The sequence below is a fragment of the Centroberyx affinis genome, unplaced genomic scaffold, assembly GCF_046629955.1.
Source record: "Centroberyx affinis isolate AG114_WGS23_722 - 3 ecotype Tasmania unplaced genomic scaffold, CSIRO-AGI_Caff_v1 ptg005091l_1, whole genome shotgun sequence".
NCBI lineage: Eukaryota > Metazoa > Chordata > Actinopteri > Beryciformes > Berycidae > Centroberyx > Centroberyx affinis.
In genome coordinates, this window is record NW_027282520.1 from 553,063 (window position 1) to 697,241 (window position 144,179).

A 144,179-nucleotide genomic window follows, 5' to 3' on the forward strand; every position below is an offset into this window, starting at 1 on the left:
TCAAAATAAAGCCACCCTGGTCTGGATTTATTAATTGTGGCAAGTATTGGCCAAGCCTGTTAGCCAGGGCCTTAGAGATCAATTTATAGTCTGAATTCAATAAAGAAATAGGTCGAAATGAAGAGCACTTTAATGGGTCTCTATTTTTTGTGTGAATCACAGTGATTATGGTAGTAGAGAATGATTCAGGGACAGTTTGAGTTCTAGATGCTAAATTAATTACATCCATGATAAGGGGGATGAGTAGATCCTTAAATTCTCTATAAAATTCAGGAGGGAAACCGTCTTCCCCTGGTGATTTATTAGATTGTAATGAGCCCAAGGCCTTTTCAATTTCTTCCCGAGTAAAGGGAAGATCAAGATTCTTTTGGTCTTCTTGGCCAAGTTTGGGGAGTTCAATAGTGGACAGAAATTAATCAATCTTAGTCAGGTCTTCTGGCGATTCTGATGTATATAAATTTGTATAAAACTGTTTAAATGTGTCATTAATTTCTACTGGATTATATGAGACTGAACCCGTGTCAGTTTGAATTGCATTAATTGTCCTTGAGCTTTCCTCTGTTTTCAGTTGCCAGGACAAAATGTGTGCTTTCTCTCCCAATTCATAATATCTTTGTTTAGCTAGTTCTTAAAATGGCTTTTTCAATTTTATAAGTGTCTAATGTATTGTATTTGAGCTTTTTATTTACCAGCGATTGGTACAATTCCTTGGACCCAGACTGTTGGAACTCCTTTTCCAATTCCAAAATTTCTGCTTCCAGTTCTTCTATTTCTGCCATATATTTCTTCTTAATACCTTTTGTATAGGAGATTATCTGTCCCCTTAAATAAGCTTTTAGCGTGTCCCATAATATAAAACTATTGGGAGAGGAGGGACAGTTTGTCTCACAGAATAGCTCTATCTGATTCCTAATAAACTTGCAGAAATCTGGTTTTTGAAGAAGGGTAGGGTTCAAACGCCATCTATATGACTTAGCTTTTTTTTCTGGCATCAAGATAGAGTCAAAGGTGAATGATCTGACAGGGTTCTAGATAAGTATTCAGATTCTAATGTCCTATGAATTAGCTGCGTTGACAACAGAAAAAGGTCAATCCTAGTATGAGAGTTATGGGGGCAGGAATAGAAAGAGTAGTCTCTGGTTTGAGGGTGCATTTGTCTCCACACATCTGACAAATTTAGATCTTTCATAAAAGCCAAGGTAGTTTTGGCCGCTTTTGTTTTAGATACTGTCGAAGTTGACTTATCCAGAATAGGATCCAAGCAAAAATTAAAGTCGCCCCCTACAAGTGTATTTTGTCGTCCCCCTGATACCTTCAGAAAGATATCCTGAATAAAGAATTCATCATCATGGTTGGGTGCGTAAAAGTTTAAAAGTGTCCAGGGTTCTGAGTAGATCTGACAATTAACTAATACATAACGGCCTGATGGATCAATAATAGTTTCCCCAATCGTCACCGGAGTGTTTTTATTTATCAAAATAGCCACTCCCCTGGCTTTGGAATTAAAGGATGATGATAGTACATGTCCTACCCATTCTCTCCTCAGTTTCTTATGCTCCTGTGTAGTAAGGTGGGTTTCTTGTATAAATGCAACATCAATTTGCAGTTTTTTCAGGTGTGTCAAGACTCTTTTCCTTCTTCTTCCATCACCCCGATGGAAGGAGAAGATTCTTCAAAACACGTAAGGGACTCAAGCCTCGGGATGGAGTAGGGCAAACGGGACATCCTTAGACCGAAGCTCCCTCTTAACTTGGTCGTACTCCTTCCTGCGTTTCACTAGGCTGGCACTCAGGTCGGGAAAAAACAGCACCGGCTTACCATCGTACATGATAGGACCCTTATTCTCTCTGGACCGCTGTCCGGCGATGCGTAGGATTTTGTCCCGATCCTGATATTTGAGCAGGCGTAACAAGACAGGCTGGTCTCTGGTCTGCAGGTGGACGGGGTGCAAGAGCCCGGTGTGCTCGCTCTATTATCAGGGGCTCAGTGAAATGCTCTTGTCCCAGGGTGGCAGGGATCCAGTCAACAAAAAAGTTTACAGGGTCGTTCCCTTCACAGCCTTCCCGAAGATTAACGACATGTATGTTGTTGCGTCGGCTGTAGTTTTCCAGTTGGTCGACTTTCTCCATTAAAAAGTAATTTTCCTTTCTCAACTTGATAACACGAGAGTCCAGCTCCACCAACTGGTCTTCCGCCGTGCCAATACGCTCTTCCACTTCAGCTACACGGGAGCTCAGCTCATCCAGCACAGTTTTCAATCCGGAGATAGATTGATTAATTTCTGCGGTTTTAGAGTCAAGTTTACTGGAGAGGGCTTGATTGCCATTTCGTATCTCTTGAAGAATAAGTGAGTCTCCTCCGCTCAGGTGTTCCTGTGCCGCCGCCATTATGCAAACTTCTTGGTCACCAGCCCCGGGAGTAATTTTCTCTGCAGACGACGGAATTTGCTCACTAGCTGAATTTAGTTTTGTTCCTGGGTCTCAGGTCCATACTGCAGCAGTCCGACCAAATTAAAAGTGGGTTTGGGTGTTTTTAAAGGTTTTAAAATGAATTTGTTTGGAGAGCCCCTGGGCTAGCGTCTACCTAGCTTCGCTGCATCACGTGAACCCCCAAAAATAGCTATATTATATTATTGACAAATATGTAGGCCTACCCATCAGACCGCGGGAGTTACAGTCAACAAATCGTCCCATGCGAAAACATTATGGGAGCACACTTGAGCCAAACGTGATCCACACACTGGAAAACAATGGCTGTGCAATCCGTTCATCACTGACACCAACTGCGCTCTACCGACAAACCTGGAAAACGCACTTCATGGAGTTGTCGTGCGACGCGTCGCTTGTGCGCTCGTTTCAATGAGATGCCACTGTCTGAGTTCTGGCTGGCCTGCAGTGGAGAATACCTGTAATTCAGCGAGATGGCAGTGACAACTTTGCTCCCCTTCTATTCCATCTGTCTATGCGAGACAGGCTTTTCTGCTCTGACTTCAAGTGGACAAATACAGAAACCAACTGGCTGCTGACAACACTATGCGTTTTGCCTATCCTTCCCCTCCAGTAATTAGCCTCACTCTCCCGGGATGGAAAAAACGACTGACGACTGAAATTATAAGAATAAATATCCTAATTAAAAATAATAAAAATTGCACTACATGGGTTGATCTAAGTGACATATGAGACGCAACTGGGATTTACTGAATTGAATGTAGCACAATTTTTAACCAAACGTGTGTGTGTGTCAGGTACATTGTACATCGGATGAATGTGCCTTTGCAGTTTATTTTCATGACTTTTTGCCGGCTGTGCTTTTTACATATTTACTGTGTTGTTTTTCTTGGTTGTAGGTTGCGTATTTAGCAACTGGCAGTGTGTGATGATGATTAACGGGGCATGCATGTTGCGCATTTGGCATTGCGTAATGGTGAGAGGTAACCTGACTTGCCACATGGTTTGTTACACAGAACCATCTGGGAAGTCGTCCTTGGAAACTTTGGAAAAGGGCAGGCACCTTCAAAAAATACTTGGCAGGTGATTGGATGAACCATCTGTCTATCACCGTCTATCACGGGCTAACTTCAACCAATCAGATCAACGAACCATATAAAAAAACTCTTGCTGAAGCCGGTCGGGAGAAGAGCGAAAACATCTTTTCCATCCAGAAAAGCCTTCAGTGCCATTCTTTGCTCTTCTTTCAATGAAGAAATACTCTCCAGTTCAGAAATAACTGATGTTATAGCAGCATCTACGCTAGCCTCTTTAGGAGCCGCCATTGTTGTGAACGAACAGTCACTTCTCGCTGTCGCAGCACCTAAACCTGCCCCTAGCTGCCCTCATAGGAAGCTGATTGGTCCACACCGCTGTGGTTCGGCCACAAACGCATAACTTGAAGCCTGGCAAGATGGATTCTCGCGTGATCGTGATCTCGCGAATCCAGCTGCCTCGCAAGGTAAGGTGAGAGGGACACCTCTCCTGGATTTCCTGTAGTGTTTTCTTATTGTCTTAGGGTCAGACCTTTTGCTCCATCATTCAGTGATCGTCACTGCTGTTATTACTGCACCTTGCATGTCTCAATAAGAGATGATGGAAAGGGTGAGAGAAAAAGGAGTGAAAGGTATTAGTGAAGTCCTTGCTTGATCTTAACCTGTCAGGTAATGCAAATCTTCATATGTATTTATCATCCAGTCATGCAGGAGAATCTGCTCCAGGACAGTTCTTCTGGTGTGTGGAAATAAGGTTAAAAGATAAATTAGTGTTTTTACTTACATCTTGTGTGTATCTCTTTTATGGATCCATAGACTGCTTCTTTTCCTTAAATTGCTTCTTTTTGTACTTATCTCACTGTGTTTATATCTGTGTGTGTGTGTGTGTGTGTGTCTCCCCTTTGACCTTCATTTTCTCTGATCTTTCTCCATCTCCTTCCCTCACTTCTCTTTCTGTGATTTCCAGTAGATACGCATACCTTTGGTCATTTTGACAGTGTGGCATTTCTGAGATCAGAAGTTGGTTTTGACTAATAGGCATTCTTTTGTTCATGATCATGTGATAAAATTATTCAACATTGTCCTGTTTGATTATTTGTTGGTTAATCTGCATAACGTTAACTTGTCTTTGATACAACAATTCACTCAAAATGTAGGATTACATTGGGTTCACTTAAGTTCCAACATCCTACACTAAACAATCGTAATGAATGCTCTTTTATTTTTAATTGAATTAATTATTGTATTGGGTTTTGTGTACTTAAAGAAATTAGAAGAGGTTAGTACCTTATCATTGTCTTACTGCTACTGATAACCTTATTTGTCTTGACTGATTGCTGGTGTGCACTAATCCACAACAGGGCTCCACAGGTCTTTCTTACCAGAGAGGAAACAGAGGGACATCATTTTTTCTCCTATTTTTTTTTTTTTTTAGCATGATCAATGTTCATGAATACTAAGCCAGGACGACTGTGGGAAACCAGTGTCATCAACTGCATTACAGGAATAATAATATACTATTTGAATAAGAATCTTTATTTATACAGCGCTTTTCCAAAGTTAGAGTATTGACAACAAGACCAAGACAATGCAACAAAGCAAGCAAGCAAACACAAAAAAAAAAAAAAGTACCCTGGTTTACATCCATGTATTTTATTCTTGCATTGTAGCCTTTTGCTGTGGGTATGTTGCTTTGGGCACTTTTTTTCATGCATATAGGCCTGTTATTGTCATTTTACATTATGCAGTGTAATGAGAAGAAGAGGAAGAAGAACCTTTTTCCAAGTTAGTGACTTTGTTGCTAGACTGTGATATCATTTTTACTATTTGAAGCCAAGGCTTCACGTGGAGTGTGTCCCATGTATAAACCTACAGTAATGTAATGTTATATGTTTTATGCTAAATACTGTCTTGTATGTTAAAATATGTAGGAACAACATATGTTTATTATCTGGTTTAATGTTTAGTAACCACTGACAGGCAATGTCAAATCTACAAATTTCAATTATACAATAAACAATGTATAGCAATTATAAAATACACATAAAAAAACCCAATACAATTCTATACTATTCCATATTATTTCAAATACTGATCCTTCCCAATGAGACATCCTAGAGCCTAAATTGTTTTATTCCATGAGGCCAGACATAGCCAACACCATTAAATCTCCTCAGGCTTCATGACGAATTGTTAAATAACTGCATTTAAAAATAAGAGAACACCAACGATACAGTGTATGTCCCATTAGATTCTGCTAGTTTTTACATCACAGAATTAAAATAGGCTCAGGATTCTCTTCCTCTGCATTCTCTATCAGTTTACTGGTGTCCACCACGTCAGGCTGGGACCGCTCACCGTCGAAGTAGAGAGGGTTGTCAAAAATGGGTAAGGGACGACCAGACTTCTTGTACAGGAAGAATGCAATGGCTGCCAGTATGGCAATGACAGTAATGGCCAGCATAACTGCCAAACTTATGTGGCCAGGGTGACGGAGATCCAATATTGGATGTGCTGCACAGATTCAGTAAGTAGATGATGATCAGTCATAGGAATTAGAAACACAAAATTTAAACAAATTCATGTGGGTTTTGATGACTAAAATATTGTATTGATATTTGACAAGTACAGGAGTTGAAGAGATGTAACTTACTAGGTGTTGGTGATGGCTTTGGCAGTATCACTGATAGGAAAGAAGAGGGGAAATGTGATAAGGTAACAAACCTTTCATAAAGTATAGAAGTTTCCACAACAAATTAATTTCCATTAATTGATGATCATTACATCATTACACCCGCTATACATTCCCGTTGTAACAACAAGATCACAAATTCAATCTGTAGTGGTCTGATGGTCTCACCTTTGGGTGTTTTACAGATGTACGCCCTACGCCAACTGTGGCCTGTCCTCCATGTCCCATCCGAGGACTGAACCTTTCCATAACTGTCGTCATCAGGCTCATCTGGACCCCAGTTAGTATAGTCCATGACTGTTTTGTCCAACCACAACCACTTCCCTGGGGACAAATAGAAAGTCTGTACATTTTGTCTTTGATACTCTTTGAACCACCATTTAATATCCTTATGTAGCTATGTTTTACATAATTTGTTGTCTGTTCTCGGTTAAAAGAGTACTTTTGCTCATTTAATAATGTATGTCTTTTATTAAAGTGTGGAAGGAAACAAAAACTTTCACAACCTTGCAGTTCTCCCAAGGTATTTAAATCAAGAAGTAAACCAAACAAAAAAAAACTACACTTGTTGAACAATAAAGGATATAATTTTAAAACTATTACATTTTGTCCAATATAACCTGAAATGTATACATTTTCTCCATTTGTTGTTCACCAAGTGTAGCTTTTCTTGCTGTCTAATGTCTTTATTCAACAGGAATACATCAATAAATAATTCAGCAGTATGAATTGTATATTGTATGCTTCAATGCTGTAGTTTGAAAATGACATTTTCTTCATTTACTGTTCACAATTTGTAGCTGATTTTTTTCTTTTCATGAAAGAGCAGAGAGTGTAACTGTACCTTTGTGAGTTTTAAACAGGCCGATCCAGAAAGAGTTGTGGCTGTCTTCAAAGATCTTCACATTGCTTTTAATGAAGTCTTGCTCAGAGGGATCCTCAATACTGGCTAGGTTTCCACCTTCGCAGCACAAAATAGTCCGTTTTTAATGAAACAGTTTACTGCTTTAAACTTCAATATTGGACCATCCACAGAAAAAAGCCTTACCATGTCTGACACAGTTAGAAGCTGCATCTGCCCACTGAACTTCCTCTGTGATGAAGACATAACAATGACCCTTAAATGGTAGCCAGGCAAAAGGCTGACCTCTGTACTCTATATGCCCCTCTTCAGGGCAAACTCCAGGGAACTGGGTTGACTCTGTTGGTGGCACATCTGTGGGAGAAATATATGTAAGATTTGGGATCCACTAATTCCATCTTTTCCTGCTTTGAAATCCAATGCAATGAACCGTTTTGACACAGTGATCCTAGATCATAGTTGTATAATAAGCAAATTATGCCACATCATGAAAACCTAGAATTCATATAATATGTATTAAACAACAATTTGCCTATAATTTAGAAACGACAGTGTTACAAAAATATATATTTTGCCATTTATAATCACTTAAACTTGAATGATGTTGGCATTTAATATGACTGAATTATACATGACTTATACTGACATGAATTATATTTCTACTCAACATACCTGTAGACTTCATACAAGCACTGTTCATGGTCCGATTGCAGAAAGCAGTCTTCCATTTTCCATCCACATCCAGGTACACACAAGATCGGTTACTTGGTTCACCTGCATCCCAATTGAAAAGGCTCATGTGCCATCCATCAATATACCTGAAATAACCACCAGTCTGAAAGCAAGGATGGATCAAAATACATTCAATTACAGAGTACAAACTGCCTGATTAACTTTTTGGTTACCTTGCCTCAAACATTTATTGAATAAGCCATTAAATGAAAGAATTATTCAAATTCACTGTTTCACTGTCTCACTGTAATTTAAATAATTTAATAATTTTTATTAATTTAACATGTAATCACATATCTTTTTCAAAAGAATCTGTAATTTCTGTGATTCCTACAGTGATTAAAGGCAATCGGTCACTCTCCAACCCTAATAAAATGTTTGTGGAATGACTTGTCTTGTAATGGTTGGTTCTTGTGGATAATATCAATACATTATTTATAAATAATTTTAAAGTATATAACAATTATATGTACAATATAAAAAAAAACACTTCTGAAAAAACTTCATCCCTGAAGTTAGTCAATGTAGCCGTTATGAGTTTAGCACCATTTATAGAGGTTAGTTTTCTGTGCTATTGTGAGATACTTCCTGCCCTGTACCTCTGCTTTGTTCAGTCCAATCCACAGAGGAGCCTGGACTTTCATGGCCTGCAGCTCAACATAGGCCTGTGCCCACTGATTTCGCAGGCTAGCCAGTTTAGCACCATCAGCTTCACAATGCTTCTTGGCTTCATTCCAGGTCATATTTTGAGTCACAATCTTAATGGAGTCATTAGCCAGCTTGACATAGCTGTCAGGCGTTGTTGATTCTGTTGTGGCTGGTTTAGCCGGGTCTGTTGAAGGCAAGAAATTAGAGTGGAAGCGCTTTTAGTTTTTACATTCAACTTAATGTCAGGGGCACTGTGGCATCATCACAGTTTATATACACTAAGTAGTTATGTTTTCATTTCCATTTTGTTGAGAAGAATAAAATCATCCATTCACCAAATTCAACGTTATTCAGGGAGTGTACTGTTTGAATAGCAAATGACACAGTAATAATAATACAGCCCAAAATGAAAATTCAGTCATTAACTCCGTAGGCAAAACTCTTGGGATTAGTCATCCCTGTAAGGGTTGAATGTGATGATGCTTTCCATCAAACTCATATAAATCTGCTCCAGTACGTCTTGGCTGGTGCTAAACCTCACTGACTTCCTTGTTAATAAACCAAACTTCAGCAAATTCCTAATGTAAGAAATACTTGAGGACAATATTATTTCTTTCTTCTCTACTACAATAATTTCTAGACCAGAGGAGGATGTAGAAAAAGAGGGCAGACGATGAGCTCACCAAGATTTTGAAGACAAACATATCTATTGGTCTCATCACAGGACTTTGATATCCATTTCCCAATCCCACGGGCAGGACTGCTGCTCATCACAACACACTGCTATATAGAAAAGGAACAGTTAGGGAAATGGCAAACTCACAGAATCCAAGGTAATTTTGGAGGGATCATGATGCATTTTCTGGCTAAGAATACAGCATATCTCTCATAGGGCAGTTTATTCTGTTTTGATTTACATTTATTCTCTGTAGAAAAAATGAAGAAAAAAAAGTGATTTAGAGGGATCATGATGTTGTGGTTTGGGCCTGATAATACTACTGTTATATAAAACCAATTGGGATATAAAACTTTTGTTATATAAACTTGTGTAACAACATTAACTAATTTGAATATTCTCTATTGCTGCCCCTAAACTTTGGAATTCTCTTCCTCCCACCATCCGATTCTCCCCCACTATTGAGATCTTCAAGAGTCATCTTAAAACACACTTCTACTCACTAGCTTTTAACTGTGCCTAACTTGGCTTAACTACCTCGGGTATTCCCCCTTAAGTCTCTGTTGCCACTTTGGGCTCTGTGTGACCATGTGCCTTTACTGTTATTATTATTATTATTATTATTTATCATCACTCTGATTTTTCTCCTCTATTATTGTGTTTGTTCTTCTTTTGTTTTGTTTTTTCCTCTGTGTGTGTTGTAAAGCACTTTGGATCAACTGTGTTGTGTCTAAAGTGCTATATAAATAAAGTTGAATTGAATATAAAATTTGTGCAGTGTACAGAACGCGTTCAATCTCACATTCACTGTCCACGGTGCATGTTCAGTGAACACATTAGCAACATAACCTCTTCAGACTTTAGTTTCAATTATTTTCACATAAGCTTCTGTTTGACATGTCGTAATGGCAACTCACTACGCTTTCTTTAATTCTTCTTGGATTTCTGTTTTCACCTCTTTGTAGAGCGTAGGTATGCATTTCTCGCTGAAATGCTGTCAACTTGGGATGACACACTTGGGCTCTAACATATTAAGTAACTTGCAAAAGCCTTTGTTTTTGACTATGTTTCAACATTTCTTTACAAATAAAGTACCAATTGGTGGACGTTATATTCATAGCTCATACCTTCTGGTGGAAGTAATTTTCCCAAAAAAGGCAACACTTCGGATGCCTTGCAACGGTATTTTTTAAAATTAAGTGTGCAGTGAAATTTGTGTATTTTTTTTTTTTTTGGCTTTTCCAGTTTTACCAGACATGGAGTGGTTACATTGCTATGCTGAATCTTTGGTTGTCTGGCTACATTTTCACAACATCATGCTGTCATTTGGCTAGCTGGAACATCAGTATGACATCACATCTCTGGGTTATAGCTTGGTGAGAGAGTTCTTCATGTGGATAAATGCTGTTTGGTCTGTTCAAGGCCAAGGTGTAAGTCATGACAAGGGTTACGGTATGGTTTAGTATTCCACTATAAAATCAAGTTTGAACATCTTACCTTATTCGATCTTCGATAATAACCGTAGTGGAATGAATCGTAGAAATCCATCTACAATGGAGAATCAAAATGTCTGATTTTTTTTTTTTAATCAACAATACACAAAAAGAAAAAAATGCCAAAACTTGATATTATAAACAATAGTGCTGCATACAACTCAATTCCTCATCACAAAACCTATTATTACTTAATATAGATTCTGTCTTACAGCATAGCCCCAGTTGATGTATCACCTTGGCCACTGCTCAGTCCAATACAATTCATCACTTATACTATTCAGTGCAATCCAATTATGAGAGTCTGGCTACATTCAATGGTCATAATTGTATTATTTCCATTCCCCATTTCAGACTTACAGACTCACCATGTTATAGTTACGTGTTGTGATTGTCAGTATTTAATGTTAGCAGTCATTGAGGCAGCACCGCTACACAACATTTTACAACATTACTACAAAGCATGTTCCACATTCTTGATTTGCTAACTAACTAGCCTAGTGTAGTTGAAGATACCAAATAAGATTGTTTTAATCTCCCAATTACAAATGTGTAACTGGACAATTGACACAATATTGTTGATATTATTGTGATTATTATTAGCGTAATAGTTAACCTGCCAGTCCGGGTTAGACAACTCAACTTAAGTAAAATTTTTCACTTTTTAGGTGTTTTAGACTTTCTTAGAGATTTTTTAAAGAGTAACTAACCTGTACCAAAACCTGTGTAAAGTCTGTTTTTATCAGTATAACATCACAATTTAGAGTTTGTGCTCTCTGGTTTATAGTTTGGGCATAGACTTCATGTTGACAAATGTTGTTTGGTCTTCTAGGTCTTGACAGTAACTAAATGCAGTGGTATTCCACTTGAAAATCAAGTTTGAACATGTTACCCGATGCCTTCTTGAAATTCTTGAACGGAAGCGAGGACCCTACAATGGAGAATCAGTGTTCAGAGCAACAATACACTAAAAGTAAAAATAAAAACTTGACATTATAAACAACTGTGCTGCATTCAACTCACTTTCTCATCACAATACTGAATAGACACTGTTTGTGTTTACTTACAGCATAGTCCCAGTTGGTGTATTTCCTTGGTCGCCCATCAGTCCAGTAAAATTCTTGACCATTTACACTTCTCATACCAATCCATAGGTCTGTAGAAGCCTCAGCCATTTGACTGGTTAAAAACACTGAAAATTTAAAATAGAATGGTGATGCAAGGTTCACCAGACATTTTTGTATGTATTTTTTAACCAGTTGTGATTAAATGAAGGCTAGAATCGTGTTGTATGTTCAAGGGTTTTTGGTGTGTTCTTATACCCTTGCAATGTAGAACCCCTTTTCAGAGATTCTTAACAGAAACCCATATATGGGTTCTACCTGCACAACAAAAAAACTGAAAACACTTCCTGAATGGGCATTTGTTTATACTTCAGAGCCAAGTAACCATCCATTATCCAGTGACTCATTTTAATAAAAAAGTCAATGATTCTAATTTATCATAGCTTAGTCCTGGAAGGACTTCACTATCACTGGCATTATGTATCAACAAAGTATTGACCTTGAGCATTTCAAAACCATTCACTCTAAAAATCAATCTTTCCGATTCTGACTCCATGAGAAAATAGCAGAGCAAAAGGTTTCTTTTGGAAAAGGAACCCTCACAGAACCCTCTTTTTTAAAAGAGGTGCTATTCACATGCAAAAACATTTCACGCAAAATTGTACTATACAAATACAACAAACCTTGCACACGACGTGAGAGAATAGAGACTAAATTTCCGCTCATTTCTTTGCATTGTGTCCTTGCTCCATCCCATGTGTCCTTCTGGCTACTGATGAGGTAACACTATAGGTAAGAAATGATATGTTGATTTTGAACTGCTGAAAAATATACCAATCACATCCACCCAAACATTGGACCCCATTTACCAACAGATTTCCAAACTGATTTGTTCATAAATCCTTCATATCCACATTTACACATGAAAATCAAGATTTATCAAAGTTTTCGTACGTCTGAATTGTGTGTACGTCCAAACAAAATTTACACCTAACTCAGAGCATGTGTAAAGCATGTGTAAACTCGTATAAACTGTGTAAACTTGTATTTGACCTCAAATCTCTCACTTTTATTAATGAAACTGGAGGGTAAATGGGTTGCTTTGAACATACACTTACTTTTTCTCAAATTATTACATAGCATAAAGGCATGAAGCAATATTTTAATGAAACTAAAATGAATTTGTTCGATTACAATTAATGACTGATCAATGTTATTAGCCCCGCGACAGCAGGGGCACTATGGATGGTATTGTCGGTCACTCGGTTGGTCACTAGGTCAGTCGCTCTGTTCACCACTTTATGGGTCACGTGGCCTGCAGGGAGTTAGACAGCAGACTTTCAAGCGGGAGACCTGAGTTTGATTCCTGGCAGAGACGCTTCAACAAAATTCACTGACGCGGGGCTGATAGACTCTTAGTCTTGATTTACTCTGGAATTAGAGACTGTTGAGGATCTAAAATGCTGCAAAGTCTCAAATAATCTGAACTCAGAGGAAACAGAGAAGCAAGGGAGTGATTTTTTCCTACTGTCTGACGAGGTCTGTTCACTTGAGCCTGTCGGCCGGTGAATAATACTATATCAGCACTGGGCATGATCTCGCTGTCCCTATCTGAATCAATTCCAGAGACCAACACATCTGCAATAATAGCACTGATGCCATCGGTGTAGCAGAGCCCACCAGCAGTTACTCTCTCGCCTCGCCCCCCTGGCCTTACCATGGTTGGCAGCGCTTTTTAGTGAACAGTTTTAAATCAAACCACTTTCTTTTCACTTCTTGCACGGTTCTCTGTGAGGATATAACTGCGTTCACCTGCTCCATGATCTCCGTCCATATGGCCGTAATGCCATTTTGGCCCGGAATTAGGGATGGGAGGATATAAGATTTTTATCTTTTATCGCGATAAAAACACTCAAGGTAATTTTATCTTGGTGAATTTCCATTATCGGGATAATCGTGAATATCCTCACATGAGCGTGAATATCCTCAAAACAAGTTATTCATTTACTGTGTATTTACAACACATAACTAATTGAAAGCTTGGATATCAGGTTGATAGGTAGATTCTTTTTATTAATGAATTTTTTTCTCTCATTGTGATTACCTGCTGGGTGTTGGCAAGAGTCTGAATCTGTCCTTGTTTGTTTTTCACTAAAAAGGATGTTCACCAAAAATAGATATGTGTCCTATGATGCAATAAAAATATTTGTTTCTTAACAAAATGTAACGTGAAGTGATTCCAGTATGTTTTAGTGCCATTTTAAGAGTTTTCAGCATATTTTGATGATTATTGGGATAATATCGTGAATCGCAATTATTTTGGCCAGGATAATCGTGACATGAAATTTTCATATCATCCCATGCCTACCCGGAATGTTTGTGGGTGTTCTCCTTTAGTTTATATGCCATTTCTGACGCGATGATATTATGTTAATTCATCATAATTAATGTCCCGTAAATACTCTTGCCATTTACAAGTGATTGGGATTCGTCAACATCAACGCACGTGAATATGATTGAAAACAAATGCTTCTGAAAGTTTGATGAATGCAGCACAAGATTTTTGTTCATATTATTTTAGGCGGAAATACATTGATAAACAAGGCCCATTGTCCTTGTAAAGTTACCAGATCCCAATCTCACATGACAAAAAAGACTGAAAGCTTGATACATTAATTTCACAAAAGATGACATCTTAAAATGAAAATTAACTGTGACCTCTGACCTTGGAGTCAAATTTTGACCATCTGTCTGGGCAGCCACCTTTAGGAGGCACTGTGGGGGCTACAGTGGTGTTGACAGGCGGTGAACCACCTCGTTTACAAATGGAATGGTGCTCCGACCCGCAATTAGGATTATGCCAGAACCCTGTGAACACATTGAAGATATTATGTTCAACATTTCAGCAAATACAATGTACATTTATTTAATGTAACATCAAATCCAACGATAGTGCTTTGTTAATTTTTATTACATGCATGTTTGACAGTGAAGATGAATCAGTCTTTAGTTTGCTCACCCATAGAGTAAGTCATGACGGCACAATGCTCATCATTGTTCTTGAAATCAGGTTGATTTTCATCCCACCTTTGAAACGCCAATGGAGAATCATCCATCCACCTTTGTGCAACACAGGCAAATCAGTTAAAATTTGAACAAACAGACACTGAAAATCTTTAAGCAGCTTATTAAGTCAAACTCAAGCATACAGAAGGCTTAACCTCCTGCGACTCTGCGTCCTCATATGAGGACCTTGGATTTTGGCTTCGCTGTGCCTTATACATCATTTCTGTCCTATTGTACTCAAATGAGGACAGTTTTTGCTGCCATCTAGTGGTATCAATAGCACCTTCTGTAGAAGAGGTTGTAAACAAGATGGCGTAGATCATATGAAACTCATTCTACTGGTGCAGCGCAAACAAAAGTAGACAAGATAAAAAAAACCTGCATAAATTTTGATGTTAAAATGTGTTTATTTACAATTAACAGCATTTGTAGTTTGGTATGGCATGCTAATTTGACATTTTTTTGTGATACTTTTGAGCCAGAACACCATTAATCACGCAGTACTCATGTGAGGACAGTGGGACTACATTCCCATGAAATTCATCCAGAGAGTGTGGAGAAGTCAGAGAGAACTGGGCCAAAATGGGCTGAGAGTAACACTTTGAAAGTGTTTTGGTTGTAAATATAGATAGAACAGTAGTTTTGCATGCAATAAAATTAGTCTACATTGTTTTTATTTGTTGTTTCTGTTTTTGCACTGCAAGGTTAATACATTGAAATAAAGAATTTTATGCATATTGGTGACTTTCTTGTGCTATGCAATAGAAGGTAATATTAAAATGTGACATTTAATGCTACAACGTAAACCTGTTGTCCTCATATGAGGACATAATTTTTTTCACAAACTACTTACTCTTCAAAGATGTTGCTTAGTTTCCATAGTCATCAGGTGCTACTAGTTCCAAATAGCAATGGAAAAATAAAAATACACAAAAAAGTAGGGGTCTCAAGCGTAAACCCCAGATACAAATCTGTCAAGTGTGACATCTGATGGTAAAAAGCATGCAACTGAAATTGCCATCTGCTATTGGCTTATCTTTGGTGGCAAGTGATGTCACCTTATATAGAGTACAACAGGTGGTGACATCACCTGGTACCAAAGATAAACCAATAGCAAACGGCAATTTCAGTAGCATGTTTTTAGATGTCAGGCTATATGCGGATTTGAGTTTGGGGTTTATTTACTCTTTAAATAGGCTTCCCCCTCCCATTACTGCTCTCAAACGGACACGTGTTTAATATTGTGTGATTTGTCTGTGTTGATGTTTTTATACTTGATGTTTTCATACATATATTTTTTTTTATGCTGCTGAAGTGCCAAAGAAAATTTTCCTTGTCACACACTGTGTAATGGATAATAAAGATTGATCTTATCTTAACACCGAACGGCACTCTCTTACTTCACATTGAGTATTGCTTGTTCAACCGGTGTTGCAATCTGACTAATTTGTGTAAGCTTTGGCTAACCTACCGGAGCATAGCAATATAGTAGAGTGGATCTATTCTTCTTGGTAGTATATTGGGTTAATGATGTGGTTATCCTGATTATTCCAGGACTGTAGTAACTTAAAATACAGCAACAGTTGATACTGCATGGGACTGTGCAGCATCTGTACTTGTTCCATTTCCTTATGATGAAGCCTACTGTGCTCTTGTGAACTCTCAACTTTTTAGAACTTGTTTTCTACCGTTCTCCAGATCTAGCCTATGCTTCCTCATGATTCTGTCTTTGAATTCTACAGATAGTTTCTTGGACTTAATGGTAGAGTTTCTGCTCTGACATGCATGGTCATCTGTGGGACCTTATAGACATATGGGTTTCATCCTAAATCAAGTCAAGTTGATCGGCCAGAGGAAGACTCTAATCAAATTGTAGAGATATCTCAAGGACATTCAATGGAATATGGAATATGCACCTTGACTCCATTTGGAGTGTCACTACAACGGGGTTGAATACTAGGACATTTTTACAAACTTGGTAAAAAAAAAAATTGTGATTAAAAACACTTTGAAATTATGGGTTATTGTGTGTCTGACAAAAATCCTAATGTAAGCCATTTTGAATTAAAGCTGTAACACCACAAAATATGAAAAAGGTCAAGGGGGTTGAAGTCTTTCAGAAGGCACTATACATTTCAAGTTGTCATACATTTGCATTTAATTCATACTCACCCATATGTTCCATCAAGATCCACTGTCAGACCTATGTAATAATAACCGTAGCTTCTGGATATCTACACACACACACACACACACACACACACACAGAACACACACACACACTGAGACCTACAGTACTTATATTTTATGACAGTGAATTATATATGCTGAATTTGAATGTCATGACTATTCAGCAATACAAGTAATGTACCTTAAATGTCACTGCCTACCTGTTTCCATAAAAAGACATTTTCAGCTTCACTGTTGATAACTACCAAGTCGCCATGCCTCTGTTGACAGAAGTGACGAGCCTCCTCCATGGCCATTAGTATCCTATTAATATAATACTGATTTCCTCCCCATTGAAGCCATCCGTCTGCAGTGACATTATGCTCTGCAAAGATTTTAGAGGTTAGCGTACATATCTACTGCATATATCTTTTTCATATATTTTCTTTAATATATTAGCGTGTATTCTTTGTGGGACAAAGAATAAAAAAAATGTGTCCCATACATAACCCACAAATGTATGTATTTATGTAATATTTTTTATGTCTGACACCTTGTCATGATCTGTTGATATATATTCAAAATGAAGAATTTTAGATTAGTATCAGATTATCTTTTAGTGTTTTTTCGCAGGTGTGATCCCCACTAGCACCAATGTGTTTATATCAATGTGGTCATAGAATGGCAACTCACCAGTGACCGTGTCATTTGGAGATGGCTTTGGAGTCACTCCTGTAACAGCAGAGGAAAAAGACAGTTACTCTCAGAACAAAAGTCAGTTGAAAGCAAGCACAGCAACCCATACTGTGAGCTGGGGCTGAGCCTTTCTTCATGAGTTTTTGTTTTTTGTGGTAAATGTATATGTATTTGGAAGACTCAAACTGACTGCAATTATACTGTGCTAATCTCAAATACCTAATAATTACGTCTGAAATTGAGATGTCTTAGTGTGAATAAAATCCCAAATCCTGGCAGTGCTAATGCCATGTTCTACCTTGTGCAGTGCTAGTGCCATGCTCTACCTGGGGTAGTGCGAGTATTAGTACCATGTTTTACCTTGTGAACTGCACAAGTCCACAGTACAAGGATAATCTCAGGATGATGTAGTGAGTAAGAAAAGTCTAGGATCCAGGTTTGAGGCCCCTATTGGAAAGCATTCACCCTGCTGAAATGTCCTTGAACCAGACACATACTAGCTCCAGGGATGCTGTTCTGTAGACCTCCGTGTGTGAAGAACAGGGAAAATAAAATGTACCTCCCCAGATCAATAAAGTGTCACGTTATTACATAATTTGTGGCTTCTGTAGCCAAGAGGTTTGAGAAACAGCCTTAGCCACTGGTTCATATCTCCACACTGGCTGGAAACTTGGGTGTGGAAAGCAAATAACATTATCTCCCTGAACAATCAGTGTTGAGGTGCCCTTGACCAAAGCACTTAATTCCACATTGCTCCCGTTGAGCTGTGCAGTGGCCATCAGTAGAATACTGTGCTTGTAGTGGGCAGCTTGGAAGTGTGAATATACAGTGTATAGTCTAGCTCTATGAATGTGATGCAAGGCAGTGTTGAAAAAGAGCATGAATACTCGGTCAACTTTCCCTGGATAAATAAAGCTTACAAAATAATTAGACATTAGCAGTATGCCTTCACTATTTCTTGAACCTGTGATGCCCAAACAAGACAAAGGATATGGATTCAGTTCACATTTTCTCAACTGTACCTGCACGGATCTGACACAGCCAGTCATTGTATTTCTCACACTGTGCATCATTCCAAGAACCAGAATACTGCCAGTAAGATGTTTGGAATTCAACACAAGATTCCACATTATTTTTATTGTTTGGCTCTCCACCCTCCCAATGCTGGAAATTTAGCTATGAACACAAACAAAGAACAACAAAAAGAACAGTTACTCAAGGTTTTATTGTCTATTTATAATTAGACTTTGATAAACAAACTAAGAATATATGATGCAACTGTGTAACATAAAAAAAAAAATTAAAAAAAGGTAACTCACTGGGGATCCATCGCTCCATACATAACCGGTGATTGGATCAGGGGCACTAAGGCCAATCCAGGCTCTTCCATAGCTACAGTGTGCAAAATCAGATAAATGAGGCGATTATTCAACCTTAATTCAAAACAATGGGAGGGGGGGTAAATACATGATGTCTGTGTCTGTTGTCCAATGAACAGTGTGTGTTTGTTCATGTTTTTTATACGCATGGGCATTATAACGTTTGTGTAGTTCCTTTATGTCCTTATTAAACAGATCATACCCTCCCACTTTTAGCTCAGCAGCACTGTGGATGCTGAGCAGATCTCCTCCAATGGCCCTGCAGTAGTCCCTGGCCTCATACCAAGTCTTCTTAAATGAACGTGATCCTGTAAAGAACTGGAACACAAACGAAGAGGTGCAGCCCCAATTAATAAATGGAATAGAGGACAAGTTCTTGGTACTTGTTATTCCATTCATCATAATTATGATCATGATTATGTTTAAAAAGGTAACAGTTTTTGAAGTGAGGAGAATGATCTCGCTATGATTGACCAATAGCACAAGCATGTAGACATATTTTTTGTAGGTGGGTATATTTCAACAGTGTTCAGCTGAGTTCAACCTTTATTTCTTGTGGCTGTACCTTATAGCAGTATTTCCTTGATTCCGTAAATTGCCAGCCGTCGGCACACCTGGGAGGGGCAACAGTTAGTGGGACAGGGGTTAAAACTGCCCCCTCTGCCAGGTGTTTGCAGATGTATTTCTCCTTATTGGTGCAGGGCAACACATCCCACAGTCCAGCAAAAATCCCAGTTGTCATGGCAACACAACCGTGTTGGTTGCCTTGCATTGTGGAGGGAACAATTGGAAAATATTAATTGTGAAGCTTTCGTTTCTACAATATATTACAAACGGATTTTCAAATTTCTTCATACCTGGCATTTCAGCATTCCAATGAGTAAATTTCACTGAGTTTGTGTTGGTCCACACAAAATCATAAATGTTTTTCTGGTTTGAGAGCCCAAGCCAGAAGTACTTCTCTGGTCTCATCCCCACCAAGCTGACAAGGAATGCATTATCCACTCTGGAAATATTTAGAGAAGTTAATGGGATTTCTGGTCACATTGAATTATGTAATAACAGTGTATTCACAATGTTTTCAAATCTCACTAAATCCTAATACCATTGAACGTCTGAGAGTCTATTGCTCAAAAATGGAGCAAAAATAGGTTTTCTTACCCATTTGAAATATCAGCCAAGTAAGAGTCTGAGCTCTTGCATTCATCTTTAGCTTCATCAAATGTCTTTGTCTCTGACCCTACGAAATAACAGTAGGAGCCATGCCTTTTCCAACCCTGGAGTACAGGAAAATACAACAACAAGATCGATACGAGGTGTCCATCATTCAATATCACAGAGTATCCATTTTTCAAAGCAGCAATAAATAGGCCTAAAACTTTTACTGCCCTATACCACAAATTGACCACAATATATCTGCAGGGGATTGATAGGGTTGTTGATCACTTCACCCGGTGATGACGTTTCTGGTTTTCAAAGCTCACTTTGTCGCCTGGTCTCTTCACCCATTGGGATTTCAAGACACTCTCAATCTCCCCCCACTTACTTGCATTTTCAACTGCTCAGCTATTGAGGACAGTTGCATATATATTACCTCTTCGCTAGACATCTACTGGATCACTGCTCTAATTAGCCACCTTACTTTTCTCCATTTTGAAGTTGTGTCTTTATCGTTTGTGTCAATTACAGGCCACAAAGGGACGGGAGAGGTGGTTTAGGGCTGTACTAGAGACTTGTGTAGGAGGTAAATTCTGTCAATGTTGTTGCAATTTCACTTGTCGCCAATAGAGGTTGATGAAGATTCTAGATTACTCAAAGGTACAATCCACAATTCATGGGATTACGCCCCCATCACCATTGCATCGGCCCACTTGTGTGCTCGTTTTGTAAACACTGTGTTGGAGAGGGTCGTGGGACAAAGTGCAACAGTATCGCCTCCATGTGAGTAAGTAAGGGTGGGGGCAGGATACCATGGTGGCATAGAGTGGAGACGGATCTACTGATTCTCCACCTACAACTAAGAAAGGGCGCACAGAAAAGAAACTTGTGCAAGACCGTTCCCAGCACCAGATCAAAATTCGCATACATCTCTTGCACAGCTGCAAGAGGGTGCACATGAGCACAATTCAAGCACAAATGGTGGATTGTAGCTGTAATGACCATTTAAAATTGTAATCTCTTTGTCAACAGCCTTTAGTCACCTAATGTCAATGCAGTACCACGGTTTGTTTGAGAAAAAAATTGTGAAAATGCATAATGTTAGGATTTTTGCAAGAGCAGGCACCACTTTGTAGTTGTGGACACACTAAAATTAATCTAAGTGCATAGCTCCATATGTGATAGTGACAATTAGTGATTTTGTGAATCAAATATTGATCCAATAGCATTTCAAGATAAAAGGTAAACATGGATTTTAGGTAAACACCATGATAAACCAGATGCAGGTGTTGCTACTTTTTCCACAAACAAATAAACAAACAAACAAACAAACAAATATTCACTCACAGGCTTGCAACCTATATTCAGGTCCAGTTCATCTCCAGAGGGTTTGGAGGCACTGCTCTTCATACAGATGAAGCCATGTTTCTCCTTACACTCATGGTCAACCCAATTCCCATTCTGCAAGAGGAAAGTACAGTAAAACGCATGTACATGTACAACCATTATTGTTTATTGTTCCCTAAAGGAATTGTCTGTAGCCAGGGATTTAAAAAAAACATACAGCAAGTAACACAACATCAGTAAAACCACAATAAAAACAATACAATTTAGCACTAAAGCCACAACACATAGTCATGATAACATCCATAGTGCCAAACAAGGACAATGAACAGGTTTCATTTGCAAATGTTTAAGTGCTTATTTCAGATGTAAAGATGACAAAATTGCTAAGAAATACAGTTCATGTCCTCACATGCTGTCTGGTACAACGGTACAATGACAAGCAAAAAAGTTTGTATTGGACAGAAAGTCTTTGAGGGAGCGAGGGAAGAACAATGTTGCGGCACATCAGGGAAAGAAATGTACCTTTTTACCCAACTTAAACCCAACATTAAAATGAATCTTGAGTGATCGGAAAGCAATCCTATCACACTTATCAACATAAAAATAAAAATCTAGGTGTAAATGCAACCAAGATGCATTGGGTGCGAATTAAAATCTGATTGCTTGAGATGCATTGTGGCCGCAAGTTGGCCGTGTGTAAATGGAAAGGTTTCTCCAGACCACATACGTGATCTGTATAGCTACTTGTGCGCACAAGATATTTATCTTGTGGGAACAAGTTATTATCTTGTGCGCACAAGTTATACGGAGCCCCCAAAGTCCCGAAAGGTGATATTTTTTTTTTATCTTGTGCGCACAAGATAAAAAAATATCACCTTCCGGGACTTTAGGGGCTCCGTAAAAACCTCTACCATCAATTGGATGTTTTTATTTATTCATTTTTAAAAAAGATTTTTTTTATAATTAATACATTTTGTAGCATGATGGAATGGGCTTATTTGGAACAACTTAAGTTGACCAAATTTGCTCTTAAACCTGCCATAAGCTATTTCAGACCCAGTAACCAATCCTAAAACTAACGTGTGCTACGTAGAGATTTCCGTGAGACGTAATGATATAAACAAACGGCCACCTCTTTCCTAAAGCTTGTTGTCAAATTCGGCCTGAATAATGGCGAATCAATGAAGCGAGCGAGTAAACGTTTACAACTAGTAAACTTGCTACCTACCTCCTCACTTGTCATTGTGAGACATGTAACCTTCAGCAGGAGAAAAATCTGGCAAAGCGAGACTGGTAACCGGCGATATTTCTCCAAAGGTACGTTTATTTTAGCCATTAGCCTTTATGCACGGTTTGTCCTTAAGGGCTGCCGTCGCCCAGTAGCTTTGCTGTGTGTGTTTATAAACTGGGTTGCGGTTTCTGTCACCCTCCAGTGGTCAGAAAAAATCACTTGGTGTAGCTTTAAATACTACACCTGTACCCATTAAGCCCAGACCAGACTTTTCACATATTCTTGCAACTAAATTGCTCTTCTGAAGCAAATAGGAACAAAATGCAAGCTTAAATGGTAGATAAGAGATTATTCTTCCATCAAGGCTGTGTATATGAAAAAGTGTCAAATGTAGATTTAGTGGGCTTAATTGTTACGCTTACCCCATATTCATATAAACATATGTACACTGAATTAAACATGACAATGATTCAATTTCACTATTTGTCTTTTTGATTGTAGTTATTTGCAGCGAAAGCTATAGTTTAGTTTAGCAAAAAGGTTAGTTTTTCTCAAATGAATGAGGATTTTTTTCAGGAATTAATTCAACCTGTGCTAGCTATCACGTTCCCTACCAGTGGGTGTATGATGTGAGCAGATATATACAAATAGGCTATATATGCTCCCTACCGCTCCCCTGATGAGAACACAGTCCCCTTGGTCAGTGGAGACATTAGGGTTCCCAAACTCCCAGCTGGTGAATGTGACTGTAGAGTGGTCACCCCAGTCAAACAGCCCCTCTGTCTTCCTGTCATTCAGTCCAATCCACAGCTCATCACTGGTTGCTGCAGACACAGAGAGAAGAAAATGCACCTTGTACTGTAAACCAGCGCCATCTGCACATCTGTTAATATGTGAATAGTGAATCACAGACATTTGCACACGCTGACAAATGACAATGACAAAGTAGTGTTATTATTACCGTATTTTGCACTGTGTTATATTTACTCTTCACTAGACATTTCGGTTGGATCTCCGCTCTAATAGCGAGCTTACTCACCCCTATTGTGAAAATGTGACTTTGTTTTATTTTTTTATATAGCTATTACTATTATTTTTACAACAAACACAAATAACAACCCCAAGCTTCATCTTTCCAGGCCGATAATTTACCATTGTTATAGCTGATAATCGTTTGTGTCAAATACAGGCCACTGTAAATTTATCACTAAAGTCACATTAAGGCCACAATAGGGTGCTATGAATAAAGCCAAGGAAACATAGTACAGTTAAAAAAAAAAAAAAACACTTATTTATTTACTTGTAAAAGAAAAACTTTAGAAATTTGACAAATGAGATGAGAAAGAAAGAAAGACCACCCTACCAATTGAGGCTGTAATCATATCAAGTCGGAAAAGTTCATTAAGCCTAGCACTATGGATATGTTTGCAACTTAATAATATTGATAAGGATTGTAACACAAAAATTAGGGAGATACAATACAGTTATGATGTATGATTTTAGCTACCTGTTTGTTTGTGTGTGTACGAAATATAGGGCAATAGAAGGCTAATCTGCGTAGCTTTGGTAGGGGGTTGTCACTTGCAGATTAGTGGCTTTCATAAGAGGCTAATTTCATGGCAAATATGCCAACTTCAATATAGTAAATTTTATGAAGTAAATTGTCATTTGCCTACAGTCATAGATCTAATTATATGTTACCTTTACATTTATCTGAATTTTGACTAAATTTACTATTCATGTAATGACCTCAATTTAACCTAAATGATTCAATATTTTCTATCACCCTACTGCTTCTATACTGACCTGTATATATTTGAATAAACCTAATAACTTATTTTGATCTGTTTCTTCATGTACCGTATCCAAGTTGAGAGATGACAAAGCTTTGGTCCTCCACATTGTGGATGCTCGCCAGGTCTCCTCCTTCTTTACGGCATTCAGTCTGAGCATCAGTCCATGTTTTCTGATCTGGACGCTGAAGACGGAAGCAGTGGCCATTGTAGGGGATCCAAGGGTCTGAACAAAATCCGGTCTCAACTGGTAAAAATAACAGAGAAACAGGGACTGAATGATATCATAATATGTGAAAGTGTTATACCAAGAAACAATTCAATGACATAGTAAATAGGAGGACTGATTCTAGAATAGAATAGATCTTTTTCTGTACCTTGAACAGGAGGCGGCACGGCTCCTTTGTAGCAGATGTACCCCAACTTCTTGGAGCAGGATGAACTTTGCCAGTAGTACTGTACACTGGAATCAACAACTGCACAGTTCTGTCCCGGATCAGGAAGTGGATGTCCTAAAAAAAGATGAGGACTTATGAGGACTAATGACTTATGAGGACTGCTGCCCAATGATTGACACTGACACTGATTATTAATTTGAGGGAACAGATTACTAATTCAAGAGGACAGATTGTTAAACCATTCAGAGATTTGAAAACCAAGAGTAGGGGTTTCCACAATTTCACGTGGGTGACGGGCCTGTAAGTGGCCCATAGTGGGTTCTGTAATCACTACAGAGAAGTCACTCAGTATCTGTGTAAAGTGTAAAGATACTTGTACAAGAGAACTACAGCCACAGCCTTGCTGCTACACTGTATGATAGCGTCACATCTCTAAAATCTCAATTTCAATTTCACATGAAACAGGTGTAATCACACCTCATGTTGTTTAATATGAAATGTGCAAATCATCCAATTGATTTTGATGGCCAGTTTTGAATAACAGCAGGAGGGCAACATGACAACTTTCTCTCCGCTTTGGTCTTGAGTCCAGACAATCAGAAGTGCCCGGTCGGTAATCTGGGGTTGGTTAAAAATTAAGTTATTGTGGATTTGCTATCATTAAGTTGTAAAAAGTTCTGATACATCGAGCACTTGATATTGTGGACGCAATTGTTATTTGGATCAACATGTTTTAATCGAAGGTATCGCTTAGTGCCATCGGCATAGTGGTGAAATGCAACATAGCACAACAACGGAGCAACAAAAGGCTGCACAATTAATCGTATATTAATTGAGATTACGAATATGGCCGTTGTGAAAAGTAGCGATTACGGCATTCCACTTAATAGGCTACTCCCCCTTTGTCAAAATCAAGTTTTTCGTAGTGCTCTAAACCACTGCCTAAACAGCAAATGAGCATTTTAACCAATCACAGACGTATCGGTTGAGGTCCTTGAGTGCACTGACGAATCACAGGCTTTCATATTATATGACCAATCCTGAGCCGTGCTGCTGAACCTGCATGAGCATCTTTTAAGAAGTGTGAATTTCTCCTCTGTTTGCAGTAGCCTCCAAAACATTTTGAGAAAAAGAAGTTTGAATAAGAAGTTGAATATGAGTTTTGTTTTATGATGCTGCTAAGAGAAGCAATGTGAAGTTGAAAACATATTTATGTTGATTTATTGATGTGCAAGTAATTTCAGTGACGCACCGCTACAATATTGACACAGCCGCCACAAACCAAAAGTTGGTCAATGTATAAAAATGTATCTAAATCTCCAATGCGCCTAATGTGCGCATCATGTCATGTCTGTCATTTGGCAATGCACAGACCAGCAGCATTGCACTCAGTCGCCTGTTGTGAAAACGAAAGTGAAACTTAAAATTCCACAATTTACTCCAAACTCACATGTGTTAGAACAGGATTTTTAAACGGTAATTGGAAATGTGTCAAACTGCTCAACACTCAGAAAGTTAACATGGTCGCAGTACAGAGACTGGCATACTGCTGGTTTGCCACTGGATTCCACTGAACACGCTGCTGGCACTGTAGGGAAGGACAGGTAATTAATCCTATTGAAATGAACCCCCCCCACCCCACCCCACCCCATCAACAACCACCACCACCACCAGAAAACCTGTGGGAAACACTGGATTTGATTTGGTTGTTTATACAGAATACAGCATATGCAGTTGGCAATAGAGCTGCAACGATTAATCGATTAATCGATTAGTTGTCAACTATTAAATTAATCGCCAACTATTTTCATAATCGATTAATCGTTTTGAGTACTTTTTTAAGAAAAGTAAGTCATAATTCTCTGATTCCAGCTTCTTAAATGTGAATATTTTCTGGTTCCTTTACTCCTCTATGACAGTAAACTGAATATCTTTGGGTTGTGGACAACACAAGACATTTGAGGACGTCATCTTGGGCTTTGGGAAACATTTTTCACCATTTTCTGACATTTTATCGACCAAACAACTAATGGATTAATCGAGAAAATAATCGACAGATTAATTGACAATGAAAATAATTGTTAGTTGCAGCCCTAGTTGGCAACACAAAATAGGTATTTAATTGCAATTCTATTAATCGGAATTATAATCGCAATTACAATATCAAGGGAATTAATGGGCAATTATAATTTTTGTGATAATCGTGCAGTGAAATGCATCATAGCACAACAGAACAACAAAGTGTTGTATTGGAGAGAAAACTTACCAGAGTCCCATCTTAGATACCGGAAGGGCTTCCCATTAGTCCACTGCCAGCCGTGCTCCTGGTCCAAGACCAGCCCAATCCAAAGTCGATAGTGCTCTGTACCCAATAGTGCTGTGAGTGTGTGTGTATGTGTGTGGTTGAAAGAGGAAAGATGAAGGAAAATGACAAAGTAATGAATCTTTCCCTCCATACCATTTAAGTGGTTGTTAGTAAAGCACAAACCATAATATCCTGTCTGATCATTGTCATAACACAATAGTATCCAAGCACACATTCAATTTATTAATACAAGCAATGTATATGGTGCAATAATAATAATAAAATCAAAATAAATTATGACATGTTTTAAGAAAGAGTAGCTAACTTATGTTGATAAAATAACTGGACTTTTACTGACAGGATCATGTAGATGTTTGAGAAATATTGAATTAATTGTTTTTCCAAAATGGACACACCGCTCCAAAATAGAAATTAACACTTTAAATGCCGTCTCAGCTTATCAATACAAGCTGTTAATTTATCAGAGTATACAATGTGATGTATTCACTTTATCACTACAAGCAGATATCCACAGGGGGGCACTGTACCTGTGATGTAAGCCTGCTCATTGGGATCGGTGATACTGAGCAGGGAGGCACCTTGCTGTTTGCAGCTGGTCTGAGCTTGAGGCCAACTCAGAGCTGATTGTGTGTTGATCTGGTAATATGCTCCTGTTACAACATTTTTCTTCCAGTGTTCTTTGGCTGGGAAAAGTAGATGCATCAAAACCTTTGATGAATTTCTCTCACCTAAAATGGCCCCTGTATACCTCCTTACTTTGAATTAAGTGTCAAAGAGGACTAAATCTAAAACTAGTGGTAGGTGCAGCATCAAAATCATGCATTGTCTAATAGGTACTTTGAAACAAAATGAAACTGCCTGAAGACACAAAAAACTTGATATTGGCTCATGAGTCACAAATGTTTTCATTACTCACCTACTTGTTTGTTTGTAATTTGTTTGTATTTCTGTGGTCTCTGTATGGAATGTTGTCTTATATTGTCTTATTCACTGCACCTGACTGTGTAAAGAATTTCCTCTCTAGGACAATAAACTACCTATACTATCCTACTTATTTCCAAATAATGTACACAAGCTAATGCATGCAGTGTAAATATGCTTTCCACATACTGTTGTGTGATGAATGTATAGTTATAATTTCCATAGACAATACTCACAATTAGTAGGGCAGTAGCCCCAGAGTTCATGATCATATTTTGTTTCAACTGCACACCATGAACGCTTTACTGAGGAGTCAAAAGTGGTGCAGTCTTGATACCACTTGTCTTTGTACAGGAAGGGAAACATGCAAGGCCTGCCAGCTGCATTTCCTTCAATGGTGTAAAGTTCTAAAATGGAATAAAAACAAGCAAACAAAAAAAGAGACACTTGGTGTGAGAACATCTTTAACTGCACCGATTAACCTTTTTTAAGAATAAGACACTCTACTCAAAATATGTGTTGTTAAATACATTTGTTCTATCTTTTCCACACCACTGATTTCCAGACACACACACAGGGTCTAGTGAGGAAGGATATACCATTTTGAATTACAATTCTTATAATTCAACTGAAGATCTACTATTACATTTTATGGTTACGTGGTTTAAATACCAGTGCAATCAGTAGCAGTTGGTTACCAGCCTGCCCATCAGTGGGAGTGACATGACCAAGCAATATCAATATCACTCGAGTCAGTTTAAAGGAATGCTCCCGGCACAACTTAATCAGGCTCCACATTATTGAGTCCAAGCTGTTTGTTTCATTAAAGGATAATTCCGGTTGTTTTCAGCCTGGGCCTTATTTTCCTAGTTTTCGCCGTCATGACGATTGTTTGTGTTTAAAACCACTTACTTCACTGTAGAGCGTTCATGGTTGAAAATAATCTGAATTATCCTTTCAGGGAGTTTCCCAAACTTTTCCGGTAACTTCCTATGTAGCATATTATGTATAATGACTTAGTTTACCAAATTGACCTCTGCCTCTAATTTTTCCATAAATAGTTTATAGTTTTGCAGTTCTTTCCATGAAATTATTTACAGTAATTACAGAAATGTACAGTATCCTATCAGCTTCATCAAACTGACTGCTTCCATTTTCTGTGTAACTGCTACATAATTTAATGGGAATTTAATTTTATTAGGAAATTGCAGACCCAGAAAATAAAGCATTACTGAAATTTCCTATCATCAAAGGAGGACTTAATTGTTATTCTATTTTTCCATTTTATGAATTTCGAGGTATGAGTTCTCAAGATCAAGGGAATATGTGATATAATAATGTAATGTCCTTGAATCGCACTGCTTGATATGGCACAGAGGACATTTATAGAGATTTTCTATAACTAGAACTAAAAACCCAGCAACTCAACAAAAAAAACATACAAAACTCAAGTCATAAAATAACAATCTTGAGAAATATTAGGAAAACCTCTAGTCTTGCAGAAAGATAACCTAGAATTACCTAAAATACTCATCCTAAAGAATCCCTGCCTGCATTGTCTTCTTCAGTCTTCCAGTAGTCTTTAGTCTATGAACTGGGTTAATAGCTACTATGGAGAATGGAAGTTGTCCAAAACACCAAAGTGTTTCATACTGTACCTCTGTATGTTCTTGTGCAAGCTCCACTGGATGTTCCTGAAATTGTGATGTGGCTGTTTGGCCCTACTTCTTTGGAGAGAACTATTGAGTCTTCTGCTTTGAAGTCTATGTAAAGCTCTTCGCCTTTGAGGGCAAGAAGTGTTTCATTCTTGCATTCCCACTTTTGCAGGTTGCTGTTTTCGTCACAATCGTAGAGGCTTATTTCACTTCCCACACTGTTCCCCTGGACTCCCAGGCATTTGTTGAGCCAACGAACCAAAAGTCGGTCACCAGTTGTCCAGCGCACATCATAGCAGTGGGTTGATTTTTTCACCAAACAAAAACCAGTGGCCTTGTTAATGAGTGAGAATGGTGAATCTGCGGAGAAAGATTGGTAAAAAAAAACACTATAAAGAGACTTTATTGTAAAATACAAATTTCTAGTGCTTGTCTCTCTTCAACAGGTTCCTCTCTGCTCTGCTTTTTTTTTCAAAGCATTATAAAGATGAGATATCAGTCACAGTAATAATTCAAAGGCTGAACTGAAATGTAATAAGCAAATAAACTCCTGACTTCCATCAAATAAAATTAGAATCAGAATCACATCAATCTTCAAGTACAACAAATGTACAGGAAATCATCCAGATAACATTGGTGGCAACATACAGAGTTCACAATACATATTGACCCACATAGTACAAGGACAAACGGCCTCACACGTACAGTGTAAGATATAATGTGCACAGTAGACTCTTCAAGTCACACAAAAAGGCTTTAAATTAAAGCTTCTGATACTGTACCATCTGAAGCCAAACACTGAGATGTTTGGATGAGGAGCACAAAAGCTGCAACACTAATCCTCATGGTTAGCATTCTTCTGAAATGTCTTACACCAGCAGACATTGTTGATGCATTGCTATCAGAGGACTTATGAGTTGTGTTAATGATCACGAAAAGGAGGTACTCTTAATAGCATTGACACATCCTGTTGCGTAATTATTATTATTTTTTTTAAATGAATGAGCAGGACGGTTGAGATTGACACATTTCAACGTTTTTTCTTCTGATGAATAGGGAGTGGCAAATTACACATCCTCACTTTTCAGTTAACCAAATGCTGATACAGTATTTGCGCATGTGGCTGTTACAGTAAAAGTATGGAGTATGCCATTGCATACTGCATACACACTAACACAGACTCTGGGAAAGAGGAAGTGTTAGTATCATGCTCCAGTAAGTGGCCTCTTCAGTGGAAATTACAAGAAGAGATTTACCCAATGACCTCAGAGCTGAAGACAGATAAGCCATATACATTCTATAAATTCTGATTCTTGATTCATTAAAGAGCAAGAAGAAGCAGATGCCAATGATACAAATGAAAGATTTCTCTGATTTTATTTTTTTTTCCTTTTGGATGGTTTTGAATGTTTACTAAAATCCCCATTAGTTACCACAAAAGTAACTGCTAGTTTTCCTGGATATCAATTAATTGATATTCATATTCCCATTCATATTTATATTCATTAATTGAATTCATATTATTGGATTTATAATTAACATTACCAACCTGATTGTGCTTTCACATGGTGCAAAAGCACCATGTGAAAACTGTAGTAGTCAAAATCACACATGACTCACATGGGTTCGAGAGAACATCATAGTTTTGTCCACTGAAATTCTTATGAATTTCATTTCTCAATGTAGTTTTACTGGTTAAAATATTGTGCAACATTAGACAGTGATGACAACGCAATGCTGACTTTATGCTTTTTAAGGCCCTGTAAGCAATTGCTGGGACTTCTCTAGGTCTATTTAGGTCAAGCTTTATATATAATAATTATAATATATTTATTATAAGATAACGATGGTGTTTTTTAATGATTTTCTTACCATCAACAAATCCTATGAAAATAACAAAATTATTTGTCTCAATAGCCACAGAACTCCATTGTATTAAAAAAACTGACTTTTTCCTCAAGCAACTTAATAAGCCGACCGTAAACACACGTTTTTGATCTCAGGAAAGTAGTTCCGTAGCACCAAAAATAGTCCCCGGCGTAATGAAGAATTTGTTCCCATTTGAATTTGATTTGGTAATAACCACAATAGGCTGACTTTAAAAAAAAACAAAAAAACACCAGCGTCATCCTTTAAAGCCTCAGTCTGTTTGAAATGTATGTTTGAAATGTGAGTATCTGGTGATGATAACAAATTGTCAAACTATATCATTTTTACAGTTATACATTCTATCAGAGATATAACTACAAAATCGACATGCCATAATGTAAATTTGTCATTTATTTTGTAGGATTTCCTGGGGTGTTTTCTTATTGTCTCAGGGTCAGACCTTTTGCTCCCATCATTCCATGAGCTTTATTGCTGTTATTACTGCACCTTGCGTGTCTCAATAAGAGATGATGGAAAGGGTGAGAGAAAAAAAGAGTGAAAGGTATTAGTGAAGTCCTTGCTTGATCTTAACCTGTCAGGTAATCCTAATCTTCATATGTATTTATCATCCAGTCATGCAAGAGTATCTGCTCCAGGACAGTTCTACTGGTGAGATTATGCTGCAGACACCAGGTGATAGATGTGATAGAAGTGAGGTGAAAAGATAAATTATTTTTCTCTGATCTCTGTCCATCTCCCTTCCTTATCCCCCTTCTCTTTCTGTGATTTCCGGTAGATTTCCATGCCTTTGCTCAGGCCATTTTGACAGTGTGGCATTCCCGAGATCAGCATCACTTTAATTAAAGTCCCAACCAAGTCCCAACATCCTACACTAAACAATCTTACATAGGTGCAAGGATTTGCAGAGTTACAGAAATTAGAAACATTAGTCACTAGAGTTACTAGTGTTTGTCTTGCAAATAATCTTACTCCTACTGAAACCTCATTTGGCACTGTTTCTTTCTTTCTTCTCTTTTTTTTTTTTTTTTTATAAAGATCAGTGTTCATGAATACTAAACCAGGACGACTGTGTCAACCTACTGTCATCAGCTGCATTATAGGAATAATAATATACTAGTTGAATAAGAATCTTTATTTATACAGCACTTTACAGAGTATTGACAACAAGACCAAGACAGTGCAACAAAGCAAGCAAACAAACAAAAAAACAAATACCCTGGTTTACAACCATGTATTTTATTTTTATTTTTTTTAAGAACTTTGTTTATTGGTTTTTAAACACAAACTGACAATAATTTAAAGCGCCTGTAAGTGACAGTGACATAGTAGTACAGTAACAACCATGTATTTTATTCTTGCGTCGTGGGTATGTTGCTTTGGGCACTTTTTATTTTCATGCATATAAACCTGTTATTGTCATTTTACATTATGCGGTGTCATGAGAAGAGGAACCTTTGCCAACTTGGCAACTTTGTCGCTAGATATAACAACTTTTCAGACTCCCCTGGCGACTTCTCAAAAGTGACAAATCTAGTGACCTTTTCTAAACATGGGGAACAGTGTTAATGTGTTGAATCGGCTGAATCCCAAAGCACCTGGTGACAAATTGGGCAGCTGACAAATTGCTACTTGCTTGTCTGATGATCCAAAGAGGTCTGATGATGAGTAGCTCATCCCTTCACTAAGAGCAGGGACTGTAGCAGGGACATTAAGTATGACATTAAGTTTTATAGGTGAGAATACAGTCACTACGGTTGACTGGATACGGTTAGTCATGTTTCAAACTCACCGGTTTTGTGTGATGAAGACTTGCACGTGTAGACGTGTCTTGGTGAAATGTGGAGTCTGTGGTGAACTTTTCATTGCTTTGTGGGATTCCTGTGGCATTGGATTTATGGTCATCACAAGGGAAATCCTTCATGTACTGTGAGTAAACTGTGTTGTTATGCAAGACGAGGCATCAGTTAAAGTTTCATCCATCCATCTGTTTTTCCAGGGCTCATGAATATTCAGAGTGCACTCAGGGTTTAATTTAGTCCCAAATTTGAAGCAGAACTTTACTTTAAAAGCTGTTCATTCAATATATATTTTAAATAAAAATGTATACAGTTTCTGGTGATGAATTTTTTAGCACAGTTTTTACTAGTTATTGTGCATGGGTGTTACTACATTCAATTACAGATTAATTACAGATACTGTCTTGTATGTCTTGTTTAATGTTTATTAACCACTGACTGGCAATGTCAAATCTACAAATTTCAATTATACAATAAACAATGTCTAGCAAGTATAAAATACACATAAACAACCCAATACAATTCTATACTATTCTATATTATTTCAAATACTGATCATTCCCAATAAGACATCCAGGATGCTAAATTGTTCCATGAGGCCAGACATTGCCAAATCCTTTGAAATCCCTCACACTTCATGACAAATTGTTAAGTAACTGCATTTAAAAATAAGAACACCAACGATACAGTGTATGTCCCATTAGATTCTGCTAGTTTTTACATCACAGAGTTAAAATAGGCTCAGGATTCTCTTCCTCTGCATTCTCTATCAGTTTACTGGTGTCCACCACGTCAGGCTGGGACCGCTCACCGTCGAAGTAGAGAGGGTTGTCAAAGGTGGGTAAGGGACGACCAGACTTCTTGTACAGGAAGAATGCAATGGCTGCCAGTATGGCAATGACAGTAATGGCCAGCATAACTGCCAAACCTATGTGGCCAGGGTGACGGAGATCCAATATTGGATGTGCTGCACAGATTCAGTAAGTAGATGATGATCAGTCAAAGGAATTAGAAACACAAAATTTAAACAAATTCATGTGGGTTTTGATGACTAAAATATTGTATTGATATTTGACAAGTACAGGAGTTGAAGAGATGTAACTTACTAGGTGTTGGTGATGGCTTTGGCAGTATCACTGATAGGAAAGAAGAGGGGAAATGTGATAAGGTAACAAACCTTTCATAAAGTATAGAAGTTTCCACAACAAATTAATTTCCATTAATTGATGATCATTACATCATTACACCCGTTATACATTCTTGTTATAACAACAAGATCACAAATCCAATCTGCAGTGGGCTGATGGTCTCACCTTTGGGTGTTTTACAGATGTACGCCCTACGCCAACTGTGGCCTGTCCTCCATGTCCCATCCGAGGACTGAACCTTTCCATAACTGTCGTCATCAGGCTCATCTGGACCCCAGTTAGTATAGTCCATGACTGTTTTGTCCAACCACAACCACTTCCCTGGGGACAAATAGAAAGTCTGTACATTTTGTCTTTGATACTCTTTGAACCACCATTTAATATCCTTATGTAGCTATGTTTTACATAATTTGTTGTCTGTTCTCGGTTAAAAGAGTAGCCTACTTGCTCATTTAATAATGTATGTCTTTTATTAAAGTGTGGAAGGAAACAAAAACGTTCACAACCTTGCAGTTCTCCCAAGGTATTTAAATCAAGAAGTAAAACAAACAAACAAAAAAAAAACTACACTTGTTGAACAATAAAGGATATAATTTTAAAACTATTACATTTTGTCCAATATAACCTGAAATGTATACATTTTCTCCATTTGTTGTTCACCAAGTGTAGCTTTTCTTGCTGTCTAATGTCTTTATTCAACAGGAATACATCAATAAATAATTCAGCAGTATGAATTGTATATTGTATGCTTCAATGCTGTAGTTTGAAAATGACATTTTCTTCATTTACTGTTCACAATTTGTAGCTGATTTTTTCTTTTCATGAAAGAGCAGAGAGTGTAACTGTACCTTTGTGAGTTTTAAACAGGCCGATCCAGAAAGAGTTGTGGCTGTCTTCAAAGATCTTCACATTGCTTTTAATGAAGTCTTGCTCAGAGGGATCCTCAATACTGGCTAGGTTTCCACCTTCGCAGCACAAAATAGTCAGTTTTTAATGAAACAGTTTACTGCTTTAAACTTCAATATTGGACCATCCACAGAAAAAAGCCTTACCATGTCTGACACAGTTAGAAGCTGCATCTGCCCACTGAACTTCCTCTGTGATGAAGACATAACAATGACCCTTAAATGGTAGCCAGGCAAAAGGCTGACCTCTGTACTCTATATGCCCCTCTTCAGGGCAAACTCCAGGGAACTGGGTTGACTCTGTTGGTGGCACATCTGTAGGAGAAATATATGTAAGATTTGGGATCCACTAATTCCATCTTTTCCTGCTTTGAAATCCAATGCAATGAACCGTTTTGACACAGTGATCCTAGATCATAGTTGTATAATAAGCAAATTATGCCACATCATGAAAACCTAGAATTCATATATGTATTAAACAACAATTTGCCTATAATTTAGAAACGACAGTGTTACAAAAATATATATTTTGCCATTTATAATCACTTAAACTTGAATGATGTTGGCATTTAACATGATTGAATTATACATGACTTATACTGACATGAATTATATTTCTACTCAACATACCTGTAGACTTCATACAAGCACTGTTCATGGTCCGATTGCAGAAAGCAGTCTTCCATTTTCCATCCACATCCAGGTACACACAAGATCGGTTACTTGGTTCACCTGCATCCCAATTGAAAAGGCTCATGTGCCATCCATCAATATACCTGAAATAACCACCAGTCTGAAAGCAAGGATGGATCAAAATACATTCAATTACAGAGTACAAACTGCCTGATTAACTTTTTGGTTACCTTGCCTCAAACATTTATTGAATAAGCCATTAAATGAAAGAATTATTCAATTTCACTGTTTCACTGTCTCACTGTAATTTAAATAATTTAATAATTTTTATTAATTTAACATGTAATCACATATCTTTTTCAAAAGAATCTGTAATTTCTGTGATTCCTACAGTGATTAAAGGCAATCGGTTACTCTCCAACCCTAATAAAATGTTTGTGGAATGACTTGTCTTGTAATGGTTGGTTCTTGTGGAGCTTATTAAAATCAGCACTGCCACTTTAGGATTTTGTGCTCGTCATGGTTAAATTCTTCAACCAAAGACTTCATATTAAATTTAATAAAAGCCATCAATAATATCAATACATTATTTATAAATAATTTTAAAGTATATAACAATTATATGTACAATATAAAAAAAAACACTTCTGAAAAAACTTCATCCCTGAAGTTAGTCAATGTAGCCGTTATGAGTTTAGCACCATTTATAGAGGTTAGTTTTCTGTGCTATTGTGAGATACTTCCTGCCTTGTACCTCTGCTTTGTTCAGTCCAATCCACAGAGGAGCCTGGACTTTCATGGCCTGCAGCTCAACATAGGCCTGTGCCCACTGATTTCGCAGGCTAGCCAGTTTAGCACCATCAGCTTCACAATGCTTCTTGGCTTCATTCCAGGTCATATTTTGAGTCACAATCTTAATGGAGTCATTAGCCAGCTTGACATAGCTGTCAGGCGTTGTTGATTCTGTTGTGGCTGGTTTAGACGGGTCTGTTGAAGGCAAGAAATTAGAGTGGAAGCGCTTTTAGTTTTTACATTCAACTTAATGTCAGGGGCACTGTGGCATCATCACAGTTTATATACACTAAGTAGTTATGTTTTCATTTCCATTTTCTTGAGAAGAATAAAATCATCCATTCACCAAATTCAACGTTATTCAGGGAGTGTACTGTTTGAATAGCAAATGACACAGTAATAATAATACAGCCCAAAATGAAAATTCAGTCATTAACTCCGTAGGCAAAACTCTTGGGATTAGTCATCCCTGTAAGGGTTGAATGTGATGATGCTTTCCATCAAACTCATATAAATCTGCTCCAGTACGTCTTGGCTGGTGCTAAACCTCACTGACTTCCTTGTTAATAAACCAAACTTCAGCAAATTCCTAATGTAAGAAATACTTGAGGACAATATTATTTCTTTCTTCTCTACTACAATAATTTCTAGACCAGAGGAGGATGTAGAAAAAGAGGGCAGACGATGAGCTCACCAAGATTTTGAAGACAAACATATCTATTGGTCTCATCACAGGACTTTGATATCCATTTCCCAATCCCACGGGCAGGACTGCTGCTCATCACAACACACTGCTATATAGAAAAGGAACAGTTAGGGAAATGGCAAACTCACAGAATCCAAGGTAATTTTGGAGGGATCATGATGCATTTTCTGGCTAAGAATACAGCATATCTCTCATAGGGCAGTTTATTCTGTTTTAATTAACATTTATTCTCTGTAGAAAAAATGAAGAAAAAAAAGTGATTTAGAGGGATCATGATTTTGTGGTTTGGGCCTGATAATACTACTGTTATATAAAACTAATTGGGATATAAAACTTTTGGTATATAAACTTGTGTAACAACATTAACTAATTTGAATATAAAATTTGTGCAGTGTACAGAACGCGTTCAATCTCACATTCACTGTCCACGGTGCATGTTCAGTGAACACATTAGCAACATAACCTCTTCAGACTTTAGTTTCAATTATTTTCACATAAGCTTCTGTTTGACATGTCGTAATGGCAACTCACTACGCTTTCTTTAATTCTTCTTGGATTTCTGCTTTCACCTCTTTGTAGAGCGTGGGTATGCATTTCTCGCTGAAATGCTGTCAACTTGGGATGACACACTTGGGCTCTAACATATTAAGTAACTTGCAAAAGCCTTTGTTTTTGACTATGTTTCAACATTTCTTTACAAATAAAGTACCAATTGGTGGACGTTATATTCATAGCTCATACCTTCTGGTTGAAGTAATTTTCCCAAAAAAAGGCAACACTTCGGATGCCTTGCAACGGCATTTTTTTTAATTAAGTGTGCAGTGAAATTTGTGGTGTATTTTATTTTGGCTTTGCCAGTTTTACCAGACATGGAGTGGTTACATTGCTATGATGAATCTTTGGTTGTCTGGCTACATTTTCACAACATCATGCTGTCATTTGGCTAGCTGGAACATCAGTATGACATCACATCTCTGGGTTATAGCTTGGTGAGAGAGTTCTTCATGTGGATAAATGCTGTTTGGTCTGTTCAAGGTCAAGGTGTAAGTCATGACAAGGGTTACGGTAGGGTTTAATATTCCACTATAAAATCAAGTTTGAACATCTTACCTTATTCGATCTTTGATAATAATGGTAGTGGAATGGATCGTAGAAATCCATCTACAATGGAGAATCAAAATGTCAGATCTTTTTTTTTTTTATCAACAATACACAAAAAGAAAAAAAATGCCAAAACTTGATATTATAAACAATAGTGCTGTATACAACTCAATTCCTCATTGAGGCAGCTCCGCTACACAACATTTTACAACATTACTACAAAGCATGTTCCACATTCTTGATTTGCTAACTAACTAGCCTAGTGTAGTTGAAGATACCAAATAAGATTGTTTTAATCTCCCAATTAAAAATGTTTAACTGGACAATTGACACAATATTGTTGATATTATTGTGATCATTATTAGCGTAATAGTTAACCTGCCAGTCTGGGTTAGACAACTCAAGTCAAGTAAAATGGCAAAACTTCCCTAGGTTTTCACTTTTTAGGTGTTTTAGACTCAATTTTTAACTTTTTAACAGTAACTAACCTGTACCAAAACCTGTGTAAAGTCTGTTTTTATCAGTATAACATCACAATTTAGAGTTTGTGCTCTCTGGTTTATAGTTTGGGCATAGACTTCATGTTGACAAATGTTGTTTGGTCTTCTAGGTCTTGACAGTAACTAAATGCAGTGGTATTCCACTTGAAAATCAAGTTTGAACATGTTACCCGATGCCTTCTTGAAATTCTTGAACGGAAGCGAGGACCCTACAATGGAGAATCAGTGTTCAGAGCAACAATACACTAAAAGTAAAAATAAAAACTTGACATTATAAACAACTGTGCTGCATTCAACTCACTTTCTCATCACAATACTGAATAGACACTGTTTGTGTTTACTTACAGCATAGTCCCAGTTGGTGTATTTCCTTGGTCGCCCATCAGTCCAGTAAAATTCTTGACCATTTACACTTCTCATACCAATCCATAGGTCTGTAGAAGCCTCAGCCATTTGACTGGTTAAAAACACTGAAAATTTAAAATAGAATGGTGATGCAAGGTTCACCAGACATTTTTGTATGTATTTTTTAACCAGTTGTGATTAAATGAAGGCTAGAATCGTGTTGTATGTTCAAGGGTTTTTGGTGTGTTCTTATACCCTTGCAATGTAGAACCCCTTTTCATAGATTCTTAACAGAAACCCATATATGGGTTCTACCTGCACAACAAAAAAACTGAAAACACTTCCTGAATGGGCATTTGTTTATACTTCAGAGCCAAGTAACCATCCATTATCCAGTGACTCATTTTAATAAAAAAGTCAATGATTCTAATTTATCATAGCTTAGTCCTGGAAGGACTTCACTATCACTGGCATTATGTATCAACAAAGTATTGACCTTGAGCATTTCAAAACCATTCACTCTAAAAATCAATCTTTCTGATTCTGACTCCATGAGAAAATAGCAGAGCAAAAGGTTTCTTTTGGAAAAGGAACCCTCACAGAACCCTCTTTTTTAAAAGAGGTGCTATTCACATGCAAAAACATTTCACGCAAAATTGTACTATACAAATACAACAAACCTTGCACACGACGTGAGAGAATAGAGACTAAATTTCCGCTCATTTCTTTGCATTGTGTCCTTGCTCCATCCCATGTGTCCTTCTGGCTACTGATGAGGTAACACTATAGGTAAGAAATGATATGTTGATTTTGAACTGCTGAAAAATATACCAATCACATCCACCCAAACATTGGACCCCATTTACCAACAGATTTCCAAACTGATTTGTTCATAAATCCTTCATATCCACATTTACACATGAAAATCAAGATTTATCAAAGTTTTCGTACATCTGAATTGTGTGTACGTCCAAACAAAATTTACACCTAACTCAGAGCATGTGTAAAGCATGTGTAAACTCGTATAAACTGTGTAAACTTGTATTTGACCTCAAATCTCTCACTTTTATTAATGAAACTGGAGGGTAAATGGGTTGCTTTGAACATACACTTACTTTTTCTCAAATTATTACATAGCATAAAGGCATGAAGCAATATTTTAATGAAACTAAAATAAATTTGTTCGATTACAATTAATGACTGATCAATGTTATTAGCCCCGCGACAGCAGGGGCACTATGGATGGTATTGTCGGTCACTCGGTTGGTCACTAGGTCAGTCGCTCTGTTCACCACTTTATGGGTCACGTGGCCTGCAGGGAGTTAGACAGCAGACTTTCAAGCGGGAGACCTGAGTTTGATTCCTGGCAGAGACGCTTCAACAAAATTCACTGACGCGGGGCTGATAGACTCTTACTCTTGATTTACTCTGGAATTAGAGACTGTTGAGGATCTAAAATGCTGCAAAGTCTCAAATAATCTGAACTCAGAGGAAACAGAGAAGCAAGGGAGTGATTTTTTCCTACTGTCTGACGAGGTCTGTTCACTTGAGCCTGTCGGCCGGTGAATAATACTGTATCAGCACTGGGCATGATCTCGCTGTCCCTATCTGAATCAATTCCAGAGACCAACACATCTGCAATAATAGCACTGATGCCATCGGTGTAGCAGAGCCCACCAGCAGTTACTCTCTCGCCTCGCCCCCCTGGCCTTACCATGGTTGGCAGCGCTTTTTAGTGAACAGTTTTAAATCAAACCACTTTCTTTTCACTTCTTGCACGGTTCTCTGTGAGGATATAACTGCGTTCACCTGCTCCATGATCTCCGTCCATATGGCCGTAATGCCATTTTGGCCCGGAATTAGGGATGGGAGGATATAAGATTTTATCTTTTATCGCGATAAAAACACTCAAGGTAATTTTATCTTGGTGAATTTCCATTATCGGGATAATCGTGAATATCCTCACATGAGCGTGAATATCCTCAAAACAAGTTATTCATTTACTGTGTATTTACAACACATAACTAATTGAAAGCTTGGATATCAGGTTGATAGGTAGATTATTTTTATTAATGGATTTTTTTCTCTCATTGTGATTACCTGCTGGGTGTTGGCAAGAGTCTGAATCTGTCCTTGTTTGTTTTTCACTAAAAAGGATGTTCACCAAAAATAGATATGTGTCCTATGATGCAATAAAAATATTTGTTTCTTAACAAAATGTAACGTGAAGTGATTCCAGTATGTTTTAGTGCCATTTTAAGAGTTTTCAGCATATTTTGATGATTATTGGGATAATATCGTGAATCGCAATTATTTTGGCCAGGATAATCGTGACATGAAATTTTCATATCATCCCATGCCTACCCGGAATGTTTGTGGGTGTTCTCCTTTAGTTTATATGCCATTTCTGACGCGATGATATTATGTTAATTCATCATAATTAATGTCCCGTAAATACTCTTGCCATTTACAAGTGATTGGGATTCGTCAACATCAACGCACGTGAATATGATTGAAAACAAATGCTTCTGAAAGTTTGATGAATGCAGCACAAGATTTTTGTTCATATTATTTTAGGCGGAAATACATTGATAAACAAGGCCCATTGTCCTTGTAAAGTTACCAGATCCCAATCTCACATGACAAAAAAGACTGAAAGCTTGATACATTAATTTCACAAAAGATGACATCTTAAAATGAAAATTAACTGTGACCTCTGACCTTGGAGTCAAATTTTGACCATCTGTCTGGGCAGCCACCTTTAGGAGGCACTGTGGGGGCTACAGTGGTGTTGACAGGCGGTGAACCACCTCGTTTACAAATGGACTGGTGCTCCGACCCGCAATTAGGATTATGCCAGAACCCTGTGAACACATTGAAGATATTATGTTCAACATTTCAGCAAATACAATGTACATTTATTTAATGTAACATCAAATCCAACGATAGTGCTTTGTTAATTTTTATTACATGCATGTTTGACAGTGAAGATGAATCAGTCTTTAGTTTGCTCACCCATAGAGTAAGTCATGACGGCACAATGCTCATCATTGTTCTTGAAATCAGGTTGATTTTCATCCCACCTTTGAAACGCCAATGGAGAATCATCCATCCACCTTTGTGCAACACAGGCAAATCAGTTAAAATTTGAACAGACACTGAAAATCTTTAAGCAGCTTATTAAGTCAAACTCAAGCATACAGAAGGCTTAACCTCCTGCGACTCTGCGTCCTCATATGAGGACCTTGGATTTTGGCTTCGCTGTGCCTTATACATCATTTCTGTTGACTGAGACCTATTGTACTCAAATGAGGACAGTTTTTGCTGCCATCTAGTGGTATCAATAGCACCTTCTGTAGAAGAGGTTGTAAACAAGATGGCGTAGATCATATGAAACTCATTCTACTGGTGCAGCACAAACAAAAGTAGACAAGATAAAAAAAACCTGCATAAATTTTGATGTTAAAATGTGTTTATTTACAATTAACAGCATTTGTAGTTTGGTATGGCATGCTAATTTGACATTTTTTTGTGATACTTTTGAGCCAGAACACCATTAATCACGCAGTACTCATGTGAGGACAGTGGGACTACATTCCCATGAAATTCATCCAGAGAGTGTGGAGAAGTCAGAGAGAACTGGGCCAAAATGGGCTGAGAGTAACACTTTGAAAGTGTTTTGGTTGTAAATATAGATAGAACAGTAGTTTTGCATGCAATAAAATTAGTCTACATTGTTTTTATTTGTTGTTTCTGTTTTTGCACTGCAAGGTTAATACATTGAAATAAAGAATTTTATGCATATTGGTGACTTTCTTGTGTTATGCAATAGAAGGTAATATTAAAATGTGACATTTAATGCTACAACGTAAACCCGTTGTCCTCATATGAGGACATAATTTTTTTCACAAACTACTTACTCTTCAAAGATGTTGCTTAGTTTCCATAGTTATCAGGTGCTACTAGTTCCAAATAGCAATGGAAAAATAAAAATACACAAAAAAGTAGGGGTCTCAAGCGTAAACCCCAGATACAAATCTGTAAAGTGTGACATCTGATGGTAAAAAGCATGCAACTGAAATTGCCATCTGCTATTGGCTTATCTTTGGTGGCAAGTGATGTCACCTTATATAGAGTACAACAGGTGGTGACATCACCTGGTACCAAAGATAAACCAATAGCAAACGGCAATTTCAGTAGCATGTTTTTAGATGTCAGGCTATATGCGGATTTGAGTTTGGGGTTTATTTACTCTTTAAATAGGCTTCCCCCTCCCATTACTGCTCTCAAACGGACACATGTTTAATATTGTGTGATGTGTCTGTGTTGATGTTTTTATACTTGATGTTTTCATACATATATTTTTTTTTATGCTGCTGAAGTGCCAAAGAAAATTTTCCTTGTCACACACTGTGTAATGGATAATAAAGATTGATCTTATCTTAACACCGAACGGCACTCTCTTACTTCACATTGAGTATTGCTTGTTCAACCGGTGTTGCAATCTGACTAATTTGTGTAAGCTTTGGCTAACCTACCGGAGCATAGCAATATAGTAGAGTGGATCTATTCTTCTTGGTAGTATATTGGGTTAATGATGTGGTTATCCTGATTATTCCAGGAATGTAGTAACTTAAAATACAGCAACAGTTGATACTGCATGGGACTGTGCAGCATCTGTACTTGTTCCATTTCCTTATGATGAAGCCTACTGTGCTCTTGTGAACTCTCAACTTTTTAGAACTTGTTTTCTACCGTTCTCCAGATCTAGCCTATGCTTCCTCATGATTCTGTCTTTGAATTCTACAGATAGTTTCTTGGACTTAACGGTAGAGTTTCTGCTCTGACATGCATGGTCATCTGTGGGACCTTATAGACATATGGGTTTCATCCTAAATCAAGTCAAGTTGATTGGCCAGAGGAAGACTCTAATCAAATTGTAGAGATATCTCAAGGACATTCAATGGAATATGGAATATGCACCTTGACTCCATTTGGAGTGTCACTACAACGGGGTTGAATACTAGGACATTTTTACAAACTTGGTAAAAAAAAAAATTGTGATTAAAAACACTTTGAAATTATGGGTTATTGTGTGTCTGAAAGCCATTTTGAATTAAAGCTGTAACACCACAAAATATGAAAAAGGTCAAGGGAGTTGAAGTCTTTCAGAAGGCACTATACATTTCAAGTTGTCATACATTTGCATTTAATTCATACTCACCCATATGTTCCATCAAGATCCACTGTCAGACCTATGTAATAATAACCGTAGCTTCTGGATATCTACACACACACACACACACACACACACAGAACACACACACACTGAGACCTACAGTACTTATATTTTATGACAGTGAATTATATATGCTGAATTTGAATGTCATGACTATTCAGCAATACAAGTAATGTACCTTAAATGTCACTGCCTACCTGTTTCCATAAAAAGACATTTTCAGCTTCACTGTTGATAACTACCAAGTCGCCATGCCTCTGTTGACAGAAGTGACGAGCCTCTTCCATGGCCATTAGTATCCTATTAATATAATACTGATTTCCTCCCCATTGAAGCCATCCGTCTGCAGTGACATTATGCTCTGCAAAGATTTTAGAGGTTAGCGTACATATCTACTGCATATATCTTTTTCATATTTTTTTTTAATATATTAGCGTGTATTCTTTGTGGGACAAAGAATAAAAAAAATGTGTCCCATACATAACCCACAAATGTATGTATTTATGTAATATTTTTTATGTCTGACACCTTGTCATGATCTGTTGATATATATTCAAAATGAAGAATTTTAGATTATTATCAGATTATCTTTTAGTGTTTTTTCGCAGGTGTGATCCCCACTAGCACCAATGTGTTTATATCAATGTGGTCATAGAATGGCAACTCACCAGTGACCGTGTCATTTGGAGATGGCTTTGGAGTCACTCCTGTAACAGCAGAGGAAAAAGACAGTTACTCTCAGAACAAAAGTCAGTTGAAAGCAAGCACAGCAACCCATACTGTGAGCTGGGGCTGAGCCTTTCTTCATGAGTTTTTGTTTTTTGTGGTAAATGTATATGTATTTGGAAGACTCAAACTGACTGCAATTATACTGTGCTAATCTCAAATACCTAATAATTACGTCTGAAATTGAGATGTCTTAGTGTGAATAAAATCCCAAATCCTGGCAGTGCTAATGCCATGTTCTACCTTGTGCAGTGCTAGTGCCATGCTCTACCTGGGGTAGTGCGAGTATTAGTACCATGTTTTACCTTGTGAACTGCACAAGTCCACAGTACAAGGATAATCTCAGGATGATGTAGTGAGTAAGAAAAGTCTAGGATCCAGGTTTGAGGCCCCTATTGGAAAGCATTCACCCTGCTGAAATGTCCTTGAACCGACACATACTAGCTCCAGGGATGCTGTTCTGTAGACCTCCGTGTGTGAAGAACAGGGAAAATAAAATGTACCTCCCCAGATCAATAAAGTGTCACGTTATTACATAATTTGTGGCTTCTGTAGCCAAGAGGTTTGAGAAACAGCCTTAGCCACTGGTTCATATCTCCACACTGGCTGGAAACTTGGGTGTGGAAAGCAAATAACATTATCTCCCTGAACAATCAGTGTTGAGGTGCCCTTGACCAAAGCACTTAATTCCACATTGCTCCCGTTGAGCTGTGCAGTGGCCATCAGTAGAATACTGTGCTTGTAGTGGGCAGCTTGGAAGTGTGAATATACAGTATATAGTCTAGCTCTATGAATGTGATGCAAGGCAGTGTTGAAAAAGAGCATGAATACTCGGTCAACTTTCCCTGGATAAATAAAGCTTACAAAATAATTAGACATTAGCAGTATGCCTTCACTATTTCTTGAACCTGTGATGCCCAAACAAGACAAAGGATATGGATTCAGTTCACATTTTCTCAACTGTACCTGCACGGATCTGACACAGCCAGTCATTGTATTTCTCACACTGTGCATCATTCCAAGAACCATAATACTGCCAGTAAGATGTTTGGAATTCAACACAAGATTCCACATTATTTTTATTGTTTGGCTCTCCACCCTCCCAATGCTGGAAATTTAGCTATGAACACAACAGAACAACAAAAAGCACAATTACTCAAGGTTTTATTGTCTATTTATAATTAGACTTTGATAAACAAACTAAGAAAATAAAGAAAATAAAAAAAAGGTAACTCACTGGGGATCCATCGCTCCATACATAACCGGTGATTGGGTCAGGGGCACTAAGGCCAATCCAGGCTCTTCCATACCTACAGTGTGCAAAATCAGATAAATGAGGCGTTTATTAAGGCTGGGTATTGGCAAGGACCTCACGATACGATAAGTATCACGATACATGGGTCACGATACGATTGTATCACGAAACATTGCGATACGATACATATTGCGATACATTGCAATACTCTACATAATTTACTGAAAATTTAAAAATAGAGCTGAAAATACAACTTGCTGTGTACCACCTGGGTAGTCTAATAATGTACATCACATTATATTGATAACTCAGCGGACAAATTTCCTATTTCACTGCTGTGAATATGATAATTTATTAAAACTAGGTCACCCATGTAGTAGAAATGTGCAATTATTTTTTTAAATTGGAGCCCTATGACGGCTGTAGATTCCCCATATCGCAATTAAGGGGGAATCCTACAACAACCAGAATGCATTGCGCGTGTCACTGACGGTGTGTTCATGGCCAATGTAGCACCAAAGACAAAGTTAGCAGAGACAAAGCAGCATTATATCTCTTAACTGAGGCTTATTTTCATTTACAAAACGTTTTTCCTCATCGAGTCTGGATAAATCGCACCCATTTTCAAAGGATCATAAAACAAAGCAGCGCGCTGGAGTCAGTTACGTTATGTGGAGCAACTCACCGAGTGCTGAACGGTGCCGCTGGATGTAGCCGCAAGTTACAGGTAAAGTTAACACAGTCGCTGTTCGCTCTTCTGTATTCAGAGTTGGCAAAGTCCGATATAATATTCTGTCAGAAAACAAAGTCAGGTTCACCAAAGCACCGTGAAGTTTGTTGCAGCGCGGAGTTTTCTGTCTGTCCCCCTGACGATCCTCACCGGGCGTTCACAGCTGTTCAGCTCCCGGTGCAGAGCGTCTCTCTCGGCTGACGCTGTTACAGCTCCCGTGGTTGCCCTTTCCTCCACACTCTGTTTTGTCTGATTCCACAGCTCTATATTCGGCCTCATAAGTTGTAATAGTGGCGCCACATCTCTGCTCATCTCTGCGACATTATATTCTAAAGCTAGTTGTTTTTGGCTGGACCGCAACAGCGGGGCCAGCCCTACAAACGCGAATGTCTGTCACTCACTGACTGAGTGACTGAGTGATCAAGTGACACCATTGGTCGGCCGTGGCACGTGGCACATCATAGTATCACAGAGCCAGAAATTTAAGTTTCGTTTTCTCCGCCGTCTAGTTTCTCTGCTGAGATCAGGAGCCAGTTTCTCCCACACAGTAAGCAGGCTGACCAATATCATGCATGTAAGCTGAAGCTAAAGTAGAATCTATACAATTATATCATATCACCGTTTATGTCGATGCATATGGCGAGCTCAGTCCACCTGAAGCCCCTCTGTTCTGAGAGAGACACAAACAAGCATGGAGGTTTCATCACGCCGAGGGCTTATTTCCGACCTTCCGGAAGTTTCCCGGGGCCACGGTTCCGGCCGGTGCCACTAGCTGGCCGCTGATTTGTTCCCGATGACGGGTCCCGACAACGATGCGCCCCCAGTGTCCGGCGAACAGCGTTTTCGGCACCGACGGGTAACAGAGCGCCTGGCGCTTGGATTGGCAGGATCAATGCGGGCCGTGGGCACGGTGGAGACGACAGCGGTGGAGAGAGAGACGGGACGCGCTGGAACGATCAGTATGGATGTATGGACTATTATTCTGTATTAGCAGTCTACAGCGGAGTTAGTTACACCATTGGTCGGCCGTGGCACGTGGCACACTCATACACGGTCCAGCCATATACTAGGTTTTGACCTAGTCTTGTTTTGTTAGATTCAGCTCTTCTGGATGAATCACGGAAAAACTTAGCAGTTTAGCTTAGCTGCGGCTGAAACGTCGCTCCGCCGCATTTTAAATCCATTTAAAACATGAATATTTTTTTTTATGTATCAATACAAGGGGCTGGAAAATCGATACAGTATTGTGGAAATAAATATCGCAATACTCAGCTGTATCGATTTTTTTGCACAGCCCTAGCGTTTATTCAACCTTAATTCAAAACAATGGGAGGGGGGGTAAATACATGATGTCTGTGTCTGTTGTCCAATGAACAGTGTGTGTGTTTGTTCATGTTTTTTATACGCATGGGCATTATAACGTTTGTGTAGTTCCTTTATGTCCCATACCCTCCCACTCTTAGCTCAGCAGCACTGTGGATGCTGAGCAGATCTCCTCCAATGGCCCTGCAGTAGTCCCTGGCCTCATACCAAGTCTTCTCAAATGAACGTGATCCTGTAAAGAACTGGAACACAAAGGAAGAGGTGCAGCTCCAATTAATAAATGGAATAGAGGACAAGTTCTTGGTACTCGTTATTCCATTCATCATAATTATGATCATGATTATGTTTAAAAAGGTAACAGTTTTTGAAGTGAGGAGAATGATCTCGCTATGATTGACCAATAGCACAAGCATGTAGACATATTTTTTGTAGGTGGGTATATTTCAACAGTGTTCAGCTGAGTTCAACCTTTATTTCTTGTGGCTGTACCTTATAGCAGTATTTCCTTGATTCCGTAAATTGCCAGCCGTCGGCACACCTGGGAGGGGCAACAGTTAGTGGGACAGGGGTTAAAACTGCCCCCTCTGCCAGGTGTTTGCAGATGTATTTCTCCTTATTGGTGCAGGGCAACACATCCCACAGTCCAGCAAAAATCCCAGTTGTCATGGCAACACAACCGTGTTGGTTGCCTTGCATTGTGGAGGGAACAATTGGAAAATATTAATTGTGAAGCTTTCGTTTCTACAATATATTACAAACGGATTTTCAAATTTCTTCATACCTGGCATTTCAGCATTCCAATGAGTAAATTTCACTGAGTTTGTGTTGGTCCACACAAAATCATAAATGTTTTTCTGGTTTGAGAGCCCAAGCCAGAAGTACTTCTCTGGTCTCATCCCCACCAAGCTGACAAGGAATGCATTATCCACTCTGGAAATATTTAGAGAAGTTAATGGGATTTCTGGTCACATTGAATTATGTAATAACAGTGTATTCACAATGTTTTCAAATCTCACTAAATCCTAATACCATTGAACGTCTGAGCGTCTGTTGCTCAAAAATGGAGCAAAAATAGGTTTTCTTACCCATTTGAAATATCAGCCAAGTAAGAGTCTGAGCTCTTGCATTCATCTTTAGCTTCATCAAATGTCTTTGTCTCTGACCCTACGAAATAACAGTAGGAGCCATGCCTTTTCCAACCCTGGAGTACAGGAAAATACAACAACAAGATCAATACAAGGTCTTCATCATTCAATATCACAGAGTTTCCATTTTTCAAAGCAGCAATAAGTAGGCCTCAAACTTTCACTGCCCTATACCACAAATTGACCATAATATGCTGTATCTGCAGGGGATTGATAGGGTTGTTGATCACTTCACCCGGTGATGACGTTTCTGGTTTTCAAAGCTCACTTTGTCGCCTGGTCTCTTCACCCATTGGGATTTCAAGACACTCTCAATCTCCCCCCACTTACTTGCATTTTCAACTGCTCAGCTATTGAGGACAGTTGCATATATATTACCTCTTCGCTAGACATCTACTGGATCTCTGCTCTAATTAGCCACCTTACTTTTCTCCATTTTGAAGTTGTGTCTTTATCGTTTGTGTCAATTACAGGCCACAAAGGGACGGGAGAGGTGGTTTAGGGCTGTACTAGAGACTTGTGTAGGAGGTAAATTCTATCAATGTTGTTGCAATTTCACTTGTCGTCAATAGAGGTTGATGAAGATTCTAGATTACTCAAAGGTACAATCCACAATTCATGGGATTACGCCCCCATCACCATTGCATCGGCCCACTTGTGTGCTCGTTTTGTAAACACTGTGTTGGAGAGGGTCGTGGGACAAAGTGCAACAGTATCGCCTCCATGTGAGTAAGTAAGGGTGGGGGCAGGATACCATGGTGGCATAGAGTGGAGACGGATCTACTGATTCTCCACCTACAACTAAGAAAGGGCGCACAGAAAAGAAACTTGTGCAAGACCGTTCCCAGCACCAGATCAAAATTCGCATACATCTCTTGCACAGCTGTAAGAGGGTGCACATGAGCACAATTCAAGCACAAATGGTGGATTGTAGCTGTAATGTCCATTTAAAATTGTAATCTCTTTGTCAACAGCCTTTAGTCACCTAATGTCAATGCAGTACCACGGTTTGTTTGAGAAAAAAATTGTGAAAATGCATAATGTTAGGATTTTTGCAAGAGCAGGCACCACTTTGTAGTTGTGGACACACTAAAATTAATCTAAGTGCATAGCTCCATATGTGATAGTGACAATTAGTGATTTTGTGAATCAAATATTGATCCAATAGCATTTCAAGATAAAAGGTAAACATGGATTTTAGGTAAACACCATGATAAACCAGATGCAGGTGTTGCTACTTTTTCCACAAACAAATAAACAAACAAACAAACAAACAAATATTCACTCACAGGCTTGCAACCTATATTCAGGTCCAGTTCATCTCCAGAGGGTTTGGAGGCACTGCTCTTCATACAGATGAAGCCATGTTTCTCCTTACACTCACGGTCAACCCAATTCCCATTCTGCAAGAGGAAAGTACAGTAAAACGCATGTACATGTACAACCATTATTGTTTATTGTTCCCTAAAGGAATTGTCTAGCCAGGGATTTAAAAAAAACATACAGCAAGTAACACAATCTCAGTAAAACCACAATAAAAACAATACAATTTAGCACTAAAGCCACAACACATAGTCATGATAACATCCATAGTGCCAAACAAGGACAATGAACAGGTTTCATTTGCAAATGTTTAAGTGCTTATTTCAGATGTAAAGATGACAAAATTGCTAAGAAATACAGTTCATGTCCTCACATGCTGTCTGGTACAACGGTACAATGACAAGCAAAAAAGTTTGTATTGGACAGAAAGTCTTTGAGGGAGCGAGGGAAGAACAATGTTGCGGCACATCAGGGAAAGAATTTGACCTTTTTACCCAACTTAAACCCAACATTAAAATGAATCTTGAGTGATCGGAAAGCAATCCTATCACACTTATCAACATAAAAATAAAAATCTAGGTGTAAATGCAACCAAGATGCATTGGGTGCGAATTAAAATCTGATTGCTTGAGATGCATTGTGGCCGCAAGTTGGCCGAGTGTAAATGGAAAGGTTTCTCCAGACCACATACGTGATCTGTATAGCTACTCCTGCCAAAATGTTGTTTCCCAAACACTGTCAGGCCACAGGCTAAAACCTACGGAGCCCCTAAAGTGATATTTTTTTATCTTGTGCGCACAAGATATTTATCTTGTGGGAACAAGTTATTATCTTGTGCGCACAAGTTATACGGAGCCCCCAAAGGTGATATTTTTTTTTTATCTTGTGCACACAAGATAAAAAAATATCACCTTCCGGGACTTTAGGGGCTCCGTAAAAACCTCTACCATCAATTGGATGTTTTTATTTATTCATTTTTATAATTATATGTAATGTAATAATTATTATAATTTTTATAATTAATACATTTTGTAGCATGATGGAATGGGCTTATTTGGAACAACTTAAGTTGACCAAATTTGCTCTTAAACCTGCCATAAGCTATTTCAGACCCAGTAACCAATCCTAAAACTAACGTGTGCTACGTAGAGATTTCCGTGAGACGTAATGATATAAACAAACGGCCACCTCTTTCCTAAAGCTTGTTGTCAAATTAAGGGCTGCCGTCGCCCAGTAGCTTTGCTGTGTGTGTTTATAAACTGTGTTGCGGTTTCTGTCACCCTCCAGTGGTCAGAAAAAATCACTTGGTGTAGCTTTAAATACTACACCTGTACCCATTAAGCCCAGACCAGACTTTTCACATATTCTTGCAACTAAATTGCTCTTCTGAAGCAAATAGGAACAAAATGTAAGCTTAAATGGTAGATAAGAGATTATTCTTCCATCAAGGCTGTGTATATGAAAAAGTGTCAAATGTAGATTTAGTGGGCTTAATTGGTACACTTACCCCATATTCATATAAACATATGTACACTGAATTAAACATGACAATGATTCAATTTCACTATTTGTCTTTTTGATTGTAGTTATTTGCAGCGAAAGCTATAGTTTAGTTTAGCAAAAAGGTTAGTTTTTCTCAAATGAATGAGGATTTTTTTCAGGAATTAATTCAACCTGTGCTAGCTATCACGTTCCCTACCAGTGGGTGTATGATGTGAGCAGATATATACAAATAGGCTATATATGCTCCCTACCGCTCCCCTGATGAGAACACAGTCCCCTTGGTCAGTGGAGACATTAGGGTTCCCAAACTCCCAGCTGGTGAATGTGACTGTAGAGTGGTCACCCCAGTCAAACAGCCCCTCTGTCTTCCTGTCATTCAGTCCAATCCACAGCTCATCACTGGTTGCTGCAGACACAGAGAGAAGAAAATGCACCTTGTACTGTAAACCAGCGCCATCTGCACATCTGTTAATATGTGAATAGTGAATCACAGACATTTGCACACGCTGACAAATGACAATGACAAAGTAGTGTTATTATTACCGTATTTTGCATTGTGTTATATTTACTCTTCACTAGACATTTCTGTTGGATCTCCGCTCTAATAGCGAGCTTACTCACCCCTATTGTGAAAATGTGACTTTGTTTTATTTTTTTATATAGCTATTACTATTATTTTTACAACAAACACAAATAACAACCCCAAGCTTCATCTTTACAGGCCGATAATTTACCATTGTTATAGCTGATAATCGTTTGTGTCAAATACAGGCCACTGTAAATTTATCACTAAAGTCACATTAAGGCCACAATAGGGTGCTATGAATAAAGCCAAGGAAACATAGATATAAAAAATGACTTATTTATTTACTTGTAAAAGAAAAACTTTAGAAATTTGACAAATGAGATGAGAAAGAAAGAAAGACCACCCTACCAATTGAGGCTGTAATCATATCAAGTTGGAAAAGTTCATTAAGCCTAGCACTATGGATATGTTTGCAACTTAATAATATTGATAAGGATTGTAACGCAAAAATTAGGGAGATACAGTACAGTTATGATGTATGATTTTAGCTACCTGTTTGTGTGTGTGTGTACGAAATATAGGGCAATAGAAGGCTAATCTGCGTAGCTTTGGTAGGGGGTTGTCACTTGCAGATTAGTGGCTTTCATAAGAGGCTAATTTCACGGCAAATATGCCAACTTCAATATAGTAAATTTTATGAAGTAAATTGTCATTTGCCTACAGTCATAGATCTAATTATATGTTAATTACCTTTACATTTATCTGAATTTTGACTAAATTTACTATTCACGTAATGACCTCAATTTAACCTAAATGATTCAATATTTTCTATCACCCTACTGCTTCTATACTGACCTGTATATATTTGAATAAACCTAATAACTTATTTTGATCTGTTTCTTCATGTACCGTATCCAAGTTGAGAGATGACAAAGCTTTGGTCCTCCACATTGTGGATGCTCGCCAGGTCTCCTCCTTCTTTACGGCATTCAGTCTGAGCATCAGTCCATGTTTTCTGATCTGGACGCTGAAGACGGAAGCAGTGGCCATTGTAGGGGATCCAAGGGTCTGAACAAAATCCTGTCTCAACTGGTAAAAATAACAGAGAAACAGGGACTGAATGATATCATAATATGTGAAAGTGTTATACCAAGAAACAATTCAATGACATAGTAAATAGGAGGACTGATTCTAGAATAGAATAGATCTTTTTCTGTACCTTGAACAGGAGGCGGCACGGCTCCTTTGTAGCAGATGTACCCCAACTTCTTGGAGCAGGATGAACTTTGCCAGTAGTACTGTACACTGGAATCAACAACTGCACAGTTCTGTCCCGGATCAGGAAGTGGATGTCCTAAAAAAAGATGAGGACTTATGAGGACTAATGACTTATGAGGACTGCTGCCCAATGATTGACACTGGCACTGATTATTAATTTGAGGGAACAGATTACTAATTCAAGAGGACAGATTGTTAAACCATTCAGAGATTTGAAAACCAAGAGTAGGGTTTCCACAATTTCACGTGGGTGAAAGTGTGCCACAGCGAGTTAGATTGCAGAGTCTCAGTCAGGAGACCCGAGTTGGATTCCCATAAGGGACAACGGGCCTGTAAGTGGCCCATAGTGGGTTCTGTAATCACTACAGAGAAGTCACTCAGTATCTGTGTAAAGTGTAAAGATACTTGTACAAGAGAACTACAGCCACAGCCTTGCTGCTACACTGTATGATAGCGTCACATCTCTAAAATCTCAATTTCAATTTCACATGAAACAGGTGTAATCACACCTCATGTTGTTTAATATGAAATGTGCAAATCATCCAATTGATTTTGATGTCCAGTTTTGAATTTAACAGCAGGAGGGCAACATGACAACTTTCTCTCCGCTTTGGTCTTGAGTCCAGACAATCAGAAGTGCCCGGTCGGTAATCTGGGCTTGGTTAAAAATTAAGTTATTGTGGATTTGCTATCATTAAGTTGTAAAAAGTTCTGATACATCGAGCACTTGATATTGTAGACGCAATTGTGTAGAGACTCATGGTTATTTGGATCAACATGTTTTAATCGAAGGTATCGCTTAGTACCATCGGCATAGTGGTGAAATGCAACATAGCACAACAACGGAGCAACAAAAGGCTGCACAATTAATCGTATATTAATTGAGATTACGAATATGGCCGTTGTGAAAAGTAACGATTACGGCATTCCACTTAATAGGCTACTCCCCCTTTGTCAAAATCAAGTTTTTCGTAGTGCTCTACGAAAAACTTGCCTAAACAGCAAATGAGCATTTTAACCAATCACAGACGTATCGGTTGAGGTCCTTGAGTGCACTGACGAATCACAGGCTTTCATATTATATGACCAATCCTGAGCCGTGCTGCTGAACCTGCATGAGCATCTTTTGATTTATTGATGTGCAAGTAATTTCAGTGGCGCACCGCTACAATATTGACACAGCCGCCACAAACCAAAAGTTGGTCAATGTATAAAAATGTATCTAAATCTCCAATGCACCTAATGTGCGCATCATGTCATGTCTGTCATTTGGCAATGCACAGACCAGCAGCATTGCACTCAGTCGCCTGTTGTGAAAACGAAAGTGAAACTTAAAATTCCACAATTTACTCCAAACTCACATGTGTTAGAACAGGATTTTTAAACAGTAATTGGAAATGTGTCAAACTGCTCAACACTCAGAAAGTTAACATGGTCGCAGTACAGAGACTGGCATACTGCTGGTTTACCACTGGATTCCACTGAACACGCTGCTGGCACTGTAGGGAAGGACAGGTAATTAATCCTATTGAAATGAACCCCCCCCACCCCACCCCACCCCATCAACAACCACCACCACCACCAGCAAACCTGTGGGAAACACTGGATTTGATTTGGTTGTTTATACAGAATACAGCATATGCAGTTGGCAATAGAGCTGCAACGATTAATCGATTAATCGATTAGTTGTCAACTATTAAATTAATCGCCAACTATTTTCATAATCGATTAATCGTTTTGAGTACTTTTTTAAGAAAAGTAAGTCATAATTCTCTGATTCCAGCTTCTTAAATGTGAATATTTTCTGGTTCTTTTACTCCTCTATGACAGTAAACTGAATATCTTTGGGTTGTGGACAACACAAGACATTTGAGGACGTCATCTTGGGCTTTGGGAAACAATGATCGACATTTTTCACCATTTTCTGACATTTTATCGACCAAACAACTAATGGATTAATCGAGAAAATAATCGACAGATTAATTGACAATGAAAATAATTGTTAGTTGCAGCCCTAGTTGGCAACACAAAATAGGTATTTAATTGCAATTCTATTAATCGGAATTATAATCGCAATTACAATATCAAGGGAATTAATGGGCAATTATAATTTTTGTGATAATCGTGCAGTGAAATGCATCATAGCACAACAGAACAACAAAGTGTTGTATTGGAGAGAAAACTTACCAGAGTCCCATCTTAGATACCGGAAGGGCTTCCCATTAGTCCACTGCCAGCCGTGCTCCTGGTCCAAGACCAGCCCAATCCAAAGTCGATAGTGCTCTGTACCCAATAGTGCTGTGAGTGTGTGTGTATGTGTGTGGTTGAAAGAGGAAAGATGAAGGAAAATGACAAAGTAATGAATCTTTCCCTCCATACCATTTAAGTGGTTGTTAGTAAAGCACAAACCATAATATCCTGTCTGATCATTGTCATAACACAATAGTATCCAAGCACACATTCAATTTATTAATACAAGCAATGTATATGGTGCAATAATAATAATAAAATCAAAATAAATTATGACATGTTTTAAGAAAGAGTAGCTAACTTATGTTGATAAAATAACTGGACTTTTACTGACAGGATCATGTAGATGTTTGAGAAATATTGAATTAATTGTTTTTCCAAAATGGACACACCGCTCCAAAATAGAAATTAACACTTTAAATGCCGTCTCAGCTTATCAATACAAGCTGTTAATTTATCAGAGTATACAATGTGATGTATTCACTTTATCACTACAAGCAGATATCCACAGGGGGGCACTGTACCTGTGATGTAAGCCTGCTCATTGGGATCGGTGATACTGAGCAGGGAGGCACCTTGCTGTTTGCAGCTGGTCTGAGCTTGAGGCCAACTCAGAGCTGATTGTGTGTTGATCTGGTAATATGCTCCTGTTACAACATTTTTCTTCCAGTGTTCTTTGGCTGGGAAAAGTAGATGCATCAAAACCTTTGATGAATTTCTCTCACCTAAAATGGCCCCTGTATACCTCCTTACTTTGACTTAAGTGTCAAAGAGGACTAAATCTAAAACTAGTGGTAGGTGCAGCATCAAAATCATGCATTGTCTAATAGGTACTTTGAAACAAAATGAAACTGCCTGAAGACACAAAAAACTTGATATTGGCTCATGAGTCACAAATGTTTTCATTACTCACCTACTTGTATGTTTGTAATTTGTTTGTTTTTCTGTGGTCTCTGTATGGAATGTTGTCTTATATTGTCTTATCACTACATGTATTCACTGCACCTGACTGTGTAAAGAATTTCCTCTCTAGGACAATAAACTACCTATACTATCCTACTTATTTCCAAATAATGTACACAAGCTAATGCATGCAGTGTAAATATGCTTTCCACATACTGTTGTGTGATGAATGTATAGTTATAATTTCCATAGACAATACTCACAATTAGTAGGGCAGTAGCCCCAGAGTTCATGATCATATTTTGTTTCAACTGCACACCAAGAACGCTTTACTGAGGAGTCAAAAGTGGTGCAGTCTTGATACCACTTGTCTTTGTACAGGAAGGGAAACATGCAAGGCCTGCCAGCTGCATTTCCTTCAATGGTGTAAAGTTCTAAAACGGAATAAAAACAAACAAACAAAAAAAGAGACACTTGGTGTGAGAACATCTTTAACTGCACCGATTAACCTTTTTTAAGAATAAGACACTCTACTCAAAATATGTGTTGTTAAATACATTTGTTCTATCTTTTCCACACCACTGATTTCCAGACACACACACAGGGTCTAGTGAGGAAGGATATACCATTTTGAATTACAATTCTTATAATTCAACTGAAGATCTACTATTACATTTTATGGTTACGTGGTTTAAATACCAGTGCAATCAGTAGCAGTTGGTTACCAGCCTGCCCATCAGTGGGAGTGACATGACCAAGCAATATCAATATCACTCGAGTCAGTTTAAAGGAATGCTCCCAGCACAACTTAATCAGGCTCCACATTATTGAGTCCAAGCTGTTTGTTTCATTAAAGGATAATTCCGGTTGTTTTCAGCCTGGGCCTTATTTTCCTAGTTTTCGCCGTCATGACGATTGTTTGTGTTTAAAACCACTTACTTCACTGTAGAGCGTTCATGGTTGAAAATAATCTGAATTATCCTTTCAGGGAGTTTCCCAAACTTTTCCGGTAACTTCCTATGTAGCATATGATGTATAATGACTTAGTTTACCAAATTGACCTCTGCCTCTAATTTTTCCATAAATAGTTTATAGTTTTGCAGTTCTTTCCATGAAATTATTTACAGTAATTACAGAAATGTACAGTATCCTATCAGCTTCATCAAACTGACTGCTTCCATTTTCTGTGTAACTGCTACATAATTTAATGGGAATTTAATTTTATTAGGAAATTGCAGACCCAGAAAATAAAGCATTACTGAAATTTCCTATCATCAAAGGAGGACTTAATTGTTATTCTATTTTTCCATTTTATGAATTTCGAGGTATGAGTTCTCAAGATCAAGGGAATATGTGATATAATAATGTAATGTCCTTGAATCGCACTGCTTGATATGGCACAGAGGACATTTATAGAGATTTTCTATAACTAGAACTAAAAACCCAACAACTCAACAAAAAAAACATGCAAAACTCAAGTCATAAAATAACAATCTTGAGAAATATTAGGAAAACCTCTAGTCTTGCAGAAAGATAACCTAGAATTACCTAAAATACTCATCCTAAAGAATCCCTGCCTGCATTGTCTTCTTCAGTCTTCCAGTAGTCTTTAGTCTATGAACTGGGTTAATAACTACTATGGAGAATGGAAGTTGTCCAAAACACCAAAGTGTTTCATACTGTACCTCTGTATGTTCTTGTGCAAGCTCCACTGGATGTTCCTGAAATTGTGATGTGGCTGTTTGGCCCTACTTCTTTGGAGAGAACTATTGAGTCTTCTGCTTTGAAGTCTATGTAAAGCTCTTCGCCTTTGAGGGCAAGAAGTGTTTCATTCTTGCATTCCCACTTTTGCAGGTTGCTGTTTTCGTCACAATCGTAGAGGCTTATTTCACTTCCCACACTGTTCCCCTGGACTCCCAGGCATTTGTTGAGCCAACGAACCAAAAGTCGGTCACCAGTTGTCCAGCGCACGTCAAAGCAGTGGTTTCCTCTTTTCACCAAACAAAAACCAGTGGCCTTGTTAGTGAGTGAGAATGGTGAATCTGTGGAGAAAGATTGTTCAAAGAATCCGTATAAAGACACATTGTAAAATACAAATTTATAGTGCTTGTCTCTCTTCAACAGGTTCCTCTCTGTTGCTGTCAATACAGTCTGTTATTGGAGTTGTGTTAGTTCTGTCTATCCTAAATCTGGATTTTATTATTTTTTTTCAAAGCATTATAGAGATGAGATATCAAATCCCAATAAAAATTCAAAGGCTGAACTGAAATGTAATAAGCAAACGAAGTCCTAACAAAGCCAAGTTAAAATAAAATTAGAATCAGAATCACGTCAATCTTCAAGTACAACAAATGTACAGGAAATCATCTAGATAACATTGGTGGCAACATACAGAGTTCACAATACATATTGACCCACATAGTACAGGGACAAACGGCCTCACACGTACAGTGTAAGATATAATGTGCACAGTAGACTCTTCAAGTCACACAAAAAGGCTTTAAATTAAAGCTTCTGATACTGTACCATCTGAAGCCAAACACTGAGATGTTTGGATGAGGAGCACAAAAGCTGCAACACTAATCCTCATAGTTAGCATTCTTCTGAAATGTCTTACACCAGCAGACATTGTTGATGCATTGCTAGCAGAGGACTTATGAGTTGTGTTAATGATCACGAAAAGGAGGTACTCTTAATAGCATTGACACATCCTGTCGTGTCATTTTTTTTTTTTTTTAATGAATGAGCAGGACGGTTGAGATTGACACATTTCAACGTTTTTTCTTCTGATTAATAGGGAGTGGCAAATTACACATCCTCACTTTTCAGTTAACCAAATGCTGATACAGTATTTGCACATGTGGCTGTTACAGTAAAAGTATGCAGTATGCCATTGCATACTGCATTAGGGCTGGACGATAATTCAATATTATCGTTTATCGTCTTTCAGTGGGATTATATTGTGATGATATGGTGATTTTGGGATATCGAGACGCATAATTCTTCTGTCTGAACTGATGACAACAAGCTAATTTTATTTAGAAACTCAGAGAAAATGAAGTATGGTAGGAATATTAGGTGAAAATTTCAGTTTAGTTTGACATCACACCAAACATTACCATTCGGTTCAATATGATTAATTTGATTATTTAACGTGATTTCGCTTATGTGAGCCATATCATCATATATATCGATATTGCAAAAAATCCTTATGATTTTCGTGATATTGATTTCAACCATATCGTCCAGCCCTATACTGCATACACACAAACAGAGACTCTGGGAAAGAGGAAGTGTTAGTATCATGCTCCAGTAAGTGGCCTCTTCAGTGGCAATTACAAGAAGAGATTTACCCAATGACCTCAGAGCTGAAGACAGATAAGCCATATACATTCTATAAATTCTGATTCTTGATTCATTAAAGAGCAAGAAGAAGCAGATGCCAATGATACAAATGAAAGATATCTCTGATTTTATTTTTTTTTCCTTTTGGATGGTTTTGAATGTTTACTAAAATCCCCATTAGTTACCACAAAAGTAACTGCTAGTTTTCCTGGATATCAATTAATTGATATTCATATTCCCATTCATATTTATATTCATTAATTGAATTCATATTATTGGATTTATAATTAACATTACCAACCTGATTGTGCTTTGAAAACTGTAGTAGTCAAAATCACACATGACTCACATGGGTTCGAGAGAACATCATAGTTTTGTCCACTGAAATTCTTATGAATTTCATTTCTCAATGTAGTTTTACTGGTTAAAATATTGTGCAACATTAGACAGTGATGACAACGCAATGCTGACTTTATGCTTTTTAAGGCCATGTAAGCAATTGCTGGGACTTCTCTAGGTCTATTTAGGTCAAGCTTTATATATAATAATTATAATATATTTATTATAAGATAACAATGGTGTTTTTTAATGATTTTCTTACCATCAACAAATCCTATGAAAATAACAAAATGATTTGTCTCAATAGCCACAGAACTCCATTGTATTAAAAAAACGATTAAAAACATGTCAAAGAGCCATGCGGTTGCTCTGGGCAGCATATTTCATCATCGCGATGCACCGGGCCAGCTGACTTTTTCCTCAAGCAACTTAATAAGCCGACCGTAAACACACGTTTTTGATCTCAGGAAAGTAGTTCCGTAGCACCAAAAATAGTCCCCGGCGTAATGAAGAATTTGTTCCCATTTGAATTTGATTTGGTAATAACTACAATAGGCTGACTTTAAAAAAAAAAAAAAAAAACACCAGCGTCATCCTTTAAATGATTCTCCAGCATGAATTAATGATGAGTGTAGAGTGACTACATGTATGAAAGAATTTTTCCAAATAATTAAGGAGATTAAAAGGTATTTGTGAAGTATTATGTAATTTCAATCAGGAAGACTACTTATCATTCATCCATTCATGCTTTCTCTTTACCCAATCAGAGTCGGTGAACACTTTCCCTCTTTTTCCAGAGATCCAATCAGAGTTAGCCGTCACTTCCCTCTCTTTTTCAAAGAACCAGTTGTCTAAGTGACAGGAGTATATACACGTCACCTTCTATGCTATTGCCCTTCTCTCAGATCTATGCCGTATGCTGCTGTCATTCCAGTCGCTGTGCTTACCTTCGTCCCTCCACCACCCATCACCACCAATGTCCAGGCTCCAGAGGAAGTCCCCAGGGGGACATCCTAATTCCTATGTCTATCCCAGATGTACTCCTAACTTCACGAATGGGAGGAGTTCCTCCATGGAGCTTACGCCAACGTTTACATCTTGTTGCATGTCATGAATAAAGTTTTTCATTCAAGCATTCATCCTAGTCTCTCCTGATTGAAATAGTATTCTGTTACATCACCACACAGCCATGTTGATAGGAAAGTAACAGGTGACTATAATAAATTAACAGGTGATTACAGTCAAACAACAGCCACAGTCAATGAGCTATGTATATGGTAAAGCACCATATTGGTAGGTCGCTTGTGACATGGGAAGAGATGGAGACTCTCAGGAAGGGCCAGCGACATGCAAACAATCAGTCTGCACAGCACTTCTGCTTATGCAAGCAAAATAAATGGGTTATTATTTTTCTTTCTCTCATTATATCACTTATAAAAGAAGCATCCTCTATCAAATATTTTATTTCTGCTGTCAGTCCTTCCCCTGACTGAGTTTGTGTACAACACTCTAAATCCATTTCAAGAGCATACATGTATGTACAAAACTAGATCCATGAAGCAATTTGCATTTGAGCATGAGAGTAGATAAGACATATTATATTGCTATAAAAATATTAATTCTCATCACAAAGATGGACTAATCACTAATAATCTGATGGCACTTTTGAACAGGAAATGTTATGATAGTAGTATACATACACTCCGGTTACTGGACCAGAGTGATACTACACCGTTGCTGATTAAGAGAGAATCTTATATGCCTTCCAAATATCCTGGGGCGAAGGCATTTAGATCTGCAAACAGTTTCTTCCTTTATATAAATCATTCTGTATTTTCATTTCCTCTGCCGACGAGGTTGGATGGGGATGTTTTCGCCCTGTTCCGTCTGTCTGTCTGTTAGAAAGATAACTTCATCAAACACCATCAAACCTTCTGTGTCAGCAGATATGAGAAGAGACAAAACTTGCCCAATCAAGCAACATTGGGACACTGGAGAGCTCATTTCCGGTCTAGACATAACCACCTCGCTATTTTTCCAAAACTTGGTACAGTGGTAGAAGGGCAGCTGTAATGTCCCATGAACAGATATAGAGCTGATTGGCCACTTGGTGTTGCGCTAATTGGCTAAAATGTGTGCATCTCCTGATATGAAACAAGTTGGTAATGAGACATGAAAGAAATTATTAACTTTTGGCATATAGGCCTATTGACAATTGCATAGGCTTTGCGGGGGTATGCGCTCTACTGAGTGCTATCTTTATTCTCTGATTTTGGTTTAGAGTCATGCTGAAATATGTACCTGTATAATTTGTTTATACATCTTCCAGTGGGTGTTTATTTTCTTCTTATCATTAGTAGTAGTAATAGAACTAGTAGTAGTAGTAATATGTTACTTTTGATGAGCTTTGTTGTTGTGACTAATTTCTTAGCATTTTCTCTGTTGAACACACTTAAAGCCTCAGTATGTTTGAAATGTGAGTATCTGGTGATGATAACAAATTGTCAAACTATATCATTTTTACAGTTATACATTCTATCAGAGATATAACTACAAAATCGACATGCCATAATGTAAATTTGTCATTTATTTTGTAGGATTTCCTGGGGTGTTTTCTTATTGTCTCAGGGTCAGACCTTTTGCTCCCATCATTCCATGAGCTTCATTGCTGTTATTACTGCACCTTGCGTGTCTCGATAAGAGATGATGGAAAGGGTGAGAGAAAAAAAGAGTGAAAGGTATTAGTGAAGTCCTTGCTTGATCTTAACCTGTCAGGTAATCCTAATCTTCATATGTATTTATCATCCAGTCATGCAAGAGTATCTGCTCCAGGACAGTTCTACTGGTGAGATTATGCTGCAGACACCATAGATGTGATAGAAGTGAGGTTAAAAGATAAATTATTTTTCTCTGATCTCTGTCCATCTCCCTTCCTTATCCCCCTTCTCTTTCTGTGATTTCCGGTAGATTTCCATGCCTTTGCTCAGGCCATTTTGACATTCCTGAGATGATATCAGCGTCACTTTTAATTAAAGTCCCAACCAAGTCCCAACATCCTACACTGAACAATCTTACATAGGTGCAAGGATTTGCAGAGTTACAGAAATTAGAAACATTAGTCACTAGAGTTACTAGTGTTTGTCTTGCAAATAATCTTACTCCTACTGAAACCTCATTTGGCACTGTTTCTTTCTTTCTTCTCTTTTTTTTTTTTTTTTTTTATAAAGATCAGTGTTCATGAATACTAAGCCAGGACGACTGTGTGAACCTATTGTCATCAGCTGCATTATAGGAATAATAATATACTATTTGAGTAAGAATCTTTATTTATACAGCACTTTACAGAGTATTGACAACAAGACCAAGACAGTGCAACAAAGCAAGCAAACAAACAAACAAAAAAATGAATACCCTGGTTTACAACCATGTATTTTATTCTTGCGTTGCAGCCTTTTGCTGTGGGTATGTTGCTTTGGGCACTTTTTATTTTCATGCATATAAACCTGTTATTGTCATTTTACATTATGCAGTGTCATGAGAAGAGGAACCTTTGCCAACTTGGCAACTTTGTCGCTAGATATAACAACTTTTCAGACTCCCCTGGCGACTTCTCAAAAGTGACAAATCTAGTGACATTTTCTAAACATGGGGAACAGTGTTAATGTGTTGAATCGGCTGAATCCCAAAGCACCTGGTGACAAATTGGCACAGCTGATGCTGATTTTTGCTACTTGCTTGTCTGATGATCCAAAGAGGTCTGATGATGAGTAGCTCATCCCTTCACTAAGAGCAGGGACTGTAGCAGGGTTAATGCATAGGTAATACATTAAGTTTTATAGGTGAGAATACAGTCACTACGGTTGACTGGATACGGTTAGTCATGTTTCAAACTCACCGGTTTTGTGTGATGAAGACTTGCACGTGTAGACGTGTCTTGGTGAACTGTGGAGTCTGTGGTGAACTTTTCATTGCTTTGTGGGATTCCTGTGGCATTGGATTTATGGTCATCACAAGGGAAATCCTTCATGTACTGTGAGTAAACTGTGTTGTTATGCAAGACGAGGCATCAGTTAAAGTTTCATCCATCCATCCGTTTTTCCAGGGCTCATGAATATTCAGAGTGTACTCTGGTTTTAATTTAATCCCAAATTTGAAGCAGAACTTTACTTGAAAAGATTTTAATACCCTCATCTTGTGCATTGTGTGTTGGTTATTGTTATATTACTAGGAAACCTGCTTATTTGTTATTGATTTTAGGTACAATTGCATAGCCTGTTCATTCAATATATATTTTAAATAAAATGTATACAGTTTCTGGTGATGAATTTTTTAGCACAGTTTTTACTGGTTATTGTGCATGGGTGTTACTACATTCAATTACAGATGAATTACAGATACTGTCTTGTAGGAACAACATATGTTGTCTGGTTTAATGTTTATTAACCACTGACCGGCAATGTCAAATCTACAAATTTCAATTATACAATAAACAATGTCTCGCAAGTATAAAATACACATAAAAATACAAAAATACAATTCTATACTATTCTATATTATTTCAAATACTGATCATTCCCAATAAGACATCCAAGCATAGGTGTCATTTACACTGGGGACGCTGGGGACATGTCCCCACCACTTTTTGAAATGGCCGATTTTGTCCTCATCACTTTTTAAAAGCATAATTTGTTAAAAATGTTCTGAAACATAGCTTGCACTAAGAAATGTTAACTAACAAATGAGAATGCTTTGAGAAAGGTTTATTTGCACAATAAGAAAACATACAATGCAATGTTAATATAGAAGAAACAAATGCGCATTGTCCAAAAAAAGTAACAGAAGCTAAAACAAAAAATTCAAATCCCCCCTAGCCCACTGATTCTAAAATGACCCAAAAACGTGCATGCGCCGATCAGTAACTTTAACAAATACTTGACATGGTGTTGCAGCTGTGGATGTGATGCATATGGATGACTGTACTTGTGCGGTCGACGTTGTGCGTTTTACGCTGAGTATTTTCATATTGTCGACTCTGTAGTAGCCTAGGCTATGCCCTTTTGATGCACCGTTATGCAATTTTTTTCTCACCATAATTATCTACTCTGACCTCATACCGATCCCCCCATTACATTGCCTAAAATCGCAGAAGACCGTTTAAAAAATGTTTTTTCATCTGAGCCCTTATGTCCCCACCACTTTTCAACACAAAGTGACGCCCTTGCATCCAAGAGCCTAAATTGTTCCATGAGGCCAGACATTGCCAAATCCTTTGAAATTCCTCACACTTCATGACAAATTGTTAAGTAACTGCATTTAAAAATAAGAGAACACCAACGATACAGTGTATGTCCCATTAGATTCTGATAGTTCTTATATCACAGAGTTAAAATAGGCTCAGGATCCTCTTCCTCTGCATTCTCTATCAGTTTACTGGTGTCCACCACGTCAGGCTGGGACCGCTCACCCTCGAAGTAGAGAGGGTTGTCAAAGGTGGGTAAGGGACGACCAGACCTCTTGTACTTCTTGTAGAATGCAATGACTGCCAGTATGGCAATGACAGCAATGACCACCACAACTGCCAAACTTGTGTGGACACGGTGACGGGGATCCAATATCAGATGTGCTGCACAGATTCAATAAGTAGATGATGATTAGTCATAGGAATTTAATTAGAAACACAAAATGAAAACAAATTCGTGGAGAAATTGCTGTCTCCAATTATTTATTTATTTATTTTTAAATCCACATGGGTTTTGATGACATGACTACAGGAGAGCAAGAGATGTAACTTACCAGTTGTTGGTGATGGCTCTGGTAGTACCACTGGTGGGAATGAAGGGAAATGTGATTAGATAACTTGTAAGGAATATAATTGTTTGATTCCATTGGCAATTTACTATGATTTTTCTGCAACCAATTAATCTCAACCATTAATTGAGTTCCTGTTACAACATTACACCGGTTATAAATTCCTGTTATAACGAAAAGATCACAAATTCAGTCTTCAGTGGTCTGATGGTCTCACCTTTGGGTGTTTTACAGATGTACGCCCTGCTACGCCAACCGCGGCCTGTCCTCCATGTCCCATCCGAGGACAGAATCTCTCCATAACTGTTGTCATCAGGCTCATCTGGACCCCAGTTAGTATAGTCCATAACTGTTTTGTCCAACCACAACCACTTCCCTGGGGACAAATAGAAAGTCTGCACATTTTCTCTTTTATAATAGAACAACAACATAGTATCCTTATGTAGCTATAATTTACACTATTTGTCGTCTTTGCTGCATGAAAATATATTTTTTTGTTCATTTAATAATGTATGTCTTTTCTGAGTTCCCGAGTTCTCATAAATTTCATTATGTCCAATATAACATGAAATTTCGATATAAATTTTCTCCATTTGTTGTTCACCACGTGCAGCTTTTCTTTGTCTGTCCAGCTCACATCTTCATTCAGCAGAAATAAATAAATAAAGAATTCAGCAGCATCGTTTGTGTAATCAGTTCATTTCAATGCTGTTGTTTAAAAGTAAATGAAGTTTTTTTCATTTACTGTTCGCAAATTTTTCTTTTCATGAAAGAGCAGAGAGTGTAACTGTACCTTTGTGAGTTTTAAACAGGCCGATCCAGAAAGAGCTTTGGCTATCTTCAAAGATTTTCACATTGCTTTTAATGAAGTCTTGCTCAGAGGGATCTTCAATGCTGGCTAGGGTTCCACCTTCACAACACAAAATAGTCAGTTCTTGATGAAAACTAAATACAGTTTACCGCTTTAAACTTTGATATTAGACCATCCACAGAAAAGCCTTACCATGTCTGACACAGTTAGAAGCTGCATTTGCCCATTGAATTTCTTCTGGGATGAAGACATAACAATGACCCTTAAATGGTAGCCAGGCAGAACGGTCTCTATACGCTACATCCACCTCTTCAGGGCAAACTCCTGGGAACTGTGTTGACTCTGTTGGCGGCACATCTGTGAGAGAAATAATGGCAACGTAAGCTTTGGGATCCACTAATTACATATTACTGCTTTGAGATCCAGTGCAGTGAACTGAACACCTATTTGACACTGTGATTCTATAGTTGCATGCCACATCTATGCCACATCATGTTTTTACCACATCGGGCATAGAATGTGGCATAGAATTCTCACACACACACACACACACACACACACACACACACACACACAGACAGTATATATTCATATAATTCAAAATATTTCAAAGTATTTAAGAACAATTGGCCTATGACTTAGAAACCTTCTGAATGTTACATTATTGCCAATCAAATAAAGACATCTATTGTCTTTATTTGATTTGGCATTTATGATCACTTAAATTTGTTGGCATTTAACATGACTGATTTATTAAATTATGTGAAATTACATTAACCTGCTAATTGTCATACCTGTAGACTTCATACAAACACTGCTCATGGTCCGATTGCAGAAAGCAGTCTTCCATTTTCCATCCACATCCAGGTACACACAAGGTCGATCACTACTTGGTTCACCTGTGCCCCATTTGAAAAGGCTCATGTGCCATCCATCAATATACCTGAAATAACCGCCAGTCTGAAAGCAAGGATGGATCAAAATACATTCAACTACAGAATACAAATTACCTGATTAACTTTTGATTACTTGGCTTCAAAAGTTGATTTAATAAGACATTAAATTAATGAGTTATTCCATTTCGCAGACTGTAGTTTGAATCATTTCATCATTTTTTTATTAATCAGATAAAAAAAAAAAAACAGATTACTGTATTTCTGTTTCTTGCATTCAGTTACTCTTCAACCCCAATAAAACATTTGTGGAACGATTTGTCTTGTAATTGGTTGTTGGTTGTTGGTTCTTGTGGAGCTTATTGGCCAGATAAGATCAACACTGCCACTTGAGGATTTCGTGCTATAAGTCATGGACAAATGCTTCAACCAAATACTTCAAATTAAACTTCATAAAAGCCATGAATAATAACAATAAATTATTCATAAATGATTTCGAAATATGACTTAATTTCTACAATTATAAAAGACTACTTGATCAACTTTATTTTGAAATGAATCATCATCCCTGAAATATCACCATTTATAGAGATTAGTTTTATGTGCTATTGTGAGATACTTCCTGCCCTGTACCTCGGCTTTGTTCAGTCCAATCCACAGAGGAGCCTGGACTTTCATGGCCTGCAGCTCAACATAGGCCTGTGTCCACTCATTACGTAGGCTAGCCAGTTTGGCACCATCAGCTTCACAATGCTTCTTGGCTTCATTCCAGGTCATATTTTGAGTCACAACCTTAATGGAGTCATTAACCAGCTTGACATAGATGTTCAGAGTTGTTGATTCTGTTGTGGCTGGGATAGTTGGATCTGTTGTGGGTGAGAAATTAGATTGGAAGCGGTTTTAGTTTTTACATTCAACTTCATGTCAGGAGCACTGTGGCATCACAACAGTTTACAGACACAATTATTGATTCACCAAATTTATTTAAGTTGCTGTTTGAATAGGCCTACGTTTTTGTTTAGCAGATGAATGTTTTTATTGTTTGAACATCAACTCAACTACAATTAAAAAAAAGTACATTGGAAAATATAAAATTGGGGACATTACAGAACAGCCACACAGAAAGTCATAAGGTTACAATTCAGTCATTATCTACTCAGGAAAAACTCTTATCAAAGTTTGTATTAAAAACCAAACACAGAGGTACGCCATATAATTCTATCACAGTCTTCTTCCAAAGCATTGAAGTTAATACGGCCATCTTTTTACAGCTCCCAAAAATGCACACAATGTCAATCAAACTATAGAAGATAATGGCTTAAACATTGAACTTTTGGACCTGCAATGCAATCATTTTCCAACAAACACTACTACTGAGCAGCTGAGATATGTGATGGAAATTTTATTCAATTTTTTTGAGGTGTAAAACTCACTGTGTGTTTGGTTTTCATAATGGAGTTTCAACTGACAGGGCTAAAATCTTGGGCAGTTTGTTTTTGCTTTTTTGGGATTAGACATCCCTGCAAGGATTGAATGTGATGATGCTTTCCACCAAACTCAGATAAATCTGCTCCAGTACATCTTGGTTGGTGCTAAACCTCACTGACTTGTGTGTTAGTCAATTTTGAATTTGTGCTGCCATTGTTCTTAATAAAACAAAATTCAGCAAATTCCAAATGTAAGAATATTATTTTTTTCTTGTCTACTACAGTCAGTTCTAGACCAGAGGAAATGTATTAAAATGAAAGGGCAGACGATGAGCTCACCAACATTTCGAAGACAGACATATCCATTGGTGTCATTGCAGGACTTTGATATCCATTTCCCAATCCCAAGCACAGGACTGCTGCTCATCACAACACACTATTATATAGAAAGGGAACAGTTAGGAAAATGGCAAACTGACAAGATCCAAGGTCGTTATGCATTTTCTGGTTAAGGATATAACATATCTCTCATATGACAGTTTATTGTGTTTTAATGAATATCCATTCTCCTATAGAAAAAAAAAAGTAAGAAAACAAAGAAAAGCAGAAGAAGAGTTTGTTGCCCTCTTTAATCTCTGTGATGTCATTCATATGACACCACAGGTATCAGGAAACAGAAATGGCAACTGTGACACCATCTCATAGGGCAGTTTATTCTGTTTTAATGAATATTCATTCTCCCGTTGAAAAAAAAAGAAGCAAAAAAAGTGATTTTGGAGGGATCATGATACATTTTCTGCTTTGGGCCTGATAATGCTACTATCACATAAAACTAATTTGGATGTAAAACTTGTGTAAACAATATTAACAATAACACTATATGTAGCAGCGACCTATTCCGAGTTTTTGGTAATTTCATGATTTACCACCTGATGACATTGTGGCTACATTCTACGGTAGGACATGTACAGACTGATCTCACAGAAAAACGTGAAATGAACATGATCAAATTACATGTTGGTGGAACGTGAAGTGTTAAATTTATGTATGATATCTATATATCTATATATCATATACGTAGGACACACGACTATAAACAGGAAGTAGTGTCACACTGAAGAAGCACGGTGGCCAGTAAGGGCGCGGGGGTCGGCTGGTGGATGGGCATATGCGTTTGCCTTTGATGCTAGTGACCGGCATTCGATTCCCAGCGTTTTCAAAGGACATTTCAACTGTAAGTCACATTTTATTTTTTAACAAATGTTTTTCTTATTCAACCACGACCAAACCATTTCCCTAACCTTAACCAAGTTGTTTTACTTGCCTAAACTTTTTTGCCTAAACCGTTTACCAACCTTTGGGATGTAATTAAATTCGTGGCGGAGGAATGTATTTCAATTTGTTGCGGGGGAACGTAATTCAGTTCAAGGTGGAGAAACGTTATTTCCCCATAATACGTGTTCACAGCACGTAAATGGTCGTTTTAGAGATTGTGTTTATTTCACGTATTTGTGTGACATAATGTTTATTATCTCCATTCCCCATTTCAGATTGCTGTGATAGTAAATAGCTACCCAATGTTACCAGTAATTCATCAAATTATACCATCCAGTGACATAGGCTAGTTGTTCAGTTAACTCCAACAAACCCAATGAGATTGCAAAGATGCACAACATTTTGTATATTACTAAAAAAGGTTTCTTTCCACATTATTGATTTATTAACTAGCCCAGCGTAGACAAAGATACCAAATAAGATTTCTTCTCCCAATTAAAAATGTTTAATTGGACAATTGACACAATATTGTTGTTATTATTGTGATTATTATTAGCATTGTAGTGAACCTGCTACTCAGGGTTAGATTTTGTGTTGAGATAACTGTACAAGTGTCAAGCCCGTCAGAGTAAAATAATAACACTTCTGGTCACAGTTTTTAAAATAAAGCCCTTATTGAACCTACATCAAGCATTATTACAAAGTACCACTTAAGAATGACTTCAAGTCTGTTGTTAGCATGTAATCTTATTACATGCTAACAATAGCATGTAATCTTATTATTGCAAGATTCAGTATTAGCCTATTATTAGCAAAAGATGAAAGTTAACATGACTTCTTTCCCCAGTTGACACTGGTCTGTTAAACCCTATATTATTGTTTATGGTACTGTAATTCATGAGACATAAATAATTAAATAATAAATATGTTTCAATATATTTTATTCAGTTTCATGTTACCAGGATAGGGAGACTACCAACTGACAGTGTTACCAAGTTACCCCTAAGCCATGGATCCTGGAACTTCACTTTTCCAGTTGTCATGACATGAAGTGGTTACGTTGTTATGAGGAATCTTTGGTTGTCTGGCTACATTTTCACATCATGCTGTAATTTGGTTGGCTGGGACATCAGTATGACATCACATCTCTGGTTTATAGTTTGGGGAGAGAGTTCTTCATGTTGACAAATGCTGCTTGGTCTGTTGTAGGTCATGACAATAACTAAATGGAGTGGTATTCCACTTTACAATAAAGTTTGAACGTGTTACCTCATTCCAGCTTTGATCAAACAATCCTGGAAAATGGTGAAGCATCTACAATGGAGAATCAGATTTTTTTTTTTTATCAACAATGCACTAAAATAGAAAAATACAAAAACTTTATATTATAAACAACAGTGCAGCATACAACTCATTTTTCTCATCACAATACTGAATATAGATTCTGTCTTACAGCATAGCCCCAGTTGGTGTATCACCTTGGTCACTGCTCAGTCCAGTAAAATTCATCACCTATTATACTATTCAGTCCAATCCAATGATGAAAGTGTGGCTACATTCTATGGTCATAATTTTATTATCTCCATTCTTCTCCCAATTAAAAATGTTTAACTGGACAATTGACACAATATTGTTGTTATTACTGTGATTATTATTAGCACATGTGCATATGGACGTAACAGTAGTGAACCTGCTAGTCAGGGTTAGATTTTATGTTGAGATAATTCTACAAATGTGAAGCCAGTCAGCCTAAAATAATAGCACTTCTGGTCACAGTTTTTAAAATAAAGCCCTTATTGATGAACCTACATCAAGCAATACAAAGTACCATTTAAGATTGACTTCAGGTCTGTTGTTACCGTGTAATTGTATTATGGGAAGTTTCAGTATTAGCCCACTATTAGCAAAAGATTAAAGTTAACATGACTTCTTTCCCCAGTTTCCACTGGTCTGTTAAACCCTACAATATTATAATTTATGGTACTGTAATTCATGAGATCACGTCGCTATGCTGAATCTTTGGTTGTCTGGCTACATTTTCACAACATCGTGCTGTAATTTGTTTAGCTGGGACATCAGTATAACATCACATCTCTGGTTTATAGCTTGGGGAGAGAGTTCTTCATGTTGACAAATGCTGCTTGTTTGTTCTAGGTCTTGACAATAACTAAATGGTATGGTATTCCACTTTAACAAGTTGAATGCGTTACCTCTTTCCATTCTCCATTCAAAATTCTATAACGACGGCCATGTCTCTACAACGGAGAATCAGAGTCATAGAAATTTTTATCAACAATATGCTAAAACAAAAAATTACAAAGACTATATATTATAAGCAACTGTGCGGCATACAACTCACTTTCTCATCACAATACTTAATATACATTGTCTACTTACATCATAGCCCCAATTGGTGTATCGCTTTGGTCGCCCGTCAGTCCAGTACAATCCATCACCATGTAAACTATTCATACCAATCCATAGGTCTGTAGAAGCCTCGGCCATTTGAATGGTTAAAAACACTGAAAATGTTAAATATAATAGTGATTCAAGGTTCACCAGACATTTTTGTGCATGGATGTAATGTTTTTTTTTTTTTTTTGCTTGTTTGCCTTTTTTGTTTTGTGTTGCTTAGCAAAGCGTTCAAGGGTTTTTGGTGTGTTCCTGTACCATAGGTGCAGTGTGGAACCCTTTTTCAGAGGTTCCCATATATGGTTCTATCTTAAACTAACTGCACAACAGAAAAACTTAAAACACTTTCCCAAATCCACATTGGTTTACAATTCAGAATCAATAGCCATCCATTATCCAGTGACCTATTTTAACAAAGTCAATGATTCTAATTTATCATAGCTTTGTCCTGGAAGGACTTCACTACCACTGTTATGATATATTTATCAGCAAATTATTTACCTTGAGCATTTCAAAATCTTCCACTCTATAAATCAATCTATCTGATTCTGACTCCATGAAAAAAATGGCAGAGAAAAAGTTTTTTTTTTGGAAGAAGAACCCTCACAGAACCCTCTTTAGAAGCATTACATTTCAAGCAAAATTGTACCATCTAAGAACCATTTTAAAACAGTTTCATTTAAATGCATGTCAATCATTTTGCAAGATACTCATAACATTATATTTTAGTAGTGTATATATAATGTGCCTAATATTTTATTGGCAAAAACAAATAAAACAAACCTTGCACACGCCGTGAGAGAATAGAGACTAAATTTCCTCCCATTGCTTTGCATTGTGTCCTTGCTCCATGCCATGTGTCCTTCTGGTTATTAATGATGCTGTAACACTAATGACAAGAAATTATGATTTTCAACTCCTGAAAAATACACCAAACACAACCAACCAAACATTGTCCTTTCTAAAACAGATTGAAAGCTCGATTCATTAATCTGACAAAAGATGTGACATTTTAAGAAAGTGGTAGATAAGGCTTTGTGCACTAGAGATCATTATTTAAACAGTGTTCAAAATCCAAGGCACATCTCTTTGCAAGCACTGAGGATTAAGTCTGTTCAATCGTCTTAACATCATGACATTCCCATCCTCAACTATTTTAAAAGTTAACCGTGACCTCTGACCTTTGAGTCAAATTTTGACCAGTTGACTGGGCAGCCACCTTGAGGAGCCACTGTGGGGGCTACAGTGGTGTTGACAGGCGGTGAACCACCTCGTTTACAAATGGACTGGTGCTCCCACCCACAATTATAATCATGCCAGAACCCTGTGAGCACATTGAAGATATTATGTTCAACGTTTCAGCAAATACAATGTACATGTATTTAATGAAACATCAAATCCAATGATAGTGCTTTGTTGCTTTTTGCCAGTGATGAATCAGGATGAATCAGTCTTTAGTTTGCTCACCCATAGAGAAGGTCATGACGGCACAATTCTCATCATTGTTCTTGAAGTCAGGTTGATGTTCGTCCCACCACTCAAACTCCACTGGAGAGTCATCCATCCACCTTTGTGCAACACAGGGTTAGGGTTAGGCAAATCAGCTGAAGTTTTGTCACAAAAACATCTTGATCTGCAAAGGATACTTGCTTAATGATGGACATGTTTATTTTGATTATTGTTGCAACATTCAGATAAACTGTGGAAATGTAGCCTACACATGAACAAACACTGAAATCTTTAAACAGCTTAAGTTGAACAAGCATTCAGAAGGTTTAAAGTTTTGAGTTGAAAATTGATTTGTTTGAGTACTTTCAAATTAAGATTGGTTGCTGCATCCAATTAAATGTTACTCACAAACTTTCAGATAATTTGATATTTGACATACAATTATTACCACCCTCGCCTTAGCTAAAAAGGATGTAGCTTTCATAGCTATCTGTATAATCAGCATAATGAACCACATTCTGCACTCAGAGAGTTAAGAAAAAATCAACTTGTTTTTTCAGAGAAAGTATTACTAATGTCATTAATGTTTTTGGTCACAAAACTAAAAAGGCCCTGTGTGAAAAAATAAGAGTTGTTTTGGGAGTTTCAATAGTTTCTTCACCCTGCCATAACAACCAATAAATGCTGATACTTTGGCATTACAGTGTCTTCAGGGAGTATTCAACCTCCTTGACTTTTTCCATATTTTAAAGGCTGAATTCAGAATGGATTATTTTTTTGTCAACAATCTACAGAAAATACCCTATAATGACAAAGTGAAAACATTTTTTTTTAATTTGTACAAATGTAGTGAAAATGAAAGGTACAAATGTCTTATTAAAAAAAGTATTCAACCCCATGAGTCAGTAATTTGTTAAAGCACCCTTGCCAGCGTTTATAATATTATTATATATATAGTATTATAACTAGAAGTTTCCTTGGGTCTGTATCAGCTTGGCTTATCTGAATTTGGGGATTTTCTCACATTCACAGGTTCTCCTCAAGAATTTTCCTGTAATTGGCTCCATTTATTGTTCCCTCTATCCTTACCAGTCTCCCAGTTCCTGCTGCTGAAAAGCCCCCCCAACTGTATGATGTTGCCCCCAACATACTTCAGTGTAGGGATGGTGTTAGATCAGTGATGAGCTGTGCCGATTTCCACCAGACATGGCACTTTGCATTACGACTCAAAAGTTCACTTTTCATTTCATCAGACCCCAGAATCTTTTGCTTCATGCTCTAAGTCTTTCACATGTCTTTTTGTAAATTCCAGGCTGTTGTCAGGTGCTGTTTTTCTAGGAGTGGCTTCCTTCTGGTCACTCTGCCATACAGGTAAGATTTGTGATGTGCTGTAATGACTGTTGTCCTTCCAGCAAAATTTCCCATCGCAGCCAAGGAACTCTGTAGTTGTATCAGAGTTGTCCTTGGGCTCTTGGTCATCTCCTTGACCAATCTCTTTCTTGTCCCGTTGCCCAGTTTGGCCAAACAACCAGCTCTAGACAAGTTTGGAAGTCTGGGTAGTTCCATATTTTTTCCTATGGCGCTAGACGGGGGCATCAGGAGCCAAATTCAGGTCAGTCTGTCGATCACTCAGTTAATCAGTTATCTTCCGACACGTCACTCCTAACACACTCACTAGACTATCAGAGGCACATGCACCAGTGCTGATGCTGTGCACCTAGCCTGCCACCAGGCTGCAGGCTGAAGGCCCGACTGGCCAGGAAAAATGGTTCCAAAGGCTAATTTGCGCCCTTGTTAATAAGGGGGTACTTAAATAGGCTTCCCCCTCCTATTAATGCTCTTAAACTGAATCATGCACTGCTAATCATTTATTATGATTTTTTAAATGTATAATGTAAATCTATGTAATGCTTAACAGGTTTTGAATTGAATAAGTTTGGTGAATGCTTAGGAAGCATTTTGGAAAACAGGCTATTATGTTATGATACTCAAAGACAGCTAACCTACAGGAGCAATATAGTAGAGTGGATCTATTCTTCTTCTTAGTATATTGGATTAATGATGTGGTTATCCTGATTATTCCAGGACTGTAGTAACTTAAAATACAGCAACAGTTGATACTGCATGGAACTGTGCAGCATCTGTACTTGTTCCATTTCCTAATGATGAAGCCTACTGTGCTCTTGTGAACTCCCAACTCTTTAGAACTTGCTTTCTACACTTCCCCAGATCTAGCCTATGCTTCCTAGCGATTCTGTCTTTGAATTCTACAGATTGTTACTTCATGGTAGAGTTTCTGCTCTGACATGCATGGTCATCTGTGGGACCTTATAGACATATGTGTTTCATTCTAAATCAAGTCAAATCAACGGCATTGGCCAGAGGAGGATACCTTGACTCCATTTGGAGTGTCACTACAACGGGGTTGAATACTAGGACTCAAAACATTTCAGCTTTTCATTTTTAAGAACTTGGTAAAAAAATTGTGATTAAGAACGCTTGTGTGTCTGACAAAAATCCTAATGTAAGCCATTTTGGATTAAAGCTGTAACACCACAAAATGTGGAAAAAAGTCAAGGGGGTTGAAGTCTTTCAGAAGGCACTATACATTTCAAGTTGTCATGCATTTGCATTTAATTCATACTCACCCATTTGTTCCATCAAGATCCACTGTCAGACCTATGTAATAAAACTCATAGTTTCTGGATATCTACACACACACACACACACACACACACACACACACACACACACACACACACTGTGAGACCTACAGTACTTATTATTACTTATTATATATGCTGAATGTGAATGCCATGACCATTCAGCAATGCAAGTAATGTACCTTAAATGTCACTGCCTACCTGTTTCCATAAAAAGACATTTTCAGCTTCACTGTTGATAACTACCAAGTCGCCATGCCTCTGTTGACAGAAGTGACGAGCATCTTCCATGGCCATTGGTATCCTATTAATATAATACTGATTTCCTCTCCACTCAAGCCAGCCGTCTGCAGTGACATTATGCTCTACAAAGATTTTAGAGGGTAGCGTATAAATTTACAGTATATACATATATGTTTTGGGTTTTTTGTTTTTTTTTGTAGGACACAGAAAGAAAAATTGTGTCCCATGCATTCTTTTTTTGTGATGTTTGTTCATTCTTTTACACTCTTACACACTGTAAGAGTGTAAGAGTGTAACATTTTCAGTCAGAGCAGCAGGTAAATGGAACTCAATTCCCACCCATATCAGAGAATGCACAAGCTTCAGTATTTTTAAAACAGCACTTAAAACATGGCTCAAGACAAATCAATCATGTGATCACTGATCTAAACCCTTGTATGGAACCAACTGTTTTCCAACATGGAGACTATAATGTATATTTTGTATGACGTTGTTTTATATGTGATGTCCTCTTTGTAAACTTTGCTAATTGTATTGTCTTTAATTGTTTATATTGTGTTGTTTGTATTGTACTGTATTATTTTTAATATCTTCCTGCCCAGGGACTGCAGATGTAAATTAGCTATATAGCTAACTCTGGCCCAACGGTTGTGTTGTGCATGGCCCCTGTTAAATAAACTAAAGTAAAAAAACTACACAAATTATTTTTGTGTCTTACACCTTGTCACGATCTGGTGACATATATTCAAAATCAAGAATTTTATATTATTATCAGATTATCTTTTAGTGTTGATGTTTAACCAAAAGTTCACAGGTGCAATCCCCACTAGCTGAACTGAACTCACTGTATGTTGCTTTCGCTAAGAGCTTAATTTAAATGACAGAAAAGTAAAAGTATATCAATGTCACCATAAAATGGCAACTCACCAGTGACGGTGTCATTTGGAGGTGGCTTTGGAGTCACTCCTGCAACAGCAGAGGAAGAGACACTCAGAAGTCAGTTGAAAACAAGCTCAGCAACCCATACTGTGAGCTTGGCCTGAGCCTTTCTTCTTGAGTTAATATTGTTTTCTGTTGTCAAAAATTGGGGCAATGAGACCAATATATGTATTTGGAAAACCCAAACAGAGACCACAAACATATTGTGCTAATCTCAAATATACAGTATACCTATTGTATGGAAGTTATTTTCTGGGTGCTTTTATGTGCTAGCACCACCCACTGAGCAATTTTACGTTGATTAGACGTTTAAAACACGTCTAAATGGCCCATAGCCGTTCTAGACGCGCAGTCTTGCTCAAATGGAAAGATGCTGCCCCGCCCACACTTAGTCAGTGGCTTCGAGATAAAATGTCCTGCCTTAAATTGGAGATGATACGCTTCTCGATCAGTGGCTCTGGGGAGAAATTCTATAAGACCTGGGGACCCTTTTTGACATACTTTCATAACACCCAAACAACATAGTGTGACATGCATTCTAGCCCTGCCCTTGACACGAAAATAACACCTGACTTCATGGAAATAGCTAAATCCTTAGTTTTATTTCTTTATTTCTAGATACTGTGCCTCATACTTATTCTAGGTAATCAAGAGGGTGGGAGGGTAAGGGGGTGGGAGGGTGGGGGGGGGTAGGGACGTCTCACTTTATTACTGTCACTATTATCACTTTTTATTTTTATATGATACTACATTGATGTATATTTTGTAACAATGTGGAATATGCCTGCCCAACCCTGGGAACTTTTGTTGAAAATCTCAATAAAAAGATTTTGAAAAGAAATTACTTCTTGTGCTCAGATAAGTATCTTGTAGGCTAGTCTACAGGACTTCTCTGGTGCATATTTTTGGTATTTACAGATGTTTATTCATTGTAATAATGTATTTACTGCTTAGTCTAAAATAGGTCTATATATAGCCATAATGATCCTGGGCTATATGAGAGCTAAAGCATAGACGCAACGTTGAAATCACGTCTTTTGCTCAGTGGGCATGTTCTGCCTTGTGCAGTGCTAGTGCCATGCTATACACAAGTCCACAGTACAAGATTAGAAAAGATTAGACTAGGGTGGCGTAGTGAGTAAGAAAAATGCAGTCAAACTACAAAGACCCAAGTTCTAGGCCCTATTGGAAAGCATTCACCCTACTGAACTTCCTTATATTAATAAAGGTTACAAAATAAATAGACATTAGCAGTATGCCTTCACTATTTCTTGAACCTGTGATGATGATGATGTGAAGACAAAAGACATGGATTCAGTCCACATTTTCTCAACTGTACCTGCACGGATCTGACACAGCCAGTCATTGTAACTCTCACAGTGGACATCATTCCAAGAACCGTCTTTATCCCAGTAATACATGTGAAATTCAGCACAGGATTCCGCATTATTTTTATTGTTTGGCTCTCCAGTCTGCCAGTGCTGGAAATTTAGCTATGAACACAAACAACAACACAATTACGCAAGGTTTTATTGTCTATTTAAAATTAGACTTTAATAAACAAACTAAGAATAGCCTATATGATTAAACTTTTCAAAATTCAAAATCTTAAAAACTTCAAAATTAGATTTTTTTTATTATTTATTTAAAAAAAAAAAAAAGCTAACTCACTGGGGATCCATCACTCCATACATAACCGGTGCTTGGGTCAGGGGCACTAAGGCCAATCCAGGCAATTTCATAGCTACAGTGTGCAAAATCAGATAAATGAGATGATTAAACAACCTTCATTTAAAATGCTTAAACAGAGAACTAGTGGTTATTTAAATTAAAAGTTGGAATATTTGCACAAGTATTTGTACACTATGCCACTCAAGCCTCAGGAATTATGTTCATGCTTGTAACTACTCTGATGGTGCACTGTCCCAATCCTCTGCTGGACACTAACCACCCATCCTCTTTAGCTACAACTATACAGTAGTCTGCCACACTGCGTGGATGCAGCAGAGAGGATTGGCAGCAAAAACATCTCTGGTAGATAGCTCGGTAATGCTTTCGCAAACAGCACGTTAAGCAACTGTAGGCTATTAGCATTATCCAAAGTATGAAGATAAACCTTTCATTAACCCAAAGTTGGTATTGTTTTTTTTCTACCGCCTGTAGATTCATAACTTCTGCGAAGACTCATATTTTACTGACTTTCTGCGTAAACAAAACAAGTTATGCTGCAAGCCTTGTGAAAAGAGAGCTCAACCATTGAAACATTATTCTTTATCTCAAATTTTATGTCCATTTAACCACTAAACAAGCCTGGCAGGTTAAGACATGTCATTAGAATTAACTAATAATCCAGCCCTACAGCTGCAACAAGTTCTTATTCTTTCTCTTTTAGGATAACTTGCCAACTATTAGCATGCTGTATGCTAAAGCATTAGCATGCGCACCAGACAGAGCTATCTAGCAGAGGCACAGCGATGATTTTGGTGCCAATCTGCTCATCAGATACTTGGTAAGGTGATCAATGGATCCAAAGTGTCAAAAAGATGGTTGAGGCTAATCTTTTAAAGGTAGATAACAAAAAAATTAAAAATAAAGTAGTTTACTTTCCTTTTCCTTCTACTTGTATTTAAACAGATCATACCGTCCCACTCTTAGCTCAGCAGCACTGTGGATACTGAGCAGATCTCCTCCAATGGCCCTGCAGTAGTCCCTGGCCTCATACCAGGTCTTCAGACGTGTTTCATTAAAGAACTGGAACACAAAGAAATAGGTCAAAAAATGGCAAGGTCCTGCTTCTTGTTATCCCATTCATAATAATTATGATTATATATATGATTATGTTTACAAAGATAGTAATTTTTGTGCTTGACCAATAGCACAAACATGTAGACATATTTTTTGTAGGTGGGTAAGATACAGTAGGCTATATTTCAGTTGTGTTCAGCTTAGGGGTACAAATGGGTATTCAAGTAAATCAGTACAAAACATTCTGATTGAAAATCATTTTGTAGGCATAAAATCCCAAATTTTCGACAGGTTATAAGGTTATGGGTGGGTAGTTCCTACAAAGTTTTGCTGCAGCAGATATTAAATTCTAAGCTAGTGCGATCCGGCCTATCTCCTCGCTGCTCTTTGACAGTTTTGCTTGCCTAGCTATCAAAAAAGCCATGGCTGACTGTGGTACACAAAGTATCAAATGCCGGTACTTTGACCTGGATGATATTTCTGTCTTATAAAAAGAAGTGAGGGGGGACCCTCACTTCTTTTTATAACACTATATTATGAAGTCCAATCCTTTTTTGCCAACATTTTGAATTGTGCCTCATTGAGGAGACAATTTGTCAACAGACTATGTGGTTTTTATCGGGGTTGATGCAAAACCGGATTACTGCTTCTCTGGACGTTGCAGAACGGAGACACATTCAGGTAATTTCATGTACAAGAAAATCAAACCCACCCCATGACAAGTAGATAATGGAAAACAGAGAGACTTGCCCAAGGAACTCTCACTGATGTTCACGACAATAAGAACAACCAGGCAAAGCAACGTCTCACACGCGTGCAATTGGACTGTTTTATGTTTTATGACAGTACATTTTTAATAGCAAAATGCACAATATTGTTGCTCTGTATAGCCCTGGCACTGCAATTCTGTAGATTATAACCATTCAGCAAATTCTAGTCTATGCCAATTAGTTAGCTTGTCCAAGCAGCCACCAACAGTGTTTGTAAAACGTAGTGTGATTCAGCCTGCGCAACGCAAGTTACGTTGAGAAAGCACTTTGGAAGCAGTCAGTGTGTGTGAGTGGTGTCAGCGCAGCTTTGATGAATGAATTGGCTGATTGTGGAGAAATTTTCACCAGTTACAATCTAAGATTGTCATATCGTCCACCCCTACTTGTAGGCTATTTGCCCATAATGTTCTTTGTGAAAATTAAATGTTCAGCTGTTATGCTGTTGTTTATGTTTTGGGTATGCATTTTATTTATGGATTGATAGATTCAAAATAATATGTTATTTTTTGGGTAGCCAGCCTATTAGGCTATGTGACTTAAATTGTTGCATACAGCGCCACTTTGACCTGATACAATAGAATCAGAAGCAAACAGATGAAGATATTGGTTATGATTTTTATTTAGTGGCCAATATTTTCAACATGATATGCTATTTATTTGATGGTAGGACTTGCACTGTATCACGGGAGGGACTCTGAATCTGTTCTGGAGTCGCTGTCCAGTGCTTAATTTTGTAAGCCTGTCATGACATCTTTGGTGCTGTCCAGTGCTTCCTTTCATGGATCTGAAGGACTGAGTTCTTAAAAAAAATTATAATGAAATAACGGCTACAAAACGAGTACTCGCTGAGGAATTGGAACGTGTATTAAACTGCATCCTTAGTTCAGCCAAATTCAACCTTTTCTAATTGTTGTGGCTGTACCTTAAAGCAGTTTCTTGATCCCACAAGATTCCAGCTGTCAGCACACCTGGGAGGGGCAAGAGTTGGTGGGACAGGGGTTAAAACTGCCCCCTCTGCCAGGTGCTTGCAGATGTATTTCTCCTTATTGGTGCAGGGCAACACATCCCAGAGTCCAGCAAAAATCCCAGTTGTCATGGCAATACAACCCTGTCGGTTGCCTTGCGTTGTTGAGGGAAAAATTAGAAAATGTCAAGACTCTGTTTCTACAATATCTTATAAATGGAATTTGAAGTTTCTCCATACCTGGCATTTCAGCATTCCAATGAGTAAATTTCACTGAGTTTGCATTGGTCCACTCAAAATTATCAATGTTTTTCTGGTTTGAGAGTCCGAGCCAGAAGTACTTCTCCGGTCTGATCCCCACCAAGCTGATAAGGAATGCATTATCTACCCTGGAAATATTTAGAAAAGTTCATAGGACTTCTGGTCATACTGAAGTATGTAAAATGCTGTAATCCACTTTTTGTAAATCCCATTAAAATCTTGAACTCCTGAGGTATAGTAATTGATCACAAATGTTTGGAGTAAAAATAAATGTTCTTACCCATTTGAAACATCAACCAAGTAAGAGTCTGAGCTCTTGCATTCATCTTTAGCTTCATAAAACGTCTTTGTCTCTGACCCTATGAAGTAGCAATAGGAGCCATGTCTTTTCCAACCCTGGAATGTAGAAAAACACAAGAAAAAAAGTTCAACTGGCTTTCATCATTCAATATCTTTAATCAAATCAAACAATATCCATTTTTTCCCCGAGTGGGCTGACCAAGAATGCTCTATGTCCCCAAGTCCCCTAAGTCTCTTTGTATAGGCTATTGATTTTACTAATCTACTCTTGAGTTGTTGTTTATTTGGAAATAGATAACTGCAGATGAGAGGTAAGCTATCATCATTTCATTTAGTTTACCATTTGGTGTGTCCTTGTTTGTATGCATGGATGTATTAAAGAATGGATAACATTCATGTTCATAGTTTATTTAGCGGCAGGCGATGCACAAGTACACTTGCGTGCGTTAAAGTTTGTTGACACCAGCTTGAACTCCCGTTTTTGCCGTACTACAGAGTGACTGACTCTCCATTGCTGAAATGCACGTAAGTCCGTTTGTGTAGGTTATCGATATTACTAATTAGCCTGGGGCAAAGGCTTATGCCCGAAAACAGGCAGTGTCGCATTGATTGTGGCAGAGAACATGTAATGGATTGCACTGAGTAATGTAATGTGTAGATTCAGAGCACTCAAATCCATTTTCCATGCCATATTTTATGCCACTGCACCTTTTTTACTGCACAGGGCATTGCCCAAGAGCCTGAAAATGTTGCACTATGTCTCATTGACTTTAAATAGGGAGGAGGTATCTTCTATTTAGACAGAAAGTCATGGGTCAAATGTTTCAGTTCCTGACAGACAATGATCCCCAAAGGCTGCATTTGCGGTCTTGCTAAACTAAGGCTGTGGTCGAATTGTCTTTTTTGCTTAGGAATGTTCCTGAGTGAAATGACCTGGAAGTATCTAAGTGGCAGCCATGATAAGAGCTGTTCGAATTCTCTAAATGCTAAGGAAAGGTACTTCAATGCTTCTTTACTTAGCTCCTTTAGCATAGGATACACTGGACCATCCTTTACGAAAGGAAAGGAGATAATGCCGTCCCACAATTCCTTGCGGCAGCAACATTTAAAGTGAAGCACCATTCAGCCGTTCACAAAAAACAAACGATCATGACCGAGGGGACGCAGATCATCATGCAAGTTACCGTTGCTTATTAAGCATTTTCCATCTTATGCCATAACTTGTTAATATGCTTATATGTTTTGAACAATATGTTAAACCCATATAGGTGAACTATGAACGTTACGCTGTTGTTGTAAAATGATCAAAGTGAAGTTAAAGTTGTAGCGTAACCTATGCTCAGTTTGCATTAGTTATTTCTTCATTCTGAGCGTTGTTGTATTGCCAGCCTTTAGGAATATCATTAATAAATTTTACTTCAGTCACAGATGCTGAAACCCTTGCCTTAATTAAGGCCTGCATCAGCCGTAACAACTTCAAAGCACAATCAAGTCAACATTTCAAGGTGTTTACTGAGTTGTGTGGTGGTTCTTAAGCTATTATATGCATAGGCTTATAATCAGATCATAATCAGCATATTAACCATAACACAGAAGTCTGTCTTTCAAGAAAAAGGAATATGAGACATTTTTAGCTAGATGATGTTTTTAATTCAACATGTTTGAATGATGATATGTACAGTAGTAGATTTGTAGGCCTAACATGTTATGCCTTTCTTGCATGAATTTAACAATTATTTTCATACAATCTTACTAATTGGGATTCATGTCAATAAATATGAGTGGACAGGAGGGTGAGCGTGAGCAATCATTCTCAATGTGACAACCATTTCGTTTCACTTTTGTGACTGGTAGCCTACATTCCTTTTTTATTTCAATTCCAATGAATGAAGCAATATTTTTCACTGGCTTGTCCACGTTTATACAGCCTGCATGAAACAACACGGTAAGAACGCACGGGGCGAAGTATCTAAGATGCACTTTTAGTAGTCCATCTTCGGAACATTGTAGTTTCACACGGCAGACCCACGTCATTAACATCCGCCGTCGCATAATTACGTAGCCTAGTGTAACTGCAGTCGGATTCTCTTAGCACCGCGGTTGTCCTTTCCTAAGCCCTTATGAATTCTCCTTCACATCTTTCCTTAACCTCATGACGTTTTCCAACGAGGTCAAGGAAAAGTGGTTAGGAATAGGAGTTAGGACGTATTTTTTGACTATTCGACCGCAGCCTAGGCTGGCCTAGTCTTGTTAAAGTGGCAATAAGTAAAACTTTTACTGCCCTATATCACTGCCCTATAAGACTGTCATCAATGGCTCAGCATTTGTCAAATGGAGAGCACTAAAAACTCAAAGAGGTTTTCCAGTGCCTAAGAGCTAGCCACAGTCTTGCTACACTAATGAGTGAACTTTTAATGTCATTACCATGCTAGTTAGCTAGATTAGTTAAATGCGAAAGACAATTAAGTGATTTTGTGATTGAATGGAATACTGTTCTAATTGCATTTCAAGATTAAACTTTAGGCATACACCATGAAAAACCAGATGCAGATGTTACTATTATTTTCACAGGAATATAAATTAACTCACAGGCTTGCAACCTATATTCAGCTCCAGTTCATCTCCAGAGGGTTTGGAGGCACTCCTCTTCATACAGATGAAGCCATGTTTCTCCTCACACATACGGTCAGCCCAGTTCCCATTCTGCGAGAGAAAAGTATCATAAAATGCATGTGTGTCTACAGATTGGATGTACTTGATGGACGTGCTACAGTCAATGTATGTTAAAGTCCAAAATCAATTTTAAACCTATACACCTTTAACGTACATAGTCCCTATTAAGCCCATGTACCCATTACCATTTTTTCAAACAAAAAAAGAAAGAAAACCACCATCACTTCCTACTTACATACTGGTTATCATTCCAGCCAATCAGAGTCCTTGTTCAGGTATGGGTAACAATGTGAAAGTACTTCCTGGTACATATATATATATATATATATATATATATATTTATATACCATGGTCTTGAATACTTGATTCTGATTGGCTGCAAGGTGTCCAATAATTCCTGATAATGTACACCTACTAAGTAGTTCCAGTGAAACTGTCTGTTCACCGTTCTAAATTAATGCGCTGGCTACGGAGTATCAGCCTGTATTTAAAATGAGTAACCATAGCTAGTGCCTCATCCTCTGAACACCACAGGACGACTGTAACACACAAGCTGCAAGAAGTACACTGCCCCTCTGAACTTACTGATACTTTGTATCACATACGGTAAGCGATCATCTCACATTCCATTCACTATTCAACTTGCTACTTCAGGCTGCGGCCGACAGTACACATGGCCTATCTCATTTGTTCGTGAAAATTTTGATATTGATTTGGGGACAATGACATGGCTGGATAGCTAGCTAGTCTTGTTGTTAAACATACTGTCAAATTATATTTACTGTTTGTCAACCGTACACAATGTTATTGACTTTGAATGTTGCTAGCATAACGTTAGCTTTCTGGCTCATAGCTGAGCCAAAGGGTTCTATGAGTTGAGCGGACTAGAACGCTGCCAAGTCATATCTAAGGTTCGTCCTATTATATATAATGATTATATATAATGATTGTTCCAGGTATTAGTCAAACCCTCAGGTGTTACCAGGTAAACTGAGTTATGGCTTGTGAAAAACTTTAGATTTTGATTACAAAACACATGAAAATATAAATTAATGGTCTTATTTTTTTTTTTTTTGGCAAGTGACCATGGTATAAGCGGGATGATGCCCTTCGTATATCCCTTACGTATATATATATATATATATATATATATGTGTATGTATATATATATATATATATATATATATATATATATATATATAGGATATGCACCATGTGGTGCTCCCTACCTGTCCCCTGATGAGAACACACTCCTCTTGGTCAGTGGAGACACTAGGCTTCCCAAACTCCCAGCTGGTGAAGGTGACTGTAGAGTGGTCACCCCAGTCAAACAGCCCCTCTGTCTTCCTGTCATTCAGTCCAATCCACAGCTCATCAGTGGTTGCTGCAGACATGAACAGAGGAATATGCACCTTGTTCTGTAAACCAGTGGGATAACAGACATTTGTACACTCTTCAAATATGTTCAGTATGGTTTTTTAAGGCTTTGGGTGTGGTGCTCCCCTCCTACTCAGGTAAAGGCCATAAGTACATGCACACTGAACATGAGATGTTGTACGAAATGTAGGGCTACAGAAGACTAATCTGTGTAGTTAGTCGATTTCACACTCTTTGCCATTGCTCCAAGAGCGCCCCCAAAATACCTTGTGTGCTTTAACTTAATAAACTGTTGTAAGAGTCAGTGCTAATGGAGTGACAGTGTAGGATGAGTCGTAACAATGGTAAATTAGTGGCATGCAAGTGGACACATTACTGCTCCAGCTTACTGACAGGATGAAGCTTGGGAGCCTTGAGATGTGTTATCTGTGTTTATTATAAAAAGAGTTGAGTTACGCTTTTGTTTGTGTCTGTTTTCTTCATGTACCATATCCAAGTTGAGAGATGACAAAGCTTTGGTCCTCCACATTGTGGATGCTCGCTAGGTCTCCTTCTTCTTTACGGCATTCAGTCTGAGCATCGGTCCATGTTTTCTGAGCACGTTGAAGATGGAAGCAGTGGCCATTGTAGGGGATCCAAGGGTCTGAACAAAATCCTGTCTCAACTGATCATAAAAATAACAGAGAAATAAGGACTGAATGATACTACCGTGAAAGCGTTACACCAAGAAACAGTACAATAACACAGTAAACAAAAGGAGGAATAGATCTTTTTCTGTACCTTGAACAGGAGGCGGCAAGGCCCCTTCCATATAACAGATGTATCCCAATTTCTTGGAGCAGGATGAACTTTGCCAGTCGTACTGTACACTGGAATCAACAATTGCACAGTTGTGTCCTGGATCAGGAAGTGGATGTCCTAAAAATAGATGAGAACTGAATTTCTGTCTTCTGTCTGTTCTGTCTTTCCAAGATCCAGAACCAGTGGAAGCCCCTTGACATTATGTCTTTGTAAACAGCTCCACATCAGTTATGAAACACTGTATGTCCTGGAGGCATCAAATTCACTCAGAATTAACTGCAAAATTAAGCCAATCAATAAATAATCACTAAATATTAAGTTTCATATAATATATTTTACCTGTCAAACAGCAACCTTTTGATTGCAAGCTCAATATTCTAAACTCAGAGCTATTGGTGCCCCAAATGAAAATGACTTATAAATATAGCAGTAAATATAGCACTTATCTAATCACAGAGTTTACAAAGTTCATAAAAACAGATACAAAATAAATAAAAAATAATAAACAACAGATAAGGATATATCATTACAGAAAATATAGTCTGTATGACTGAATATTAAGAAGAAAGAATTTAAGAAGAATTTTAAAGATGATATAGATTTAGCTAGCCTGACTTCACCAGGCAGGATGTTCCATAGTTTAGGGGCCTTATTACTTACTAAGGCACATCAGCTAATAATGAGATGAAACAATATAATTTTTTTGCAATGGCATAAGTGTAGTGTGGAGCCCGCCCGGGGCCATTTTGTAGAAACAAAATCGATGCGGAAACCTTTTGGTTTTGAAGTCCGTATGGACAGTTTAACAATCTGTACTCTCGAATTAGTAATCCCTACTGTCAAATTAATAATTAGTTCCCCTGAATTTTAGTGCTGGACCAGGTAGATCATGTGAATGTGCAGTTAAGGTTAAACACATTAGTTTATTAAATTAATGTATTCCAGAACAATATATGAATAATGAAATCTATATCTTTCTTATTTTAAACTTCCGCCCAAAGACTAAGACATAAATTTGAGGGAACAGATTACTAGTTCGCAAGTAGGCTACAATGTGTTAAACCGAGAGCACGAGTTTCCACATTGATTTTTTTCTACCAAGTGGCCCGTAGCGAGCTCTGTATTGTACAGAACTACAGCCACAGCCTTGCTGCTGCACTGTATGATTGCATTACATCTCTAAAATGAGGGTGAGCAATCAAGAATGAGAATTATAGCATTGCATTTTAGTGCCACCGGATCATCTGAAACACTGAGATAACGATACATTTCACAGGAAACAGAGGTGTAATCGTACCTCATGTTTAATATGAAATGTGCAAACCATCCAGTTCATTTTGATGGCTAGTTCCCTCAAACAGCAGGGGGGCAACATGACGACTTTCCCTCCGCTTTGGTCTTGAGTCCAGACCGTTGAACAGAAGTGCCCTGCCAGAGGATCTCAGGCTGCACTCAAGTCCACAGGGGGTTTAAAGGTCTGCAATATCGCTGGGGGCCTTATTGAACTTTAAAAGTAATGAGCAAAATCTTGAAATCAATTCTAAACTGACTGGCAACCAGTGTAGTAATTCCAGAATTGGTGTGATATGATCTGGCACAAGTTAAAAATTATCAGTGGATTTGCTATCATTAAATTGTAAAAAGTTCTGATACATTGTGCACTTGATATTGTGGAGGCACTTGTTTAGAGACTCAAGGTTGTTTGGATCATCATGTTTTAATGGGAGACATAGCTTAGTACAGGCATCATCATAGCAGTGAAATGCATCATAGCACAACAGAACAACAAAGTGTTGTATTGGAGAGAAAACTTACCAGAGTCCCATCTTAGATACCGGAAGGGCTTCCCATTAGTCCACTGCCAGCCATGTTCCTGGTCCAAGACCAGCCCAATCCAGAGTCGATAGTGCTCTGTACCCAATAGTGCTGTGTGTATGTGTGTGTGTGTGTGTGTGTGTGTGTGTTTGTGTGGTTGAAAGATGATGAAGGAAAATGACAAAGTAATGAATCTTTCCCTCATACCATTTAAATGGTTGTTAGTAAAGCACAAAGCATAATTGCCAGTCTAATGGTTGTGATAACAGAATAGTATCCATTCAATTTATCAATACAAGCTGTGCATTTATGACTGTATATGATGCAGTATAATTATAATGAAAAATGAGATATCCACTAATGGACGTAAGTGCCAGCTAATCTTAGAAAATGATTAATAGCACAAAATCAAAATAAATTATTGCATGTTTTAAGAAACAACCTAAAAAACAATCTATGTTGATAAAAAATAATTGGGCTTTTACCGACTGGATCATGTTGAGAAATATTGAACGATGAACTTAAAGTTAATGATTATTTTTTACAAAATGGACACAGAACAATTTCACAATAACAAATAAACACTTTAAATGACATCTCAGGTCATCAATACAAGATGTTCATTTATCAGAGTATGTGGTGTGGTGTATTTACCAATAGACCCTTACTTTATCACTACAAGCAGATATCCACAGGGGGGCACTGTACCTGTGATGTAAGCCTGCTCATGGGGATCGGTGATACTGAGCAGGGAGGCACCTTGCTGTTTGCAGCTGGTCTGAGCTTGAGGCCAACTCAGAGCTGATTGTGTGTTGATCTGGTAATATGCTCCTGTTACAATGTTTTTCTTCCAGAATTCTTTGGCTGGGAAAGTTAGATACAGAAACATGGAAAAACTAATTGTTTGATCATTTCAAAATTCTAAAATGATTTATCCCCAAAGTATAGGTATAATTTTCAGAGGCAATACTTACAAGAGGTTGGGCAGAAGCCCCAGATTTCATGATCAAATTTTGTTTCAACTGCACACCAATGCATTGGTGACTCAAACTTGGTGCAGTCTGCAAACCACTGGTCTTTGTACAGGAAGGGAAACATACAAGGCCTGCCATCTGCATTTCCTCCAATGGTGTAAAGTTCTAAACGGGAATAAAAGCAAAAAGACAAAAAGCAGAGATACTTGGTTTGAGAACATCTTTAAAAGCATGATTAGCCTTTTTAAGAATATGAGTCTACTTTCTAAATATGTGTTGCTACATTTTGATTTCAGAATGGAATTAAATACAAATCATTTGTTTTATCTTTTCCACACCTCTGATTTCCAGAGACACACAGAAAATTCTAGTGAAGAAGGATATATCATTTTGAATCATAATTTTCAGAATTCAGCTGAAGATCTGAAGATACGTGGTTTTATGTAAATACCAATGCAACCAGTCTGTGGGAGTGACTTGACCAAACTATGTCACTTGAGTAAGTTTAAAGGAATGCTCCAATCACAACAAAATCAATCTCCACATTATTGATTCCAAGAAGTTTTTTTCATTAATGTAATTTCCCAGATTGTGGTTAGCAGCAGGGTTAGTTATCATATGAAATGCATGCATCATTTCCTGTCATTAAGGACATTTTTCAAATTTTTTTTCAATTTTTTTTTTTAGTTTAGTTTTTTTTTTAGTTTTTTGGAGTTCCCAAGATCAAGGGAATATGTAATATTTTAATGAAATGTAATTGAATCACATTGCTTGAGATGGCAGAGAGAAAATTTATGGAGAATTTGTAAAAATAAATAAATACTGCCAGTATGTATTGCACTTCTATCGTGCCTTGAAAATTTCCTCACATGTAAATACAAATCTGGACTCCAAATTGTGTGTTTGGGTGATTATTTTGGGCATATATCAGTGTTTTGTATGTCCATGGAGGAAGACATCGTGTCAAGTTTTTCGGGAAAACAGCAGACAGTGGTGGGACTTGACATGTACAATTCTCTACAATATTCAACAGTGCCACCTCTAGTCTGTGGGGCTAACTGTACCTCTATATGTTCTTGTGCAAGCTCCACTGGATGTTCCTGAAATTGTGATGTGGCTGTTTGGCCCTACTTCTTTGGAGAGAACTATTGAGTCTTCTGCTTTGAAGTCTATGTAAAGCTCTTCGCCTTTGAGGGCAAGAAGTGTTTCATTCTTGCATTCCCACTTTTGCAGTTCACTGTTTTCGTCACAATCGTAGAGGCTTATTTCACTCCCCACACTTTTCCCCTGGATTCCCAGGCACTTTTTTCTCAAAGGAACGAAAAGTCGGTCACCAGTTGTCCAGCGCACATCATAGCAACGGGTTCCTTTTTTCACCAAACAAAAACCAGTGGCCTTGTTAATGAGTGAGAATGGTGAATCTGCAGAGAAAGATTTTTCAAAGAATCAGTATAAAGACACAAATTTCTAGAGCTTGTTTCTCTTCAACAGTTTATTCTCTTTGACTGTGATAGAATGCAGAGGAATCCAGAGCATCATTGTAACAATACAGTATATCATTGGAGCTGTGTCAGTTCTGTCTAGCCTAGTCTAGTAGTTGTGTGGGATATCACCTCACAATGATAATTTCCAGACTGAGCTGAAATTTAGTAAGCAAACAAAGTCCTGACAACCATCCTTCAAGGATCCTCCAAGTCAAAATACAAATTTGAATTAGAATCACTTCAATCTTTAAGTACAACACATTTACAGGGATTTATCTAGGTAACATTGGTGCCAAGGCATATTCGCAACATACAGAGTTCACAGTACATATTGACCCACATAGTACAAGGACAAAGGGCCTTTGCATACAGTATAAGATATACTGTGCACAGTAGACTCTTCAAGTCACACAAAAAAGCTTTAAATTAAAGCTTCTGATACTGTACCATTTGAAGCCAAACACTGAGATGTTTGGATGAGGAGCACAAAAGCTGCAACACCTATCCTCACGATTAGCATTCTTCTGAAATGTCTTACACCAGCAGACATTGTTGATGCATTGCTAGCAGAGGACTTATGAGTTGTGTTAATGATCACGAAAAGGAGGGACTCTTAATATTATTGACACTTCCTGTCCACACAAAGGCTACACACACAGACACACACACACACACACAAACACACTCAGTATGTACATGTGTGCCATTGCATACTGCATACACACAAACACAGACTCTGTGAAAGAGGAAGTGTTAGTATCATGCCCCAGTAAGTGGCCTCTTCAGTGCCAATTACAAGAAGAGATTTACCCAAAACATGACCTCAGAGCTGAGGACAAAGTGGACAGAGGTGACAGAGAGACTTGGGTCACCTATCAGTATTACTGATCAAATCACTTAATTGTTTATGTATGGACTAAAGACAGACTTTCTATCTGTGATTCATTAAAAAGGGTCAATAGTAAGCAGATATTTTATAGATTTTTTATACTTTTTAATATTTATTAACATGCCCATTAGCTGCCACAAAGTTAACTGCTAGTTTTCCTGGATATCAATTTACTGATATTATTATTCCATTCATATTCATAAATTGAGTTCATTTTACTGAATTTATAATTAACATAAATCTGATTGTGCCTCCACATGTTGCAAAAGCAGTACTGAGCATATTTGAACAGATTGTGGTAGTCTAAACCGCACATGACTCACATGGGTTCCAGAGAATATCATGGTTTTGTCCACTGAAATTCTTGGCAATTTCATTTCTCCATGCAGTTTTTAGCTGGTAAAAGTGTTGTGCAATATTATTGACAGTGACGCAGACGCAATGCTGTTTTTGCTGGGACTTCTCAAAAAATGAATGCCAGAAAGTACCATACACTCTATATTCTCTTAAATGGTTCTCCAAAATGAATTAATGATGAGAGCGTAGAGTTACTATTTGATATCAGGATCGATCTGCATGGCACTTCCACTTCTGCAAGCAAAAGAAATGAGTTATATTTGCCTGCAGGGAGTTAGACTGCAGACTCTCAAGTAGGAGAACCAAGTTTGATTCCCGACAGAGACGCTTCAACAAAATTCAATGACGCGGGGCTGTTAGACTCTTGTTCAACTGGGGTCAGCATGAGAGTACATAAGACATATTATATTGCTATAAAAATAAGAATTATCGTTAAAGGTTGACTAATCACTAATAATTTGATGGCACATTTATTTACAAATATGCATGCACTTTCATCTCAGGTTACTGGATCAGAGTGATACTACACCATTGCTGATTAAGAGAGCATCTTGTATGCCTTCAGTGTTTCGAAATATATTCCATAAGTCCAACAGACAGACAGAGAGAGTTAACCATGATCAGGAGACGACCCTGCAATGATTCCCCTCCTCTTATCCTACCTCGTGGAGCAAGTTCCTGATCTGTGTCAAATACGCACACATCACCTTGCAGAGCTCCTTAGAGCTGCAACGATTAATCGATTAATCGATTAGTTGTCAACTATTAAATTAATCGCCAACTATTTTGATAATTGATTAATCGGTTTGAGTAATTTTTTAAGAAAAATAAGTCAAGATTCTCTGATTCCAGCTTCTTAAATGTGAATATTTTCTGGTTTCTTTACTGAATATCTTTGGGTTGTGGACAAAACAAGACATTTGAGGACATCATCTTGGGCTTTGGGAAACACTGATCGCCATTTTTCACCATTTTCTGACATTTTATAGACCAAACAACTAATCGATTAATCGAGAAGATAATCGACAGATTAATCGACAATGAAAATAATCGTTAGTTGCAGCCCTAGAGCTCCTCCACAGGTATGCCTCCATTCGAGTGTCAGTATGGTTTCCAACCACTGCTGGAGTTTATCCATTGCTGCCGTCTGCCTGGTCAGCTCTGCAGCAGCATCCAGTCTGCAGCAACTCCAGGCCAACTGGTGCCACAAGTCTTCACCTCTTTTTTGACCCGGTGAGAAGGTGTGGCTCTCCAGTCATGACCTTCCTCCGCTGGTGGAATCCCATAAGCTGGCTCCTCGCTTCATCGGGCCCTTCAGGATCCTCAAGAGAATCAACCCGGTCTCCTACCGTCTTCAGTTCTGTTGTTAGTAGCAATGTGAGATTGTTTGTGTGACCTAGCTAGGTAGGACTGGACAGGAAGATGTTAATCAAGTGTGAACTGACTGTGTCTTGAAATTCCTGGGAAATTTTCTAATCAATCAGAGGAGCTATGTTTTCTCATACTTTTTTATTCATATTTTGGTGGATGCTTAATATGACTCTCAGCTGTGTCATTTGTACTATTTGAAGCCAAAGCTTTAATTGGAGTCTCTCCCATGTATAAACCTAAAGAGAAGTAATGTTATATTTTTTATGTTGAATATTGTCTTTTAGATGTGAAAATATGACCCTGTAGACACATTTTATATTTATTGTCTGGTTTAATGTTAATTAACCAGTGACAGCCAATATGAATTCTACAAATTTCAATAATACAAACAATGAACAATGGTCAAAGTGGGTATAAAATACACATAAAAAAAATACAATTCTATACATTCAATCACAGATTCAGGTAAATTATTTCAAATACTGATCATTCCCAATAAGACATCCTAGAGCCTAAATTGTTTTGTTCCATGAGGCCAGACATAGCCAACTCCATTGAAACTCCTCATGCTTCATGACAAGTATTCATTGTTAAATAACTGCATTTAAAAATAAGAGAACACTAATGACCGCCAGCCATAGGTACAGTGTATGTCCCATTAGATTCTGGTAGTTTTTACATCACAGAGTTATAATAGGCTCAGGATTCTCTTCCTCTGCATTCTCTATCAGTTTATTGGTGTCCACCACGTCAGGCTGGGACCGCTCACCGTCGAAGTAGAGAGGGTTGTCAAAGGTGGGTAAGGGACGACCAGACTTCTTGTACAGGAAGAATCCAATGACTGCCAGTATGGCAATGACAGTAACGACCAGCACAACTGCCAAATTTGTGTGGACACGGTGACGGGGATCCAATATCAGATGTGCTGCACAGATTCAGTAAGTAGATGATGATTAGTCATAGGAATTTAATTAGAAACAAAATTAAAATGAAGTCAGAGAGAAATGACCGTCTCCAAGTTTGTTTTTTTAAATCCATATATTACATTCATGTTTTACATGACCACAGGAGAAGAAGAGATGTAACTTACCAGCTGTTGGTGACGGATTTTGCCACATCACTGTGGGCAACACAGAAAACGTGATCAGATAACTAACCTTGCATAAGGAATATAATTGATGACTTTAACTATGATTTTACCGAAACAAATTAATTTCAGCCATTAATTAATTCCTTAATGTGTTCCTGTTACAAGATTACACCTGTTACACATTCCTATTATTATGAAAAGATCACAAATTAATTCTGCAATAGTCTCACCTTTGGGTGTTTTACAAATGTACGCCCTGTCATGCCAGCGGCGGCCTGTCCTCCATGTCCCATCCGTCAGAATCTCTCCATAACTGTCGTCATCAGGCTCACCTGGACCCCAGTTAGTATAGTCCATGACTGTTTTGTCCAACCACAACCACTTCCCTGGGGACAAATAGAAAGTCTCTACATTTTGTCTTTGATAATTTGACAGAACAACCACAAAATATCCTTATGTTGGTATATTTTGCACTATTTTTTGTCTGTTCTGTTCTGAAATTGTACCTTTGTGAGTTTTAAACAGGCCGATCCAGAAAGACCTGTGGCTGTCTTGAAATATTTCCACATTTCTTTTGATGAAAGCTTGTTCAAAGGGATCTTCAATGCTGGCTAGGGTTCCACCTTCACACAAAAGTCAGTTGTTAATGAAAACCAAACTAAACACAGATTACTGCTTTAAAGCTGTACTAGACAACTTTGCACATGGATGCTTAATGCACTCCAAATGGAAATGAGGTTAGGTGAGGTAAATGAGGTAACTGCTTGAAAAATGTGAACTTCAATACCCAGAAGTCATATAATGTGACATCAGTAAAATGCACACAGCAAATTCATGTTTACCAAACCGGCCAGTCTCTGATTGCTTTATACCAAAGGACACCAACCAGACAAGAAAGGCAATAGATCTAACATTGCTGAGTTAAGCTTTCTCTGGACGGAGTGTCTTACCATGTCTTACACAGCTAGAAGCTGCATCTGCCCATTCAATTTCGTCTGTGATGAAGACATAACAATGACCCTTAAATGGTAGCCAGGCATAACTGTCTCTGTACTGTATATCCACCTCTTCGGGGCAAACTCCTGGGTAATGGGATGAGTCTGTTGGTGCCACATCTGTGAGTGAGAGAGATATAATAATAAACTTTATTCATATAGCACCTTTCTTAACAAGGTTACAAGGTGCTTTACAATAAACAAGAATTTTTTTAAATAAATAACAGTAAAACACTGAATACAGAATAGATAAAAGAATAAAACAAAGGGTGTGTAATCAAGGAAAGAACTGAAACAAACATGTACCAATACAGAAAAGCTTCACTCAAAATTAAGATCATAAACACATTTTGTTTGAACTTTAAGATCCAATAATTAGATATTTCCCTGCTTTGAGATCCAATGCAGTGATCTGAGCACCTTTTTGACCTTTTGTGATCTAGATCGTAGCAGGCAAAAGCCTCAGATTGGTAGTATTGAAAAACAATTAACTTATCACTTCGAAACCTTCTGATAGAGACAATAGAAAATCTGGCATTTATAATCACTTAAACTTGAATGATGTTGGCATTTAACATGACATTACATAACATTACATTGGCCTGCTAATTGTCATACCTGTAGATTGCACACAAACACTGTTCATGGTCCGATTGCAGAAAGCAGTCTTCCATGTTCCATCCACATCCAGGTACACACAAGGTCGGTCACTACTTGGTTCACCTGCGTCCCAATTGACAAGGCTCAAGTGCCAGCCATCAATATACCTGAAATAACCTCCAGTCTGAAAGCAAGGATGGATCAAAATGCAATCAACTGCAGAATATAAATTGCCTGCTTCAAATTGTAATCATTAATATATTTCAGTATAACATTGAAATTTAGGATTGTAATGTGATTATTTTAATTTACTGTTTGATTGCCAAATGGATTCAAAAATCCATATGTCGCTAAATGAAGGAGCTATTCCATTTCACAATCTGTAATTGAATTGAATTCATCATGGCATAATTTTTTGATTAATCCAACAAGTAATTGCTTTTTTTTTTTAAGTATATGTAATCAGATTTTTGTGTTTCAACTGTAACTAATGGCTTCCAGTTACCATTATTTCACAAAAAAAAAATCAGGTCACTGTATTCCCGTTGCTTGTAATAAGTTACTTCTCATCCCTGATAAAAAAAAGTGGGTGAAATGATCTCCCTTGTAATGGTTGGCTCCTGTGGGGCTAATTGGCCAGAGAAGGTAATCAACACTGCCACATGAGGATTTCATACTGTCATGGATAGGCCTAAATACTTTTACTAAATACTTGAAATAAAACTTGATAAAAGCCATGAATGATATCAATAAATTCAGCATTATTATTATTATATATATTATTAAATTATTGTTGTTATTTATTGTCATTATTATTATTATTCCGTTATTCCCTGGAATTAGTCAATGTAGCCAATATGAGTTTCAACATTTCAACATCAACATTTATAGAGGTTAGTCTTATGTGCTATTGTGCCCTGTACCTCTGCTTTGTTCAGTCCAATCCACAGAGGAGCCTGGAGATTCATGGCCTGCAGCTCAACATAGGCCTGTGTCCACTCATTTCGCAGGCTAGCCAGTTTGGCACCATCAGCTTCGCAATGCTTCTTGGCTTCATTCCAGGTCATATTTTGAGTCATAATCTTAATGGAGTCATTAGCCAGCTTGACATAGGTGTCAGGAGTTATTAAATCTGGTGAGACTGAGATACTTGGGTCTGTTGAGGGCAAGAGGGAAATCAGATGTGAAGCGATTTTTTTTTTTTTATTCACAGGAGCACAGTCAGGAGCACTGTGGCATCATAACAGTTTATCGAAACTTAATAGTTATTTCCATTTCCCTGACAGCTGGTAGAGCGCGTATCATATAAAGTCCTAATCAGCAGTGGCGTGAATCTGGCTCTTCCTGCATGTCATCCCGTCTCTCCGCCCTGTCTTTCCTGTCAATCTATACTGCTCTGTCAATAAAGGCAAAAATGAAATAATTCATCTAAGTTTTTCAGTTATAGGGCTCAATTTTTGTGAATCAGTGGCCCAAGGCATGAGTGCACAGGGCATGGCGACTGATTTTTTGTAATTGGCCAGAAGTGGCCAGAAGGACACCTGAGACACAGTTGGAAACAGGGTTTGATTAGGAGGCATACGTTATCAGCAGGTGTGATAAGGGCCGGCTTCAATCATGACCAATCAAAACACCTCTTTTCGTCCCCTTTAAAAACTGTGCGCCATGGTGCTCTAACAATTTTGTGATGGAGGAGAACATTCTGGAGCAGTTCTGCCGCTAAAGCTTCTCCTAAGAGGACACTGATGTCCTTAGGAGGTATATGACATTTTAAATAAGCAGAGGCAGATTATGTTAAATTAGCTTGGGAAGACATGACACATTTTGTTAACGTGTTGCTCTGGTCCCAGGAGAACTATTGCCCAATATTGGAAACCGTTCAATGATATTAGCTTACTGTGCTAAGCAAACAATGTTTTTTTCTCTTCACCTGCCTCCGTGGGCCATGACACTTTTTTGAATTAGCCACAGCCTGAGATAATGCCATTAGTCTAAGGGTATCTGTCTAGTACTCAGTGTAGTGCAAGGCATGCCAAACATGGGACACTAGGTAGTACAACCTAGCAAGGTTTTTTCACAATCCTGACCAGTTTGTTTTAGCGTTTTAAGGTTTAGACTTCCTTGCAAGCCATGATGTTGAATGTGACCAACAACAAAACTTCAGTCAATCCCTTAATGTAAGAAATACTGGAAGACAATATTAAATCTTTCTTGTCTGCAGTTCTAATTCACAGGAAATGTGTCAAAGAGAAAGGGCAGAGGATGAGCTCACCAACTTTCCGAAGACAGACAAATCCATTTGTGTCATTGCAGGATTTTATTATCCATTTCCCAGTCCCAGGGGAAGGATTGCTGGTCATCACAACACACTGTTCCTGGTGAGGGACAAAGAGAATGATTAGGAATTTGTTATGTTAAATGGTTAGGAAAAATGGGGAAAGAGGTCATTTGCAACTGTGACAGAAGTCAATGTAATTTTGGGGGGATTCAGGGATATTTTATGGTTAGTTATAGAGCATGTCTCACATTGGACAGTTTGGTCTGTGTTAATAAATAAATATTCATTCTCCCGTAGGAAAAAAAAAAAGAAAAAGTTTGTTCCCCCTTTAATCTCTGTGATGTCATTCATATGTACATCCTCACTGAAAGTGAATTAGGAAACATAGAAATTGCAACTGTGACAACATTTTGGAGGGATCATGGTTTAGGACTGATAATGACACTTAATTGGATTTAAAACTTCAAACAAGCAGTGTACAGAACGAGGTCAATCTCACATTTACAGTTTATGGAGCAACTCCAGGGTCTATAGCCAGTGAAGAGAGTTTTTTTTGTCCCACGACGCAGCCGAGGGCATCAAAAAGCAAATTCAGGTCAGGCAGTCAGTCAGTTAGACAGGCAATCAGGTGACGCTTAGTGAGATGTCGCTTCATGAGATGGACTTCAGAGGGCGTCTTTGACTAAGAGATGCAGTTTCCCATACATTGACACAAAATAAAAAGTTGGTCTATGTAGAGAAATGAATCTAAATCGATCTCTAATCCGCCTGATGTCGCATCACGTCATGTCATAGCATGGCACAGACCAGTAGCATAAGCCAGTAACATTCCACAATTTGCTCCAAACTTGCCTGTGTTAGTAACGCGAGTAACCTGACAACACGTCTTCTGCTGCCCTACAGAAACGGTAGGTAACGTTATTTCCCTGTGGTATTTTAATAACGTTAGTGGAATTATTTAACCGATAACCGTGTCGCAATGCTTCAGTGCATTGAATTGAACATGCGCCGTGGGTCTGTACAGGACCTGTGCTTGTTCTTCTTTCAGTTAGCTGGGAAATCAGTATGACATCATAACTTTTTATGTTCTCTGGTTTATAGACCAAACAGCAACAAATGCTGTTTGGTCTGTTCCAAGTCATTACAATAACTAAATTGAGTGGTATTGAACTGTAAAATCAAGTTTGAAAATATTACCTCATTCCATCCATGATAAAAAGTTCCTGGACGGCGGCGATGTTTCTACAACAGAGAATCAGATTATCAGAAATTTTTATAAACACACTAAAAAGAAAAATGAACTAAAAACAGCATTGTTGTATACAACTCACTTACTTCCCATCACAATACTGAATATAGATTTTGTCCACTTACAGAATAGCCCCAGTTGCTGTATCTCCTTGGTCGCCCATCAGTCCAGTAAAATTCATCACCTCTTAAACTATTCAAACCAATCCATAGGTCTGTAGTAGCTGCCTCAGCCATTCGGGTGATTAAAAACGCTAAAATTGAACATATGATGCAAGTTTCATTAGACATTTTTGTGTGTGGATGTAATGTTTTTGGTTTTTTTTCAGTTGTGGCTAATGTCCTCAAAATACAAGTGTTGCTTAGCACGTTCAAGGGTTCTTTGGCTTGTTCCTGTACCAGACGTTCAGACGTTCTTGATAGAAATCCTTGTATATTTCTATCTTACGTCACAATGAAATTCAAACAGTTTCAACTTGTTAGCTCATTTACCATGCCATAATATGATCCTATGTAACAGTAAATGCCAAAGAAATTACAAAAAAATATATTTTATTGTATTTTTATGACAAAATCCCATTACAGGCGTACCCCTTAAAAACAAATAAAACAAACCTTGCACACGCCTCGAGACAATAGAGGCTAAATTTCCTCCCATTGCATTGCATTGTCTCCTTGCTCCAGCCCATGTGTACTTCCGGTTGTTAATGACGCTGTAACACTATTGACAAGAAATAAACTACTAAACAACTAAAAAATACACCGAACACAGCCACCCAAACATTGTCCTTATAAAGTTAGCAGATCCCAATCCCATATGACAAAAAAGACAGCTTGAATCATCTGACATCTAAAGTGGTAGATAAGGCTTTGCACGCTGAAGATCTGAACTAAAGGTATTCCCATCCCTTTCAATTACTTTGAAGGTTAATTGTGACCTCTGACCTTTGAGTCAAATTTTGACCAGTTGAGTGGGCAGCCACCTTTAGGAGGCACTGTGGGGGCTGCAGTGGTGTTGACACGCGATGAACCACCTCGTTTACAAATGGACTGGTGCTCCCACCCACAATTATAATCACGCCAGAACCCTGTGAGCACATTAGAGATATAACGTTCAATTCAATTTAAACCAATGCAATATATACATTTTGGTTTTATTTAGAAAGCAGCATATTTGAACATCTGATCCAGGGTTAATGCTTTGTTAAATTTGTCACATGCATGTTTGCCAGTGCGAGCATTCTATAGTTTACTTACCAGTATAGTATGTCATGGCAACACAATTCTCATCATTATTCTGAAAATCAGGTTGATTTTCATCCCACCTTTGAAACTCGACTGGAGAACCATCCATCCACCTTGCAACACAGACAAATCAGTTGTCTGTAAATGATACTAGCTTGATGGTGGACATGTTTATTTTGATCATTGTTGAAACTTTGATATGAAGTCATAATAAACTAATTGAAGACGGATACTGTATAGGGCAGATACAGTATAAAAGTAACCTACAAGTGAACAAAGACTGAAAATGTTTAAATAGCTTATGAAGTCAAACGGAAGCATTCAAAAGGCTTATAAAGGTTTATGAGTTGAAAATTGTGAGTTGAGTACTCTCTGGATGAGTAATGAATGATTGTGACTGTATCCAAAAGAATTTTGCTCACAAACTTAATGATAATTAGAAATTTGACATACAGTGCCCTTTACAAACACTACCACCCTTGATTTATCTTAGCTGAACAGCCTGTAGCTTTCATAGCTATCAACATAATCAGGGAAAACAATGAACCATGTTCTGCACAACCTGTATACCCGAACTAACAACAAAGAAAATATCTTATTCAGCCTTAGGTGTTCAGAGAAAATGTAACTAATGCTTAAAAATAAGCCCCCTCATTGGCCCCCTCATTTTTATTTCATTTTAAACTCACCAAAATGATCCATCAAGATCCACTGTCAGGCCTATGTAATAAGACGAGTAGTGTCTGGATATCTGTACATACATACACACACATACACAGTAAGACCTACATCATACTTTTTATATGTGTTGAATTCAATATCTGAATGCCGTAACTGTTGACCAATGCAAGTAATGTACCTTAAATGTCACTGCCTACCTGTTTCCATAAAAAGACATTTTCAGCTTCACTGTTGATAACTACCAAGTCGCCATGCCTCTGTTGACAGAAGTGACGAGCATCTTCCATGGCCATTGACATCATATTAATATAATACTGATTTCCTCTCCACACAAGCCAGCCGTCTGCAGTGACATTTTGCCCTGCAAAAAGTTTAGAATAGATGTTTGTTTTTTTTGTCTTTTTTTTTTGGAGTCCAATGCATTAATTTTCTGTGCTGTTTGTTTTGTTATGTATTCTTTTACAATAATTATTTTTATATAATTATTTTAATGTTTTATACCCTGTCTAAATAAAGGTCGGGTAACATACAGTATATTCAAAATGAGGAAGTTTGCAGTGTGATGCCCACTAGAACCAATGTGTCCTGTGGGAGTGTCCTTCAGCAAAACATTGAACTCAGTGTAAGCTGCTTTAGCTAACTGCTTAATTTAAATGACGGAAAAGTAGAAGTATATCAATGTGGTCATAGAAATGGCAACTTACCAGTGGCAGTGTCATTTGGAGGTGGCTTTGGAGTCACTCCTGTAACAGCACAGACAACAGATAATTACACTTGGAACAAAAGTCAGCTGAAAACGATACAGCACAGGTGTTGTGTTTTTGTTGACGGGGCAATGAGACTACCTGTATGTATTTGGAAGACTACCTTTACCCTGAGCCAAACAGCAACCATAAATATAGAATTTCATCTTCGTCATCTTTACCTTTATGTTTTAATTTTCACTGCTTATCGTGAGCTTGTTGACAATGTATGCATTCTTTTTTGTAACTTATTAACAATAAAAATGGTGTAACTGGAATTCCACACAGGCTGACAGAACAGGATACATAGACTGGGGTGGTTGGTCTTTCAGCTCAGCATCACGTTCACTCTCCACAATTCTAAATCAAAGCTCTAGATCAATAAAATTATATATGTTGGCAACAAAATATATAACAATTTGCAAATTGAGGAACTTCATAGACAGATAATCTATAAACCCATGCTGACCCCTTTTAGCCCTGTAGTGGACAAAGGTCTAATAAGAAAACTCCATCTAGCCCTCGGTTCGCTTTTTATTTGTCCACTCAGGCAAGTGATTAATACATACTACTTGCCCAAATATTTTTTCCACTTGTTCCAGACAATTGGACAAATAGAAATGTTGAACACTGAGACATCTCGAGACTGACTGAAAATCTGTCTGTATCCCTCAACAATTGATGTCAAGTTGCCCTTGATCTAGACACTTAATTCCAAATTGTACCTGTGGAGCTGTGCAGTGGCCAACTGTATAATGCTGTGGTTATGCTAGCATCTCCTAGGTGGGAAAGTATGTAGCAGTATAAACATGAATCAAGGCAGTGTTGAAAAAGAATATGTATGCTCAGTCAGCTTTCCCTGGATAAATCAAGGTTAAACAAGTGCACTAGTGCTTTATTGGTGCTTGAGTGGAGGGATGGAGTGGGGGGTATGCAATATTGGAATATTGCCTGAACAAAATATTAGATTCATGCATTGATTTAGCCACTACTGCTGCTTCCTGGTAGTGAATGTCTCTGTGCCACCTAAACAGTGCATACCATAATTCTCCTAAGAACTGCACATGGCAAAAAACATTACACACAAACTGCTGGTTTGCAGAGAGAGTAATGTCCTTAGCGTAATGCTACTAGGTGATGAAAAACACAAAATGGAACAAACAAACCAACCAACGAACAAATGAACAAACAAACTAACGTGGCTCTTATTGAGTGCTCGGCCCGAGCACTAATAATTACACATTAGAAGCGTATGCCTTCACTGTTTCTTGAACCTGTGATGACCAAACAGGACAAAAGACATGGAATCAGCCCACATTTTCTCAACAGTACCTGCACGGATCTGACACAGCCAGTCATTGTAAGTTTCACAGTGCACATCATTCCAAGAACCGTCTTCATCCCAGTTATATATTCTGAATTCAGTACAAGATTCCACATTATTTTGATTGTTTGGCTCTCCACTCTGCCAGTGTTGGAAATTTAGCTGTGAACAAAAACACCAACAATAATAAATACAGTTTCTCAAGATTTTATTATCCATTTAATTAGACTATGATAAACAAACTAAGAATGCAGGGTTCAACTTGTTGTAAGATTTAAAAAGAAGGTAACTCACTGGGGATCCATCGCTCCATACGTAACCGGTGCTTGGGTCAGGGGCACTAAGCCCAATCCAGGCTCTTCCATAGCTACAGTGTGCAAAATCAGATAAATGATTATCCAACCTTAATTTAAAATGTTTCAACAGATAAATTTTGCCTAATTTAGTGGTTATCTAAAATACAAGTTAGAATATTTGCACAGATATTTGTACACTGCTATTTATGCCTATAAAGCTGCACAAGGCAATTGAGTTCTTTTGCAGCCCCAAGTGGCAGCGAGCAATAACAGTTTTAACTTCTGAAAAGTTTGAAGGCCTTCATTACTCAGAAATCATGTAACGATGACGTATGTCCAGTTTTCTCTTGATTGAGCACTCGTTGGCTGATGTTTAGGAGATGGTTTGGTATTTTTTTCGATATCGATTTGTACTGTACGCTGAGAAGATTTCCCGCCAATGGGAAATCAACTTTCATTTGGGCAAATAGGGCGAATTTAGCCCTATTTAATTTATTTTAGCTCAGTTAGGGATGGAATGGTCTCCACTGTTGCAGCTGCAATTGGTGATTTAGACTGAGAAAATGTCATACCCTCCAACTCTTAGCTCAGCAGCACTGTGGATGCTGAGCAGATCTCCTCCAATGGCCCTGCAGTAGTCCCTGGCCTCATACCAGGTCTTCTCAAATGAACGTGGTCCTGTAAAGAACTGAAACACAAGGGAAGAGGTGCAGCCCTGATTAAACTAGGCTGACTTTGGTAGGGTCACTTCACTCTGATGCATCATTTGAATGGACACCTTAGTTAATAACCCCCAAAATACAACCAAATATACAATGTTTTACTGTATTTACACTGTGTATGTGTGCATATTTTCTATTTTTCAAAAGACTGTGCATGACTAGTAGCACAAGCATGTAGATATATATATATTTTTTTGTCCCGTCACGATGGTACATGGTATGCGGGACATTATGTTGTCATGGTGACATTTGTCTGTGTGTGTGTAGACACATTCTTGTGGACACAATAACTCAAGAACAATACATAATAGAAACTTAACACTTAGACCACAGTACCCCCTGTAAAGTAGATGATTGTGATCATGAGAACCTTGCTGCATAAATTTGCATATTAATGAGGAAAATTGATTTTCTTGAAGCTGCTATAATTTATCCTTACTGTTTTAAGATGTGGAGTTCATATTAATACTGCCCTAGTGATATGTGAAGACAAGTATGTTGACATATAAATATTTGCTAATAAATGCATTCATTTGTTATGCATAACTGGCTATGTTTAATATATCATGATCATTATGGTGGGACATTAGGTAGCTCAAGTGCCTCTTGTGTTATAGGTGATATGTGGTAAAATACTTATATTTCAATTGTGTTCAGCTGAGTTCAACCTTTATTTATTGTGGCTGTACCCTATAGCAGAAGATTCTTGATCCCACAGGACTCCAGCCGTCGGAACACCTGGGAGGGGCAAGAGTTGGTGGGACAGGGGTTAAAACTGCCCCCTCTGCCAGGTGCTTGCAGATGTATTTCTCCTTATTTGTGCAGGGCAGCACATCCCAGAGTCCAGCAAAAATCCCAGTTGTCATGGCAACACAGCCCTGTCGGTGTCCTTGCATTGTTTAGGGAAAAATTGGAAAATGTAAATTGTGAAGACTCAGTTTCTACAATACCTTATAAATGAAATTTAAAATTCCTCCATACCTGGCATTTCAGCATTCCAATGAGTAAATTTCACTGAGTTTGCGTTGGTCCACACATAATCATCAATGTTTATCTGGTTTGAGAGTCCGAGCCAGAAGTACTTCTCTGGTCTCATCCCCACCAAGCTGACAAGGAATGCATTATCTACCCTGGAAATATTTAGAAAAGTTTATTTTATCACTGGTTGCATTGAATCATCCTTCCAAAAATTTAATAATTAATTTTATTTTCCAATTTCTGTTTGTAAATCCCAGTACATGTAAACTTCTGAGGTCTGGTAATAATCAAAAATGTGTAAATGTTCCTACCCATTTCCAACATCAACCAAGTAGGAGTCTGAGCTCTTGCATGCATCTTTGGCTTCATCAAACGTCTTTGTCTCTGACCCTATGAAGTAGCAATAGGAGCCATGCTTTTTCCAACCCTGGAGTGTAGGAAAACACAAGCACATCCTTGACCAGAGCTGATTTAACGGAGTTCTACTTCAAACAAAGATTATCCAGTTTTTAAAAGTGTTAAATTTGTCAACCAAGGACTTTAGTTACCTGCTGTCAATACCATAGTTTGATATGCTTTGTTTGGAACATTTATATCCATTTGAAATAGACATGCCTAACTAATTTCCTATCTGAATGTAATGATCCAACTGAATTTCATGGTTAAACTTTCGGTCTAAATCATGCACCATGATAGTCCAGATGTAGATGTGGCTACTTTTATCGTATATTAAAAGAAGTAAAGCTCACTCACAGGCTTGCAGCCTATATCCAGCGGTAATTCATCTCCAGAGGGTGTGGAGGCACTGCTCTTCATACAGATGAAGCCATGTTTCTCCTCACACACACGGTCAGCCCAGTTCCCATTCTACAAGAGAGTACCATAAAACGTATATATATGTATAGATTGGATGTACTGGATGGACACAATAATCAGCCGTCAAAGTCAAAAGTCTAAACTAGACCTGTACACTTCAAAGATAGGCTACATATACATAAATATACTGAACATTCAATTAAACAGGACGATGGTTAAATTTGAAAAATGTGGTGCTCCCTACCTGTCCCCTGATGAGAACACAGTCGTCTTGGTCAGTGGAGACACTAGGCTTCCCAAACTCCCAGCTGGTGAAGGTGACTGTAGAGTGGTCACCCCAGTCAAACAGCCCCTCTGTCTTCCTGTCATTCAGTCCAATCCACAGCTCATCAGTGGTTGCTGCAGACATGAACAGAGGAAAATGCACCTTGTTCAATAAACCAGAAGCCATCTATTAATATATAGCCTAAATATTGAATGACTGATATTTTTCAGGCTCTGTGTACTGGACTTATTGGTATCATCTGTACGTTGATAAATGTAAAACTGCTGACATCTATAAATCTGTCAGTAGCCATAGTAATGCAAATTGTTTAGCCATTGTGGAAAAAATGGTTTAAAATTAGCATCATAGAGAAGCTCTACCTTTTGATTATTTTGTTTGTATTTCTATGCTTTATTAACTGTACTTTCATATCCTATCTTAAAAATGCATGGTTTTCTAAGGCTTTGGGTGTCGTTCTCCCTTCTTATTCAGTTAAGATTTGGTGAATTCTTTGGATCTCATATGGAATATGGAAAAAGATTCAGTATAGTTTCAAAGAAGTTATTTTTACAACAGACACAGATAACATCCTTCAATGACCCTAAAATAAGCTTTGTCTTGTGACGAAGTGGGAACTGTGATTATATCAACTTTTGTGTCTATTTTCTTCATGTACCGTATCCAAGTTGAGAGATGACAAAGCTTTGGTCCTCCACATTGTGGATGCTCGCCAGGTCTCCTCCTTCTTTACGGCATTCAGTCTGAGCTTCAGTCCATGTTTTCTGAGGACGTTGAAGATGGAAGCAGTGGCCATTGTAGGGGATCCAAGGGTCTGAACAAAATCCTGTCTCAACTGATCATAAAAATAACAGAGAAATAAGGACTGAATGATAATCATATTGTGAAAGTGTTATACCAAGAAACAATTCAGTAACACTGTAAACAAAAGAGGGCTGATTCTAGAATAGAATAAAATAGAATAGAATTGAATACTTTTTCTGTACCATGAACAGGAGGTGGCAAGGTCCCTTCTTTGTAGCAGATGTACCCCAACTTCTTGGCGCAAGGTGAACTTTGCCAGTTGTACTGTACACTGGACTCAACAATTGCACAGTTGTGTCCCGGATTAGGAAGTGGATGTCCTAAAAACAGATGAGGACTTAACATGCAGTTCTTACTTTGCAACATCCAGAACAAGAGGAAGCCCCTTGACATGATGTACTTGTAAACAGCTCCACATCAGTTATGAGATGCTGTATGTCCCATATGTTACCTTTTTTTTTTTTTACCATTATTTAACCAGGGAAATGGACAAAGAGCATTGTTATCAATCAAACTGTATTTATAAATCACATTTCATCTAATTAAAAGAATATAATCAAGTGATAAAAGTAAAGGAGGAATAACAACGCAAGAGGAAAGTGGAAAAAAATGTGGGAAATTGTGTGCTCCATAAGACTGTGCCTCAAAAGCAAGGTTAACAAGGTGTTTTCAGCCTTTGTTTAAAAATGTCAGTAGTACTACCCTAATATTCTTGAGGAGGCTGTTCCAGTGCTAAAGGCTGGTTCATGTTTCAGGAACAACCAAAAGGAAGTCTTCTTGTTATTAAAAGAACTGGTGGGCAGTAGATGCAGGGTGGAGTTAGGATTACACACGCTCACATGCCTACTACAACTACTCTTGTACTGCTGGTCAGTAAACTGCTGGACTGTAGCTTGGGTGTTGGGGGCCTTGCTGAAGGGAACTCCAGCAGGTCATGTGGGAAAAGTACATAAACCACAAACAGTACCATCTTGATCCCAAGTTAACTATTCTAAACTCAAGTTTCATCAAGTTTATGGTTTCCTCAAACAAGAATGTAATAAGTAAGCTATTAGTGTATCTGTAATGTGCTGGAAGGAAACCTTACCAGAATTCCATTTCAGATACCGGAAGGGCTTCCCATCAGTCCACTGCCATCCATGTTCCTGGTCCAGGACCAGCCCAATCCAGAGTCGATAGTTGTCTGCACCCAATAGTGCTGTGAGTGTGTGTGTGTGTGTGTGTGTGTGGTTGAGAGAGACAAGAAAAAGGGAAATGACAGTAAAGAAATTGTTCTTCTTTTCTAATAGTCAGTCATAATAGTCAGTGTGATCATTGCACAAGAGGATAATATCCAAGTGCACATTCAATTTATCAACACAAACAGTGCAAAAATACACCATAGGGTAACATGAGGATAACATCCAAGTGCACATTTAATTTATCAATACAAAAAATGCAAAAATACACCACCAAAAAACAAAATAGCCCCAGAAATGCAAGGTACATTGCCAATAGCTGTTTTTTTAACAGTGTTTTGGGATAGTTGTTTTCCTTTTAAAAAGCTATGACTTGTCAACCTCTATCAGCGTATCAGCAACACCACTTCTTGGCAGTTTATGGTGGCCTGTAGTTGACACAAATAATTGTCACATGTAAGTCATATGTAAGTTGAATGTCTTGGGGGATTGGGAGTCTCTTGAAAATTCAATGTGTGGGGAGTTTTTAGAGGAGAGTGAATTTTGAAAGCCAGAAATCTCAGCGTCTGGCAAAATAATCATTAGTACAACAACCCTATCAAACACCAGCAGATATATTATGGTCATTTTGTGTTGGCTGGGGATTTATTGCACCTTTAAGATAAAGAAGGACCTGTGACTAACCCCAACCCTCTCAAAGAGTATCTTCCTGCAGAACTAACTAACTAGCTTCTGTTGAAGGGCCAATACTACATGGAGTAGAAATTCCCACCAAGAAATCTTATGTAAGAGAATATTCCTAATTTAAAAAATAACATGGAATATCTGGTATGTCAAACAAGAAAAGTGAATTTCATTCCAAAGTGCAATTTCCACCATTTGACAAAAGTGACACCTAAATTTATGATTAAAGAGTAACTAAATCCCAAACCCAAATCTGTGTAAAGCCTGACCTCTAATGGTAAGAAAGCATGCTACTGAAATTGGCATCTGCTATTGGCTGATCTTTGGTGCCAGGTGATGTCACCTTTTATAGAGTACAGGTGATGACATCATCTGGTACCAAAGATAAGGGGATTTGGGGTTTAGTTACTCTTTAATGAAGAATGATTATCACCACAAAGTAAAAAAAAATTGTCATACTTTGTAATAGATAGTAAGTAACTAGAGATAGTAAGTCTTCTGGATCTGGATTCTCGATTCTTAGATTTTGTTTTTCCCAAAATGGATCCATAAGTTGGATAATGAACTCTTGAAATATCCTCTCAGTTTACATGCATTTATAACCAAATGCCATGAACCGAGGCTCATTGAACTTGACAGGACATTCATTTTACATCATAAAAAGTTTCTCCATGTTGGGTCACATTTACAAATGCACACTTGCTTTATCACTACAAGCAGATATCCACAGGGGGCACTGTACCTGTGAAGTAAGCCTGCTCATGGGGATCGGTGACACTGAGCAGGGAGGCACCTTGCTGTTTGCAGCTGGTCTGAGCTTGAGGCCAACTCAGAGCTGATTGTGTGTTGATCTGGTAATATGCTCCTGTTATAATATTTTTCTTCCAGTGTTCTGTGGCTGGGAAAAGTAGATAAAGAAATATGGAAAAGCTAATTCTTCAGTCATTAAAACCTTTGATTAATTCCTCTCACCTAAAATGGCCTTTATACCTTACTTTGCATTAGGCATCAAAGAGGTTGACTAACACTGAAATAGCAGTAGGTCATGCATCAGAGCAGCATATTATCTAATTGATGCTCTGAAGAAAAATGAAACTGCCTGAAGACACAAAAACTGGAAAATGCGTTCTCAGCTGACAACTACATTGGTTACTTGCTTCCAAATAATGTGCACAAGATAATGCATGTGATTTAAATATGCTGAGTCTTTTCATAGGCATACTCACAAGTAGTTGGGCAGTAGCCCCAGAGTTCATGATCAAATCTTGTTTCAACTGCACACCAAGAACGCCTTATTGAGGAATCATATGTGGTGCAGTCTGCATACCACCGGTCTTTGTACAGGAAGGGAAACATGCAAGGCCTGCCAGCTGCATTTCCTTCAATGGTGTAACGTTCTAAAAGGGAAAATAGGAGATGAGTTGAGTAGAAACCTCTTTAATTGAACTAATAAGCCATTTTAGAGAATATATGACAATCTACATCAAAATATAATGTGTTACTGGCGTCTAATTTCAGACAGGGCCTAAATCATACTTTTTGTTTTATCTTCTCCGCAACATTGACTTGCTCGAGACACACGAGTGACTCAGCCAAACAATATCTCATGAGTCAGTTTAAAGAAAGAGTGCTCCAATCATCAAAATCAATCTGTGCCTGTATTATCTTTTTCAACCTGATTGTTTTATACTGTACCTCTGTATGTTCTTGTGCAAGCTCCACTGGATGTTCCTGAAATTGTGATGTGGCTGTTTGGCCCTACGTCTTTGGAGAGAACTATTGAGTCTTCTGCTTTGAAGTCTATGTAAAGCTCTTCGCCTTTGAGGGCAAGAAGTGTTTCATTCTTGCATGCCCACTTTTGCAGGTCGCTGCTTTCAGAACAATCATAGAGGTTTACTTCACTCCCCACACTTTTCCCCTGGACTCCCAGGCACTTTCTGGTACTAGGACTGAAAAGTCGGTCACCAGTTGTCCAGCGCACATCATAGCAGCGGGTTCCTTTTTTCACCAAACAAAAACCAGTGGCCTTGTTAATGAGTGAGAATGGTGAATCTGTGGAGAAAGATTATTCAAGGAATTAGTATAAGTACAGTATTTTTGTCTAGTACAAAATAAGATTTTCAACAGCCTAACACATGAAGGGTTTCATTCCAAAATGTTATATGTTCATTTGGAGGAGAAACTTGAAATGTATCACTCAGTAGTTTAGTCTTGCAGTCCTATCTTAAATGTTTTCTTCCAAAATAAATTTTGCTGTTATATCAACAATAACTTTCTAAAAAGTTTGTTTGTACTTTCTCATTCTGAAAAAAAAAAAAAAAAAAAAAATCAGTGTTGTTTTCTTCTCTCTTCAGCAGCTTCCTCTCTGCTTGACTGTGATATACAGAGGAATCCAGAGCATCCTTCTAACAACTCAATGCAGTCTATCATTGATGTTGTGCCAGTCTGTGTCCGGCATATCAATTCACAATAACAATTCACAAAATAAACTAAAAATCATCAAACAAACTCTTAACAACCAAGGAAAAAAAAGGCCTCACATACTGTCACACAAAAAAGCTTTATGGCATACTGTACCATCTGAAGCCAAACACTGGGATGTTTGGATGAGGAGCACAAAAGCTGCAACACTTATCCTCATGGTTAGCATTCTTCTGTTATGTCTTACACCAGCAGACATTGTCCATGCATTGCTAGCAGAGGACTTATTAGCTATGAGCATGTTCATGAAAACGAGGGAATCTTAACAGCATTGACGCATCCTGTCGCGTTTTTTTTTTTTTTTTTTTCAATGAATAAGTGTCATGTTACAAATTGACATGTTTCAACATTTTTCTGGTGTGGGGTGGGGTCAGGTGGGGGGTGGGGGGTGTTGGGGGGTTGCGGATGGACGACTGCTCACCCTCACTTCTCTGCAAACCAAATGCTGATGCTGCTCCATGTGGCAATGATGTGGCTTTTTTACAATTGCAAATGATGTGCAATTCCCTCAGACACACGACACACACACAAACATGCACTCAAATTTTTATGTGCATGCAAGTCGGACACCAGTGGATACTGCACACACACACGCACATACACACACAAGATTACTATACAACATGGGCAGAAGTAAGTGCTGGTGTCACGCTCCAGCAAGTGGCCTCTGCAATCCCAGCTAGCTAGGAGAAAGAAATATGTGGAAGAGATTTACCCAAAACATGACTCATCTGACCTGAGGAAAAAGTGGACAGAGGTAACTGTTAGAAAGATCAACTAAGGTCACCTATCAATCTATCTGATCAAATCAGGTTCTGCTTGTTTATGTATTGATTAAAGTCTGTTAAGCCATATACTTTCTATTCAAAGCTTAATTTATATTCATTAACTCTGCCTGTGATTTTGCCTCCACGTTTTGCAAAGCCAGACTGGACCACGTGAGCCAATTTTAGCTTAACTAACCAAACATGAATCATACAGGTTCTAGAGAATATCCTTTTTGTTCTCTTCATCCTTTTTAAAGGTGCAATAAGTAATACTTTTCTATCCCATAGAATAACTGCAATATATCTGGGGTTTGATAGTGCTGTTGACAATGATTACTTCACCAATTGCTGAGATTTCTGGCTTACTTCTTGGCGCATACACTGTTTCACAACAAAAATGTATTTTTCAGTATATCCCTTACAAAGGGAGCATACCTTGTTGTATTCTATAAATGAGAAAAGTGGCTATATTTCTGCTTCTTCTTTACCCTGAGTGACTTTGTGTATAACACTAAAAAGCATTTCAAGAGTACACACGTGCATGAGCAAAACCATATCTATCAAGCCACTGGAATTGGGCCAGAGTAAGAGTACATAAGACAAATTATATTGCTACCAAGTGAATCATCTACAATCATGCAGAGGGGCTAAAAGTCACTGATAAACTGATGGAGGCTGTACACAGGAAATGCTAAGATAGTATTAAGGATGCACAAGTTTCCATGTCAGGTTATTAGACCAGAGTAATACCACACTGTTGCTGATGAAGAGAACATCTTGTACACCCTGAATGTAGCAATACAATATCCTGTTTTGGGGTGGACACATTTAGATCTTGTGGTCTACAGTTTGTCAATCCCAACTCTTCCTTTATATGTATCATAGCATTCTGTAGTTTCACTTCCTCTTTAGTAATCCTCTGGCTCAGCCATGTGCTGAATATGAACCTCTATCCTGATTATTGTGATCATTATTATTATTATTGTTAGTAGTAGTAGTCGTAGCTGCACTAGTGTTAGTATTTTAGTTTTTGATGAGCTTTGCACTGATTAATTTCTTGCCATTTTCTCTTTTTGAACATAAAGCCTCACAGTTTAAAATCTGTTTAGCTTGTACAACCAAGTAATTGTGAAATGACAAATTTTTGAGGTAGACATTTTCTCAGAAACTTAACTGCAATAAAAACCAACCACATAGTCCTCATGGTCAGACCTTTTTGATCATTCCACTCTCTTCATTGCTGTTGTTGTTACTGCACCTTGCATGCCTTGATAGGTGATTATAAAAAGGGTGAGAGAAAAAGGAGTGTTAGGTATTAGAGAAAGGAATGAGCATAATGATCAGAAAAGCATTTGCTTGCTTTCGTCCTGCTGGGCAGTCAGCTCATCCAGTCAAGCAGGAGAATCTGCTCCAGGACAGGTCTGCTAGTTGGATCCTGCTGTAGACAGCAGATTATGAGATGTTTACATTCTGTGACATGATATGATTGAAGTTAAAATGTACAGTATTTTTACTTAAATCTTGTATGTCCGGCACTCTTTTCTGTGTCCATAACTAGACGTGTGTATCTTTTTAACTCTCTCTCCTGCCACCTTAGTTCACTGATCTCTGTACCCTTATCTCCCTTCCTCCCTTCCTTCCTTATCTCCCTTCTGCCTCCAAGATTTCCTGTAGACACAAATACCTTTGCTCAGTCATTTTGTGCCATTTGTGAGATGATGTCAGTGTAGCTTTTAATGGGCAGATGCCCGCACACCAGACCAGTGGCCTGACACCTATGATACATAGAAGCCATTTTCCAGAACTCCTGTCTGCTAATGTCCCACCATAATCACCATGATATAGTAAACATAACTATGTATGTTAATGAGGTTTTTAATTAAGCTAATTAATAGTTATATATATCAACATACTTGTTTTCACATACTTATTTTCTGGTATTATCTTATCATAAGCTCTGTATCTTAAACCATTAAAGAGTAGTTTTTCCTCATTAATATGCAAATGTTTGTAGCCAGGTGCTCCAAAATCTAATCAGATCATCTACTCTATACGGGGAACCTGTGGTGTAAATATGACATTTCTATCATGTATTATTCTTGAGTTATTGTGTGTCTAAACACATAGACGGCACCATGTCCCACATATCATGTACCATGGTGGCAGGACATAAAAATGTAATCCCCTCATCTAGAATGAACTTGCATCCTGCCCTGAGCTGAATCATCAGCCCTGGCCCGGTCCTCATCAAGCGTGCCACCCATCTGATCCAAGCACGTAGATCCATGCAGGGATAAGGCCCGTCCAGCACCAGGCTGAAGTATTTCAGCTCCTCAAGCCAGTCCAGCAGCCTCAGGATGTTGCAGCAGGAAGGTGGTTGACTTGTGATCCGCGTCAGAGCCCCTCCAGGGGCAAAGGAACATGTGGCCCAGGCTGGAGAGGAAGTGGATGGTAGGTAAAAGGACAGAAATGAGAATGGCTTGCAGAGGTTGAGGAAATTAACAAACACTGGAGTGGATCTTGGTTCATAACTGAACAGGGCACAAGCTTCACACATGGCTCAGCTATCAACTTGGTGACATGTTTAATGGGCACCTAAATGAAAGAAGAAGTGATTACATATTTCATGTCATATATTACATATATGACGTGATGACATTCTTTATCCACTTAATAGCGACTAATGGTAAAAATGATCCTTTATCGTATGTATTGTGAAGATAATAAAAATGTGACAAAGAGATTCAAAGGGAAATTCTGTTGTCACTTTAATTCCAGGGAGGTCAGGCTGCAGGGTCAGCTATATAGCAACATATTGTGAATGACAAAACATTATAGACCTGGAGCTGGTAATTCAGTGTCTTGATGGTCTCCTTACAATACTACTCAGCTGGAGTTGTTATCTCCTAGTTTATGACGTACTAGACTTAGAAATACAGATATGATCAAGTAGGCCTTGGCCATGACCAAGTAGGTTCACATCCTTTTAAGGTAAACCCACCTGAATTCACTTTACTTTGATAGATTTTTGTTGTAAATTCATGGGACACAGCACAGATGTGGGTAACATGAAAGTGCCTTTATAAGAAAGCACATTCTAAATTAACACTATTCTGTTTGTTTCTATGTTGTTTACATGTCAGGTATTTACAATGAGTGCAACAGTAGAAGCATACATTTTCAGATCATCATGATTCTTATATTGTTGTTTACCCACCTTTTTATTATTTACCATCACATCACTGTTAGTGCCAATATCTGTATTTAAAACCGGAGATTATAAAATTCCGGTTTTGCACTATCATCTGGAAGATCTGTACGACATTATGCAATTCCTGTAGTCCAGACCTCCGCTTTGCCAAACTGAGTTAAGAATGCACTGAGAGCCATAAAGACACGTAAAGGAAATGTAATGGCAGTTTACTGAGTACACTGTGGACTTTAGCGTGGTTTACTGATAAGGACCCCTGTCCTTTGCTGAATTGTCATAATAAACAGTGCACTCCGATAATACATGCCCAGACTGTTAATGAGGGGTTTGACAGGGTAGCGATCATGCTTTAAAGAAGCTAGCCATTTCCTTAGATTTATTGTCCTGTGTCATGTTTTGCTAGACATGAAGCAATTATTGATTCTGCTGTCAGGTAAGAGGTCTTTAAGGCTAAATATCATAATATCATAATATTTGTATAATCGTTATTGTTTCAAGTAGTGTATGTGGTGTACAATATACAATGGTCAAACATGGGGGGTAAAGTGGAAGGGAGAGGTCATGAGAGTCAATCATGATAAGAGCTATCTGTGACTGACAGGTGGTCCATTGTACCATTGGGCGAGGTGGTGGGGGGATTCTAACACTGTAGTCATCTGGTTTTTGATGTTTTAACAATGAAAAAATGGTTGACTGCCTTCAGTAACAGCGACTGCAAATGTGTCTTAAGTGAATAGGTGTAAATTTCAGATGTACCATATCAGATCTTTCGCCTTGTGAGTGACAGAGACTAAAGGTGATCTGGCTTTTGCCTGAGGAGATAATGCAGAGATGAAATCAGGGTTATGTTCTACACATTTTAGATTTTATGTACAATGCTGCTGTTATTGAATTTATACTGCTTATCTTATCAGCTTTTATTTATTATCTGCCGATTATCTGCAGAGCACTTTGTAACTCTAAATATTTTTTAAATAATGATAATAATAATGTTGTTGTTGTCATTATTGTTAATGATATTTCAACATCAAGGATGGATTGTGCGAAAGGCTTGTCAAACTTTATCTGGGCCATGCTGGCATTCAAAATTATGGACACATTTTCCCCTCAACTTCCCCTTCTTGTTATTCATTTGTAATAATATTCTCTTTACAGCATTTCTGGTCATTGTGTCGTCTTGTCTTGATGGCCAGTTTGAGTGTTTATCTGGAGAATGCGTTTCTGCTGGGGCGATCTGTGATTTCAAGAGTGACTGTGAAGATGGCTCCGATGAAGAGTTTTGTGGTGCGTTGGTCATTCTGCAAAACCTGTGCAACTCAAATAAGCCTAGATTCAGTTTTTTCAGCTTGATGTCACCAAAAAAGAGTTCAGGCCTTTATCAAATCTGCATTTAAAACACAGCATTTTAAAGGAATATGCAGGTCTTTTAAACACCGATAAAATCAATAACATTGAAGAAGACACTAAGAACAGGGACACTTTTCAGTACGTCTCAGACAATCAGTGAGTCCCAATACTTGCTGGCTTAATTTCATTTCTGTGCCCCCCTTCCTGGTTAAGGGTCATGTGACTTTGAGCATCACTCATGTGGTTGGAATGATACCAGTGAGAGCGTCTACCGCTGGAGACTGGAGATGGCAAATATCACCTCAATACCTGGACAAGACCATACCACAGGAAGCCCTTGGGGTAAATATTTACATTTTGTCATGTTCCATGTGTGTCATGGTATTCATGTTAATTCATTGTTAACAGACACACTGGCATTGTAAATGTACTGTCTTTGTATAAACTTTTATAAGATTACAGGATCTAGCCTTTGATGATAGCTCGCTAATCTCATCATTGCGTCCTTTCTGCCTGTTTGATATGAGTCTGTTTTCACAGGACATGTCATGCATATAGATGGAAAACAAACTAGGTTCACTTCGGAGGCCACTTTGGAGTATTCTGTTGACAAGCTGGCAGCTCTGGGATGCCAGATCCGGTACCGAACGAGCTATCTCCTAATTGATTTTGTTTATTTATGTTTTTCAATTAAGAAAGAGTTTGTTCAAAATCAGATATCCATCATTTTGACAATGTAATTCCTATTCTTCAAAAATGACTGTTAGTAAAAAACATGGATGAAAAGTAATTTAAATCCTTGGTTGACAATGCTTTTGACCAGAATTTCGAACGCATTTTAGCAGTTGTCTGTTTTTTGTGATGTGACTGTTGATATGTTTCAGCTTCTGGTACTATATTTATGACGATGAGCCCTACACATCATCATCATCGTTTTATCTGAAAATGGTTAGAGGCACCACTGAGGAAGAGTTGCTGAAGATTTCTAAAAGTAAGACAAATGGTTGGGAGACTGCCACAGCCTTCATTGGTAATCAGCCAGGAGGCTACAAGGTTAGCTCTGCACAATACCCTGCACCCCTTCAGGCTGTTCACAGCAGTAGTAATCTAAAGTGGAAAGTAATTGTTACTTAAGTCTTTTACTTGAGTCTCTCCTTGACTTGACTACACTGACTAACTATTTTTGTACTCTGTTTACCTGTGGTAGTAATCTGCCACTCTCATCAATAGTAAAAAATGTCTCTAAGTTTTGAAATCTCATAAAAATGTTTCATTTTTCATCACAATTTCCATCTCCAAAACAACAAACACTTTCCTCTCCACAGCTGCTGTTTTTATTCGCACGCCCATTCTCGGCAGTCAAGGATGTCATGCTGGATGATATCAGCTTTGAGAACTGCTGGGAGGGAAATATCCCAGCAGGGTCAGACCAGCTCTCATGCGATTTTGAAGAGGACACTTGTTCATGGTACCACGACTACACCGCCAGCCTTATGTGGAGAAGGAGTAAAGGGAGCTTTGGTGATGGTAGCCCGGAAAATGATCACACCACTGGTGATGGTGAGTATCCTATTGACAGCTGACTAGAGTTTATAAAACAACAACAATTTAGCAGCACCTGGATGCTGTGAAAGAGATGGAGAGATGTTCCGTTAACAAAAATGCTTATTATTGATTTAATGTATTTGATTTCACTTAAACAGTATAAGCATTGCATCACACTGTATGCAACAACTATGATGAATCATTTAGATGATATTATATCCTCACAACCTTCTGCCCCTTTGTTTATTTTCCATAGGTTACTACATGTTTATAGCAACCAGAAACAACCTGGATCCCTCATCAGCAGCCAGACTCATCAGCTACCCTCAGCCTGCAGGTCATGTCATATGTGTCAGCTTTTGGTACCACATATTTGGGAGCAGTATTGGTAAGTTCCTTATTGTGCAATTAAATCACCATCTTTCAACTATTCCTCATAGGCACAAGTTCTGTTGTTATTCACTTATTTCCAGGTTCTTTGAAATTCATCACAAAGCATGCGGGTGAACCGGAGACAGTTGTGTGGATGAGGAATGGCACCCAGGGAAACAAGTGGCGCTTCGCTGATCTTACCTTCACCAGTGAAACACCAATACAGGTTTTCCTCTTGCTGTATTCCTCTTGCTGTTCCCTTGTACATGTCCCCAGCTGTTGGCTGAGGACAGGATCATAACATTTTTAGAGTACTAAGGTGTTTTTCTTTCTAGTCATCTAATCAGGGACTATTTTACATTTTGGGCACAAGGTGAAAAGAATTAACTACCTGTTAGAATAGAAAACCAGCAGTACTCTGAGTCCTGAGGACTAGGACTGAGAACCACTCTCTTGCAGGATATCTAAGAGTCAATGTGATTCCAAATCAATGTTCTTATTATCAAATGCAAGTCTCTCCAATAAGTTAATATTACTTTCTCTTACTCTTATAGCAGCCTGTGAAATAATGGATCAACTTGAATGCACTTTTGACAGACATTATTTTGTTTCTCATTGACTTCCACATTTCTGCCTCATGTGTTTTCCAGTTTATTCTAGAAGCAGTGGTGGGTGGTAAACAAGGGAGCATATCCATCGATGACATAGTGGTGTCCAGCAGTGTTAATGGCTCTTGTCCGGCTGAGAGAGAGTGCACCTTCCAGGGTTCCCTCTGTGGTCTGCAGCCCCAACCGTCTGCAGACTTCAGCTGGAGCCGGACCAGAGGGACCCAGCCGACCAACTCATCTGGCCCAGCCACAGATCACACTCTGGGCACCGAGCAAGGTTCGAGACCCCTAGAGATCCTGGAGATTCTGATCATATGGCTAATATAAATGCTTTAGGTCATGATAGACCTTGTGAAATGGCTGTCATATTTGTTATTTGTACATCTTGTGTACAAATGCCATTTGCACATGCCTACTAAGGGTGCTGTAATTAATTGTTATTTATATGCAGAAAATTTGCTACAAAAATCCAGCTTTTCTTACAAATTACATTGATTCGCCTTAAGGGGATACTATAATTAAAAGTCACAATTTTGTAACTAAAAATGCTCACAATGACACAAATGTGTTTTTGTCAGAACTTAGAACTTAGATGAATGATGTATAGTATTTTAGGTACTCTTTTCTTTTGTTTAAAAAAATGACACAATTTGGCCTGATTATATAAATAAAGGTCAAAATGTAAAACTTTGAAAGGCCTTAGCTGCTACATCCCCAGTCTGATTTTGATTAAACTTGGATGGATGATGCATCTTGTTACTGATTGGCCCAAGGGTGCCTGCATCATTCGTGGTGGACGACATGTTTATGCTATTAAATATAACAGTAAATTTGATCAGCATATTCTTCCTCATCACAGACACTTCTGTGTGATTCCACACCAAAAACAAAACCTCCAACCTCGGTTAACACTTCCGCAATCTCCTAATAGTTTCCTTGAAGGGAACTGTTAATTCCTTAGGAAGTTTCCTGGAAAGAGCCATGACATTATGCACCAATTATAGGGAAAATAGAACTGATAATTCTAAGAAAAAAACATGAAATTATGTAGTAGTTATATAGAAAATGGAAGCGGTCAGTAATAATTCAACAAATACCAAAAATAACTTCTTCCTCTAATTTCCTATATATAATTATATGAATAGTGACTTGGGTTACCAAATCGACCTTGACCTGTCCAATAAATAGTTTATATTTTAGTTTTGCAGTTCTGTCCAGGTATCTCAGCTCCATCGAACTGACCGCCTCCATTTTCTATATAACTACTACATAATTTCATGATTCTTTCTTGCAAAGGAAATTACCAGGTACTAACTACCATTGAACTATTCCTCTATTTTCCCTATAATTGTGGACCCAGAAAATAAAGCGTTTAACATATGCATACACACGCAAACTTACACACACGCAAAATGACCATGTGCATGACTCTGCGTCACCTCTAGGTTATTACCTGAGTGCCCAGTTGTGGAGTCACTCTCTGGGGTCCAGAGGTGGTATGGTGACTGAAGTGATGGAGCCCACCCCTCCTGATGGGGAATGCTTGATATTCTGGTACTACATGGAGGGGAGGGGAGTGGGGGAACTCAATATTTACCTTCAGACACCCCAGAAGGGCCCCAGAAGCCCCGTCCAGCTATGGACCAGAAGTGGAGATCAGGGGAAACACTGGAGGCATGGAAGAGTGACGGTTTTCAGTCCTGACTCTCCCTATCAGGTAGATATACACAGGCCAACTGGATGCCTGCAAGGTACAATAAACTGCTAAATGCTGTAGGTCTCTTTAATGCCTGCTAGCATTACAAATTATTTCAATTTTTGAGTCTGTTGACAGCAGAGACAGCCAAATATGTAAATATCAATGTGGCAAACATCAGCCTAATAAAACTGCTAAATGCTGTAGGTCTCTTTAATGCCTGCTAGCATTACAAATTCTTTCCATTTTTTGAGTCTGTTGACAGCAGAGACAGCCAAATATGTAAATATCAACGTGGCAAACATCAGCCTAATAAAAATGCTAAATGCTGTGTATATTTAGATTTGGTTCACTGACAGTAGAAATCTGCAAGTGAAGGCGAGTTTGTATCTGACAGGAGTTTTCCCACTCTGCCCCATGTCTGCATGTATATACGGTTATATAGTTTAGTTTGCTGTAGTTCAGACCAGTAAAATGTGATGAAATTATATTGATTTTGACCATTTTGCTTCAACTAAATAAAGAAAATATTACAGTCTTTCAAAGTGACATTAACTGATAACAAACATGTCACTTTTAGACACAGTTCTCTATAACATAATGAATTTATCACTCAGTATTTTACCAGATAATGTTAATTATGAACCAATTAAATTATTAACCATGTTGCCGATATGCATAATAAAAGCTAATTTACACATTATATTTTGACTGCCAATTTCAGGCCATGACATAGCTCTAGCAAATCAAAAACATAGTCTAATCATAATAAGATAGTATATGTCTGTACCTAACACAACTTCAGTGAACTGAACAGTGACATCCAGTGAGTATCTTCTTAACATGTTCTAGCCAACTTTTCTATAGGCCAATAAAGAGTGAGTTTGAGTACTATCAGTTGAGGATACTGTCCCAATGTGTTAATAGGAACTGGCAGCCTGTGAGACAGTTGATGGTATGCAATCAGTCTGCACCATCTTTCTTAACTATAGATACATACAAAGAGCTGGAGCTGCAAATTCAAATCCAACCCACAAATTTACATGAGTCATTCTGATTGACAGGTGATTTTTGAGGCGGTGGTAGGTGATGGACCGAGAAGAGACATCGCCATTGATGACCTCACTGTCCTGAATGGCGTCTGTCCACCGCCGGGTTAGTGACCACTGTGGACTTCAGATAGAGAACTGTGAAGTTAAAGAGCAAATGGACTGAAAGATGAAAGATGTTTGTGTGTGTGTGAATGGGTGTGTGTGTGGAGGGTGTTATATGTGTTACATGTGTGCATGTGTACCTGTACACTGTATGTGTTATTCTTTACAGGTTTTTGTGACTTTGAGATGGACTACTGTGGCTGGGTGAACAGTCCTCCAGCAGAGTCCGGAGTAGACTGGGACTGGCTCTCAGGGACAAGTGACGGTCAATTTATCCCGCATGTGGATCACTCCACTGAGTCTCAGTTAGGTAGGTTATAGGCACATAAACATTTCAATTAGGTACAGGTGACATTTGGTCATGCTTACAGAAAAACTCATTTGTCAAGCTACACTGGCTGTGCTTTCAAGTGACAATCATCAGATGGGAATCAATATCTGAATAATGTTGATAATGTCTCTGCCATCTATAACCTTATAGATTAGATTCATTATAGATTTAGTTCACACGTGCAGATTTAACTAAACATATCACTGATCATATAATGTATGTACTTAACATTGCACATTGCACATATCTGTTTGTATTGTATTGTATATATATGTTTTTACATTTTTTACATTTTTCTCATTTTTATTAGTTTTCATGTTGACACCTGCACCAAGAGAAATTCTTTGTACATTGTGCTTGGCAAATAAAAGTTTCTGATTCTGATTCTTAAAGTTTGAAAAGTCAGCTTGCTTGTTCAAATCCCTGGACTGAATGGGAAAGTCTTGGTGGGGAAAGGGAAAGAAACAGTAACATGCTCCCCTCCATCAATAACTAACACTAAGGTGCCTTTGAGCAAGGCATTTAGCCCCCAGTTACCCCAGGAGAGCTGCTCAGAAACAACTGAACGACTATAACTGTAATGAGCCTCTTCTAGGTCTGAATGCGTGTTACAGCATGTACAGTAGAGCGCTGTTGAAAAAGGTTTTCCTGGATATATAAAAGTTGTTTTTTTCTTTCAACAGGCCACTTTGTCCTCTTCTTGCCCTCTGAGTCTGACAGAGAGGAGGTTGCCCACCTGGAGAGTGAGTGGATGGAGGCAGTAGAAAGTGCCTGCCTGGAGTTCTGGCACTATGCCCAAGGCTGGGGAGTTAATAGTGAGTACCTTCTTGTCTAAAGTGTTTATCTGAGGCCAGGTAAAGCTGCTTTGCAATTCATTTTTACACATAGTGCATAATGCATACATGCATACATACATACATACATACATACATGTACACATAAATCCGAATACATACAAATTAAGAATAAAACCTTTATTGCCCCTGAGGGAATTTGTCTTCCAAACAAGTGAGCCACATTAAAAACTTTAAGGACATTGGGCAACATTAAAACATAAAAACGACCAACATTTAGCATAGGGACACATCAGGTCATAATAATAGACATAAGAGAATGAGAAAGAGTTCATAATATGAGAAAATCATTTGAGAGAAATTCTGGGCAAAGGAAAAATGCTCAGTAACAGGGATGAAACAAAGTTGTACAGAAGATTTGAGAAAAATAATCTTTTTATGGAAAATGAATGGAATATTTTAACTCATGAAACATGGGACCAAAACTTTACATGTTGCATTCATATTTTTGTTCAGTATATTTACAATACACTGTAGGTAAATGCTAGTGTCAGTTGCTGTTTTTGTTAGGAGTTGTATGCTCCTTGGTACAAATGAGGTGATGGCTCTCTTTTGATCCCGGGCGTTTTTTGTTTAGTTTTTTTTTACAAACAGGTCTTGAATAAAATAATGAAAATAATGAATGAATGAATGAATGAATAATGAAAAGAGAGCAGATCCAATCATCTAAGTATTGTCCTATACAAATTCTTTATGACTTATCACCTTCATCACATGATGTATTTTTGTCCTGATGAGAATGGCATCACCCAATGGGGGAGAGAAGTTATCCAGAGGGTTGAAAAGGATGATAAGGATGTTAGCCGGATGGTCAAAACCGTCTCAGTAAACAGAAATCTGGGTGTTGTTTTTTGATGATTGACTTTCTATGAGTTCTAATGCGTGTGGCGGTTCCAGTGCCATCGGACCTTGAGCTGACAGTGTTTCTAAATGAGACCGCTGGACTGCGTTCTGTGTGGAATACATCTGGATATATGAATAACACATGGCACCAAGCCAGGGTCGATTACAGCGCATCAGGAGTACACCAGGTAAGACAACATCCATCATTTTATAGTTTACACTGATACATTGACAAATCAGTTTTGAATAAAATCTTGTCCTTTTTTTCCGCAGATCATTTTGCAAGCCAAGCGTCCGTCCTCAGTGGAGGGAAGCATTGCCCTGGATGACATCCACATCATGAGGGACAAGGCTTGTGACGTTATCCCAGCCACCACCCCAAACCCTGCCACCACCACCACCACTCCCCCTGCCTCCCCCATGGACTGCACCTTTGAGCAGGGTGACTTAGGGAAATGGGGGGTTTCATATACTGTACAGTCAGGACAGATTGTGCTTTGTCAATAATCTGTTTAATTTCTAAAGTTGCTATGCACTTTCAAAAAATATTGTGTTAATATAAGAGTTTCATAACAAAACGTGACATCCACCAATTAAAAAAAAAAAAAAAAAGATGAGTAAGCTTATAAAATGATTACTGATGTGAAAGCAAACTATGGCTTTCTGTTAAAATTGTGAGTCATCTTAAGAGCCTTGCTTAAGGTTCTTGCTCAATAGTTCTCTTTTTGAGGATTGAATCATCTGTGTTTTTGAAATATTGTACCAGTAGAGTACAGTAACGTATAGTTATGTGCCAGGTCACAGTTTTATACGTTTCAGAGTGAATAGTAGAAGTAGTAGAAACAATTATAACATCTCAGCTATAATATAATCTCAGTTTAATGTAGACTCTATAGCACACTTAATACCATCTTAATTCACTTCAACTTTATCTGTGAAGTGAGTTATTCTTAGAGCCAGTGAAGTAGTTATGGTAATACTAAGAATTGTAACTCAAAATATAAATTAGATGACTGGACTACATTATAAATCCAAAATACATTAGTAAAATTCCAATATAGTTATATATTCCATTGTTTTCTCTTATAAATATTTCCATATTTAAAATCTTATCTTGTAAATCAGGTCTTTGTAACTGGGACCAGGAGGTCAGTGATGATTTGGACTGGACTCTCCACAGAGGGCTTCAAGTGGACCAGCCGTGGGATGGACCTCTGTATGATCACACTGTCGGAAATGACCAAGGTATTGAATAGCGACGCCAAAATACACATGAATGAACATTGCCGTTATTCGGTTTTCACTGGAAATGAGTTTAGAATAGATGTCAAGTGAGAAATTGGCTTACCTGAAAACTGGTGTAGCCAAAGTGGGACTGGAATGGGGGGACAAGGGCATGCATTCATATACAAGATGGTTATTTGTCCAAAGTACACATTATCACATTTTACTGACCTATCTCACTTTGGCCCATGAGTAGATGTTTATTATAAAGAACCAATCAATCAGTAAGTCAGTTTATATGGAAATACTGTCTTCTTGATGATAAAACAGACAAAAGAACATTGATCCAGTGCAATATTCAGCAATCTGCATTACAGTCTGGCAGCCTGCAGCCTTATACAGTGTTTTCTCTTTCTGACAAGGGTTCTACTTACTGTTGAATGGATCCGGATCTAAGGATGCCGAGAGTGCAGCCATCTCTGTTCCTGTCCCCGCTCTTACATCGCATATCTGTGTTGGATTCTGGTATTTCATGCTGGGGCCATCGGTGTCCACCCTGGATCTACTGGTTCAGACAGTATGTACCCTGATACTGCTGCAAAATTTCTATTAGGAGATGCTGCGTGTTTCAATAAGAATGACTTGTAAAGGATTCAGTAACTTCAGAGCCATAATGAAATACTTCCCTTTAGAACTCCTCTAAATTGTTAGCCTGGACTCGCCAAGGAAGCCAGGATTCAGAATGGATGAATGCACATGTGACCGTCAGCTTGAACGATACGATGGAGGTACGTTTTCATGTTTTATGCACACATGTGCACACATACATCTACACAAGCACAGAAAAATAATAATCAGCTCTCTTGCAGATCATGATCAGAGAATGAGAGCAAAGCATAGGACCTGCAACACCATGATCCAAAGCACCAAACACTCATTTTGCATTGTATTTTTGTATTAAATAAAAGCTGTGCTGGAGCAAATCATGGCAGGCTTTACATGTGCTCTTACGATGGGTTTCACTCAACACAGCATTCCTGCTTTTGTGCATAGATCATGATCATAGGTCAGAGAAACACCAGAAGCAGAGGATTTATCGCCATTGATGATATTACAGTGAGGGAGGGAGCATGCAACGATCACAGTAAGTGAATACTGTCTAACCACCACCCCGACACACTCAGAAAGTAATGCCCACTGGAAATCAAAATATTAATAGAGATTATTACAGCTTTGCTTTTTTTACACCCTTTTAGATGTGTGTGGGTTTGATTCCAGCTGGTGCGGCTTTGAGAAGGATGTCGGTCATAAGGGTCGTTGGGATCGCAAAAGAGGAACAAAAGATCGTGTGGACCACACCTATGGAACTGAAAATGGTGAGTTCAGGTTTACCATTGTAGAAGCGGCCATGAACAATGCATCTACAGTAACTCCCATTTGTCCTTGTGGAGCTGCTCGGTGGAGTGTAGAAAACTGTGGCTGTACTGAGCAACTAAGTGTGTAAATGTGAGGCAGAGCAATACTGAAAAGGAGCATTGATGCTCACAAAATACATTCACTGGATAAACAAATGTTAAAACATGTGCAGTTGGTTAATGGTAAGTGAACTACAAAACTTCAGTTTTAGTTTAGAGTATATATGCTGAAATCTATTAAAAGGAAAACAACCCATTGCTGGATTTTAAACAGCTGCAATTTTCTGTCTTTCCTGTAGGTTTCTACTTGACTGTGTTGACTCCTACGGAGGCTGAAGTGGCTCAGCTGCTCACACCAGAGTTAAGCTCAACAGCGGCGATGTGTATACGCTTCTGGTGAGTCCAGAGCTACCAGTTTATACTGTACAACACGGTATGTACTGGCTTCCAGTGCACATAACAATGTGTGTGTGTAGGTACTGGCTGCCCGCAGGCTCCTCTGACATCCTTGCTGTCCATGTGCTGTGGAGCGGGGAGCCGGGTCCTGCACTGTGGCAGCGCTCTGGAGCTCCCTCTGCAGGCTGGGAGGTGGCAGAGCTCACTGTGTCCTCCCCTAGCAAATTCCGTGTAAGCCATTCTTATGACAATCCCTTTAAAACTGTCTCTCTCACAGTAAACCAGTCAGTCTGTCCTGTCTATTTGCAGATGTGGAAAGTTACTAGGCAAGGCAAGGCAGCTTTATTTGTATAGCACATTTCATACACTGGGACAATTCAAAGTGCTTTACAGAGTGATAAAAATACAGTAAAGGTAAAAGATTTACAATTAAAAAGTGCAAAAGTACAGACAAGAGATACAAAAGATAAAAGACTTAAAAAGTAAACTAGTGCAGTTCAAATCAAATGAAATAGAAAGATGAAAGAACACAACAAATACTCCCACTTTTAGATGCACATTGTGAGTGAACCCATATGTTTTTCTGTAATTTTCTTTTCCCCTGTACTAGTCACATCTATGCTAGTTACTGTTTTAGATTTTTAGTAACACTAGATTTCTGGGAATCTTTATTTCTACTTGAGTAACATTTAGTACAATGAGATGTTTTATGGTAAAACAGTTATTTACCTTCATCAGGTGGTGTTTAAGGCAACCCATGCTCCAGGCACCAATTCTACAGTGCAAATAGATGATATTTCTATGAGGGATGGGGCCTGCACTCCCCTGGGCAGCTGTGACTTTGAGTCAGGACAGTGTACCTGGGTCAACGTCCCCCAGGAAGATGGCCATGACTGGGTGCAGGCCGACGGACGCTTCCAGGGTCCACCGACAGACCACACCACTCACACCCCAGAGGGTAAGGCCTTACACATGGATAAGGTAAATAAGATAAACATCATCATCCCGCTGGAATAGAAATAGAAATCTGTCCGTGCCAAGGGTGTTGTTAGCCCTCCATTTACTGGGGCAGGTACACTAGTACTATCTTGCTGTGCCCCAGAAATGATCATGGAAAACAAGGAAGTTTTTGTGCTGTGCCCAACAACATCTCAAGAGTAAGTGTGATGAATTTGTTGGTGATAAGTTGTTGGTGATATGGTGGTGACCTATGACACCAATATTGCTGTCAGGAAAGCTGTTGGATTACTTATAAACAAGTGAACATGTCGTCCCCCGCAATGCATGATGCAATGATGCAATGATGCATGGGCCAATCAGTAACAAGATGCATCATTCCTCCAAGTTTCATCAAAATCGGACCGTGGTGGAGCAGTTTTGCCCTTTAAAAGTTAAAAATGTAATTAAAAACCTTCAATTATTACACCTCCATTAGGCCAACCAGCGTAATTTATAAGGATAGTTGGATGTGTGTAGAGTGTTTTGTGTTAATCGGAGCAGTGTTTTCTGAGATATCACATTTTTGTTTAAAGATTTGACCTTTTGCACCCTCATCAGGCCAATCATCAGTGAAATTTTTTACCACCAGAACACAGCGACAAAATGCATCATCCCTCCAAGTTTAATCAAAATGGGACCAATTGAGTATGAGATATCAAGTGACAGGTGATGTCACCTTCAATGGTGACATCACCAAAGATCAGCCCTCATACACAAATTTGGGTTTGGGGTTTAGTTACTCTTTAAGGTTAAATAGTATCAGACTAGCTATGCCAGTTAGCAATGAGCTAACATTAATCAAAGTTAGTGTCATTGGCTTGCTATAGTTTTATTTAGTGATGGGACAACCAGACGGCATACGAATAAGAAGCCAATACTTGCGATCTGCTTCAATCTCTGTGTGTATTTCTCGGCTGCTCCACAGGCAGACATGGAAGTCTGTATTCATCAGCAGTGGTTGCCATAGAAACAGCACACAATTCAGCTGCCTACACATGTCCCCGCTGGTTTGCATGCACCTATAAAATAGGCATTTTTGTATTCATCATTTTATTTATCTGTTTATTTATCTGACACTATTCTGCAACATTAATTAATTTAGTTAAATCATATTTAACACAATCAGATTCTCCTCCATGCTGATGTGATGCTATTTCACAACACAATAAAGTGAAATCTCATTGCTCAATTAAGGTAACCTCCACCAATTGGCTGGACCGTGCGTGTCGCCCCTCCTAGTCAGAGGTTGCAAAATACTGCTCAGTGCCCTCCTCTCATTGAAAAAAAATGTGTGCACACTTGCACACTTGCGATGCTGCATTGTCTGTTTGTTAGTCAGCCAACTGACATTAAATTCAAATATGGTTGTCACTATGCAGGTCCAGAAAAGTGTAAAAAATTAAAGGCACAAAATATTAAGAAAAGAAGGCAATGTTAATGACTAAAGAGAGTGCAATCTCCATTTATCTGAAGTCACTGACATTGATTGTTTTTGTAGGGATGTGAGTGCTGGGGGCCTTTGCCCTAGTCATGGTTTAAGGCAATGCCCCTGGTCCATGCTGCTGCTGTTATGAATAAAAATGACTGACATCAAAGCACAGTATAGAGAACTAGTTTAGCAGGGGTACACAAATTCTTGTTGGTTAAGTTAGTACATTCATCTTTGTTTTTTCCTTTATTTTGTATCTTTTTTTTTTATTATCTATTCATTACTATGTCCTTTAGGTCGGTTCTTGCTGAGCTCATCCCAGTCCCAAAACCGCAGCAGTCTAGCTCAGGTAGTATCAGAATGGATCCAACTGAAGGACACCTCCTGTCTCACCTTCTGGTACCATATGGATAGCAGGTCAGAAAAAAACAAAATCATCACCCTTGCCACACTACTCAGTATGTGAAAATACAGAGGATGCACTTTTGAGCAAGTTTCTCCTGCTTAGTTTCCCCATTGACTTCCTCAGAAAGTGTGCTCAAATGTCATTTACTGCAAAAGTGAATCACTAGTTTGTGCTAGCAATATCCTGAGGCATAGTAGGCACTTTTTACACTTTCAAATGCATTTGAGATGTGTTGAGAAGACCTGTTTTGCAAAGCATTTTGAAAAAATATTGTTTGAACCATAGGTTTGAACCCCCTAATTACATCAAACTAATCCAACACCAAAAAAAGGTCTGTGTAAGATATAATATAAATTGCTTAACATATATTTTTGCCAGTAAGGAAATGTAGCCCAAATGAAACAAGGGGAGAACTACTTAAACAAATGAGTTTTTTTGTCATTTGAAATTTACAACTTAACATACATTTCCATAATTTCCCTTTTGATAGCACTGACAGCAGTTTTATAGCGCCTTGCATAGACCAGTGACAAAAATGTCCAAATAAATGCATTTTTGCAGCTCAAGATTTTGTAGCAAAACAAATTTGCACAAAGTCAAGGCAAATTATTTTTCTGGAAGCTGTTTTCACATGTTTCACAGATGTTCACAGATCACAGTTGTTGATTGTTTCCCAGTGACTTGGGGACGTTGCGTGTGTACACACGTTCTGGGCCATCGGAGGAGGACCTGATATTCAACAGTAGCAGTAGCGGATCCAGCTGGACCCAGTTCTCTCGTTCTGTCATGGAGGACAAACCTTTCCAGGTGTGGAGAAACAGGCTGTGGAACAATTTACATTACAATAATAGGATTAAGTACCTAAATTGATACTTGATTCCTCAGTGTTGTATGCCGGTACTAATGGCATTAAAAAAAAATATTTCTATCAATGATATTCACTGATATCCTCAACCACATCATGTTCAGGTGCTGTTTGAAGCAGAGTCCACAGACAGTGGATTTATTGCCATTGATGACATCAGTGTCACTCCAGGTCTTTGTCCAGGTACTGCGATATTGTTTTGTTCTTCATTTCTATATTACATCAGTGTAAATTGTGTAATGAAAAACAATAAAAATGAATTGCCCAATGTGTTGTTGCTCTCCCTCTTCTAATACCTTTTCCCCCACAGTGAATGGAACGAGTGGGGGATTTGTGGGCTGCTCATTCGAGAATGACACATGTAGCTGGGAGGACATCAGTGTTGGCCTGTTCCAGTGGCAGAGAGGCAGAAACGCTACTGACACTGAGAATACTGGACCCTCTGTGGACCACACACTGGGCACTGAGCTAGGTAATGAAACGCCCTGCCCTTTCTTTTTCTTTTTTTTTTTCCTTTTACCTGGTATCACTTTATTTCGATAGCCCACACAATGTATCAGTAGATATTCAACAGTGTATCAGCTGACTGACTCTCAACAAGAACAAGACTTTCAGTTGACTGTCAACATATGATCAGCAAACTAAGAAGTTACACAGTACTTATTTTTAATTCCAATGGAATAAAATGTAATCTGTGTAGGATACAAGTCTAGATCCCACAGGTGTAATAACCAAATAATCAAGGAATCTATGAAGATATGTTTCCACACCTATAACCTGCAGAGAAAGAGGGAAGCAACAAGAGGCAAGGCAATTATTTCATCATTTACTCAACCGAATAAAATGTCGATAATAATGAGAGGTTTGTTACAGAGGTAAAAGGGCTTTGATATGGAAGCATGATTCCTCTGGCGTTTCCCCTTTTACAGTATGTAGCTGTGCTTGGGGGTCATTTTAGCCAAGTCTCCACATCCAACCTTGTTTTGTCCCAGTTGTGGTTCTTGTGCAGGTTTGCACTGCTGAAATAATTTTTCTTTGGATACTATATCATCATAAAACTGCTTATTCTAAACATTAGGTCTACACTTCAGGGATTTCTCCAGTAGTGGTGGCGTTCCTGCTGTGGAGTGGCCCAGCACTGCTGAATAAATACAGAGGAAACACTAGATTCCTGTTTGGGGTTCTACCTGAGTTCTTATCTGACTCCTCCAGGTTGGTACATGGCAGTGGAGGCCGATCGAGGAGACCAGATAAGCTTTGCTGCCCTGCAGAGTCCCGGCATGAAGCAGGCCAGCGCTACCTGCACACTGCACTTCTATTACCACATGTATGGAGAAGGTGTGTGTGTGCGTCCATACATAATAACATGCCTGTGTGTGTGTTTGTGTGTGTGTGTGTGTGTGTGTGTGGGTGCCTCTCTTCATATGAGAGTCCATATGTGTGTGTGTGTCCACAAATATATGTGCAGTCCGTTGTCCTGCATGTGATCTTCAGCTGTACACACTGTCACAGGCATAGGGGAGCTGAAGGTGCTGCTGAAGGAGGGATCCAGGTCCACTCCACTGTGGTGGCTGTCGGGAAACCATGGAGACTCGTGGCGTCACGGTGAGGTAACGGTCGGTCGTACCCCTCAGGACTTCACCATCCTGTTTGCAGCCACCAGGACCTTCAGCCAGCTTGGAGACATTGCCATTGACGACATAGACTTCTCCAACTGCACCCTGCCTGGTAGGCTCAGACACATTTATTGTGACCACCTCACTAACTCAGCACTTATTTCTTCTTACTTATCCTTTTGAAATGGATAATACAGGTACCACCACTACTACTACAACTACAACTACTACTGCTACCACTACTACTACTACTACTATTAATAGTGCTATAAGTGCTATAATAACAGTGTATATTGAAAAACTGTGAATGAATCAGTTGCAGCCAAAGGAAAGTAAGGCTGCAAATGTATGATACCAAACAGTGTAAGAATATCCAATGGTGGATTTTCAATTTAATGAAATGTTATTGTGAATATCACCTTTTCTAACCTTGACCTATCCAGGGAAGGGTTTTGCTATGCATACGTGCTGTTTTTTCAGCATTGGGCTGATTTATGTACATATATGTTATTTTTGGTCATTTCATCCTTTCCAGAGCCCCAGCCCTCGTGTCCAGTGGATATGTTCACTTGCAACAACGGTGTGTGTGTGCAGCACACCCAAGTGTGTGATTTCAGTGATGACTGTGGGGATTGGTCTGATGAGACCAACTGTGGTAAGTTACAACAACAGTGAATACATTAGAAATACTGAATGTAGTGGCATTCATATACAGTCAAATTTATATACGCACACACTGCCTATACAGGTACTTTATGACTTAAAGCTTTACAAAGCAGTGTGTGTATCTGTAGAGAGGATATTTAAATTCATAGTACATTCACAGGTTGGTGTTCTTCTGTACCTGTTTGAAACCTGTGATCACCTTCTCACTCTTACCTACTACAATGTAGAGCGACAGGGTGTGGTGGAGCGCTGTAGCTTTGAGCAGGGCCTGTGCTCCTGGGCTGGGAGTGAGGTGGACACTCCTGGGGCTGAGTGGACACTCCGCGAGGGGCAGGCAGCCTGGCCCGCCCACGGGCCTCCCAGGGATCACACCCAAAACACTGCTGCAGGTATGGGACTCTCTGAGGTAAACAGCGATGTGGTAATGGTTTAGAGTCCTGCCTATGCATGACTTTACTCAAATCATAAATGAATAGTATTCTGAATATATAGTATATTGTTTTTGGGGGGGAGGGGGTTGTTTACATATATTGGTTTGTTTTGGCCTTATGGTGACCACTGATGGGATTTCAAAATGTATTAATCTTTCTATTTACCATCACATTATGATATACTATGATATAAATTTCCATATTATTTTTTACTGTTATCATCCAGGTCACTATGTTATCCCTGGGACTCACCTGACTGAAAAGGGCCAGACATCAGAGATCCTCTCCAATACTTTACTACCCAGCTCTAACTGCACTGTGAGTATACATACACATGGGCCTTCCAGGTATTTGGGGATGATACAGCTAAATGACTTGTGTTGCCACTTGTGTTGTCTCTCATTCCTGTTAGCATTATAAGTTAGTCATTCTCTCCATTTCATGGTCTGTTGACAGGAGAGACAGCTAAATATGTAAAAGTCAACATGGCTGACATCATGACAGGCTGATAACAGTACAAATAGATGAAGATGTTAATAAATACCTAATAGATAATAGATGTAGTTCACCGCCAATCTTTAAATGTGTGGCTCAGATGGGAATTTGTGAACAGGGATGAGTATCTGTTGCTCCCTGTGTATCTATTGCTGTACTTATCAGACACAGCACAAATAGAAACTTGATGCTTGAATGCTTCTGAGGAGGTTTGGCAGTACCGCACCGATCATACGACAGTAATACCTTCCCCCATGAGTCTCTGTCTGTAGCTTTGGTTGTTTATCTTATACTCATTTCAGTTCTACAAAGGTATACTACCAGTCGAAAGTTTGGACACACCACATTTTTCTTTATTTTTACTATTTTCCACATTTTAGAATAATAGTAAAGACATCAAAACTATGAAATAACATAAATGGAATTATGCAGTGGCCAAAAAAGTGTTAAACAAATCAAAACTATCTTATATTTTTGATTCTTTAAAGTAGCCGCCCTGCCTTGATTTAAAGGCAAAGCGAAATTCATACACAGGCATCAACTTCACTATTTATATTTGTTTAAGAAACAAATGTCAAGCTTTTAAGCATAAGCCTTTAGATCAAAATGGCTTTAAGATAATGAAAAACATAGTACATTCACTGATAGTGTATTTTATTAGTGTTGCGAGTCAGACGACCTTGCGAGTTGATCACAGTTCACAAGTCTGTTTGGTTCACAAACCAAGTACATAAAAATAAGTTGGTAATTCTTGTTTCCGAAGCAAACTGTCGCCTTGTTTTGTGTGGTCACTTCAGTGCAGCTATGCTTGTTGAATCCATGCAGGTGAGATTCTTCCACTACAGTCTGGATGATGACACAGCCAGACTGACTGTCCAGTCCAGGACGCTGCGGTCTGGTAGTGAGGACGCAGTGCTGTGGCTCAGGGAAAAATCACAGAGCTACAGCTGGCAGAGAGCAGAGGTCACCTTCTCCTCCTCAGCCAACAGTAAGGTCAGTGAGGATAACACAGACAGCTGGTTAATTAATGGAAGACAACTGTCACCATGGACTCATATCTAGAGCCTCATTTATAAGAATGTTCTTGGATCATTAATTCTGCCATATGACATAAAAGATCGAATTCAGATCTATGGCATTCATATCTTGATGATCGAAAATAGTTGTACAACTGGACAAAATCAGTGGAATCTACTGATTTTGGCATCAAAATCACAAACTTGGGATTTAATGAAGAACAGGATCGGTGTGTGAGAACCGACTTTAAATGAGCCCCTTAGATCCCATGACGGTATCCGTACACATGAATGCAGTATCAGATCCAATTTTCCCATTGTTTATGTTTGATATCTCTCAAATCTTAAAAACAGGTGTGTTTCATAACAGGGACGTGGTGCAAAGTTTCCCTCCCTCACAAATATCTTGTTTAGGTCATTGCTGTTAATAACAATGTGTTCCAGGTGAACTTGCATAGCACAATAATAACAAGAACTACCTCCACTATATAGGCCTTGACTTTGTGTATGGTTCTTTGTTTATGGTGTGCTTACATAATAACAGGGAGAATAGCAGGTTGCAATAAGGTCAGTAAGGCTTAGTTTCTCTAGTATATTTGTCTCCGCAGATTGTCTTCTGCTACGAGCGAGGAGATGGTCAGAGAGGATTGGCAGCTCTGGACGACATCTCCTTCTCCCAGGAGTGTGTACCGGACCCCAACAACAGCCAACTGCCTGCCCCACCGCCCACCTCTGCCCCGCCCACTTCCTCTACCACACCCACTTTCTCTACCACACCCACTTCTCCAGCCACACCCTCTCCCTCAACTGCACCAACCAATCCCTGTCAGGTGAGTTAGCTGACATTAATACAGGACAGACAATGGTAAAATAAGCAAAGCCATGTCTGCAGAGGCAATTCTGTGATGAATAAAGCATACATAATCAAATTTGTGAATTTGTTTGTTTTTTAATATGATTTTATTTATTTATTTTTTTGTGTCTTGCAGGATAATGAGTTTTTCTGTTGGCGGTCAGAGGGCAAAGTGTGTGTTCTGGCCAGCGCACAGTGTGACTATCATCTGGACTGCCCCCTAGGGGAGGACGAGGACGACTGTGGTGAGAACTGCCTGTCGCATCAGTAACATGAGGGAGAGAGTGACAGTTTGACAGGTTTATTCAATCTGCAGGTTGGGAGCCAAGGAACTCAAAATCTGGATGATTACACAGAGTTTTATAGAGTTGGATATTCGTGATTATGTCAGATAGAATATAATAAAGTGGTCTGTACAACCAATGATATTAGCGCTTTAAAGAGATGCATAATAAGAGGTGAGCACCTTCTTCTAGAAGACAACAAGTTATTATTTTGTCAGGGCCACTTGGTCAGTGTTTTCTATAGGATTTGTGCATTTGCACATTCTAAGCTCAGAGTTCTGTGAGAAACACACAAGAAGTTACTTTAGAGTTTAATCTTATAATGACAAAGCGGATTCAGTATTTTTAGGCACTTAAGGTATAAATATGGGTGAATATTAAGTGAGCATAGAGGAATGTTGCTTAGTATAGGTACTTTTCCATTTTTCCATTACTTTTCCATTTCTTTCAACAGCAGTCTATGATGTCTTGCAATGACTGGTACATCTATATACTTAAGATGATTAATGTAAAGTAATGCAGGCTGGTAAAACTAGCTCTCTCTTTATTTAGGGGAGAAAGTGATACTTTGAGCCTGTGGGTTAGAAGGGCCAGTCCTTGCATCTAATGTAGGCAGCCGTACGCAAAATGAGTCATGTGATCACAGATTGAGGAAGAATAAATCAGTCATGGAGGACAGCACAAGAAGAAAGTGCTGAACCAGGTCAAAAACTGTGATTTTTGCTATTTATTGTATATTAGTTTATGACTGTATAAAGTACAATATGAGGTCATGAACTCAGCATGACTGTGGGTCCGATTAGCTGTGTGAAGCAGTTTTGTCAAAATGGTAGTTGTGGGGTAAGCCCCAAGGCAAGTTGAGCAAATGACTCAACTTACCCCAATCTGAATACATTTAAATCTACTAAAATTGTTTTAAAATGTGTATACGCTCAAGTGGTATTTCCTAATATTAGAGTAGGAATAATTATGCCATGAGACTACACATGCAAAACAAGATAGAAGATAGACAGAATAAAGATAGAATCACACACACACACACACACACACACACACACACACACACACACACATTGAAATGTGTTGAAAAGCGATGCTGTACCAAGTTATGTATTGTTACAATGTTGAAATTAAGGGAAATCATCATCTATTGGGGAAGTAAACACACACACACACACACACACACACACACACACACACACACACACACACACACGCACCACAAATATTGTGTTGATGGTCGTGCTGAGCCAAGTCTTACATTGTTATCCTTTTGAAAATAAGATAAATTATTACCATGAAGTAAAAAAAAGTTGAAGTAAAAGCAAAAAGAATGTGATTCTCAGAAGAGACAGGAAGTAGAGACAGATTGTCTGCTCCTGCATGTTGGTTCTAGTGGCTCTAGTGAAAGGAGTGAAAAGGACAACAAAAGGTTTTAAGTTGTGTAAACTTACACTTTGTTGAAATAAAACAACTTATATTATTTCATAAAATAGTCAGAGTACATTTTGTTCTGCAGTAAGATACAGAAGATGGCACATTTTGCCTCTATAGGGCTCAACTTTCCCCAGACTCAACTTACCCCTACCCTTGGGCAAGTTGTGCCAAAAAGAATAGATCATTCTTCTAAAACTGCATTAGTTACAGAAATTGTTTTGATTGTCATGGATGATCAACAACCTTAAGTATACAGAGAAATTCTTATTTGAAATAATTACATATTTATATCTCTGTTGAAATAAATTGAAATTTAAAGAGCGGATGCTGTTTCCCCATTCTCCCCTAACCATACTATGAATGAACCAATACTCACTTCCTATCTTTTCCCCAAAAATGTCAGGTTGCTCATGCCCTGTACGTGCCTTTCAGGTCCGTGCACATTTGAGAGTGGCCAATGTCAGTGGATTGACATGAGTGATGGGCAGAGCAGATGGCAGAGACAGAGAGCCAGTAACAACACTGAGCCTCCCACCGACCACACTACAGACACAGGTGACCTTTCTGGCCTAGACATGGACCTCAAGTGATCATAACTACACTCCGCAGCTCACACTCCGCTGAAGCAGCAAGTTTAAGAGTCAACTTTGCTGATTGAGGATGTTTTGCCCCCTTTCCCAGGCCATTACATGAGAGTGAATTTCAGTCAAGAGCCGACACAGAGCGAGGCCCGACTCCAGAGCCCCACCCTCCCACCCTCATCCCCCTACTGCCAGATTCTGTAAGTGACAGCCATGACACTGATGGCCAGTTTGCTCTTCTTACAAGCAAGCCTCATTATTATTATTATCATGTCCGTTGTCCATAAAATGTTTGTTTTGATACTGAGAGTTGAATTGGTAGTGTATGAATTGCTCAATGCCCCCTCACCCCTCCTTCTCTCTTCCTCCCACGCAACTCCCTTCCTAATCCAACGCTCTCCCCTGCTTCCTTCCCTCTTTCCTGGGCCCAGGTTTCACTTCCACATCAGTGCGGGGAGTGCTGGGTCACTCAGAGTGCTTATGCAGCAAGCTGAGGGGAGTGAAGCAACCCTGTGGTCACGCAGTCATAACACTGTCTCACCATGGACCCCAGAGTATCTCCCTCTAGGCCAGCACCAACAGCCTTATAAGGTGTGTGTTCATGTATCCATTGAATAGTTCCATTTTAATCCAGTGGAAAGAATACAACAGATGCAAGTATGCATGAATGTAAATGTATGTATTTAATGGAGTGAATGGAACTGAATTATCTTTCATTTATTGCAGGGCTGAACAATTATGTGTCATGGAGACCAAAGGGTATGCAGGTTTTTGTTCCAACCAAACACTGCAGCAGGTGATTTCACTGATTTCACAATTTCCTCCTCTCTGGCTGAAGCTGTGCTAATCAGTGAAATCAGCTGGTGTAGTCTTTGGTTGGAATGAAAGCCTGCAGACTCTTGGCCCTCCATGGCACATGGTTGCCTATCCCTTACATACGTAGTACACTGACAATCCGCCATCCTGATCAATACAGTCAAGAGGTTGTCTTTGTGTTTGGGGACACTAATCCAGTTTAAAGCCTAGGTGCTCAATTCCGGTCCTTGAGGTCTAAGCTGATTTATCAAATCCAAGAACGCCAAGTCGATGCTTGTGACCTTGTGGAGAAAGTTCTTCCCAAATTGTCTTGGAGAGAAAGATCTTCTCATGAAAGTCAGCACAGAGACACTTCCTTACAGTTTGAGACGGGCTGTGTGCTTCATGTCGAGCGCATAATCAATTAAGACACACAGCTGTTCATTTCCTTGGCTCTGTACTGTAGACTACAGCGCTGCTGTAGAATGTGCCGTTCTCGCAATGAATCTTGGGGCTTTCAATTCATTCTCACCGGTCAAGTCACCATTTGTGCTTTTGTTTTGGTGCTTTGGCGGTTAGATATTACATAAAACGCATTATGGAGGACACAAGAATGCACAAGAACACATATTGAGAAAGAGCCCTACTAGTGTCCTGCAGGTTTTTGTACCTTCCTGATAGTTAATGAGTTGGGGCTCATTAACAATCAGGGAGGGCCTGAGTGACTGGACTTGAGTACCTAGGCTTTAAAAGCATTAATGTGATTGTTTATATTCTTAGGTGTTGTTCAGTAGCGTGGATGGAGCTAGTCAGGGGGGCGCTACAGATGGAGATCACGTTGTTGCGGTGGATGACATCTCTTTCTTAAACTGTGAAAATTCCTTCCAACCACCAGGTAAATAAGCTTTCATTAATAATGTGTGTGTTTATCTAGAACTAGTTGGACCGAAGGAGAGTGGAGCACATGCATAACTTTAAACATAGCGGGGAGCCACAGTGCTGCATTGCATTGTATACTGTGCTGAAACCAACAAGAGAGAGAATTTGGGAGGAAGGTCGGCTAATATGAAATTCTTTGTCTTTCCTCAGCTCTGTCTGCCTATGGCTGCAACTTTGAAGATGGTCTGTGTGTCTGGGTGCAGGGGGCTGAGGATGAGCTGGACTGGCAGAGGAGGTCTGGTCCCACTGACACCCCCAACACCGGGCCTGCAGGAGACCACACTACCAGCACTGGTCAGTACTACGCTAGACTACCATAAAGGGATGTTGAACTTTGGTAGTACTTTGGGTTGTGTAGCTTCCTGGCCAAGATATAACCCCAAAGTTCTCTGCAGACAATTTTAGGGCTAGGGCTCCATGAGAGGCGATTGGAGAATTTAGTTTTTTTCTCTCTCCATTCACTGCCACTGTATGGCAAAACAGGTCTGAAAATCACACTTCTAGCACATAAACAAACACAAACAAAACAGATTCTGATAAAATATAAGAAAAACTAGTCATTCTGCATCTCTACTGGAGCCTCGGAGCAACAGATAACAGAGAATCACCGGTTTTGTGGTTATAAGCAATCTCACATTGTGTGGATAAGTAAATGATTATATTGCATGGTTATGTGTGTGTGTGAATGACATTAGTCAGGACAGAAAGATCACCACTTCCTGTTTTGAGAAAGGAATTCCACCATTGTATTTGGCACTTTAAATGGCCAATGAGACAAAATGGAGGTCATCTGAGTTATTACAGAAGTCAGCCAGCTTTTGATGCTAAAATACTAAGTTTCATTTTCTCTAGTTACATTATCAATTTTGTATGGGGCTTCACAGGGCAATACTTGTACATCGAGAGTTCCCCTCCAAGTACAAAGGGGAGTGTGGCCCAGCTGAAGTCTTCACTGCTGCCACCCGCTGG

At 38.4% G+C, this 144,179-nt stretch overlaps 4 protein-coding genes across 5 annotated transcripts; all 4 read right to left on the reverse strand.

Moving 5' to 3' along the window:
- Positions 1-5,032: 5,032 nt before the first annotated feature.
- On the reverse strand, positions 5,033-30,695 carry LOC139666694 (macrophage mannose receptor 1-like). Its single transcript, XM_071546005.1, has 32 exons — positions 30,570-30,695; positions 29,791-30,147; positions 28,369-28,539; positions 27,739-27,894; positions 27,152-27,262; positions 24,865-24,999; positions 24,555-24,734; positions 23,364-23,518; positions 21,464-21,577; positions 20,120-20,235; positions 19,816-19,964; positions 19,524-19,723; positions 19,161-19,276; positions 18,899-18,971; positions 18,602-18,755; positions 17,577-17,615; positions 17,105-17,268; positions 16,887-16,948; positions 14,668-14,768; positions 14,374-14,516; positions 12,332-12,434; positions 11,652-11,776; positions 11,477-11,515; positions 10,589-10,639; positions 9,099-9,198; positions 8,367-8,599; positions 7,708-7,870; positions 7,222-7,389; positions 7,018-7,134; positions 6,342-6,497; positions 6,135-6,164; positions 5,033-5,995 (listed from the first exon to the last, which is right to left on the reverse strand). Exons 1-32 carry the CDS (start codon positions 30,670-30,672, stop codon positions 5,751-5,753), a joined length of 4,329 nt encoding a protein of 1,442 aa, XP_071402106.1. The 5' UTR covers positions 30,673-30,695; the 3' UTR covers positions 5,033-5,750.
- Positions 30,696-32,931: 2,236 nt separating this feature from the next.
- Positions 32,932-60,456, reverse strand: LOC139666693 (macrophage mannose receptor 1-like). The gene is made up of 32 exons (XM_071546004.1): positions 60,331-60,456; positions 59,490-59,846; positions 58,068-58,238; positions 57,426-57,581; positions 56,839-56,949; positions 54,593-54,727; positions 54,283-54,462; positions 53,099-53,253; positions 51,311-51,424; positions 49,962-50,077; positions 49,658-49,806; positions 49,366-49,565; positions 49,003-49,118; positions 46,806-46,878; positions 46,535-46,688; positions 45,511-45,549; positions 45,040-45,203; positions 44,828-44,889; positions 42,619-42,719; positions 42,325-42,467; positions 40,284-40,386; positions 39,604-39,728; positions 39,429-39,467; positions 38,768-38,818; positions 37,646-37,745; positions 36,914-37,146; positions 36,157-36,319; positions 35,674-35,841; positions 35,470-35,586; positions 34,787-34,942; positions 34,580-34,609; positions 32,932-34,440 (listed from the first exon to the last, which is right to left on the reverse strand). Exons 1-32 carry the CDS (start codon positions 60,431-60,433, stop codon positions 34,196-34,198), a joined length of 4,329 nt encoding a protein of 1,442 aa, XP_071402105.1. The 5' UTR covers positions 60,434-60,456; the 3' UTR covers positions 32,932-34,195.
- A 5,775-nt stretch (positions 60,457-66,231) lies between these two features.
- On the reverse strand, positions 66,232-94,141 carry LOC139666710 (macrophage mannose receptor 1-like). 2 transcript variants are annotated; one of them, XM_071546023.1, is made up of 32 exons: positions 94,020-94,141; positions 93,153-93,509; positions 92,089-92,253; positions 91,823-91,978; positions 91,115-91,225; positions 89,279-89,416; positions 88,986-89,162; positions 88,351-88,505; positions 87,038-87,151; positions 84,429-84,544; positions 84,128-84,276; positions 83,846-84,042; positions 82,050-82,159; positions 81,080-81,152; positions 80,748-80,901; positions 79,397-79,435; positions 78,428-78,591; positions 78,212-78,273; positions 75,582-75,682; positions 75,296-75,438; positions 74,898-75,003; positions 74,100-74,224; positions 73,913-73,957; positions 72,972-73,016; positions 70,767-70,863; positions 69,634-69,866; positions 68,902-69,067; positions 68,300-68,464; positions 68,090-68,206; positions 67,514-67,672; positions 67,282-67,311; positions 66,232-67,111 (listed from the first exon to the last, which is right to left on the reverse strand). In XM_071546023.1, the coding sequence occupies exons 1-32, from the start codon at positions 94,120-94,122 to the stop codon at positions 66,864-66,866; spliced, it is 4,320 nt and encodes a 1,439-aa protein (XP_071402124.1). In that variant the 5' UTR covers positions 94,123-94,141; the 3' UTR covers positions 66,232-66,863. The 2 variants fall into 2 exon arrangements, 1 of the variants encoding a protein (XP_071402124.1); XR_011696915.1 differs by lacking the exon at positions 66,232-67,111 and having other exon boundaries at positions 67,514-67,691.
- A 2,378-nt stretch (positions 94,142-96,519) lies between these two features.
- On the reverse strand, positions 96,520-114,853 carry LOC139666711 (macrophage mannose receptor 1-like). The gene is made up of 31 exons (XM_071546025.1): positions 114,732-114,853; positions 113,850-114,206; positions 113,381-113,551; positions 112,897-113,052; positions 111,380-111,490; positions 110,475-110,612; positions 110,147-110,323; positions 109,450-109,604; positions 109,143-109,256; positions 108,701-108,816; positions 108,393-108,541; positions 108,101-108,300; positions 107,262-107,377; positions 106,688-106,760; positions 106,402-106,555; positions 105,031-105,069; positions 104,524-104,687; positions 104,335-104,396; positions 103,658-103,758; positions 103,346-103,488; positions 103,016-103,121; positions 102,527-102,654; positions 102,350-102,394; positions 101,147-101,249; positions 99,798-100,030; positions 98,893-99,058; positions 98,230-98,394; positions 97,786-97,902; positions 97,510-97,665; positions 97,280-97,309; positions 96,520-97,114 (listed from the first exon to the last, which is right to left on the reverse strand). Exons 1-31 carry the CDS (start codon positions 114,832-114,834, stop codon positions 96,870-96,872), a joined length of 4,293 nt encoding a protein of 1,430 aa, XP_071402126.1. The 5' UTR covers positions 114,835-114,853; the 3' UTR covers positions 96,520-96,869.
- Positions 114,854-144,179: the final 29,326 nt, after the last annotated feature.

Excerpts from the sequence above, each read along its gene's own strand:
- LOC139666711 (XM_071546025.1), bottom strand. The coding sequence starts at position 114,834 with ATGTCTGCTGGTGTAAGACATAACAGAAGAATGCTAACCATGAGGATA. Across the intron at positions 102,655-103,015 it reads TGTCTCGAGGCGTGTGCAAG|CGTTTTTAATCACCCGAATG; the intron begins GTTTGTTTTATT and ends GTTCAATTTTAG. Across the intron at positions 99,059-99,797 it reads TTGGACTGAACAAAGCAGAG|ACTGGAGGTTATTTCAGGTA; the intron begins GTACAGGGCACA and ends CCTTGCTTTCAG.
- LOC139666694 (XM_071546005.1), bottom strand. The coding sequence starts at position 30,672 with ATGTCTGCTGGTGTAAGACATTTCAGAAGAATGCTAACCATGAGGATT. Across the intron at positions 23,519-24,554 it reads CATCTCTCAACTTGGATACG|CAACCAGTGATGAGCTGTGG; the intron begins GTACATGAAGAA and ends CTGTGTCTGCAG. Across the intron at positions 8,600-9,098 it reads TGTTTGTCTTCAAAATCTTG|ACCCGGCTAAACCAGCCACA; the intron begins GTGAGCTCATCG and ends TGCCTTCAACAG.
- LOC139666693 (XM_071546004.1), bottom strand. The coding sequence starts at position 60,433 with ATGTCTGCTGGTGTAAGACATTTCAGAAGAATGCTAACTATGAGGATT. Across the intron at positions 45,204-45,510 it reads TCCAAATGACACGGTCACTG|AGCATAATGTCACTGCAGAC; the intron begins GTGAGTTGCCAT and ends AAATCTTTGCAG. Across the intron at positions 37,746-38,767 it reads ATTATCAAAGATCGAATAAG|CAGTGTGTTGTGATGAGCAG; the intron begins GTAAGATGTTCA and ends TTTTCTATATAG.
- LOC139666710 (XM_071546023.1), bottom strand. The coding sequence starts at position 94,122 with ATGTCTGCTGGTGTAAGACATTTCAGAAGAATGCTAATCGTGAGGATA. Across the intron at positions 69,867-70,766 it reads TGTCTGTCTTCGAAATGTTG|ATCCAACTATCCCAGCCACA; the intron begins GTGAGCTCATCG and ends CACCCACAACAG. Across the intron at positions 68,207-68,299 it reads TTCTAACTGTGTCAGACATG|GTGGAACCCTAGCCAGCATT; the intron begins GTAAGGCTTTTC and ends TGTGTTGTGAAG.